We start from the raw sequence: 144,179 nt of genomic DNA on the forward strand, positions 1-144,179 counted from the left end.
ATAGAAATAACAACCTACATTATGAAGATAATTTTCCAAATCACATATTTTATATGAAACCTGTATGCAAAATACATAAAACCTATTACAACTCAACAGAGACAAATAACCTACTTAAAACTCAGTAAAGAAATTGAATTGAGGATACAGAAGATGGTGGATTAGTGTGAGGCAGCATTTCTCTTAGCTCAGCTACCCAGAACTCCAACAGAGGGAATACCATGTCTCCCCAAGGATTAGAATGAAAAATCCTGATTCTCAAGGGGATGTCTTCCCTACACAAGAAAGACTGCATGACTCATTAATTGAACAAACAAAACCAAAAACCAAAAAACCTCTCCACCAGAGTTTATCAATCGTCCTCAATCCAAAAGCCATTTTGAGATTACAGTTTGGCAGAGTCTATGTAAACTGAAACCCAGATCTGTGAGTTTGTCACTAGGTTGGTGTGTGCCTGTCTGAGCTTTACAATCCTGGGGAAAGTCAGAAACCGAGGGCATTTTGCCCAGGGGAAGACAGGTTAGAGAGGCTGGAGAGAGCCAGGCACTCCCCAGCACCCTGAATCCAGAGGCTGGTCCAGCACACACTGGATTCCTGGGCCCACTCAGGCTGGCACTCTGTGGGTCTTGGCACAAGCCTTGTCCCTGGCTCCCTTCCTAGTGCAGCATACACCAATCCCGTGGTCCCTGGCATCACTGCAGCATCCAACAGGGCCCTCCAGTTTCCCAAACCCTCCAAAGCTCCCAGACCTACCAAGACATCACTGGTAGCTTTACAAATGGCCTACAGGTGTCATTGCCTGGTCTTGATTCACCTGACAGAACTGCTGGGCGCCTGATGTTGCTGGACCCCACATGCCTCTTAGATGCCAGGTCCAGCACACAGCTGTGCAAAGAGTACATATGTCCTGGCACCCAGGCCTTAGGACTGGCTGAGAAAGAAATGCCTGGCTAGGAATTCAAAATGTTGGGAGCAGGAGAGATTGAGTTGGGAGACTAAATCAGAGATCAGGAATTGTGGGGTTTGCAGGTGACATAAGGGACTAGGAACAGGCTCCTATACCACACAATTGGAACCCAAAGGAGATTCCTGAGATGCAGTCGTCCAACATGGATTGGCAATAGCTGGGCCCTGAAGATGCACTGACATAAAATCTCCAGACCAATTGGCACACAGCAAAGAGACTAGAGCATACCTAGCCTACACCCCACCTCCAGGAGTTTTGCCTCCATGACTAAGCCTCCCACCATATCTGAGGTTCAAGCTAGAATCAAACTCCAGACCTAACTGCTGAGAAGGGAAACTGACAAAATTCTGAACTCCAACGAAAACAATTGTTCAATTTTTTCAAGATACTGTTTTCTTTTTCTTTTTTTTTTCTGTCACATTTCTACCATTTTTGAAACCAAGTATTTTTCATATATCAGTTTATTGAGAACTTGGATATCTGAATCATATATTACAGTTTTGTTGTGTATTCTTTTATTTTAATTTTCTTCTTTTCCTTTTAATTTTTTTTAAATTTTACTTTATATATGTTTATATGTATATATTTACATACATATATATATATATTTAATGTCATTTACCTCTTTTTCTAGATTATCTTTTCCTCTGCTAACAGCCAACCTCTATTAATTTCTCTTTCACTCTTCTTATCATTTTTACTTTAATTTTATCTTCTCCTACCTTATAAACATAACATCCTACACCACTTCTATTCTTTCTTTGTCCACAATATAAAATTATAAACCTTTTTGAAACTTACTATTTGTATTATAGACAATAATTGAACACATAATTTCTGTTCATTGCAACAAAACTCTAGATATCTTAATAGGAACTATTTTGTTTAAGGCTGTATACTGTTTGCATTTGCTACTGTTAGTATGGTCTCCCCCTTAAAGGCAAGGTACTGAAAACCTTCAGGAATGGTATGAGTGTACAGGGAAGAAACTGTAATGCTTCAGATTCACACTGCTAGATGGGCAGATACATGAACAACATGGAAAAACAATGTATGCCCCAAACTAAGATGGTCCAATAATAAAATCCATTGACAACACAGTAGAAGAAATGGGAAATGTCAGGGAAGAAGTTTGGAATGTGCATAATGAAACTGATCTGTGACATAAAGAATGATTTAAGGAATGAAATCAGAGATAAATTTCAGGAGATGAACAAATATATCAATAAAATGAGATCTCGAAAAGAAATCAAGCAGAAATTCTTAAAATAAAGGAATCAATAAACTAAATTAAAAATTCAATTGAAAGCACCATGAACAGACTAGATCACTTGCAAACAGAGTTTCAGGCAATGAACATGAAATATACAATGTTGAAAATAAAGTTGACTATGCAGAGAAGATGATAAGAAACCATGAAGAGAACTTTCAAGAGATATGAGATAACATGAAAAGACCAAGTTTAAGATTTATCAGGATAGATGAAGGCACAGAAATACAAACCAAAGGAATGCACAATCTTTGCAATGAAATAATATCAGAAAACTTCTCAAACCTAAAGATGGGATGGAAAATCAAATACAAGAGACCTATAGAACCCCAAATGTACAAAATAAAACACACACACCAGGGCACATTATAATGAAAATGCTTTACATACAGAATAAGGGTAGAATTTTAAAAGTGTGAGAGAAAAATATCAGATTATGTATAGGTGGAAATCTATTGGGATCTCAATTGATTTCCTCAATTCAGACCCTCAAGACTAGGAGGTTCTGGAACAATATATACCAAGCTCTGAAAAAAAAAAATGGATGCCAACCAAGAATCCGACATCCAGCAAAATTAAGCTTCAGATTTGAAATTGAAGTAAAAATCTTCCATGATACATAAAAGGTAAACAACTAGAAAGGATGCACTACAGAACCTTCTCAACAAAATATTCAATAAAGATGAAATGAAAAAAAGTAAAAATCAGCAAAGGGAAAAACTACATTAGATGAACAGTCAACCAAAGGATAAACTAATTCAAATTAAAAATGAGAAATAAACCAAAATAACCAGGAATAAAATTCAGACCTCAATAATATCCTTGAATGTTTATGGCCTAAACTCATAAATCAGAAGACAAAGATGGGCAGATTGGGTTAAAAACAAGATCCAACAATATGCTGTCTTGAATGGACACACCTCATAGGTAAAGACATCCACATGCTAAAGGTGAAAGGTTGGAAAAAAATATATCACTCAACTGGATTATGTAAATAATCGGGGTTTCTACCCTCAGATAAGTTAAAATGGACCTAAATTCTAAGTATAACATAAGGGAAAAATAAGAATATTTTATACTGCTTAACAAAATTATATAACAACAAAAAATAACAATTGTAAATATTTATGCTCCAATGAAGCATCTATGTACATTAAAGAAACCATTCTCAATTTCAAGAATAAAATATGCCATGACACAATAATACTGGAAGACTTTTGTTTTTCTTTCTTTCTTTCTTTCTTTCTTTCTTTCTTTCTTTCTTTCTTTCTTTATTTATTTATTTGTTGGTATTAGGGGCCACTGAGCCATATCCCTAGCCCCATTTTGTATTTTATTTAGAGACAGGGTCTCACTGGGTTGCTTAGCACCTTGCCAACATTATTATCAATGGAGAAAAATAAAATCATTCCCTCTATGAATTAGAAACATCTCCACATGTTGTCTTAGGAACTTAATTTCTTAACAATACTCCTAAAGCAAAAGAAGTTAAATCAAAAATCATTAAATGAGATGAAATCACACTAAAAAGCTTTTTTCACAACAAAGCAAACAAGAATGTGAACCGAGAGTTTGCAGAAGGGGAGAAAATCACTGTCACGTGTACCTCAGATAAAGCATTAATCTCCAGGATCTACAAAGAATTGAAAACATTTAACTCCTAAAAAAAATAAAAGACAAACAAAAAAATCCAATTAATAAATGGGAATAGAAACTCAACCGACATTTCACAGGAGAAAAAATGTGATCGGTCAACAAATATATTTAAAAAAAACCTGTTTAACATATCTAGCAGTTGGAGAAATGTGAATTAAAACTACACTGAGGTTTCATCTCACTCCAGTCAGAAAGGCAATTATCAAGACTACTAGGAACAGTAAATGTTGGTGAGGATGTGGGGGAAAAGGTGCATGCATACATTATTGTTGGGACTGCAAATTGGTGTACCCACACTTGAAAACAATATGGAGATTCCTAAGAAAACTTGAAATGGAACCACCATTTAACCCAACTATCCCACTCTTCTATTTATATCAAAAGGACTTAAAATCAGCATACTGTAATGACTAAGCTGTCGGGAGCCACTCTGAATGACCATGCCTTCCACTCCTGAAGCATGAGGCTCTGACCAATCATTACATTCATGGTTGAGTTACACTCACCTGCTATCTTGTAATTCTACCTCTTCTGCTCTTTTATGGATAGAACTTTCTAAGCACATATAAAGCTGAAGTCCAAACATACTCCCCCCCACTCTCTTGTCAGACTCTTGTGACATTCTCTTGCTCTCCGTTTTGGGGAGCCTGAAGCTGAGAGCTGGGGGAAGCTGTCCTGAAGCTTGTGTAAAGGTAATTTTTGTCTGCGTTTTATTTATGTCACCACAAATTCACACATGCGACTTTAGTTCAGCTGTCTGTGCCTATTTGGGGTGGCACTAAGCCACATCAATATTAATAATATCTCAATTCACAATAGCTAAGCAATGGAAACAATGTAGGTGCCCTTCAACAGATGAATGGATAAAGAAAATGTGGCATATATACACAGTGAAATGTTATTCAGTTTTAAAGAAAAATTATGGTATTTGCTGGTAAATGGATGGAGCTAGAGAATATCATGCTAAGTGAAATAAACCTATTACCAAGAATCAAAGGCCAAATGTTTTCTCTGATATGTGGATGCCAATTTGCGATAAGGTGGCGGGGGATCTAGGGAGGAATAGACTTAGTTTGGATTATACAGAGGGGAGTGAAGGGAAGGGAGGGTGTATGAGGGTAAGAAAGGTAGTAGAATGAATCAGACAGTAGTACCCTGAATGCATATATGATTAAACAATTGCTGTAATTCTACATCATGTATACTCAGAAGAATGAGAAGTTATACTCCATTTATGTATGATGTTTCAAAATGCATTCTACTGTTAAGTATGACTATTAGAAAATTTTAAAAAAATCCTTAATCAAATAAATAAGAAATTCAAATAAGCAAAGCTTATAAAATAGCACAAATACTTAATAATCTTACCTTAAACGTGGTAGGTAATATAGTAGCTACAACCCTTTGGAATGTAATTACCAATATATATTAAGGATACAAAAATAATTTCACATTCCTTGACTGTAGTTTTTTTTCTGTGGGGAACTCTGTTGACAAAACTATTTGAAAATATAAAAAGCATTATGAGCCAATCTACTCATGGCCACTTTATTTCTGTTAACCATTCTATGCAAAACAGCAACACTGTTGTCCTGTAAATACTTTTTCCTGTTTTTATGGCATTTATTATCACCTGACATTTGTTTACTATCAGTCCCTCTCAGAACCCCTAGAATTTAAGTCTCAGGAGAGTTTGCCTACTTTGTCCAGTGCAATATTTTCAGTTGATAGTTGTTAAGAACTAATTCCAAACTTTCAGCAAGAAAGGAATTATTTTCAAAATTATGGTTTATTCGCTTAACATAATAGAGCAAAACTATTAGGGACATTTTAAAAATAACAACATGGAGAAGTATGAATCCTGAAATGATAAGTTTAAAAAAGAGAAATAAATTATCATGTATACACAGGCATGCAACACATGATGTTTTGATTAACGTTGGATAGCATATATGATGGCAGTCCCACAATCGAAATGAAAATCTCCTCTTGACAAGTGACATTATAGCTATACCACAGTGCAGCACATTACTCATGTCTGTGCTGGTAATGGAGGAATAAAACCTACTCTCCTGACAGTCTTATAAGAGCAGAGCACATTATAGTATGTCCTGTACATAATGCTTGATAATCATAATAAAGAACTCTGTTACTTGTTTATGTATTTACTCTACTATACTTTACAATTATTTTAGAATATATTCCTTCTACTTATTAAACATCTACTGTATATATATATTGGTGCCTACTAAAATGCAAACGCTTAAGAATCACACTACAAATCAGATGTCCTCCAAACTAAAATTATTAGTAATTTTCCAGGTTTATATTTCTGTGGTCCTAATAGCATTATGACCATCACCTTAAGAAAAAATATAATTAAATGTATCAAAGACTTGGCTTTCCAAACCATGCTACTCTGATTAAAAGATTGGACACTGATAACCTAAAATAATAATAACAATAATCTGAAAACAAGGCAAATTTAACTGATGGTTTATGTATTCCATCTGATTTTCAAAATTATTATACACACTGGATTTGTTTTGCTTGTAAAAATTTTGCTTTGTACTTGCCTTATACAATATCATTACCATTGCCTTTCAGTGTTTTGCAGAAGAACTATTATTAACAATACAACCTGAGTTAATTTGAGATAACAAACCCTCAATTACAGGATAGATAGAATATAATGATGACCTTTAGCACTAATACTGACCCCAATTAATGAAAAGGGGTAACTGTAAAAATTACAGATATTAAAGCTAAAACTATTACTTGCACTTCAACAGTGTTGAAAGTGACCTAAATATTTTAAATCAAATGTTGGAGATCAAAGGCATGGTAGTAAAAGAACTAAGGAAAGAGCACCAATATATTTAGGCCCTTGCATTCTAAAGTCATCCAGGATTCAGGAAATGACAGAACCCTTCTAAAGTCTGTGCAAACCTGCTGAGTAACCCGATGTCCTGATCAGGGTTCCTCGACAACAGGAAGTCATCAGTATTCATTAGGCAAATGCTGAGAACCATAGCTAAGTAAGAATGATGCATGGCAATTTCCTTGTCAGCCTACCCCATGTTGCTTAGAGAGAGGACTCTCCATTGTGGAAATGGGCTTGCCTTGGACCCAGGTCATTTGCAGTGACATTGCATGAATGTTTGAGTAAGGTGACCCTGCTCAAGGACCAGGGTGGATCCGGGTTTAGGGAGGATCCTGCTGAATTAGGGTGGGTCCAGGTTTAGGGTGTATCCTGTTGGGAATAGGGAGTATCCCGCTCCTTGGGTTTAGGGTGGTTCCAGGTTTAAGGTGGACCCTGCTGGGAATAGGGCGTATCCTGCTGCCTCAGGCGCCCACTGGCTCCTTGAGTTCCCGTTGAGTTCTTGTGGGATTCAGAGAGTATTTTGGGATGCAGAGCCTGGTGGAAGTGTGCATTTTCCCCAGAACATGTATGTAGAGTGCCGGTGAGAGTTCAGGAATAAAGAATTGCTGTTTGAATCTAAAAGGCTGTGAGTGGCTCATGATTTTGTGCCCAGCCAGACTGCGGCAGGCAGAGGAGGATTGTTGAAGATGTCCCTGATATTTCCATGGGAAGCTAGGTTTTGTCAACAAGACCCTGAAACTTCCTGGCAGACAGCATAACCAGTCAAGAAGATAAAGAAGCCAAAAGGCTTTTCACAAGTTTCCAAGAGGGAACTTAGAGGAATCTCAGGAGACCTTAATAGGAACAAGGTCTATTTTTGCTCTTAAACACCTGTCGGGAAAGTACAACCAAAATACAGCCAACATGGACATATTGAAGGAAAGAAGGTTCTTTAAGAATATCTTCTTTTAATATAACATGAGATGCACACTTGTGTCAGCCCTACCAAAAGTAAGTAGAGACGCTATAGAGAAAGAGGTCTGATGCATGAGTGTCGGATATGAACTATCAAAGGAGATTCTGCTAAAATCATGTTTTCCCTGAATTAATTTAAGTCTAATCATGATTTAAACACACACACACACACACACACACACACACACACACTTTATTAAAACATTAAAGTTTACTTGCTAAGCTTTTGGTTATGGCCACTATTGGGAGCTCTGATAAGTATGTCTGCTCCTATTGCTCAATTCTCGCCCTCTGAATCTTCTAATAATGTCTGCATCTTCCAGATTGGAACAATTACATGTTAAGAAGATGGTAACACAAAAATTCCAGCCCATCCCCACAAATGAGGCCAATTTTTTTTTTCTGTCAGTTCATGGAGAGGCCACAAAGGAGGAACTGAATACCACCAAGAACAAGGTGAGAAGCTCACAGTGGGTCCTCGCTCACAGCTGAGCTTGTGATGATGGCACCCCAACCAACCAGCCCCTTGACTGTACCTACTGAGAAACCTGACCTAGACACACCATATAAAAAAGGACTGGAGAGTACAGAGGGCCATTCCAGAAACATGTATAAACACAGATTTGCAGGTATGTGGCCTACAGAGGAGTATGTTGCCTATGTACTGGGCTGAACTTCACTGTCCACCCAGGGTAGTGAGGAGAGGCCTGGGAGGTCTGCTTCTGCAGACCCTCAGAGGTAGCACCCCTGTGGTAGCCAGCTCTGCCTGTCCGCCTGCACCACTGGGCTCTGGATGATGAGCGAGCCACTGGCTCAAAGGGCTCTGGATCCTGACAGTGACAGCAAAGCTCCAAAAGAAACTACCATGACTGCAGGAGTCTTGCCTCCAAATGAAGAACAATATTCCATGTTGGTGAATAATAGTGGGCATGCTTCAAACATGAAAGGAAATTCAGAACATCCAACACTGAAGTACACAAAAGTGGAGAGTGTGTATGGGCATGACATCCCTTGACACTGATGTGTTCCATGGAGTGTGGTGGCCGAGCATGCAAATGTGATAATGCAGCCTGCTGGAGTGAGCAAGAGCAAGATATTAAGGGTTTTTATTCATCCTGGATCACTGATAATATCCGGGTCATGGCTCTCCTGTTATCTGAGCTCCTGGAGAAGTACCACATCATGGAGCAGGTCCTCAGTCATGGTCTAAAATCAATAATCAACCTACAGCACCCTGGTAAGGATGCTAGCAGCTGTGGAAGGAAAAAGGTTACACATACCTTTCTGAAGCATTCATGGAGGGTGGCACTTTTTTCTACAATTTTGGATGGAAGGATTAAGGAGTAGCATCTCCTAACACCATTTAGATATGGTGAAGATGATGACATTTGTCTTACAGGAAGGAAAAATTGTCATCTATCATCACACAGGGCTTAGCCAGACAGGTGTTTTAATAGCATGTTATTTAGTTTCTGCAACAAGAATGAATGCTGACCAAGCAATTATATTTCTGCATACTAAGTGACCCAATTCAACACAAACCAGGGGCCCAGGCTCTGTGGAAGAGGAAGGCAGGACCTGCTGCAGCCTTCCAGGCTGAGGCTTCATCTGGTGTCTTCATTCTTCATTCAAGACACAGCTCTTGATTGGATGAGATCCCCAGAAGAGCAAATGTCTGTCTGAAACAGTGCCACATGCTGACTTGCCATCTGAATTGACTGTTAAAGCAAGGAGGATACTGGAAGCCAAAGCTCTGACAAATATAAATGAGTTTATAGAAAAGGATTAAGTGAAAAGGAAGGTAGAAATGTGTCAGAAAGAACTAAAGTTCCAAAGTGGAGCATGGGAAAGAACATGTGGTGAGAGAGATCCTTTCATCTTGGGTCATTTGATATGGTCTTTGGTGGAGCAACTAAAGGAGCCTATAATCTCCAAAGAGGATGTGGATACATTGGTTGATAGACACACAGGTGCCACTGAAACCCTGTTCTTATTAGAGAAGGGACAGCACCAGACTATCCTTTGTGTGTTGCATTGCAGAGTGAACCTGAAGAAATTCCCATGGAGGTGGAGGAAGCTTGCCTTATTCACATCATTGAGGTTTTAACTAAAGTTAGTTTTGATTCGAAGAATGGACCAATAGTTTACAAATTCCTGAAGAAAATATTTAAGCACGTTTTTGGGTGGGGAAAAAAATAACAAAAGAGCCCCAAGCCAGGTCTCTTGTGAAGGTAAACTTCTCCTCATGATGAATATGTCAGGCCTAAATATCAAGATAACATTTCTGTTCATCTGTGAATAAGCTGAAGTTTGTAGAACTACTTTTTCTCATAGTACTTTATTTTTAATGCTGTTGTCTTGTGCTTAGAATGATCTTTTTCTGGGAAATTATTTTTAAAAAAATATCCTTAAGCTTAGGCTGTGTTGTGGCTCAGTGGTAGAGCGCCTGTCTTGCATGTGCAAGGCACTGAGTTCAATCTTCAGCACCACATAAAAATAAATAAATAAAATAATGGTATTGTATCCATCTACAACTAAAACAAACAAACAAAAATTTAAAAAAATATATTGTTGAGTTACATCTTAGTCTTGAAAAATTGCCATAAATTTGGTGCCACTTTCTTTTATTTATTCAACTGAATTAATATTGTTGTATTAACATTTTAAGTATGTGTGTTTACCTTAATTCTTTTTGACATTCCGGAAAAAAGTAATTTCAAAACAATTTTTTGTTAGAACTTTTCCTATGCATTTTACCAAATAGATAATTTTTATAGTAAAGCTTACTGCGTATGTATCCCACAGGAAAGTCACAAAGAGTCTCAAATGTTTTAAATTTGTTACTAAGAAATTTATTGATATGTTTTTAAAGGACTTCTAAAAATTTTGTTTGAAATTTCTTGGTTTTTGTTTTTATAAAAATGTCAGAGTTTCAAAGCGTATTATTTTTCAAAGCCATTTACTTTTGCTTTAGTGGATAGGCTGTAAAGTGCCTGAGATTTTTTGTCTTTTGGTACCAAGGTTACTTAACTGCTGAGCCACATGAGAGCCATTTTTGAATATTATTTAGAGATGGTCTGGCTAAGTTGTTCAGCACCTCTCTTTCGCTGAGGATGGCTTTGCACTCATGTTCCTCCTGCCATATTCTTTTGAACTGTTGGGATTGCCAGCATGCACCACTGCTCTGGGCTATGACTGGGATTTTTTGCTTGTAGAAAGTAAAGGTCATCACGCTTCCAGATGATCTTTCCAGCCTTGGCTGTCACAGTAGGCAGGAGAAAGTCTCAATATACCAGGTCTATTCCCACTCTCCTAAGTTGCTGCTGAGCCAAATCACATCTTACAAAGGAAGTAGGGTCAGAAGTGGGCAGTGTGGGAAATTGGTAAAGAACAGGACTTGCCTGTGTCCCTCCAGGGTCTCCACAGAAAGTATAGTCCTGCCAGCTAGTTGTGCTGGCCCTGCTCTCTCCAGACATCACAGCCATTCTGTAAAGGAGACACAGCCAGAATCAGCCAGGGCCGGGCCCGCCTGCTTGTGCTAATACACTATCCACATAGACAGTGGCCTGACATGGTCCCCATTACCCAATCTGAGTTCCATAGGCCCACTAGTCTCAGGCCTCTGTCTTTGGCTGTTGTTTTGCTATGAGAGAATTACAATTTTTAAGTTGAATTGGACCCCAGGTTGCATTCACCCTAACGGGTTTCAGATAAGGGTGAAGAGACTGCCTAAACTCATTTCTTGCAGGTCAAACTATCACTCAGTACTTAAACCCACAACTTTATTTAAATTAAATTAATATGTAGGAGTAGCAAAGGCCAAGCCACAGAAAGGACACCAGCTTCTTCAGTAAAATTGATATTAATCAGACCAAAATAAACAAGGTATTACTTAGTTTTCAAGATGGAATTTCTGGGTAAGCAGGATTAATTTAAAATGAATAAAATTTCTTCAACTCCTTCATTTCTGAATTATGGGTCTAGAGCATCAGAAAATATTTTAGTCATTATGGGTCTTACTAACTCTAATGGCAAAGGCTAACTTTAACATTCTTCCATATTGTTTAAATTTTCTTATAAAATCAAATCCAATAGCAATTGACAAACTTGCTAGACCACTCCTGAAATGTCTCATTTAGGAAAGAAAGAGAGGAAGCAGTTGCATTAAATCTAGAGGTACATTAGATTTTTACCTTCCCCCACCCAAGAATAAAATGTCCTTGGCTCCATCAATCTCAAGTAGGCAAGTGACACTATAATGTTTTTTAATAGCTCTTTTTCTTTCTTTCTTTCTTTCTTTTTTGATCAAAACCCCCCAGCTATGTGCTTTGTATGTACAAAATGCTTTATTTCAAATTATAGAATAGTCATGATTTGACCACAGCACTGCATATCTGAAAATCCAGGTACATTAGCTTGAAAGGAGATATGATCAGTCTGTATACAAGTATTGTGTTTATTTGAATAAAAGTGAAAAGAACAACTCCCAAATAAAACAAAACACAGATTTGTAAGAGTCTGATGTGTTCAGGAAACAGTTGCTATTGCTGTTTCCTAAAATGACTGTGTCTATCTAATGAGGTCTAACAATGAAGGTACACCTCCAAATGTGGGGACTTCATAGTCTAAAGAAAGGCCTTTGAACTTTCTAATATAGCTAAATGATTCCCAATTCTGAATTACAGAGGTGCATGGGAAGTTTTGAAAAAATAACTGTACTTATGATTTATAAATTTCAGAATTTTTAAAATAACTTTATGTATATTATGGTAGGAAAATACATTTTATTTTTAAATAAAATATTCAAGTAATAAAAGTAAACAAAACCAGACTCAGGGAGTCAAATGTCAAGTTCTTTTTCTTTTATGGTAAAGCTAGAGGGAAAAAAAGTTCAAAATGGGGGATCCATGAAAATTAGAAGAGAGTTCAGTGGAGGAGAAGAAGAGAATGGCGGAGGATATTGGAGGCACATGAAATGTGAGTTAACTGCAGAATGAAATTGACAAAATTATGCTAAGTACATATATGAATATATTAGAGTAAATTCAATCTTATATAAAGAAGCAAACAAAAAACAACAAAATATAAAGAAGCAAACAAAAAACAACAAAATATAAAGAAGCAAACAAAAAACAATGAACAGTAGAGTAGAGGCAGGGGAGCGGGGGAAGGGAGGAGAAGCGGGAGACTGGAAATACTGGGGATGGGAATAGAGCAAAATATGTGAAATGTAAGTGTGAATATGTCAAAATCTATCACACTATTATGAATATCTATAAAACATTAATAAAAACAGAAGGAGCTTGGGCTATAGCTGAGTGTCAGAGTACTTGCCTAGCATGTGTGAGACACTGGGTTCAATTCTTAGCACCACATAAAAAATAAATATATAAAGAAAATAAAGCTTTGCTGTCCATCTACAACACAAAAATATTAAACAAAATAAAAACAGAAAAAAATTAAGTAAAAGGAAGCAATTATAAAAATGTGTAAATAAAATCTTGGTTTAAATTTATTCAGTTAGAATACAGATGTGGAAAAAAATCGTGTTTGCATGTAAATAACTGAATTTTGGAAAATTTGCTATTGATAATAATGAGTCTCAAGCATAGAGAATTTTAGAGTTTGGCTTGATTACTCAGTCCTTTCCAACTAAAATAAATATGTGAAGATGGTCTGGGATGGGAATAATTCACAGTAAATATAGTCACTTAGAAATCTTTTGCAATTCTGGTGGTTAGAATCATTGGCTGTTTAAACAAGATAGCCAGAGAAAGAAGTAGAGAACAATGAAAAATGATAGAAAACAACACAATTTAAGGATTAATAGTACAATTTTATGGAAAACATGAAATTTAGAGAGTTGTGGAATAACAACAAAGAAGAAGAAGACATTAGAGTAAAAGACTAATAGGCAGTAGCAGAATTTAGTTATTGATATTCTATAAAAAACTTATGTAAAATTAGAAAAAATATAGCTATTTTCCATCCACCTGATACACTCCAATCACTAAATGTAGGTTTTAGTCAAGCATGAATGGAATATTTTTGAATATAATAATATGTATTTCTAAGTTAATTTTTGTAAGACCAAGTTCTTAGTTCAGGACTGCATTCCAGTTTTATGCTGTTCAAGAGTAGAATAGACATCTGTCCATCTAAAAGAAGCAATTGTGCAGTGTGTGTGGGATCCTAGGTGGGATCCATTCAGTTTGAACACTGAATTTTCAGAGGTTGCTGGGGGTGAATGCATTCACAATAAGAAAATGGCACTGGTATTTGAGACTCAGAGTATTTATTGTGAATAAAGGATACAAGTAGAAACTTTCCAGTAATGAAGAGGACAGAACTCTCTCTCTCTCTCTCTGAAGACTTGGTTGCACACAGACACACACACACACACACACACACACACACACACAAAGAAACTTAAAAGGTATTAGGCTCAATATCATCATATTCACTGTCTTCTTGTCTCAGGATCAATAAGGATGTTGTGTCTTCCATGTTAGAATTGTCAGCTTCTTTGAGAGACTGAAGAGAGATGCCTGAAACAGTAAGAGAATCCTGGTTTCAGTGATGACACAAATGAAAGTCCAGAGTCCTCCTGAAGAATGAAAGGACTAGTAGAGTGGCTCCAAAATATCTATGGGGAACCAGAACTTTTCTGGAAGGAGTGATAGAGCTATATCACATTGACTATGTCCTGTGCAAATGTCTTGATTTCAACAATGAGAAGGAATATGGGTTAAAAATGGTGAGGAGTGGAAAGAGATGCAAGTTCTCTCTTCCATACCAGGCTGGTCTGATTCCTTAAGCACTTCAGGCAGAAGACCACCTCCCTCAATTCCTCTGTACCTCAATAACACACTACACTTTCTTCACAGGATTCATGATAACAATTTGGGTACTTTGGAAGATGCAAAAGAAGGGCAGCTTAACTGAATTTAATAGTTTCCTTTTCCCATGGACTGCATGACCATGTACAAGTGAAAAGCCCATTTCCAAAATATGACACCACATGTTATTTCAAACAATAAGAGAATTTTTTTCTTCTAGCATGGAAAATTTCAATATCTCTATTTAAGGCTATTTTACATTATTAATTAAAGTGGGAAATGTTATTGAAAATAATTGGTTACATACTTCCTTAAAAATAAATTTTTATAGATGAAAGTTTGGATCATCATATGTGGATCGATAAATGTAATCCATCATATAAATAGAATCCAGGAAAAAATTACATAACTAACTCAATGCAGAAAAAATAATCAACAAAATTTAGCACCATTCATGTTAAAAGTTCTGAAAACACTAGCGATAGAAGAAAACTATCTCAATCTCATCAAGGCTACACATGAAAAACATCACATCATAATGAATGGTGAGGAAATAAAAGCATTTCTTCTAAAATCTAGAGTAAGATAAGGATTCATACCCTCACCATTCTTATTCGATGTAGTTCTTAGAATATTAGCTATATCAATTCATAAGAGGAAGAAATTAAAGGGATACAAAGAGAAAAAGAAAAAATCAAATTATCTCCATTTGTAGATGATATAATTCTACACATAGAATCTCCATCAGAAGAGTTTTAGAGCTATCAAATAAACACAGCAAAGCAGCAGAATACAGGATAAACGTACAAAAATTAAGTTTTGCTATATGCCAATAGTAAAACCAACAAAAAAATGAATAAAAGTATTCCATTGAACATAACCTAAAACAAAACAAAAACATGGAAATAAACCTAGCTGAGAAGTTGAAAGACTTCTAAAATAAAACTATAGAACACTGAAGAAAGAATTTGAAGAAGACTATAGAAGATGGAAAGGCGTCTATTGTTCTTCAATAAGCAGATTTAATATTGATAAAATGACTATATAACCAAAAGAAATCTATAGTTTCAATCAGTCCCAATCAAAATATTAATGATTTTCTTCACAGAGCTAAAAATTATTCCCAAAATTCATATGGAAGAATAAAAGATCCAGAGTAGCCAAAAGAATACTGAGCAAGAAGAACAAGGCTGAGGCATCACAATTCCCATGCTCAAATCATGCTGCAGAACTCTCCCATCAATAAGAGAATGGTGGTTTTATAAAAACCAACATGAAAATCAAAGGAATAGAACTCATGGAGATAAACCCACACAGATATAGTCATCTGATACTTGACAAAATCAGTAAAAACACTCATTGGAGAAAAAATGGATGTTATGGTTTGGATGTGATGTGTCTTCCAAAAGCTCATGTGTGAGGCAGTGCAAGAAGAGAAACAATTGGATTGTAAGAGCCTTAATGCAATCATTGCATTTTTCCTCTTATGGGGATTAACTGTGTGGTTAACTGAAGGCTGGTAGGGTATGGCTGGAGGGGATGTGTTCCTGAAAGCATGGCCTTGGGTATATATTGTGTATATGGAGAGTGGAGTCTGTTTCTTCTTCCTGATCACCATGCAGGCTGCTTCCTTCTGCCACACTCTTCCACCATGATGCTCAGCAACATGTCCAGCCCCAATGAATGGATCTTGCTGTCTATAAATAGAGACCTTTGAAACTGTGAGTCCCTGAATAAACCCTTTCTCCTCTACAATTGTGCTGGTTGGATTTCTTTACTCACAGCAGTGAAAAGGCTGACTAAATGGACTTTTTACCAAATGGCACTGGGAAAACAGGATATCCATATGTAGAAGAATCAAAGGAGCTCCCTCTGTCTCACCTGCATAAACTAAAATGGATCAGAGACCTAGTAATTTGACAAGAATCTTTACAATTGCTAGAAGAAAACATAGGGCCAACTCTCCAATACACAGGAACAAACAGTGGCTACCTTAATAAAACTCTCAAAGATCAAGAAATAAAGCCAAGAATCAATTGGGGAAGCTTCAAATTTGAAAACTTCAAAGAGCAAAGGAAACAAGATGATGATAAACAAGATGATGAAACAGAGCCTAAAAAATGGGAGGGAACTTCTGCCAATTATTCTTCTGATAGAGAATTCATATCCAGAATATGTAAACATCAAAATAACCCAAATAACCCAGTAAATGGGTAAGTGAGCTAAATAGACATTTTTTAGAAGATGACATGAAAATGGTCAACAAATATATGAAAAAAACTGTCCAACATTCTTAACAATAAAGGAAATTAAATAAAAACTACACTGAGGTTTCATCTCACCCCAGTTAGAATGACAAGATTCAAGATAAATAACAATCAGTGCCTTGTATTAGGTTATTGTGAATAGAATAGTTTTCCTGATTTTTTTTTCTCAGCAAATTTATTATTGGAATATTGAAAAGACACAGATTTTTTAAAATATTTATTATTTTTAGTTGTAGTTGACATAATACCTTTATTTTATTTGTTTATTTATATGTGGTGCTAAGGATTGAACCCAGGGCCTCACAAGTGCTAGGCAAGTGCTCTACCACTGAGCTACAACCCTAGCCCAAAAAGCTATTGATTTTTTTTTTAAGGTTATTGAATTTTATTTTATTTTTTTATTGGTTGTTCAAAACATTACAAAGCTCTTGACATATCATATTTCATACATTAGATTCAAGTGGGTTATGAACTCCCATTTTTACCCCAAATACAGATTGCACAATCACATCGGTTACACATCCACATTTTTACATAATTCCATATTAGTAACTGTTGTATTTTTCTACCTTTCCTATCCTCTACTATCCCCCTTCCCCTCCCCTCCCATCTTCTCTCTCTACCCCATCTACTGTAATTCATTTCTCTCCTTGTTTTTTTCCCATTCCCCTCACATATGTAATTTTGTATAACAATGAGGGTCTCCTTCCATTTCCATGCAATTTCCCTTTTCTCTCCCTTTCCCTCCCACCTCATGTCTCTGTTAAATGTTAATCTTTTCCTCCTGCTCTTCCCCCCTGCTCTGTTCTTAGTTGCTCTCATTATATCAAAGAAGACATTTGGCATTTGTTTTTTTAGGGATTGGCTAGCTTCACTTAGCATAATCTGCTCTACTGCCATCCATTTCCCTGCAAATTCCATGGTTTGTAATTTTTTAGTGCTGCGTAGTACTCCATTGTGTATAAATGCCACATTTTTTTTATTCATTCATCTATTGAAGGGCATCTGGGTTGGTTCCACAGTCTAGCTATTGTGAATTGTGCTGCTACGAACATCGATGTGGCAGTATCCCTGTACTACGCTCTTTTAAGGTCTTCAGGGAATAGTCGGAGAAGGCCAATAGCTGGGTCAAATGGTGGTTCCATTCCCAGCTTTCCCAGGAATCTCCATACTTCTTTGAATGCTGATTTTGTTTCCTAATTTTCTAATTTTCTATATCAGTATTGGAATTCTTCTGGTGGAGAAGTTTGAATATACTACATACAGGATCCTTTCTTCAGAAAACAGATAATTTGGCCTCTTTTCATATTTTTATCTCTTTAATTTCTTCTCTTGTCTGATGGCTCTGACTTTAGTTTCAATAACTATACTGACTAGGAGTGGTGAGAGTCAACATCCTTTTCTTGTTCCTGATTTCAGAGAAAGTATTTTTAGTTTTTCTTCATTCAATAAGAAGTTTGCTTTGCATTTGTTATACATAGCCTTTATAATGTTGAGGTAAGTTCTTTCTATCTCTAATTTACTCAATAGTTTTAACATGAATAGGTGCAAAAATTTATCAAAAAAGACATTGGAAAAAAAGAGTCTTTTTTAAAAATGGTGCTTGGAAAACCGGATATTTGTATGTAGAAGAATGAAACCAGTTCCCTCTCTCTCATCCTGCATAAAGGATAACTAAAATGAATGAAAGACCTATTAATTAGACCAGAAAATTTGTGATTTACAGTAGAAAATGGGCTCACTAATCCAACATATTGGCACAGGAACCTTATCAAGACCCCTAAGGCTCAAGAAATAAAACTAAGAATCAGCAAGTGGGATGGTATCAAATTAAAATATTCCTGCACAGCAAAGGAAACAGGAGAATAAATAGAGCACCTATAAAGCGGAAGAAAAAAATTTGCCAGCTATTCTTTTGAATATACAAAGATTTCAAAACGTTAACACCTAAAAAGCAATTAATCTAATTAATAAATTGGCAATAAAGCTAAACAGGTATTTCTCAAAAGAAGTATAAAATGACCAAGAAATATATGAAAAGCTGCTTAACATCTATACCAATCAAGGGAATGCAGATCAAAACTACATTTTTATGTCATCTAGCCCCTATTAGAATGGAAATTATCAAAAATATACATAATAATAAATGCTGGTGTGGATGTGGGGAAAAGTACTCATTCATTTTTGGTGATACTACAACCACTTTGGAAAACAGTATAAAGAGTTCTCAAAAGATTAAGACTGAAACAACTTCATGACTTTCTCACCCCTTGGTTTTATCCAAAGAACTAAAGTAAGCATACTGCAGTGATATTGGCATATCAGGGTTGATGGAAGCACAATTTACAATAGCCAAGTTATGGAAACAGCCTGGGTGCCTGTCTGCTGATGAATGGATATAGAGAATGTGGTGAATACGCACAATAGAATTCTACTCAGCCATAAAGAAGAAATAAATTATGGCACTTACATGTAAATGGCTGGAACTGGAGAACATCATACTAAGGGAAATATACCAAACTCAGAAAGTCAAAAATTGAATTTCCTCTCTTATATGCAGAAGTTGGAGCAAAATAAGGCATAAAGGGAAAAAAGGGAGTGGAATTCTGGAATGAAAATGACTAATGAAAGAAAAAGAGATATCAGTGGAATAGAGTAAGGGGGTTGATGAGAAGGGAGAAAGGATGAGAAAAAGGAGGAACTGTGGAATGAAATCAATCAAATTATGTTATACATAAATATACCATATATATATATATGTCACTGATTTATTAATAAGCTATAAATTAACAGAAAGGAAATAAGTAGAGGAAGGGGAGCAGAAGAAGGGGCATTAAAATGGAGAAACTTTATCTGTATATGTATAAATAGTTCAAAATGAACACTACTATTATGCAGAAGTTAATGAACTGATAAAAATGTAAAAAGTAAATATGATATGTCAAGAGCTTTGTAATGTTTTGAACAACCAATAAAAAATGTAAAAAGTAAATAATAAATGTAAGTGAGGATGTGTGGATAAGGAAACACTCATACATTCTTGGTGGAGAGGGCAAATTAGTATAACTTCTTTGAAAAGCTGTATGAAGATTCCTTAAAAGAATAGGAATGCAGCTACCATATGACCCTGCTATTCCATTTGTTGCTATGCATCAAAAGAGCTTAAATAAGCATAAAACAGTGATGCAGGTATATCAGTGCTTATAATATCTTAGTTTATAGTGACCAAGTTATGGAACCAGCCTATGTGTCTCTCTATAAATGAATGGATTAAAAAACTATACATATATGTACACACACACAATACCCAAATACATATATAGAGATCTATTCTGTCATAAAGATAAAATTAAATTATATCATTTGCTGGTAAATGTATGGAATGGAGAAAATCATGTTAAGTGAAATAAGACTCATTATGATAAATGTTAAAACTTTTCTCTCATATGCAGAAGCTACATAGAAGGAATAAAAAGAGAGATATTATGAAAATAGAAGTAATAACAGTGACTTAGAAGGGGGTTGAAGGGAGGCATGAGGAGGATAAATGGGGAGGAACTCTGAAATGAAATTCTCCATATCTTTCTCTCTGTGTGCTTGAATATAACATAAAGAATTCTACTTTTATGTATGAATGTAATGTTCTCACCACAGAAACAATAAATACATAGAAGGCAGACCTGTTGATTAAGAGAAGATAATCAGGGGAAGGAGGAGGGAAAGGAGAAGCACTAGATATTCAAATGGAGCAAATTATGCTATTTGTATTTATGAATATGTCAAAATTAATGGCACTATTATGAATAATTATAATGCACTAATAAAAAGATGAAAATGGTCTCCAAATTACTTTTCAAAGGTTTAAAGACCACCATGCTTGTTGTTCAAACAGAGGTCTTGGTTTGCTGTGTGAAAATTGGAACAAAGCCACAAAATCTCTGCAGCTCATACAGACATGTCTCCATCCCATGGGCAGTGTGTGCAGACAAAGGACACGATATGTATCTCCTTTCAGAAGAAATAAAACAGATTCAATAATCAGAAAAAGGGAAGAGATTACATCATCTTGGTTTACAAGGTTACTTAGATAGGAAAACTGGTAATTGATATGTGCAAATTCATTTTTATCATGATAATAATGCAAGACCATTGGAGAGATAGCTATCCACTTACCTGTCTGAGAACCCCTGGCACCACCTTCATCTTCTGGGAAAAAGTTCTTGTCTTTCATTCCAAAGGAAGAAGGAATTTCAGGAATAGGTACCTCTTCAACTTCATCATAACCACTGCTTGTGGCAACTGCATGCTGTCCTTGAGGTTCTGAAAACAGGGAAGAAGGAGGAAGAGCAAGATATTTGTTAATCTACGTGATGTCTTCAGTCTCTTCTAATGCAGACATTCTAATAGCTGAGAAATATAGGTACCGTTTTCCAAGGCTGTCCCAAAGGCATACATTTGATCTCCATATTCTTAGATCATGTAAATCATCGAAATATTTCAATGTATAAAATTCAATAATATTTTACTAAAAAGCCATGCCAAAAAATTCAATAAAAATTATGCTATAAGTTTGAGTCACTTGTTTCAGGCATGGCGGAGGGTTGAAAAATATGTATATATCAGTAACTGAGAATGATTTCATCAGGATTAAGGAGAACCCAGGCTGTTCATATGGTCTCTGAGGCAGTGGAGACAGAGCTGTCCAGGAGAGAAGACTGGCTCTCTCTCTTCCACAGATAGGCTATTCTACCAATTTGAATCACAGGAGGCATGGTTTTCAACCTCCTCTAGTGCTCTGCTAAGATTCGTTCTTAACAGAGCACTCCTGGACATGCCTCATCCTTGGAACTCTCCACTTTTACCACTCGGGAAGGTGCAGGATGCTCTCCTTTCTTATGTGCTTTGTAGAGAAGCTCTCCCAGTGATTGATAAGTACAGGCACCATGAACTCCTTGTGTTCTAGGAATTATGAATGTCTTTTTTTGTTTTAGTATTCACATAAACCACAAAATAGTTTAGATATACTTGTATTTCAGGTCAAATCCATGTGTTCTCTTTCACCTTGGAGTTTGTGAGATGATAAGGTTCAAATGTTCTTTTTCAATTTATGGCCTTGGATTTTATAATGATATATTTGAGGTGTGTCTGTGACCATATGGAAGTATCTGTGGAAACCGACAGATTAGAATCTCATCTTTCCCTTTCTGAATGACAGAGTGGGTGGAGAGAAAAAGTAGTTGTGAACCTGAAGGAAGAGACCCTTCCCATCCTAATCATAGAAAGTTCTTCTCAATTGATAACCTCCCCTTACCCCACCATCCAGGGGAAGACCTGTCTCTACTACCTGGGGCAGGTTCAGGGTCTCCATTCTCCTCATTGTCCCCTGTGTAATAGGGTAGCTTAGTTGCTGAGCCACCATCAGACATGGTTCCTAGTAGGGAGAAAACATCAGAGACAAACACAGTAGGAGGTCAATGTCATGGTTCAGAAGAAATTTTGAAGCTTCATACTTGAAGAGAGAGGGCTTAGAGCTCCTGTCCTAGAAGGTGCTGATAATTGTTATAGTGGTCCAGGAATATTCCTAAAAGATCTTGTTCTAAATGGTTGGTCCTCAGGTTGGAGGTATTGGAAAACCTTTAAGGTGTGAGAACTAGTGGGAGGAATTAAGTTGTTGAGTGCATGCTCTTGAAAGAATTATAGGATGCCAATCTCTTCTTCTCTCTCTCTTTTTTTTTAAGAGAGAGAGAGGTAGAGAGAGGTAGAGAGAGGTAGAGAGAGGTAGAGAGAGGTAGAGAGAGAGAATTTTAATATTTATTTTTTAGTTATCGGTGGGCACAACATCTTTGTTTGTATGTGGTGCTGAGAATCGAACCCGGGCCGCACGCATGTCAGGCGAGCGCACTACCGCTTGAGCCACATCCCCAGCCCCTTCTTCGCTCTCTTAATTTTCTGGTCATTGTGAGATGAGCATCTTTGCTCCACCACATACTCCCAGCATGATATGGTGCCTTGCACAGGCCTAAAGCAACCAAGCCATATTATCATGGAGTAAAACATCTGAAAGTGGGAAGCAAAATAAAACTTTCTTCTTTATAATTTGATTGTCTCAGGCAATTTATTTCAGTAATAAAGAGCTACCAAATTTGCCATATGAATGTTGTGTTAGTCATGTGGACTTTGCTTACTGATGATTCCCACACTGATGGTGAACTCATGCAAAGAAAGGAGGCTATGGACACACCTGGGCTGTTCAGCAGGCTCTCCTTCTCTGGGTTTATTGGGTAATCGATCTCCTGGTACAGGACCTCATCAACAGTGTCTTCGAAAGTGGTTAAGGCTATGGAAAGCAGATGTAGTTCAGACATTAGTCCTGGAAATCTTTCCCTTACCAACAGACAAATATCTTCTCCAATGCACACTCTTGGAGACACTCCTCTAGGCTTCCAGGGTCCTTTTCTTTAGCATTGTGATCTATTGGGATAGAACTAGATCACCATGCCAATCCTGGATCTTATAATCAGTTCCCACTGTACACATGGGAAGCCATCATATTTGAGGGCTCCACTTTTTAACCCAGAATGAATTCATGTCTTTTAAGTCTCCAAGTCCATGGTAGACAAGGCAGTTGTTCATATAATCCAAACAAGACTAAAACGTGTAGTTTAAAAAAAACACAATTGGTCCAATATTATCCCTGCATACTTTCATGTTACAGCATTCCCTAGCCCCACCTTGGAGCTGTGCTCTCCTTCTGAGCAGCTGAGTTCCCAGGATGATGAGAACCAAAAACAGAAGGGCTCCCAGGATCATGCAGAGGATCCCAGGTAAGGAGAAGATGCCAGAGACAGGGGCTGAGGCTGAACTGGTGCCTGAAGAAGAAAAAGAGTCATGAGTCTTTCGAAAGGACCATAAGCTCAGGAGAACCCAATTATCCTGGTCATCGCTTGAGTCCTCAGGACCATAAAGTCCCTAGCTCAGTCATCATAGATCTGCCTGAATCCAGGATTACCACCCTAGATCCTGCTCTGGGATGTGTCAAATATCTTCTGAGTCTGATTTTAAGAGATTTCTATAATGTAAATGTGGATATGGCTTTGGAGCTCTCTGACTGCTACAACTTAACACAAATAATAGCTTCTTCTAACACCTGATCATCAGGCCTACTGAAATATGACCAGAGCTGGGTAGACTGAAAATCTAAATTTTCAGTGCACAGAACACTGAAAATCTGCCTATCTCCTCCATTACCTGGGTCACAGCAAAAGAACCACTTACTTCTCCGGGTGGGGTGAGTTGTTGCCCTTTCACCTGGGGAGAAGAGAAAGAAAATGGAATTATTGTACTGTGTGGGTCTGGGAATGTTGCTCAATCCCAACCACCACCACTGACATGGTTGTCTCTAAGATGCCAGGAGATTGGGCACAGCCTTCCAGAGCCAGGGCTCAGGGCAGCAGGGCAGCCTGGGAAGCCCTTTGGATGCAAACACACTCCTTCAACCCTAGGCCCCCCACCTGGTCCTGCTACTCACCAGAGCACCTCACACCAGCGTCCTCCTCATGCTTGCAGTCACTCTGTCCCCAGGGTGCTGCAGCACAGGCCCACAGGGAGGGCTCCCTGCCCCTGCACTGCACCTCATCCAGCCAGATGCTTCCATTTCCAGGGCCAAATGCAGCTTCTCCTGGGGCTTCCAGGGCAGAGCCACAGCCCAGCTGCTGACACACCACCTCAGCCTCTGCCAGGCTCCAGGAGTCATCACACACAGTGCCCCAGGCGCCTTCATGCCAAACCTCCACTCGCCCTGAGCACTCGCTGTCTCCTCCCCTGAGTCGGAGCTTCTCTTTGTCTGAAAAGGCAGCAGCACTACCGTTTACTGCCCTGGCAAGAGGAAAGGAGCCCCTGAAAGCCATGGAAAAGGTGTGAGGGGATGAGGTACCTGTGCAGGGTGCAGTGGCTGGACAGCTCTTGGGTCTGTTTCCTGCAGGAGCAGACAGTGGGGGAAGCACAGGTTCAGGGGCAACTGAGGTGATCCTGCCCCAAGACAAGGCTCTCTAAAGTCCTGTGCTCAGTTTAGGTGGAGATAAGGTGCTTCAGAAGTAGTCTAACAGGATGGGTTACTGAGACATCCCCTAGAGCATATCCCTATCAGCAGCTGAAATTATTTTTCAGTTTACTTGTTCTTACTGTGCCCACTACATGAAAAAATACTAACAGGATCATGAACATGTTCATGTGTGTACATTAAAACACACATAGACATGCATAACACAGAAAAACTCCACTAGAAAGGTGAACTTGCTTCATTTCCTCTGTTCCTACAAACAGGATGGTGCCTGGCATGTTGAATGCATTCATTAGAAGTATGTACAGGTGACTTTCTATGAATGTTATGAACAGTGGGCTTAATAAATATTTACCGATTGAATGAATAGATGAGTAAAATCTGCTGGAAATTTTTTTTTTAATTTTTGCTAATCAAAAAGGTAATAAAATAAATGTAAGTTAATATTAATGATTTGTGGTAATAAATAGTAGACATGTAAAACATAAATACTACATAATCCCCAAAGTGATTTGTACTCAATATCCCTCATATTGTTAATGAAAAATTATAAACATATTGAAAGTATTCATTCAACTTATTTGAAAGTATTCTTTTAAATAAATTAAATGTATTTTTACATAAATAAAACAAGTAGAATTTAGAGAAAAGTTAATAAGTACACAAGAGTTAGATGGTAAGATAGAAACATTTGCATAAAAATATAATACACTAAAGATAATTAATACATGAAAGGACATAGATGTATCATAGAGCCAAGTAAAGCAAAACAAATAATACATGAAAATGAAAAAAAAAACAATACAGAGAAAACATACATGGCACTTGTCCTAACACCTTCATGGGTATACATTATCCCCATTATTCTGTCAACCTCCTACCCTATGCAGAGAACATCTCTAGAAATGATCACAGGACCTCTCTTTGGTGGCTGCTCGCTTTCAGGATTGGATGTCTCACTGTTTCAATATGTGGAGTCTATTGTAGGGAAAAACATTATAAATACATATTCTTATATTTTATTATCCCTCAGCCTCTACAGGGAAAAGAAAAAAATAAGGTGTGGAAAAGTAGGAAAGGGAAAAGAGTAAGCAATTGCTTTTGAAACATTTACCATCATTTATCATTGCATTCTCCCTGGATTTCAGGCAGTTCCTAGCAGAGGTTTGTGGGCTTTTTTCCTTTTTTTGATTTTTGAGGTTCTGTATGTTTTTTTGAATTTAGTTGAATGGTCAAGTTATTAAAAAAATACTGGTGTTTTCTATCAAGATATGAAATGCCAATTAAAAACAGTTCCTCCTACAAAGTATGAAAATTTTTTTTAAATAGATGTCATGTGATCTTACAACCATTGGCAGTCACCTTGTAGTAACAAACCTACTAATATGCAGTGTTACATGTGTAAGGATATATATTACAATATTGTTTGTAGAAGGGAAAAATATAAAAGAATTATAAATTAATAGCAAAATTTTATGCAAACTGGAATACTAGTCACTTAAGAATGAAACATTATGGAGTTATTTTACAAAAGTGTGAGTTCTACTTGAGGAATATGCATAATAATTCTTAAGAAAAGCTGATGTAACAATAGTAAGTATGATATAATCCCAATATTGTAAAACCAAATAAAAAGATATCATAAGATAAAAGCTTTTATCACTATATGAGTTTTGATAGGATTCCATGAAAATGGAAGATTTAGAAAAATAGTAATTACCAGTCCATTAATTCCTATTCACATCAGGGAATTATGAATAGACAAGGGTTATGCAATGTCACTAATGTACCTTTTATCTTTTTATATGTCTTCGTTGATTTCAATTAGTAATTCAGTATAATAAAAAAGATATTGTTTAACTCTATAGCAAAAACAAACTAGAGAGAAGAACATAAATCTCCTAGTGTCAAGCATGTGGCTGATTCTGTGGAAAAAGAAAAAAAAAGATGAGACAGCTTAAGAGGAGGTGAGATGGCCATGTCTTCATACCTCCAGTGCTCTTTGCCCAGACAGACAGCATTACTCATTCCCTGGGGGTACTCACATGGAGAGGTTCATTAGTGTTACTTAAACCCAACAAGTAGAAATCAAACAAGTAGAAATCAACAAGTAGAAATCAAGTGAACCCAAACCCAACAAGTAGAAATCTGTACCTGAGAGTCACAGCCCTGACATCAGGAGTGGCTCACACTCTCCTCCCTCTTCCATGGAAAGTCCTTCAAAGTCCAAGAACAATAAGCTGAATACATCTTCCTTGGCATTTCTGCTAATTAGACTAATTACAGACTCCTGAGACATGGTTCCCAGTTGTTTCTGCATTTGGGAGCCACAAAGAAATGTGCCAGTGTCACTTCTAAAGGCAGCTCACTTGTGACACAGCACACATTAATCAAGTTGGTAATCAAATGAGTATATTCCTGGCATTAAATAGACAATAGGTTATACAAGTCAAAGACCACTGAAGACTGTTGGAAGAGTCCAAGCTGCAAATGATCTTTCCTGAACTAAGAAGAGAGTGGGAAAGTTGGAGAAGAAGGATTTAAGATGTATTTGCTGGTAGAGGCATAGAACTTGCTATTACATTGGAATTGGAGAGAGAGTAAAATGAAGACATTAAGACATGAATGTAGACTGAGAATAAGTAACTGGGTAATAACAGTGGCATTAACTGGGAAGGGAATAAAACAGGGAGAAAAAGTTGGAGGCAGGGCTTAAAGGGGTGGAATAAAATACTCTATTTTGAAAACTAAATTTGAGCTGTCCATTATATTTGCAAGCGAGAGTATCCATTAGCAATGAAATGAATTTAAGGGCAAAGGTCAGAAATGGAGGTTTATATTGGGAGCTGTGGGTGGAATAATATCATCTAAGGCCATGGACCTCAATGAGAAAAGGGATGGAAAAGAGCTAAGGAAGAATACAGAGTCTAAAATTTAGATATTGAAGAAAAAATTTGCAAGACTCTAAGACAGAATAATAATCAATAAATTAGAAAATAAAAAAAATAAGATAGACAGCTGAGAGTTTCAATTTCCAGTGAAGTTTGAGGGAAGATCATCATTTATGTGTATGATGTAGTTTAAACAGAAATGAGGGAGATCAGGGAATTTGTAAAATGTCATGTTAGAGAGAGGGCAAGAGCACATGTGAGAGAAGCATACTACAATATGGGGCCAGTGGGGAGGATCCATCAGAGATTGGATCACAAATTCAAAGAGACTAGCAGGGTAATTTCACATTATAACAAGATACAGTACTTGTCCATGATTCATCAGTTCTTGCCAATTCCAGTGCAGGCAGCAAAGAGTTACGTATTTGACTCAACTATTCTTCTCATTGACATATAAAGAAGAAACCAGGGAATTGAGTGTACTTGAAGGGGGAAGATAATAATGGGGCATCATGTTGTCTAACCAGGGTAACAAGAACATGTGCAATACTGAGGAGAGTGGAAGAATGAAAAACTGATAAGGGAAAACACTTGGAATCTGCCTGAGGATGAAATATCTGGAAAAGGAGCATCATGATAGTCCCATAAGCAGAAGAAGCAACAGTCAGAGAAGGAACAATACAAAAAATATCTCAAGCTGGACAGTTAGTGATGGACAATAGTGTGGACATACAGGGAGATGGGATGTAAGTGGAGCTTTTAAGGTAGAAAGTCAGGAATAAAGAGGCCAGGGTATTATCTCAGTTGTATTCAAGGATTCTGGCAGCACCAGGAACAGAAGACAGAGGAGCCTGGTGAGCCTGGTACTGCAGCTTTCCTGGATGAGAGGGTGTGACCAGGTTGGAGAGTGGCACCAATCGTAGTGGTAGCTGGTGCCATCTGACGGGCAAATTTCATGTAGATGGACATGGAGAGAAAAGAGAAGAAATTATGGAAAATAACAAAGGAAAACAGGAATATGTTTATTCTAAGATTTGACCCAGAAATATCCTTTTGAAAGAGAAGAGCAGACCCTCAAATGATATCATTATTTTCAGAGGACAGCCAGGTTTGTATCAAAATATAAAACTGAAGCACACATTATAGGTCTTATGAAATTGGAAGACAATAGCCTCCAATTTCCAACAAACCCCATAGAATGTTTTCTGAGAGGCAGACGAAGTGGTTCATTTGCAGTAGCATATGGATAAAGACTCAGAGGAGGTAGTATCAAACAAGACCACAAGACTGTGAGGAGATGAATTCAAGAAGAAAATAAGGGGCGACTAGGACCCTCATCTCACAGTAATTCCCCATAATGTGGCAGAGGAAAAGATTAACAAACAACTTTTCAACAAAATTGGTATTGGGACCGTGCCTTGGAAAGGATCTGAACTCTTCTTATCCATCCAGTTAATCAGGCATCACTCTCCCCAGCTTCTTCCTACTCTGCTCATGATGGGATTTTATCAGTCCCTCAAGGTCACCAGAGTTTTCATACTTCAGTATTTACACTGAACAAAAGCTCTTATTACTTTCTTCATTTGACAACTACTTCCTTCATTGGTCTCAACCTAAATATGACTTCTCTTTTCCTCAAATTACCCATTTCCATAGCACTTTCCACTTCTTCATGACACACATTTATGGCTGGTGTGTATCGTCATGCTAGAGGGTAAACTTCATGAGGACACAGAGAGTATGTTATTCTTGTCTTTCCTCCTCATGCCTCATATTAAGTTTCTGGATGTAATTCACTCAATTACTTATCATCAACAATCTGAGCTTATAGTTTGTCTGACTGATGTTGATGGATTTCAGAGCAAAAGACCATGATCTCAAAGATAACCCACTAGTACTGATTACCCCAAGTTGTCCCTCACTCTCTTGAGTATACTATGGGGTGAATGAAGTGCTTACTCCTAATGTTAATTTCCACATCTGGATTAAATGATCACCATAATATCTATGAACAGATTGCTGAGTGGTTTAACTTGCATTACATGTGAAAAAAAAACTAAGGAGGATTAAGAAAAATAGTAATTGACAGGACATAGCAAGTGATTTATGTAAGTGAGGTCAAATTTCTCACTCTATTATGGAAATGCAGAGTAATTATTATAGCCTAAGACTGCACTAGCCATCTGCTTAGACATTTTTTTAGAGGGTAAGTTCAAGACATTTTTTTAGAGGGTAAGTTCATGCTTCTACATGCTCAATTTAATATCCATGGCATTTTTCACATAAGTGTAATAACAGGTTTACTTAATTCTGTCATCGAAACAAGATTGTAAATTGAGGCTAAAATTCTCTATTCAAACTTGTGCCTCATAGACTTATTTGAACTCATTCTTCTGGTTTGAAAGTATGAAATTTCTCTAACAACTTACAGAGTGAGGACACAGGAATAGGGAGTAAATCACCTGAACACATGATATAAGCTTCCTCCTTTGCAGAGCAAGATCTCCGTTTCCAGGGGTCAGAAGGACACTGCCAGAGAGAGGTGTCCGTTTTCCTACACTGGATTCTATCCACCCAACGAGGCCTAGAATCTTCTCTGAGAGGAACAGAAGAGTTGAGAATCCCACTGTCCCCACAGTCAAGCTGTCTGCAGATCACCGACAAGGTCACAGCTTCCATGGGGCTGTGGCAGACACTGCCCCAGGTGTTGTTGTAGAAAACCTCCAGCCACCCAGCACACTCCTGGTCCTCGCTCACCAACCTGAGGGCCAGGAACTCTGAAACCAAGAGGAGGGAAACAGCGCACAGTGAGTATTTAACGTTTAGTGCTGTTTTTTCTTTCCCTTAGGCAGTGCTTATTGCTAACTTTTCTGATGAAATGCCCACCAGGTGGAAAGACAAAACTTTTATCCTTTTACCTGTTTTGATAACTTGTATGTCTCTTTCTATGACAATGGTGTAGTGGAAAATTAACAGTCAGGAAAACTGAAGTGGGGCTCTTGAAGGGAGGGAGGAAAAGCTACTTGACTAAATATATGACAGACCTTGGGAAAGAGGGTAGGGACAGTGAGGTGGCAGAAGAGTGAAGTCCCAGATATGTCAGTTCCTGATCCTGGAGCTTTGTGAATAGATTATCTTGTGAGGTAAAGAGTGCCTGCAAACAAGATCAATATGAGGATTTTTTAATGATGAAATTATTTTAGATTATCCTGGATTAACCATATGAGCTCAATCTAACCACATATTTAGATCTGTATTCTTACAAGCAGATAATGGTTTCTGACCCTGGTCAAAAAGAGATGTAAAGATGAAAAATGGTCAGAAGTATAAAAGGTGGTTGACTTGAATAAGGAAGGGAAATACAGGTAACTTTTAGATGCTGGAAAAAGTAAGGAAATGAGTCTTCCCAGAGCCTCAGCTGAATGTAGCTCACTGACACCTTGTTTACATCTCAGGTGAACTGGGGTCAGACCTAAACTCATGCTGTCTTAAGCCATTAACTCTGGCAACTTATTATAACAGCAATAGGAAACTAATACAATGGGGTCTCAGGATGTTGCACACACAGTAACTGAAGCATGAGGTCTACAGTCAAGTAGACACTAAAGAGAATGAATGTCAGGAGGCAGGGATGAGAAGGAAGGAGCAGAAGCTCAGCTGTTGCAGCAGAAAATGGAAGCGCCTCATCTTTTCTGCTAGAGGGACAGGCACCGTGGGATGAGCCTCCTCCCCATCCACACTGAGACCAATTTCCCCTCCTCTGCCCTAAAGCTCAGATACCATCCTGCACACCCTCCTCATTTTCTCCCACCTGTGCACAGTGTGCCCCACAGACCTGAGCAGATGACCCCCGCATCCTCCTTGTGCCTGCAGTTGTGCTGCCCCCAGCCCTGGGAAGGGCACTGCCACACATGGGCCTCCTCTCCTGTGCAGTTCAGCTCATCCAGCCAGATGGGCCCTGATCCCTCTCCAAAGTGAGCAGAGATGGTGGCCTCCAGGGCCACTCCACAGCCCAGCTGTCTGCACACCACGTGGGCATCTCTCAGGTCCCAGCTGTCATCACAGATGGAGCCCCAGGAGCCCTGCTGCAGGATCTCCACTCTCCCTGCACAGCGACTGCCCCCGTCCACCAGGCGGAGCTGTCTGCTGTCTGAGGAGAGACAGGGTCATGTCAGTGGGCATTCACACAGGGAATGGGAAGGCTCTGGTGCTGGGGGCCTTGCTCACCTGAGCAGTTGGCAGTGTGGCCCTCTGAGGCTGCATAGCCTGCTGGGTCAGACCAGGAGTCATTGCACTGGGGCAGCAGCTGGATCTGGCTACCTACACCTGGGAGTAGAGAGCAGGAAACTTAATTAAGGTACATAATAATCTAGTGATGGCATCTGACAGCTATAGGACAAAATCAGTAATTTTATATCTTCAGAACTGTTCTCCTAATGGAGATTTCTGTTTCTGACTATGAAACTTTTGTGCTTTATGTGAAGCACTCAAGAGTGACTTTAGAAAAGTGGAATATGTTAGTTCCTCTTGAGAGCGCTGCAGAGCTCCAGGGACAGCTAGCCTTTAGGAGTCCAGTAAAGAGAATAGTAAAAATTGGGATCATCTATTTTTTCCTGAAGGCATTTGCTAATTTAAAGCTAGAAGCTGAGACTGAAAATCTAAGCATGTTTGACAGACTGATTTGGTCATACACAAATATAATTTAGGTTGGACCAAAAAAGAGGAATCATGTTAAACAACCAGGAAAGTTGTATCATATTTTGTCAACTGAAAGAATTTTTGTCACAGGAATGGTTCCCAGTTTCTTAAAACTTCAATTTTTTTGTGTGTGTAACGTGATCTACCTTAAATAAAGTACCTCTCTGAAGGTTTTGTATAGTTTCTCAAAATAATGTTGATCCAAAATACCACATGAAATAGAATTTAATAGAGAACAAAGAGGAAAAATAAGAAAAAAATGGGAAAGATTTTCATATATTAGTATTGGTGTTTTTATAGGAAATTTATATAATCATGATTAAATGGTCTATTAAATGGCATGATGTGCATCTTGGCAGAGAAATGATCACAAAAATCTAATAAAAATTTGAGAGTTAAAAAGTCGAGAGCTAAATAATAGAAGTAAATGTAGTTCCAAATCTCCACCACGTCAGTTTATAAACTGACTTCCTTAACAAGACTCCTAAATGCAAGAAGTAAAATCAAAAAATGACAAATAGGATGGATTCAAATTTAAAAGCTTCTTTACAGCAAAGGAAACAATCAAGAATATGTAGAGAGAGCCAACAGATTAGTAGAAAATCATTGTCACCTGCATTAATCTCCAGGGTATATAAAGATCTCAGAAATTTAACACCACCCCAAATAACCCAATAGATAAATGGGCTAAGGTACTGAACAGACACTTCACAGAAGAATAAATACAATTGTTCAATATATAAGAAAATTATCAACATTTCTAGTAGTTAGAGTCAGGCAAATTAAAACTGCATGGGGATCTCGTTTCTTCAGTTGGAATGGCAATTATCAAGAATACAACAATAAATATTGGCAAGGATATGGTAGGGAAAGATACAATCATAAAATATGAGTGGGACTGCAAATTTGTGCAACCATTATGCAAAGTGGTATAGAGATTCATCAGGAAACTTGTAATGGAAGGACAATTTAACTTAGTTATCCCATTACTCACCATACACGTGAAGGACTAAAAATCAGTATGCTATAGCTACATCTTTATAGCAGCTCAATTCACAATAGGTAAGCTATGGAAGCAACCTAGATGTCCTTCAGCAGATGAATGGCTAAAGAAAATATGGTATATGTACACATTGGAATATTACTCAGCCATAAAGAAGAATAAAATTATGGAATCTGCCAGTAAAAGATAGAACTGGTGACTACTGTGCCAAGTGAAATGCACCAATCCCACAAAACCAAAGGACAAATATTTTCTCTGATATGCAGATACTTATTCACAATAAGGTGTGTGGGTGCTAGGAAAGAATAGAGTTACTTTGGATAATACAGAGGGAAGTGAAGAGAAGGGAAGTTGTATAAGGTAGGAAGGATAGTAGAGTGAATCAGACATTATCACCGTAAGTGCAATTATGATTATATGACTGTTGGAACTCTACATCATGTACAACCTGAGGAATGAGAATTTATATTCCAGATATGTATAATATATCAAAATACATTATCATGTATAGCTAGTAAGAACATATAAAAATAATAATGATAAATGTTTGAAGCAAATGTGGTAGCAAAAGTTTAAGACTTGAGAAAATGTTGCAGATGGTATTTGTGTGTTCTTTATCTTACTCTGTTTATCTGTCTGCTCAGCTATATAGGGAATAATAAACCTGTAGACTTTATCAATCAAAAAAATTCCTCTGAATAACCCTTGACAGGGTCTGAAAGATAAATGATCACCAAGAAGAATCATATTTCACCAAGGCATATCTCATATTTCTATTCTGCTCTCCATGCTGTCTGCTCTCAGAGACATGTCACTCAATGAGAAAACTGAGTACCAGCCAGCCCTGCCCTCTCTTACCTGAGCAGACCACAGAGGCTGTGTTTCCATGGGCACAGGCAGGAACACCCAGGGCAGTCACAGGGCAATTCCACAGGAAGGACTCAGACCCTGAGCAGTGGAATCGGTCTCTCCAGATCTCATCTCCTCCTTCCACAAAGTATGCTCCCTTTGGGGTGGATATGGCGACCCCACAGCCCAGCTGACGGCAAACAACATTGGCATTGGCCATATTCCAGTGGGAGGCACAGAGTGTTCTCCAGCCTCCAGAGGTCTTCATCTCCACTTGACCCTCACACTGAGAGCTGCCATTTTTCATGAGCCTGACTTCTGTGTACTCTGGCAGGAGAAGACAGGATTTTAGTAACATTTCACATTTGTTACCACATCAGAGTGTGCAAGATGGTTAAAGTCCTGCTGTGAGTCTCACCTGAGCAGAGAACTTGCACAGCCCCTTTGTGTTGGCAGCTGCCTGCAGGACAGGGCACTCTGGGGCAGAACCAGAGCTCAGGCTCCCATCCCTTGCACTGGAACTCTTCAGCCCAGACCTGATCACTGTCCTCTCTGAGGGGCAGGTCCAAGAGAAAAGATGCTGCCTTGCCACACCCCAGCTCTGCACAGATGACCTGAGCAGTGGGTAATGTGAAATTCCCATAAGGTACTGGAGTCCATCCTCCTCCAGAATTCACCTCCACTCGCCCAGAGCAAGGTCCACCTCCTCCATCCAAATGCAAAAATCCTGTGGAAGAACATAATCAGTACAATGAGTATCTAGGTTTGGAATTGGGAGCTATATGTCACAGGAAAACTGTAAAATCTTTTCTTTTCCCAGGAATGAATTCAATGGCGTCAGAATGGAGATTGCATGAGCAAGTGTCTGAAGACAACTTTAGGAGGAGGAATTTGTAAGGTCAGTTCTAAATGGCTGAGTCCAGAAGTTATATACAATATATATTGTGTATATAATATGGATATATTATTCTATGTATTACAATATATTTAACTCTGTGTCTGTCTGTGTCAGTCTACCTCCTTTTTAATAAACCCTATATTTATTCCCTGAATTTGAACTCAGTGTAAAAAAAGACTAGAATTAATTTTTTTTCTATTTTATCCTCAGAAATTTCCAGTTCACAGGTAATAATTTCAACTAAGTTAAAACTTGTTAAAGAATGAAAAAATTCAAAATGTAACCAAAAATGACAATTTACATTAATTTCTCATTTAGATATGAGAAAAGAGCCCACAAAATAGTGTGAGACAGAGATGAAAAGTAGGTTATGATGACTAAGATAATCTGGGTTCTTTACACCATTCTTCCCATTAAGGAAGACAGAAAGAGAATTTAGAAGTAGGATCAGCTGGGTGAGGTGGCATAGGCCTATAATCCCAGTAGGTAGGGAAACTAAGGCCACGGATCTTGAGTTCAAAGCAGCCATAGCAATGGCAAGGTGCTAAATAACTCATTGATCAGTCTGCTACCTTCTAAATAAAATACAAAAAAAATGTGTTGGGGATGTTGCTCAGTTATTGAGTGCCCTTGAGTTCAATCCCTAGTACCCACCCCCAAAAGAAGTAGGACTAGAGGTTGTGAAGAGATTTGAGCATGCATATTTGCCTTTTTGTTTTGTTTCAATGGATCATTCTGTTACTAATATGTAGAGTTGGAAGAAGCCATTAGACATCTATTGAAGTTGATCAGGAAGTGATTTTGAGTATCAGTTCAGATCTTTGGGTAGGCATCTGACTACAGATATGCAATTGTAATGTAATAGTAGGTTGGTATCCTGAAGAAGAAAATCCTTTCTCTGGAAAACAACATGTTCAGTAATTTTTCTTTTCAAAGTAAGTCATCAAAATGGAATTTACTGAGTATGGATAAAAAATGCCTCCAATCAGGAAAGGATAAAAATGCAGCAGAGAGGTCTTCAAAGGAGACACAATCTGAACTTTCTCCCTAGTCCTGATATTGGAAAGAGGTATATAAAGACGATATTGAGAGTCTGCTTCCCTGTTTTGTTATTCACAACACTAGCATGTTGTCAGAATCTGTCATGTTCCAGATGTGTTTTTAGGTGCTGGGTATATATATTTAAATAAAATAATGCCATTATCTTTGCAGAGCTTTTCATCCAGTGGGGAGAAACCCAGTTTTAAGCCATTTGAAGTTTGTGAACCATTGGGTGGAAAAAGAAAGAAAAAAATGCATCTGCAGAAATCTATTGATTCATATAATTTTTTCTCACTGGAGTAAATTAAAAATTATAGTCATACATATCTTTGTCCTATTTTTAGCTCCATAGACACATTGCTCCCCTGGGCATGTTTCAAGTTTCTTATGAAAGTATCATCCAAGGGACCTTTTCTTTTTCTATTCTGACTTTGTCTAATACCTCAACTTTGAGTCACTCTTGAAAATCATTTTTCTCCTTTTGTACAGGAGGGGTATACTGAATTCACACAATGTACACAGATTGCCCTTCCTGCACCAGGGTCTTAAATGCTGCTGAAATAATCCTTATGTGCTCTTTATCAACCTTTGAAGGTAATCCCCCACATACTGTAAGCTTCCTCTGTCTTCTTTGGAAAATTCTATTTGTCTTCCTGTCTCATTCTTATCAAATTTATTTGACAATATACTCTTCTTGCATTATTATTTCTGTTACATATAAACAATATAATTTTTCCTATATCTAATCATCTTTATATTTTCCTTCATTTTTATCTAAGTAAATTTATACTAACTGATATCTACTGACATAGTGTACATATAAATTGCATTAATTAATGTGCTGATGCATGTATATATGCATTTCTTTGTCTCCTCAAATCTTTTCATTTCTTTTCTTGAAAGCTTCCAAAAAGCTTTTTTTTTAGGTTTTTGAAATGTAGTTCCTTATTGTTTTCTGAAGCCACCCTCCTGTGCCACAGTGCACCAGAACTTTTTGTTCCTATTTAAGTAAAACCCATTAGTCATCAATCAGTCTGTTGCCTTTCATTCCCATTCCCTACATTCTCTAGTCTATGGTAATACAATTCTACTCTCAACCTCTATGAGGTCAACTCTTTTATATTTGACATATGGTGAGATTATAAGATACTTGTCTTTCTTTGCCTGACTTATTTCACTTAACCTAGTTATCTCCTGACCCATGCATATTACGTCAAATGAAAATGTTTAATTCATTTTATGACTAAATAGTATTCCATTGTATTTCATTTATTTATCCATTGATCAGCTGATGGGCATTTAGGTTATTTCCATTTCTTAGCTATAATATATAGTGCTGCTATAAACATGGAGTACAGATGTCTCTTTAACACACAGATTTCACTTCTTTGGACATATGATCAGTACTGGTATTGCTGTATCATATGGTAATTTAGGGCAGCAGGATGTCTGATAATGTCTTTCTACCTCCTTCATGTCTAAAGGATATATTTTATGGATTCAATATTCTTGATTGGTAGGTTTTTCTTGATTTCTATGAAAATCTCATGGCACTCACTTCTGAGCTATATATTTACTGTTAAGAACACTGCCATCAGGTGAATTGGGACATTTTTATATGTTATTTCATATTTTTTTCTCTTGATGCCTGAGAGTCTTTATCTTTCATCTTTGAGAGCTGTACCCTAATATATAGAGATAAGAACCAAGGCTTCCAGTCACAGTTGCCCAAATAACTTTTCACCTTCACAAAGAGACTTAACCCTCTCCATGTTGTGCTGCCAGGGGTTGAGGAAGAATGAGGTGGGAAGTTCTGTGCCCACCAACACTACAATGTTATTTCACACACTGAGGCCACAGCCTGCCAAAGCAACACAGAAGTGGGGAGGGACCAAGGCCCTCAATGCTATGAGCTGCCTACTGCTGAGGTGAACTCAAAGCTCTAGACTCCTGCAACCAAGCCACAGGTGTTACAGGCTCTTCTTGGGTTTGTTCCACCAGCTCACAGTTCTTACTCAGTTACCTCTGCTCTACATTTGAGGCCTCTAATTCCTACTGAATATGATCATGGTTGGTCTGGCACTCAACTCCAAGACAAAGTCCTGTGCCAGTACTGTTACCTGATTCTTGGAGTCTTGCTTTTCCCTCTTCTACTAGAGGTTGGAGGAAATGGTGTTGGAGACAGTTTTGCTGCCCAACACAACAGAGTTCCAGAGTCTCAGTGTGAGGTTACTGGCATAGGGACAGGGTTGTTGGGCTCTGTTGGTACCCAGGTTTCACTGTGGCAGGCCTATTACTGGGTTTCAAGTCTAAGGTTTGGGATTAATTCCCTTTCCATTCTCCAAAAAGTATGCATTTCTCTTCATATTGGGCTCCCTCAGGTTGGGGAAAGGGCAAATCTTATCTTCCTTCCTCTTTCAATGTGCCTTTTTAAAAAAATCTATGTATAAGTATGCACTCACCTACTTTATTGTCTCTTATGAAGCCAGTTTGGTGTGTGAATTACAGTTAATGTGGTGTTTTTTGTGGGAGATCACCGAACAATCATCCTGATCTGAGTCCTAAATTATATAACATCTTATACAATAAATATGCATTAATATTTTGTTTCATCCAACACTGATCTGCCAGCACAGCGCTAAATTCAGCTCCCACATATTAATTTATACAGATGTTGCTTTAAGAAAGAAATGTAGAGAAAAATCTATTATAGTAATGATGGAAGGAAAACCCGTAACTCAGAGCATTTAACTCAAAGTTCTCTGGCCCTTCCTGCCAATGAGTTGATAATTATGATGTCTGAATATGGAAAGGAGAATTGCAATTTTGTGGTAATTCCTAAAGTCCCTTGTGATGTGTTTAATCCCATCCCTGTGTCCATACACCTACTAACCCAATGAAAAATTATCTCTGGCTATACATGCTATACATATATGAACACTCAATTCAATTGAAAAAAGCAAGCCTCATTCTTGTCTATCTTTTGAAAAGTAGTTATGTGTGTTAATTTATAGGTAAATCTCTAAATAGTAAATTTTTTTTTTTTTTTAATTAATTTTTATTGTAGGTTGTTCAAAACATTACATAGTTTTTGATATATCATAATTCACACTTTGATTCAAGTGGGATATGAACTCCCATTTTTACCCCATATACAGATTGCAGAATCACATCAGTTGCACATTGATTTACATATTGCCATTCTGGAGTCTGTTGTATTCTGCTGCCTTTCCCATCCTCCGCTATCCCCCCTCCCCCCTCCCCTCCCCTCTTCTCTCTCTACCCCCTCTACTGTAATTCATTTCTCCCCCTTATATTTTCCCTCCTTTCCCCTCACTTCCTCTTGTATGTAATTTTGTATACCCCTGAGGGTCTCCTTCCATTTACATGCAATTTCCCTTCTCTCTCCCTTTCCCTCCCACCTCTCATCCCTGTTTAATGTTAATCTTCTTCTCATGCTCTTCTTCCCTACTCTGTTCTTAGTAACTCTCCTTATATCAAAGAAGACATTTGGCATTTGTTTTTAAGGGATTGGCTAGCTTCACTTAGCATAATCTGCTCTAATGCCATCCATTTCCCTCCAAATTCTATGATTTTGTCATTTCTTAATGCAGAGTAATACTCCATTGTGTATAAATGCCACATTTTTTTTATCCATTCGTCTATTGAAGGGCATCTAGGTTGGTTCCACAGTCTTGCTATTGTGAATTGTGCTGCTATGAACATGGATGTAGCAGTGTCCCTATAGTGTGCTCTTTTTAGGTCTTTAGGGAATAGACCGAGTAGTGGAATAGCTGGATCAAATGGTGGTTCCATTCCGAGCTTTCCAAGAAATCTCCATACTGCTTTCCAAATTGGCCGCACCAATTTGCAGTCCCACCAGCAATGTACAAGAGTACCCTTTTCTCCACATCCTCGCCAGCACTTGTTGCTGTTTGACTTCCTAATGGCTGCCAATCTTACTGGAGTGAGATGGTATCTTAGGGTGGTTTTGATTTGCATTTCTCTGACTGCTAGAGATGGTGAGCATTTTTTCATATACTTGTTGATTGATTGTATGTCCTCCTCTGAGAAATTTCTGTTCAGGTCCTTGGCCCATTTGTTGATTGGGTTATTCGTTATCTCATTGTCTAATTTTTTTAGTTCTTTGTATATTCTGGATATTAGGGCTCTGTCTGAAGTGTGAGGAGTAAAGATTTGTTCCCAGGACGTAGGCTCCCTATTCACCTCTCTTATTGTTTCTTTTGCTGAGAAAAAACTTTTTAGTTTTAGTAAGTCCCATTTGTTGATTCTAGTTATTAACTGTTGTGCTATGGGTGTCCTATTGAGGAATTTGGAGCCCGACCCCACAGTATGTAGATCATAGCCAACTTTTTCTTCTATCAGACGCCATGTCTCTGATTTGATATCAAGTTCCTTGATCCACTTTGAGTTAACTTTTGTGCATGGCGAGAGAAAGGGATTCAGTTTCATTTTGTTGCATATGGATTTCCAGTTTTCCCAACACCATTTGTTGAAGATGCTATCCTTCTTCCATTTCATGCTTTTAGCCCCTTTATCAAATATAAGATAGTTGTAGTTTTGTGGATTGGTTTCTGTGTCCTCTATTCTGTACCATTGGTCCACCTGCCTGTTTTGGTACCAGTACCATGCTGTTTTTGTTACTATTGCTCTGTAGTATAGTTTGAAGTCTGGTATAGCTATGCCGCCTGATTCACATTTCCTGCTTAGAATTGTTTTTGCTATTCTGGGTCTTTTATTTTTCCATATGAATTTCATGATTGCTTTCTCTATTTCTACAAGAAATGCCGTTGGGATTTTGATTGGCATTGCATTAAACCTATAGAGAACTTTTGGTAATATCGCCATTTTGATGATGTTACTTCTACCTATCCATGAACAGGGTATATTTTTCCATCTTCTAAGATCTTCTTCTATTTCTCTCTTTAGGGTTCTGTAGTTTTCATTGTATAAGTCTTTCACCTCTTTTGTTAGGTTGATTCCCAAGTATTTTATTTTCTTTGAGGATATTGTGAATGGGGTGGTTGTCCTCATTTCCATTTCAGAGGATTTGTTGCTGATATACAGGAATGCCTTTGATTTATGCGTGTTGATCTTATAGCCTGCCACTTTGCTGAATTCATTTATTAGCTCTAATAGTTTCTTTGTAGACCCTTTTGGGTCTGCTAGGTATAGAATCATGTCATCTGCAAATAGTGATAATTTGAGTTCTTCTTTTCCTATTTTTATGCCTTTAATTTCTTTCGTCTGTCTAATTGCTCTGGCCAGTGATTCGAGAACTATGTTGAACAGAAGTGGTGAGAGAGGGCATCCCTGTCTTGTTCCAGATTTTAGAGGGAACGCCTTCAGTTTTTCTCCATTCAGAATGATGCTAGCCTGAGGCTTAGCATAGATTGCTTTTACAATGTTGAGGTATGTTCCTGTTATCCCTAGTTTTTCTAGAGTTTTGAACATAAAGGGATGCTGTACTTTGTCGAATGCTTTTTCCGCATCTATCGAGATGACCATATGGTTCTTATTTTTAAGCCTGTTGATGTGGTGAATAACATTTATTGATTTCCGTATATTGAACCAACCTTGCATCCCAGGGATAAATCCTACCTGATCATGGTGCACAATTTTTTTGATATGTTTTTGTATCCGGTTCGCAAGAAGTTTATTGAGGATTTTTGCATCTAGGTTCATTAGAGATATTGGTCTGTAGTTTTCTTTCTTTGAAGTGTCTTTGTCTGGTTTAGGAATCAGGGTGATGTTGGCCTCATAGAATGAATTTGGAAGTTCTCCCTCTTTTTCTATTTCCTTAAATAGCTTGAAAAGTATTGGTGTTAATTCCTCTTTAAAGGTTTTGAAAAACTCTGCTGTATACCCATCCGGTCCTGGGCTTTTCTTAGTTGGTAGTCTTTTGATGGTATCTTCTATTTCCTCAATTGATATTGGTCTGTTTAGGTTGTCAATATCCTCTTGGCTCAATCTGGGCAAATCATATGACTTAAGAAATTTATCGATGCCTTCACTATCTTCTATTTTATTGGAGTATAAGGATTCAAAATAATTTCTGATAATCTTCTGTATTTCTGAAGTGTCTGTTGTGATATTGCCTTTTTCATCCCGTATGCTGGTAATTTGAGTTCTCTCTCTTCTTCTCTTTGTTAGCGTGGCTAAGGGTCTGTCGATTTTATTTATTTTTTCAAAGAACCAACTTTTAGTTTTGTCAATTTTTTCAATTGTTTCTTTCATTTCGATTTCATTAATTTCAGCTCTGATTTTAATTATTTCTTGTCTTCTACTTCTTTTGCTGTTTTTTTGCTCTTCTTTTTCTAGGATTTTGAGTTGAAGTATTAGATCATTTATTTGTTGGTTTTTTCTTTTTTTAAGGAATGAACTCCAAGCAATAAATTTTCCTCTTAGAACTGCTTTCAATGTGTCCCATAGATTCCGATATGTTGTGTCTGTGTTTTCATTTATCTCTAAGAATTTTTTAATTTCCTCCTTGATGTCTTCTATAACCCATTGATCATTCAGTAACCTATTGTTCATTCTCCAAGTGATGCATGATTTTTCCTTACTTCTTTTATTGTTGATTTTCAATTTCATTCCATTATGATCAGATAATATGCATGGTATTATCTCTACTCCTTTATATTGTCTAATAGTTGCCCTGTGACATAATATATGATCTATTTTTGAGAAGGATCCATGTGCTGCTGAGAAAAAAGTGTAACTGCTTGATGTTGGGTGGTATATTCTATATATGTCAATTAAGTCTAGGTTATTAATTGTGTTATTGAGCTCTATAGTTTCCTTATTCAACTTTTGTTTGGAAGATCTGTCCAGTGGTGAGAGAGGTGTGTTGAAGTCTCCCATGATTATTGTATGGTGGTCTATTAGACTCTTGAACTTGAGAAGAGTTTGTTTGATGAACATAGCTGCACCATTGTTTGGGGCATATATATTTATAATTGTTATGTCTTGTTGGTGTATGGTTCCCTTGAGAAGTATGTAGTGTCCCTCTTCATCCCTTTTGATTAACTTTGGCTTGAAATCTATTTTATTTGAAATGAGTATGGACACTCCTGCTTGTTTGCGAAGTCCATATGAGTGATATGATTTTTCCCAACCTTTCACCTTCAGTCTATGTATGTCTTTTCCTATCAGATGTGTCTCCTGAAGGCAGCATATTGTTGGGTCTTGTTTAGTGATCCATTCTGCTAGCCTGTGTCTCTTAATTGGTGAGTTTAAGCCATTAACATTTAGAGTTATTATTGAGATATGGTTTGTTCTTCCAGCCATATTTGTTTATTTATGTTACTAAACATGGTTTGTTTTCCTCTTTGATTATTCCCCCCCACCTTTACTGTACTACCTCCCGCTGTTGGTTTTCATTGATATTTTCCATTTCCTCTTCCTGTAATATTTTGCCGAGGATGTTTTGAAGAGCTGGTTTTCTAGCTGCAAATTCTTTTAACTTTTGTTTATCATGGAAGGTTTTAATTTCATCTTCCATCCTGAAGCTTAATTTCGCGGGATACACAATTCTTGGTTGGAACCCCTTTTCTTTCAACGTTTGAAATATGTTATTCCAGGATCTTCTAGCTTTCAGAGTCTGTGTTGAAAGATCAGCTGTTATCCTGATCGGTTTACCCCTAAATGTAATCTGCTTCCTTTCTCTTGTAGCTTTTAAAATTCTCTCCTTATTCTGTATGTTGGGCATCTTCATTATAATGTGTCTAGGTGTGGCTCTCTTATGATTTTGCACATTCGGCGTCCTGTAGGCTTCTAGGATTTGGGATTCTGTCTCATTCTTCAAGTCTGGGAAGTTTTCTCGTATTATTTCGTTGAATAGATTGGTCATTCCTTTGGTTTGGACCTCAATACCTTCCTGTATCCCCATGACCCTTAAGTTGGGTCTCTTTATGTTATCCCATATTTCTTGAATGTTCTGCTCATGGTTTCTTAACAGCTTTGCTGAGCTGTCTATGTTCTTCTCCAGTTGAAATACTTTGTCTTCATTGTCTGATGTTCTATCTTCTAAGTGTTCTACTCTGCTGGTAGTATTCTCAATTGAGTTTTTAAGTTGGTTTATTGTTTCCTGCATTTCCAGGATTTCTGTTTGTTTGTTTTTTATAACCTCTATCTCCCTGTATAATTGATCTTTTGCTTCTTGGATTTGTTTGTGTAATTTATTGTCGAAGTGGTCGAAGTGGTCTTTCATTGTCTGATTTTGCTGTCTAATGTCTTCCTTGAGACTCCAGATCATCTGAAGCATGTATATCCTGAATTCTTTATCTGACATTCCATCTGCTGCAGATATTACCTCTTCTAAAGTTGAGTTGACCTGCATTGCTTGTGGTCCTTTCTTTCCTTGTCTTTTCATACTGATCGCGTTTCGTTCTTCTGGTAGCCACGCCCCCGTATTAATTCTCGGCAGGTCTCCTTTCAACGGAATTTTGCTAGAAGATCCTCAGTAGGTAGAATGTAGCTGTTTTAATTGGTGTTTCTGATCCCGTTAATGTGGAGATATTGAAAGTGCAGCTTCCTCGCCGGCCGCCATGTTGGATCGAGTCTAAATAGTAAATTATAGAAACAAATTATGAAGATGATTTTAAGTAAAATAATTCTACAAAACCAAAAACCTATCTTTTCAAGTATGACTGTAGAGAAGGGAAAGAATGATATTTGAGATTCAAAAGAAATAATTAAATCCCATTACCCACTGCTATTTTGAACACCCAGGGTCCAAGGGGAACTCTTAGTCCTCTGTGGCTTATCTGTCTCTTATTTCCCTAGACTCAAATACACAGTTTGTCCTTTTCATTCCCTTAGGCAGTGGAGAATGTGCAGACCCTACCTGAGCAGATGACACCTGCATCCCACTCATGTGTGCAGTAGTGTTGCCCCCAGCCTAGAGAAGGGCACTCCCACACTTGGTCCTCCTCTCCTGTGCACTTCAGTTCGTCCAGCCAGATGGGTCCTAATCCCTTCCAAAATTGTTCATAGTACATGGCATCGAGGGCCACTCCACAGCCCATTTGTCTGCACACCACGTGGGCATCATTCAGGTCCCAGCCATCTACACAGACAGTGCCCCAGGTGTACTGGTGAAGGATCTCCACTCTGCCTGCACAGTGACTGCCCCCATCCACCAGGCGGACCTGTGGAGTCTCTGAGGAGAAAACAGTTATGTCAATGGTTGTATTTACAAAGAAAAGGAGAAGGGTATTCTTGTCCTCTCATACTCCCTCCCCCAATCAATCATTTGGCAGAATTCACTTTCAGATTGCAGAGCTTGCTGTATAAGATATGGAATTATTTATAGCAGGGCACCCGCTAAGTTTCAATTCCTACCAAATAAGTGGGAGAATTAATTGTGTAAAAAACAAAAAATGAGATCAAACACAACACAATCTAGTTAGATGTCTCGGTAGAAGTTGTGAGATAGTTGCTATCTGAGATAAACTTACTATTTGCAGAGATTTTCACAGGATCTGGTAACACAATTCTAGAAATGTCAGGTTTCCTACCTTGAGTAGTTAAAAGTGTCTTTTTCTGAATAATTTCTAAAAGTTAATGGGCCAGCATCTGATTGTTTCTTATAGAGCACACACACTTGAGCGCCAATGGCCCAAGTTGTGGGAGGACCAGAGCACAGGGGATAGAGTATGGAACTGGGATGAGATCATCAGAAACCTCAGGTGACAGCCATGAATCCAGGAAAAATCATATTCATACAGTCATTAAGACTGGAAAATGAATAGACCATGGTTTACCTAAAAATATTTCAATAATGATTTTAAGCTTCAGAGTTCAGACGGGATATGTAATATCAAAATTTGACTCACTTTAGGTACACTAAGCAAGTTCCCCAAAAAGAGAATTTCAGATATCAACATTGCTCAACTTCACTAGGTATCATAGAATGTTACTTTTTTCCCCAAATTCTTCTTTCAGGAGTTGTTATTATTCAAAAATAGGAGGTAAATAGCAGAAAAGAGGTAACTTTGTTGTGACTGTGAGTTAAAAACATTAGGGACCAAATGTATAATTGTTCTTTGAGAAGGGAAATAGAGGAACTATAAAGAACTATTTATCAAACACAATTTGATAAACAACAGGGAGAAGCAGAAAGGCATCCCAGAGAAATGTATAAAGTAATTTACAACTTCATCTCCAGCTGCCTGGTGAGGGAGGCAACCTGCAAGCATAAGGTCAACTTGGAGAGTACAATCAACCCAGATGGTGTCAGAAGAGCAGCAGTCTTAGCTGTGGGAGAAATACATGATTCTTACAAGATTTAGATCAAATTTGTGGCATTGTTCTGAGAGGAGATACTCTTATACAACAAGCAAGCTTTAGAAAAAAAAAAACCCATCACATTTCTTAGCAAGCTTTCAGAGTGATATAACCAAGAGCTGTCTTAAGAAGGGGCCATTGTTAGAAAATAAATGAGTCTGGGGTTTAGACAATATGGGGTAATCACAATTTTAGGTCCCTGGGCCACCCTGCCACAGTGATTGGGTGTAAGTTAGTGTTCTACAGTCTCAGATAGGAAGAGTAACTGTCACAAACATGCTGAGACCATCAAATTGTAGGGGAAGGATGGAGGTCTCATTGGTAAGTGGTCCCTTCCTCTGTGAAGAAGAGCAATACCAGGCAATGTGGTTGCATATAGGTACCAAGTCTGAGAGCTCAGAGACAGCATCTGGCAATTCATGACACTCCCATGTCAACCTATCCTGGGATTACACTATTTCCCACATGCTTTCCAGGGATTCACCATGGCTAGGATCCGAGGTATACCTCAATCGGCACCTTCTAGAGGCCTCTTGGGCAAATGTGTGCCTACCTGTTAGTTCTACAAACCACTGAAGAGAGAGCTGACTTGACATTTGACATGCCTTCAGGTTTCCAGACAAAACCCCTGCGGGGATATTATGGCCTGTCTTGTCAACACTCCTTTAACCTCCTTGACAGGAAATGAGGAGCACAGCAATCTATTGCCTCTGATCCCAGCATGTTTCCTGGGAAGTGAAAGGAACTGAAACTGATTTCTTTTGCAGTTTACTGACTCCCACATACCTGGTGGATTCAAATGTTAGATGACCTGGAAAAGGTGTCTTCAATGCAAATATATTGGCTGGGAAGATTTTTGACAAATATTCTTATTTATGCTTTATTATATTTCCTTACTACTACTTAATTAATTTTTTTAATTATTCAAATGGATTTTTTCTCTCTTCTTATTTCTCACATCCCCCTTCTCTTAATTGTACTGGTGATTGAACCCAGAAGCACTTTACCACTGAGCTACATCCCCAGTCTTTTAAAATTTATTTATTTATGGGACAGGTTCTGTCTAAGTTGCTCAAGCTAGTACTGTACTTGTAATACTGTCTCACCCTTCAGAGTCCATGGGATCACAAGTAAATGCCTCCTGCCTGGTTAATGTTTTCCATTCTTTGCTACAAATATTTTTCTCCCTCCCTTTTAATTTCCCTTCTTCCTTCCCTTTTATTTTCCAACTTCAATATTTTTATATAGTTTCTCTTTTACTATTTTGACTTTCTTTTTCATTCTATATTTCTTCTTCCCATTATCTATTGTTACTGCTATTTTAGTTGTTGTTGAATGTAATTGATTATTACTGTATTTCTATAACTGGCTTTTAAATTTACTTTATTTGGCAACAGAGATTGAACTCAGGGAAACTTAACCACTGAGACACATTCCCAGCCCTTTTTTCAATTTTTTTTTTTTTTTTTGTGGGGGCGGGTACTGGGGATTGAACTCAAGGGCACTGGACCACTAAGCCACATCCCCAGCCCAATTTTGTATTTTATTTAGAGACAGGTTCTCACTGAGTTGCTTAGTGACTCATTAAATTGCTTAAGCTGGATTTGAATGTGCAACCCTCCTGCTCAGCCCCTCAAGCCACTGGGATTACAGACATGCACTGAGTTCTTTTTTGAATTTTGAGACAGGTCTCACAGAGTTGCTTAGAGCCTTGCTAAGTTGCTAAGGATGGGTTTGAACTCACAATCCTCCTGCCTCAACCTTCTGAGTGGCTGGGATTATTGGCATGTGCCACCATGCTCAGCCAGTTTATTGTTACGTTGTAGGTACTGCTATTGTTTTCTTTCTGCTGAGTTATGTTGGTGATCAAGAAGAGAATCTCAAACATATTGGGTGTGTGCTTTGCCACTGAGATATAACTTCAGCCAATCTAGAGAAGTTTTACCTTACTGAAGCTATGACCTAGTACTACTAAAGTGTTGGTTGGTATTTCAACTTGATGAATAGGGAAGAGAGAAATTCACAGCTGATGAGGGTCCACAAGTAGACATAACATCTGCTTCTGGACAATCTCCAGCTTAAGAAATCATGGGGAAAATAATTCAAATGTTGTGGGGAAAGGAAAGACCTCAGTACAGGTTGCTGCCATATCCCCTCAGACCAAACACTAAAACTAATACTGGAAAAATAATTACAGAAAAAAATGCCCTACACACTGTGCTGTCTATAACAACATATCTGAACTACCAGAAGGACCTCTATTTGTATGAGAAATATAGAGAAAAATATTGTGCTCAGACAGAATACTTGGAAGTTCAAAACCCATTATTACCAGCCAAAGAAGCCACAGATAAGCAACCTAGAATATCCACTTGGAATTAATCTTAACTCTTCAGGACAGCTACACCCCAAGGCACATGATTAAGAGAAGGATGCTTACTAAGAAGTCCCTCACATAACAGATTTATAAGCAGAAATACTAGCAGTCAGGGGGGCATGAATGATGAACTTGAGATCTTGAGAGAAAATATCTGCCACCTACATGTCTATGTTCAGAAAAGTTATCCTTCAGAATCAAAGGAAAATAAGTCTTTTGAAGATAAGCATCAGTGAAAGAAATTTTGAACCACTGATCCTGCAAAGTGGAAGATAATGAAGCAATCCTACACACAGAGTAGGAAGCAAGACAACCTAGCCATGAGATCATAGGAAAGAATGAATCTCACTAGAAGATCAGATAAAAAAGTGAGAAAAAGGAAAGAATCAAACATTATCAATTCAGTAAATCATCAAAGCTCCAAGACAAATAAGGGAGAAAAACATGACCACAGATTTATTCAAACTTTCCAGAAAAAAAAAATCACAGGCATTTCTAAAAACCTTTCAAATATAACTCTGAGAATCAGTGGTCTGATTTTCAAATTAAAAGATGCAGACTGGATAACTGCATTAAAAATCAAGAACCAACAAGTTGGTACCTGCAAGAAACTCACCACATAGGCAAAGACATATGTAGACTGAAAATAAAATTATTAAAAGTGAAATTGCAAGCAGATGAAACCTGAGAGCAAACAGAAGTAACTGTATTCATATGTGAAAAACACACTCCAAAAATCAGTCAGAAGAGACATAGAAGGTCACTACATATTAGTAAATAGAAAAAAAACATCAAGAAGATAAGATATAATAATTATAAATATATATGCACCAAAGAAAGGAACACAGAATTTTATTTAAAAAAAACACCCATGGGACATAATGGAAAAACAAACTTTAGTACAATACTAGTGGTATCTTAATATCACATCTCACTAATAGATTTGGCATGCACAGAAAATTTCAACAAGCACACATCATAGTTACACTAAAATTACAAATCAACTGTACTTAGCATATATCTACAGAAAATTCCATTCAACATATTTAGAATGTACATCTGGGGAGTATATTCTAAGAGTAGATAGTCTGAGGTTCAACCAAGAATGTGTCTAAAATTTATAAGGGGAACAGAGAGATAGCAAACCTGTAAGACAGAATAAGAACAACCAATAAGGTAGAGTGACTTTGAGGAAAAAACAAAGAAGACATCTGAAGGTTTCTATTTTCCAGGGATATTTGAGGTGAGGTCATCATTTAAGTGTATGGTGGGGTTAAAATATCAGCATGAGGGAGATCTGAGAATTTGTAAAATAACATGTTACAGAGAGGGCAAGAACACATGTGAGAGAAGCACACTAGAATATGGGCCATTATGGATGGTTTGTCAGAGGTTGATCACAAACTCAAAAAGACTATCAGGATAATTTCATACCATAACAAAATACAGTACTTGTCCATGATTTAGCAGTCCTTGCCTCAACTAGTGCAGACAGGGAAGAGCTAGGTATTTGAACAACCACTCTTGCCATTGACAGATAAGGAAGAGAGAAGGGAATTGAGTGTACTTGAAGGGGGAGGATTATAATGGGGCATCATGTTGTCTGATCGGGGTAAGAAGAACATCTGCAATCGTGAGGAGAGTGGAAAAATGAAAACCTGATAAGGGAAAACATTTGGAATCTGCATGAGGATGAAATATCTGAAATGGGAGTATTAAGACTAGTACCATAAGGAGAAGAGGCAACAGTCAGAGAAGGAACAATGCAATCAAGGTCTCAAGCTGGACAGTTAGTGATCAATAGTGTGACCATACACAGAGATGGGGTGGGAGGGAGTAGAGTGACTCAAAGGAGAAAGTCGGGAATAGAGAGTCCAGGATGTTATCTCAGTTGTGTTCAAGGATCCTGGAGCACCAAGAACAGGAGACAGAGGAGCCTGGTGAGGCTGATACTATAGCCATCCTGGACAAGGGGAGTGGTTAAACTGGAGAGTGACAACAACAGAAGTGGTAAATGGTGTCACCTCATAGGGCAAATTTCAAGTAACTGGACATGAAGAAAAAGAAAAAAAATGTTGAAAATTTCAAGGCACACCAGAAATATTCTAATAACAGAACACAATCTTATTTTAAGATTTGACCTTTAAAAAAAGCATGTTGAAAGAATAGAGCCTCCAAATGATGAGGGCATTATTGTTTTCAGAGGACAGCCACAGTTTTATCAGAACAAGAAATTAAAGGGACATTATAGGTCTTAAGAAATTACCTTTCAGACCAGCAGACTACCACGGGAGGTCAAGCCTTGTGGCCCAGATCCATCCACACTGGCCTATGTGGGTCCCAGGCTCACAGAAGGCTCAGTCCACCCTTCCCCCAGCAGGGCAGACACCTACCAGAGCCTAGTCTCTGGTTCAGGAAAGCCCCTTCTGACCAAAAGAGTACTGAGGAAGGTCAAGTCCAGCGGCCCACATCCACCCACTCCAACTTACACAGGACCTAGATCCAGGATGCAGTAGCATTCATTGAGGGATGCCATCAGGGTATAGATGTCCAATATCAAGGTGAGATAAGACAATATGCATGGGTACTACAAGAATATACGAAAGAAACTGTAATATCTCATATCCACACTGCAAGAAAGGAAGACAAATAAACAACATAAAAAAAAAAAAAAAACAAGGGAGAAAATGCCCCAAACAAACCAGAACATTATAATAATCCATGGACAGAGAAGTTGATGAAATGTCAGATAAGGAGTTCAGAAGATTCATAAGTAAAATGATCTGTGAATTAAAGAATGACCTAAATGAGCAAATACAGTCAAAAAAATGATAATTACAACAATGATAAGAGAGCAAATACAGGTAGCAAAAGATTGCTTCAAGAGAGAGAGAGATAGAGAGAGAGAAAGAGAGAGACTCTGAAAAAAAACAGTCAGAAATCCTTTAAATAAAGAATACAATAAATCAAATAAAAAACTTAATAGAAAGTATAACCAACAGACTAGATCACTTGGAAGAAAGAACGTCAGATAATAAAGACTAAGTATACAATCTGCAAAATAAAGTTGATCACACAATGAAGAAAGTTAGAAACCATGAGCAGAGCATCCAAGAATAATGGGACAGCATCAAAAGACCAAATATAAGAGATATTGGGATAGAGGAAGGCACAGAGTTTCAAATCAAAAGAATGCACAATCTCTTCAATGAGATAATATCAGAAAATTTCCCAAGCATGAAGAACAAATTGGGAAACCAAATAAAGAGGTGCTCAGAACAGCAAATATACAAAATTACAACAAATCTACACCAAGGCAAAGTATAATGAAAATGCCTACCATACAGAATAAGAATAGAATCTTAAAAGCCACAAGAGAGAGAAATCAGACCACATATAGGGGGAGACTAATTCCTATTGCAGCATATTTTTCAACCCAAACCCTTGAAGCCAAGAGATTGTGGAATAACATATACCAAGCTCTGAAAGAAAATGGATGCCAACCAAGAATCTTATATTCAGCAAAACTAAGCTTTAGATTTGATGATGAAATAAAAACCTTCAATGATAAACAAAAGTTAAAATAATTTACAACTAGAAAGCCTGCACTAGAGAAAATACTCAGCAAAATATTCCAAGAAGAGTAAATGAAAAACAAAGATGAAAATCAGCAAAGGGAGGGATTACACTAAAGGACAATCTAATCAGAGGAGAAACCAAGTCACATTAAATATTAAAAATAAACAAAAATGGCTGAGAATACAAACCATATCTCAATAATAACCTTGAAGATTAATGGCCTAAACTCACCAATCAAAAGACATAGACTAGCAAATTGGATCAAAAAAAAAAAGACCCAACAATATGCTGCCTCCAAGAGATTCATCTCATAGAAAAAGAGATCCACATACTGAAGGTAAATGGTTGCAAAAAATTATACCACTCACATGGACTGCGAAAGTAAGCAGGGGTTTCCATCCTCATATCAAATAGACTTCAAACTAAAGTCAATTTAAAAGGATAAAGAAGGACACTATATACTCTCAAGGAAATGATACACCAACAAGACTTAACAAATATAAAAATATATGCCCCAAATAATGGATCGCCTACATTTATCAAACAAATTCTTCTCAAGTTCAAGAGTCAAACAAATAACAATGTAATAAATTTGGGTTATGTTAACACACATCTTTCATCACTAAATATATCTTCCAAACAAAAGCTGAACAAATAAATTATAGAACTCAATAATACAATAACAACTTGGGCTTAACATATATAGAATATTCCAACCTGTAATGAGAGAATACACTTTCTTCTCAGCAGCACATGGATACTTCTCTAAAATAGACCATTTGCTATGTAACAAAGGAACTCTTAGCAAATATAAAAAAGTAGAGATACTACCCTGCCTTCTATCAGATCATAATGGAATGAAATTAGAAATCAGTGATAAAATAAGAAATAAAATCCACTCCAACACCTGGAAACCAAATAATATGCTAATGAAGGAACAATGTGTTAGAGAAGACATAAAGGAGGAGATTAAAATGTTTTTAGAGGTGAATGAGAACAGAGATATAACATATCAAAATCTCTGGGACACTATAAAAGCAGTTCTAAGAGGAAAGTTCATTGCATGGAGTTGATTCCTTAAAAGAAGAAAAAGCCAACAAATAAATGACTTAACACTACATCTCAAAGCCCTAAGAAAAGAAGAACAAATCAGCGCCAAAAGCAGTAAAAGACAGGAAATAATTAAAATCACATCTGAAATCAATAAAATTGAAACAAAACAAACAACTGAAAAAACTGAAAGAACAAAAAGTTGGTTCTTTGAAAAAAATAATTAAAATTTACAGACCCTTAGCCATGTTGATGTAGAGAAGGAGAGAGAAAACTCAAATCACTAACATAACGTGATGAAAAAGGAAATATTACAACAGACAATACAGAAGATAATTAGAAATTATTTTGAAAACCTGTACTCCAATAAAATAGAAACTATTGAAAGCATCGACAAATTTCTTAGAGTCATATATTTTGCCCAAATTTTAGGATGATATACATAATTTAAACAGATTAATTTTTTTAATTAATTTTTATTGTAGGTTGTTCAAAACATTTCATAGTTCTTGATATATCATATTTCACACTTTGATTCAAGTGGGATATGAACTCCCATTTTTACCCCGCTTACAGATTGCAGAATCACATCAGTTGCACAACCATTGATTTACATATTGCCATTCTGGTGTCTGTTGTATTCTGCTGCCTTTCCTATCCTCTACTATCCCCCCTCCCCCCTCCTCTCCCCTCTTCTCTCTCTACCCCCTCTACTGTAATTCATTTCTCCCCCTTATATTTTTCCCCCTTTCCCCTCACTTCCTCTTGTATGTAATTTTGTATACCCCTGAGGGTCTCCTTCCATTTACATGCAATTTCCCTTCTCTCTCCCTTTCCCTCCCACCTCTCATCCCTGTTTAATGTTAATCTTCTTCTCATGCTCTTCGTCCCTACTCTGTTCTTAGTTACTCTCCTTATATCAAAGAAGCATTTGGCATTTGTTTTTAAGGGATCGGCTAGCTTCACTTAGCATAATCTACTCTAATGCCATCCATTTCCCTCAAAATTCTATGATTTTGTCATTTTTTAATGCAGAGTAATACTCCATTGTGTATAAATGCCACATTTTTTTATCCATTCATCTATTGAAGGGCATCTAGGTTGGTTCCACAGTCTTGCTATTGTGAATTGTGCTGCTATGAACATGGATGTAGCAGTGTCCCTATAGTGTGCTCTTTTTAGGTCTTTAGGGAATAGACCAAGTAGGGGAATAGCTGGATCAAATGGTGGTTCCATTCCGAGCTTTCCAAGAAATCTCCATACTGTTTTCCAAATTGGCCGCACCAATTTGCAGTCCCACCAGCAATGTACAAGTGAACCCTTTTCCCCACATCCTCGCCAGCACTTGTTGTTGTTTGACTTCCTAATGGCTGCCAATCTTACTGGAGTGAGATGGTATCTTAGGGTGGTTTTGATTTGAATTTCTCTGACTGCTAGAGATGGTGAGCATTTTTTCATGTACTTGTTGATTGATTGTATGTCCTCCTCTGAGAAATGTCTGTTCAGGTCCTTGGCCCATTTGTTGATTGGGTTATTTGTTATCTTATTGTCTAATTTTTTTAGTTCTTTGTATATTCTGGATATTAGGGCTCTGTCTGAAGTGTGAGGAGTGAAGATTTTAAACAGATTAATTTAAGTGATGAAATATCAGACACCATCAAAAGTCTACCAACCAAGAAAAGCCCAAGACTGGATGGATGCACAGATGAAAACTACAAGACTTTTAAAGAAGAACTAATACCAACACTCTCCAACTTATTTCAGGAAATAGAAAAAAAAGGAAACACTTTCAAACTCATTTTTTGAGGCCAATACCACTCTGATTCCAAACCCAGGCAAAGATACATCAAAATAAGAAATCTATATCTCTAATGAACATAGACACAAAAATTCTCATTAAAATCCTGGCAAATCAAATATAAAAACATATCAGAAAGATCATGCACCACAATCAAGTAGGATTCATCCCAGGAATGCAAGGTTGGTTCAACATATGGAAATTTAAAAATGTAATTCATCACATTAATAGATTTAAAGATAAGAATCATATAATCATCTCAATAGATGCAGAAAAAGAATTTGACAAAATACAGCACCTCTTTATGTTCAAAACTCTAGAAAAACTAGGAATCATAGGAACATATCTAAACATCATAAAGGCTATCTATGCTAAGCCCCAGGCCAATATCATTCTAAATAGAGAAAAAAAATTGAAGGCATTCCCTCTGAAAACTGGAACAAGACAGGGATGCCCTCTTTCAGCATTGCTATTTAACATAGTTCTTGAAACACTGGCCAGAGCACTTAGACAGATGAAAGAAATTAAAGGGATACATATAGGAAAAGAAGAACTTAAATTGGCACTATTTGTTGATGATAGATTCTATACCTGAAAAACCCTAAAAGTTCTACCAGAAAACTTCTATAACTAGTAAATAAATTCAGCAAAGTATCAGCATATAAAATCAACACCCATAGATCTAAGGCATTTCTGTATATCAGTGACAAATCCTCAGAATGGGAAATGAGGAAAATCACCCCATTTTCAATAGCCCCCCCAAAAAAAATAAAATAAAATACTTGGAACTAAACTTAATAAAAGAGGTGAAATATCTATATAATGAAAATTACAGAACCCTAAAAACAGAAATCAAAGAAGACCTTAGAAAATGAAAAGATCTACCTTGCTCTTCTATAGACAGAATTAATATTGTCAAAATCACCATACTTCCAAAAGCACTATACAGATTTAATGCAATTCCAATCAAAATTCCAATGGCATTCCTCATAGAAATAGAAAAAGCAATCATGAAATTCATGTAGAAAAATAAGAGACTCAGAAGAGATAAAGCAATCCTTAGCAGGAAGAGTGAAGCAGGTGACATCACTATACTAGACCTTAAACTATACTACAGAGCAACAGTAACAAAAACAGCATAGTATTGGCACCAAAACAGACTGGTAGACCAATGGTACAGAATAGAGGACACAGAGACTAACCCACAAAACTACAATTATCTTATATTAGACAAAGTTGCCAAGAAGATGCATTGGATAAAAGATAGCCTCTTCAACAAATGGTGCTGGGAAAACTGGAAATCCATATGCAACAAATTAAACTCATACCTGTCACCATGCACAAAACTCAACTCAAAATGGATCAAGAACTTAGAAATACAACCAGAGAACCTGCATCTAATAGAATAAAAAGTAGGCCCTAATCTCCATCATATGAAATTGGGGCCCCAACTTTCTTAATAAGACTCCTATAATGCAAGAATTAAAATCAAGAATCAATAAATGGGATGGACTCAAACTAAAAAAGTTTCTTCTCAGCAAAAGAAACAATCTGTAAGGTGAGCAGAGAGCCTGCATCTTGGGAGCAAATCTTTACCCCTCACACATGAAAGCACTAATCTCTAGAGTATATAAAGAACTCAAAAAGCTAAGCATCAAAAAATACAAATAACCCCATCAATAAATGGGCCAAGGACATGAACAGACACTTCTCAGAAGATGATACACAATCAATCAACAAATAATGAAAAAATGTTTATCATTGCTAGCAATTAGAAAAATGCAAATCAAAACCACTCTAATATTTCATCTCCCTCCAATCAGAATGACAGCTATTATGAATACAAACAACAATAAGTATTGGCAAGATGTGGGGAAAAGGGTACATTCATACACCGCTGGTGGGATTGCAAATTGTTATAGCCAATATGAAAAGCAGTAAGGAGATTTCTTGGAAAATTGGGAATGGAACCACCATTTGACCCAGCTATCCCTCTCCTTGTTCTATACCCAAAGGACTTAAAAATAGCATAGAGGGACACAGCCACATCAATGTTTATTGCAGCACAATTCACAATAGCTAAGCAGTGGAAGCAACCTAGATGCCCTTCAATAGATGAATGAATAAAAAAACATGCATATATACACAATGTAATATTACTCAGCAATAAAAGAGAATAAAATCATGGCATTTGCAGGTAAATGGATGGAGTTAGAGAAAATAATGCTAAGTGAAGTTAGCCAATCCCAAATGCCTAATGTTTTAATTGATATAATGAGGCTGATTCATAGTGGGATAGGGAAAGGGAGCATGGGAGAAATAGACAAACTCTAGACAAATAGACAAACAGGGAAGTGGGAGGAAAAGGGAGGGAGCATGGAGTTATAAATGATGGTGGAATGTTATGATCATTATTATCCAAAGTGTATGTATGAAGACACAAATTGGTGTGAATATAGTTTGTATACCACCAGAGATATGAAAAAATTGTGCTCTATATATGTAATAAGAATTGTAATATATTCTGCTATCATATATAAATAATAATTTAAAAAAGAAATTAGAAGATAATAGCCTCCAAGTTCCAAAAGACCCCATGGAATGTTTTCTGGGAGAGGGATGAAGTGCCATATTAATTTCCAGTAGGATATGGGTAAAGGTGAGGAAGTAGTATCCACAAAGACCACTGGGACTATGAGGAGATAAATCCAAGAAAAAAACAAGAGAAGCCCCACCCCACCCCCCATCTCATAGAAATTCCCCATAATGTTGAGATGAGAAGACTAACAAACAGCTTTTCAGCAGGATTGTTATTAGGGCCATGCCTTGGAGAGACTTCTAGCTCTTCTTACCCATTCAGGTAATCATGCATCTCTCCGCCAACCCTCTTCTTGCTTGATGAGATTTTTTCAATATCTCAAGGTCACTTCACTATACTCCTCTCACCACAGTATTTACATTGATAAATAGTCTACTTCCTTCTTTCATTAGACCTCTACTCCTCCTTCAGTTATCAAACTAAACATGATTTCTCTTTTCCCCAATTCACACATTTCCGTAGCACCTTCATGACACTCAAATTTATGCATGGTTGTGTTGTCAGTTGGGAGTGGAAAATCCATGAAGACAGTGGTGACATTTTCTTTCTGTGTCTGTCTTCCTGCCTAGAATTAAGTTTCTACCTACACATCACTTGATTTCTTTCCATCAACAAAATGACCTGAGAAGTTGTCTGTATGGTGTAGATGGATTTCAGAGTAAACAGCTCAATATATTTGATTCTCCAAATTGCTCCCCCATTCACTTGAAAGTGTGAGAGAGATGAAATGTTACTCCTAACCTCTGTTTCTTCATCTGAAATAAATGCTTACTGTATTAGCTATCATCAGATAACAGTGGCAATTAAGCCTGTGGTGGGGTGGGAGTATAGGAACAAAGTGATACCACATAGCAAACAATGTGCACAATTGAGGTCCAATCATTCATCCTATCACTAAGGAAATACAGTTTAATTGATATAACTTATACTGCATGAGCTAATTGCTAAGAATGTTCATCAGAGTATAACTTCATGCTCCCATATTCTCAGTTCAGTCTCTGGTTCTTTTCACATAAGTTGCTATTATCAATGGTTTCCTTATGTCTGCATTTGAAACAGAAGTTCAACAGGTTGGATCAAGTAATCTCCATCTAGTTTTCATTTTGTAGACTTATTTCATCTCATCCATTATGTTTAAATATGTGAAACTTTCTTAATAACAACCTACAGGCATATGGCAAACACAGAAATAGACAGTAGGTCACCTGTACATGTGATATGAGCTTCCTCCTTTGCAGAGCAAGATTGGTGTTTCCAGGGATCAGAAGGACACTGCCAGAGAGAGGTATCAGTTTCCCGACAGTGGATTTTATCCACCCAGCGGGGTCTAGAACCTTCCCTGGGAGGAACCAAGAAATTTAGGGTCCCAGTGTCCCCACAGCCAAGCTGTCTGCAGATCATGGACAAAGTCATGGGTTCCATAGGGCTGTTGCAGATGCTGCCCCAGGTGTTGTTGTAGAAAACCTCCAGCCACCCAGCACACTCCTGGTCCTCGCTCACCAGCCTGAGGTCCAGGAACTCTAAAAGCAAAAGGAGGAAAACAGGGCATGGGTGAACATTAAACTGTAAATGCTATTTTTTCTTCATTCCTATGTAGTGAGTACTCATTGCTGATTCTGATGAACAAGTGTCCACTAGATGGAAGACTGAAATTTTTTTTCACTTTAATTCTTTTTGCTAACTTTTATCTTTATTTCTGTTTCTACAACAATGTAATATTAGCAAATGCATAGGCAGGAACACTGATTGGGTGTTTATTCTGCAGAAAGTATCTACTATCTTTATCTACTATCTGCCATCTATCTAGATTCATCTACTATCTGATCCTAGAAAAGGAGCATTAACAGAGTGTTTGTTGTAGGGACAAATGAGGCAAGGCACCAAAGATAGCAGGAAACAGTTTATTTGGCTGCAGCCAGGTTCAGAGGGCACAGCTTTTGCTCCCGAGTTCAGGGAGTTTCAGAATTTTATACCCAGCATGTAAGGGGAGGGGCTCAGAAGTTCACAGTCTGCAAAAGTTCACATAAAGGCAGCTTTTTATTTCACTGTTTTGGGCAAGATAACCTTCAAGGACAATACCTGAGAAGAGGATATCTTCTTCTCCCCTTTCTTTTCTCCTCCTGCCAGCTGTTACCATGGAGCCCAGTTGTAACTTATCTTAAAAATATAGACATTTCTGTGAAGCCCCAGCTCAAGGCCAAAGGCCTTGTTTGCACACTTCTTCAAAGAACTATACTGGATATGTTTGTGAAAAACTAGTAATGGAGTGTCCAGCACCTAGAGTGCTGGTATCTTCTCGGCCAGTGGCCAAGTAAACAGGGCGACACGAAAATAGGAAGTTTATCTACATTGAACTCTTTTGCGAGACTCTTTTGCTGACAGTTCTAAAATCAGTCTCGGTGAAGATTTCTGGAGAGGCCCAGTTAAGACTTTTCGGTGGAGAAAGGGATTACCACTTTAGGGTGGCAGAATAGTGGAACTCCAAATATGTCCACTTCCTGATCCTGAGAGCCTGTGGATATTTTACCTCACATTGCAAAAGGGCTTTTCAGACAAGATGAAGACAAGGATCCTTTCTCTAGGCACAGTGGGAGATGCCTGTTACTTGGAAACTGAAGCAGAAGCATCCCATGTTCACAGCTAGCCTCAGCAACTCAGTGAGGCTCAATGCAACTTAATGTGACCCTGTCTCAAAGTACAAAATAAATAAAAGGGCTGTGGCTGTGGCTCAGTTTTTGAGTCCTTTGGGTTTAATCCCAGTACCAAAAAAAAAAAAAAAAAAAAATGTTTTCACTGTGAGATTATCCTGGATAATCCTAAATAGGATGTGCCCAATCTAGTGACATTCTTACACTGTATCCACAAAAACAGATAAGCCTTTCTGGCCCTCATCAGAGGGAGATGTGAATATAGAATTATGAGAGGGTTGAGAAGTTTTGGTTTTGAAGAAGGAAGGGGTCAAACAAGGAATTCAGGCAACTTCTAGAAGGTGAAAAAGGCAAGAAAATTAGTCTTTCTGAGTTTTAGCTGTTTCAGCCTACTGAAACCTCGTTTATATCCCAGAGAGACCCAGGTCAGGTTCTCACCTACACACTGTAAGATGACAAATTTGTGTTGTTTTGAGTCATTCAGTCTATGGTAACTTGTTACAGCAGAAATAGAAAATTAATTCAGTGGGTCAGGATGTTTCACCCACATGTCAAAGAACAGTGATGACTGCTTTAAATGACACTGTAGAGAATGACTGTGTCAGGGACAGTGCTGAGCTGGAAGGAGCAGAAGCTCAGCTGCTGCAGCAGAAAATAGAAATACCACATCTTCTCTTTTGCTGCAGGGACAGGAACTGTGAGCCTCCCTCTTTTCCCTGTCAGCAACTGCTAAACCCCTGCCCTAGGACTCAAACACCATCCCGCAGACCTTCTCCTGCCCTCCCCCATCTGAGCACAGTGTGCATCACAGACCTGAGCAGATGACCCCTGCATCCTCCTTGTGACTGCAGTTGTGCTGCCCCCATCCCTGGGAAGGGCACTGCCACACGTGGGCCTCCTCTCCTGTGCAGTTCAGCTCATCCAGCCAGATGGGCCCTGACCCCTCTCCAAAGTGAGCAGAGATGGTGGCCTCCAGGGCCACTCCACAGCCCAGCTGTCTGCACACCACGTGGGCATCACTCAGGTCCCAGCTGTCATCACAGATGGAGCCCCAGGAGCCCTGCTGCAGGATCTCCACTCTCCCTGCGCAGTGACTGCCCCCGTCCACCAGGCGGAGCTGTCTGCTGTCTGAGGAGAGACAGGGTCATGTCAGTGGGCATTTACACAGGGAATGGGGAGGCTCTGGTTCTGGGGGCCTTACTCACCTGAGCAGTTGGCAGTGTGGTCCTCGGAGGCTGCAGAGTCTGCTGGGTCTGACCAGGAGTTCTTACACTGGGTCAACAGCTGAGTCTGGTTTCCTACAGAAGAGATTAGAGAGCAGGAAACTGAATTAAAGTACATAATAAGTCCTTTGGTTATAGTCCAAGGAGAGGGATAGCTGAGTCAAATGGTGTTGTTTATAGCAGTACAATTCACAATAGCTAAACTTTGGAGCCAACCTAGATGCCCTGCAGCCGATGAATGGCTAAAAAAAAAAAAAAAAATGTGGCATATATACACAATGAAATTTTACTCAGCATTAAGAGAATAAAATCATGGCATTTGCAGGTAAATGGATGGCTTTGAAGAAGATAATGCTAAGTGAAATTAGCCAATCCTCAAAAAACAAATGCTGAATATTTTCTGATATAAGGAGGCTGACTCATAGTTGGGTAGGGGAAGCATGGGAGGATTAGATGAATTCTAAATAGGGAGGGAAAAGGAGGGGCCAGGGGATTAGCAAGGGTGTGGAATGTGATAGACATCATTATCCAAAGTACATGTATGAAGACTCAAATTGGTTGTCAACATACTTTCTATATAAACAGATATGAAAAATTGTGGTATATATGTGTATTAAGAATTGTAATACAAAAAAAAAAACAAAAACAAAGTACATGTATAAAGGCATGAATTGGCGTGAACATACTCTATATACAAAGATATGAAAAATTGTACTGTATATGTATAATAAGAATTATAATGCATTCTGCTATCATGTATCTAAAAAAATAAAATCAATAAAACTAAAAAAGTTGAGAAAATATTTCACAGAAAATATTAAAAAATAAAGTACATAATAATCTGGTGATGGCATCAGAAAGCTGTAGGATATGATCAGTAATTTTTATCTTCAGAGCTGATTGTCTATTCCAGATTTCTGCTTCTACTTCTGACATACTCTTCTGTTTTTAAACCATGACCCAAGAATTACTTTAGGAAAGTGTGAATATATCATTACTGTTTGAGAGCATTGCATAGCTCCCAGGGAAGGAAGACTTTTGGAGTCAAGTTCAGAGAAACGTAAAAACTAGAATCAACTATTTTCCCTTGAAGGCATTTAACCATTCAAAGGTAGTAGTTAAGATTGAAAAATCTCAGCATGTTTGCCACATTTCCCTGGGTGTACCCTAGTAAAATTTAGGTCAGACAAAAGAGGAGAATCCTCCTAAACATCCAGAAAACTTGTGAATTAAAAGAATTTTTGTCATAGGGAGAAGTGCCCAGTTTCTCACCATTTCAGTCTCTTTGTATAAGATGACCTACCCTAAATAAAATGCATTGAAAAAAGTAAAATCTTTTCTGAAGGTTTTGTAGGATGGATTTTTTTTCAAATACAATTTTTGTCCATCAAAGAAACCCCCACATATATAAAAAGGTTTGCATAGAAAACAAAGTGCAGAAAGGAGACAAAAGAAAGATGAGAGTGGTATTGGTGTTTCCTTATAGGTAATTGAAATAATCATGATTAAATTTTGTAAATTTAATGACATGATATGCATTTTATTAGAAAAATGATAATAAAAATCCAATAAATATTGGATTTTTGAGAGTCGTTTATAAAAAGAACTAATGAAATAGAACCAATAAAAAGTCAGAGGCTAAAAATAAGAAGCCAGAGGATGAGTCTAACAACACTGCAAGTTAGCACAAAGTAGAAATAGTAAGTGGAATAATGCAGGGAGCCATCTATGAAAAACACATGTGGATCTTCTCTAGGCAGGAAGCCAGGGAAATTTTAGGTTTAACCTTGGGAATATCCATGGCCCTCTCATGCAATAGATTTCCAAAGGCACATGACCTTTATCTGTGCATTGCCAAGAAGATCTCTCAGGGTCACTCCAGAGATGGGCATGACCCACTGAGAATTGAATAGCCCACCTTTTTAACCTTTTATGGAGAAGAACATTCTATGGAAGACCTTTGATGTCCCCAATAGAAATAAAGCAGGTTCAGGCTCCATTTTTCTTTTTAGTACAGAAGCTTGATCCATATGATTGTCTAGTCTATCCTGCCCCTGCTTTCTGAATATATTTTCTGTGTCCTGTGGTATTTTTATCCTTCTATTTTTCCTAGTTTTTGTTCCTCAGCCAGCCCATTCCACTGAGGGGAACCCCATTTTCATCACCTGTGCAGGACGTGGGTGAGAAAAGATCATGGGAAAATGTAGAGTGAAAAACAGAAAAACAAAAACATAGGAAATATAATAGGATACTAAGAGCCATAGTGAGAGAACCTCACATTTCAATATACTTTACAAGTTTTAGTATTAAGGCCATAAGTGGTAATGTAAAAGTATAAATTAGAAAATACATCTTCTGAGCACTTCCCCTTCTCCCTCCCTTTCCCTCCCACCTCTCTTTGCTATTTAGTGGTAATCTTCTTCTCATGCTCTTCCTCCCTATCCCATGGAAGGAGACCCTCATTGTTATACAGAATACATGCATGATGATGTGAGGGGGAAAAAAAAAGAAGTGTATCACATTAGATTGGATAGAGAGAAGTGATGGGAGGGGAGGGAAGGGAGGGAGGATAGGAAGGGCAGCAGAATAAAACAGACACTAGTTTTGCTGTATGTATATACATGACTGTATGACCAATGTGATTCTGCAATCTGTAAACTCAGAAAAATAAGAAATTATACTCTATTTGATTCAAATGTATATGTCAAGATCAATGTACTGTCATGTGTAGCTAATAAAAAATAATAATAAATAAATAAATAAATAAAAAATACAAAAAGTGGATTATTTAACACACCTGTCATTTTTAAAAATACCCACAAAATCTGTGACACTCTATCCATTGACCTGTGCAGTTCATTCCTCCTTCCCTTCAATCTGGGCTGACACGGGTGAGTTGTCTATAAGCAATAGAATGTGGTGAAGCCAGCACAGCTTGACTTAGGAACCCAGCTAAGAAAGTCATGTCTCCTCCTCATGTTTGCCATATTTCCCTGGGTGTACCCTAGTAAAATTTAGGTCAGAAATTGCATCCATTTGATGCAAATGGATGTTTGACTTAGTAGGATGTTTGCTTCATGGGAAACATGTAGAGACTATCAGTAGAGAACTATCACAAGGGAGAGAGCATTTACAGGTGGCTCTGTCAGCAGCCCCAGTTGAACTTCAAGCCTCTGGCCATGTGAAAGAACTATCCAAGATGGAGTCCCGTTTTGGTCAAGTCTTCAATGACCTCAGCTCCAGATGAGATCTGAGTGCAACCTTATGAGAGACTTCAAGAGGGAACTTCCAACAACTTTTGCCAAATTTATGAATCTGGAAATGATGGACAAAATCAAATATATTTTTTTATTTGTGTTGCTATTTTTTGCAAGGAGGGATTATTATAAGCAATAGCACCTAGGACAATTATATTTACTATGAAATAGCAATCCTATGTTCCCATATTTATTGTGGCATTATTCACAATAGCTGCAGTATAAAATCAGAAGCTACAGTATGGAATCTGATGCCCATTACAAGGGAAATTCATAAAGAAAATGTGGTATCAATATAGCCATAAAAAAGAAGGAAATCCTGCCATTTGCATCAAATTGATGAAATTGTAGGACATTATGTTAAGTTAAATAACCAAGATCAGAAAGACAAGTACAACATGTTCTCCATCATATATGGAAGCCAACAGGTTAATTTATGGAATTTGGCAATGCACTGTGGTTATGTAAAAAAAATTCTTGAAAATATTTTAAGAGTAAATGGACACAACATCTTATCTACCTACTATTCACTCAGAAATATTTTATATATTCAGGGATAAATGTGGCAGAATGAAGGGATAATATAGAAAAATAATAGCATTGGGGAATCTTCATTAGGATTATCTGGGAATTATATACTATCTTTGAAGTTTAGTCAGAATTCTCAACTAATCAAATTAGTAAATAAATGAGAAAAAAGAAAAACAAAGCCACAAAAATGTTAAGATGAAACTTAGTTGTTATGGTTTAGAGAGAGAGTGTCCCCAAAAAGCCCATGTGAGAGATAATGAAAGAAAGTTTAAAAGTGGAATGATTGGGTTATGAGATCCTTAATCTAATTGTCACATTAATACTCTAATAGTATTAACTAGATGTTGAGTATAGGCAGGTAGGGTGCATCTGGATGAGATGGGTCCCTGGGGGCGGGCCCTTGGGGTTTATATTTTGTCCTTTTTGAGAAGAGTTCTCCCTATTTTTGTTTCTTGGTGGCCATCTGCTGACCTCTTTCCCCTGCTTCACTCTTCCACCATGATATTCTGCCTTACCTCCAGCTCCATGAAATGGAGTAGGATATCTATGGACAGAGACCTCTGAAGCCTTGGACTTCAAAATAAACTTTTTCTCCTAAAATTGGTCTTGTCAGGTCTTTCTATCACAACACAAAAAAAGCTGACTAAAACATTAATAGAATTAATTTCTAGGACATTTCATTAAAAAACACATATAATAGCATCATAAACCTAAAACACCAAAAGTATGCCTAGTAAGAGTTATCTACAATCTCTGAGAGAAATAAGAGATATACCTTGCAAGTCAGTTAGCTCTATATTGATGTTTACATCAAATCCAAACTCAATAAAAATATCATCATGCTATTATTGAATTAAACATATCATACTAAGTATGACCAATGCACAGGGCAGAAAAAATAACACAATGAGAGCAGTTGCTATAAAGTAATCTTTTAAAATATTAGTCAGAAATGCTATAAAGTTATAATTAATGAGGCATGCATGGCTACAAGCATAGAAAATGACTGAATGGAACAAAACAGAACATAAAGCATGATCAGAAATATCTGCACACTGTGTATTTCAAAGGTGACACAGCAGTGGAGAAAAGGCTTTTCAGTAATGATTCTGAGACATTTAGATGTCCAAACAATAATATGAAAGGTTTTTCACACCACACACCCTATGTACAATATCAACCCCAGAAAGATGTAAAAGAAATGTAACTAAACTTCTATATGATACTTTTGGAGAATATTTTTATGATCTTATGGTAGTAAAGTTCTATTTAAAAGGGCAGTAGAATACTAAGTGTACAGGAAATATTGATACGCTATACTTCATTAAGAACAAGAATTTGGCTGCAGAAAGAACACCATAACAGGAGAGAGTCCTGGATTAAAAACCATATACAAATATATCCATATTTGCACCAAAAGATATTGACATGGTAATTTGTAGGATCATTATTTGGGTATTCAAAAAGTGCAAACTACTCAAATCTCCACATAACTTGAATGGATCAATACATGATCCCGTGTTATTTGACAGAAAACTCTACAGTTGTAAAAATAAATGAGATTATGCTAAAAATAAAAACATGGGTAAATTCTAAATATTATGTTGAGTCAAAGTAGACATAAATAGAGAACATGCTATGACTTTACATAAAGCTCAAATCCTGACAAAAATTTTCTTTGGCAGCATTTAGAGTGGTCTTCTTTGGAAGGGAGGAAGGCACAGTGACTGAGCATCTGCAGGTGACTTCTGGGAGAAGCTGATGATCTCTGATGGCCCAGGGTGAGAAACTTGGCAGAATTATTACTCATTATTATACAGTGTTCTCTATGAATTGCAATAACAATACTAATACTAGTAATAATAAAGCTTACTTAAAACTGTTCCTCATAATACCCCTTGACAGGGCCTGAAAGATGAATGATCATTGAGAAGAATCATATTTTACAACAGAATGTCTCACTTTTGAAGTCACACTATCTGCTCTTAGAGACTTGTTACTCAAGTACCAATCAGTCCTGACCATTTTTCATGAGCCGAACATCTCTATATCCTGATAGAAGACAGGGTTTTATCAAAATCCCACATTTTCCTTACCCCCATAGAGTGTGTAGGGAGGTTAAGGTCCTGCTGTGAATCTCACCTAAGCAGACAACTTACCTGAGCAGACCACAGAGGCTGTGTTTCCATGGGCACAGGCAGGAACACCCAGGGCAGTCACAGGGCAATTCCACAAGAAGGACTCAGACCCTGAGCAGTGGAATCGGTCTCTCCAGATCTCATCTCCTCCTTCCACAAAATATGCTCCCTTTGGGGTGGAGATGGCGGCTCCACAGCCCAGCTGGCGGCAAACTACATTGGCATTGGCCATATTCCAGTGGGAGGCACAGAGTGTTCTCCAGCCTCCAGAGGTCTTCATCTCCACTTGACCCTCACACTGAGAGCTGCCATTTTTCATGAGCCGAACATCTGTATATCCTGGTAGAAGACAGGGTTTAGCAACATCACATATTTTTCTTATCCCCACAGAGTGCATAGGGAGGTTAAGGTCCAGCTGTGAGTCTCACCTGAGCAGACAACTTGCACAGCCCCTCTGTATGGGCATCTTCCTCCAGGACAGGGCACTCTGGGACAGAACCAGAGCCCAGGTTCCTGTCCCTTACACTGGAACTCTTCAGCCCAGACCTGTTTACCAGGATCTCTGAAGGGCAGGTTCCCCAGGACAGATGCAGCCTTGCCACACCCCAGCTCTGCACAGATGACCTGGGCTGTGGGTAATGTGAAATTCCCATCAGATACTGTAGTCCATCCTCCTCCAGAATTCACTTCCACTCGCCCAGAGCAGGGTCCATATCCTCCATCCAAACGCACAAATCCTGTGGGAGAAAAAAACAAGAAGTGTCAGGGAATAGAACATGAAGCCACAAGTCACAGGTAATGCTGTGAAATCTTTCATTTTCCATGGTTAGTTTCAGGGAGTGGATTTAACAGAGGGTGCCTGCTGAGGTCCAGCCCTGGGGGGTGGGTTGCGGGGAGTAGGGTTCCAGGAGTCCTGAAGGAAGAGCAGTGACGGCTAAAGAAGAGGAGTCCGGAGGATAGGTTGCAAGTTACAAGCAGCCTCCAGAAGACATGTCTGCTGCCCCTGGAGTGATCTTTATTTTTATACCTTTTTTTACAGGTGTTTTTTCAGGTAGTTAATGGATAGCTTCAAAGCCTGAAACTTTTTTTGATTTACATAGTTTTCAAGAGTTACAATCTTTTCTAACATACATTGATTACCTAAGATATTGAGTACATTGTTCAAAATATTTTTCTGTAACCTTAGCTAATGATGATTAAGCTTTTAGGTTTTTACCTCAATCACTAGGTGCTAGGTGACACAAATAGACTACATGACTCCTACCCTATTATTCACTTCTAACTTTAAAGCATACCTATAATTATTTCATTAACCTTTAACTTTAAAGCATACTTATGATTATTGGTAAGCTTTCTTACTTGTAAACTAAAATCCCAGTAAAGCACTCTTAAAGTTGTGAAAGTCTATTATTTAAAAGCCTACTACTCTGAAGTGCCTCCAAAATATATCTATGTAAATTTTACGTTATTCTATTTTTAATTTCCAAGGTAATTTTCTTTTTTCATATGACCTATTCAACTGCTTTCTTAAGGAACTTCCTTGATACTTAGTCAAAGCAAACCAATTACAATGTCTTTGTAATCTTTAACTAAATGGCAGGCTTTACACCTCAACCCATTTGTCATTTATATTAACTATGTGTTTTCCATTTTCATCAAAATTTCTGTGTAAGGCAAAGGAGGGTCTTTTGGTTGGGGAATGTATTTTTATTAGCCTCTTGTCCTCGAGAGCGATACCATAAGCTACACAGGTGGTCCTTGTACAGTTGGCACAGCAATTGTTTCTCTGTAGCTAGGCTGTTGTGCAATTTGTGGCTTTAGGATGGATTTGAAGGGGGGCTAGTGTAAATTGTTAACCATGGGATAAATATTTCTTGTTGTTTAGGCTTGAGGGATAACACCATTGTGTGTATCCTGAGAGATACTGAAACGCATCTCATGGCATGTCTCAATTGAATCCTTACTCTCATTCTGGGAATTTTCCTGCAATCTCAGGCAATATGTGCTTTTAGTATTGACTGATGTATGCCCTGTTATCCATATCATGAGTATCATAAAACAAAACACTTAACATTCCTAATAGTTCCAGTTTCCAGATGGACTTCACAATCTTACTATACTCTTTAGGGCACAGAACTGAGTCATCTGAGTAAATGGGAATGTCTCTATCAGATGTGGAGACATTGGCCAGGCAGAGGTTCACACAGATCCCAGTATCTTCTTTGAAAACCAAACTTGCTCTGTATTCTTGGGCTTCTCAGTCATCTCTGAAAGCCAGAGGTGGCAGCATGAACTTCCCTTTGAGGCACAGGAAGAGGATAGTAAGAGTGATCATTGGAGGACCAGAAATTGGCAAAAATGTGTGTATTCAGGAAAGGTAAAATGGGGCAAAGGGATCTTCAAAGGAGACATAATCTAAACTTTCCACCTGATAGAGGAGACAGGCATTCGAAGAGAGTATTGAGAGTCTGCTTCCCTGTTTTTTAATTCAAAATACTAATTTCTTTTCAGAATTTGCTATGTTCCAGAAATATTTTTAGGTGTTGAGTATGAACATTTCAAGGAAATAATGCAGACCAAAACCAACCATTTAAAGCCATTTGAATGAGAGATCTGGTTGGGAAAAGAAAAAAAAATGCATTTGCAGAGGTCCACTGATTCACATGAATCATTCTCACTAAAGTAAATTAAAACTCATAGTCAGATATATCCTTGTCTGATTCTTTGCTTAAAGGATATATTGCTTTGTTGGGCAAGTTTCATGTCTTAAAAAGGTATCATCCACAGGGCCTTTTCTCCCCACATTCTCACCTCAATACCTCATCTTTGAGTCACTCTTACAATTAATTCTTTTTCTTTTATATAGTGAGGGTGTAGAGTATTCACACAAATGTACACAGAGTCACCATCCTAAACCAGGGTCTTAAGCCCAGGCACTGTAAGCCTCCTCTATCTTCCTCAGAATGTTCTATTTGTTCCCTTCTCATTCTTATCAAATTTACCTCTCAGTGCACCTCTCTTGTATTATTGAATCCATCACATATAAACTACATAACCTTCCCAATATCTTGTCACCTGTAGCATTTTCCTCCTTTTTTCATTTAAATTAAATATATTTCAACTGATGCCCCAAACATAAATAATATATCTATAAATGGAGTAAATAGATTTATTGATGCATGTGTACATTGTGTTATCTTGTTTGTTCAAACACTGTTTATTTCCTTCTGTGAAAATTTTCAATATGTTCTCTTCTTATTTTTTGAAATGTTTCTTATTGTTATCTGCAATCACCCAACTATACAATGCTACACGAGAACCTCTTGTTCCTATCTAAGTAAAACCTATAAGAGATTGATCATTCTGTAGTCTTACATTTCTAACCCCTACGCTTTCCATCCTATAGTAATCACAATTCTAGTTTAAACTTCTAAACTTTTATTAGATCAACTCTTTCAGATTTGACATATAATGAGATTACTAGACCCTTGTCCTTCGTGGCTTGACTTATTTCACTTGACCTAGTGATTTTCAGGTCAAGGTTTTCATTCCTTTTCTCCTTCTCCTTCTCCTTCTCCTTCTCCTTCTCCTTCTCCTTCTCCTCCTTCTCCTTCTCCTTCTCCTTCTCCTTCTCCTTCTTCTTTTGGCTGAAGAGTATTCCATTATGCAAATGTACTTCATTGTATCCATTTGTTAGTTGATGGGCACAGATTGTTTCTGCTTCTTACCTACTGTCAGTAGTGCTGCCATAAACATGGAAATACAGATGTCTCTTCAATATCTTGATTTCATTTCCTTTGAATGTATGCTCAGCAGTGGATTTCTGTATTGTAAGATAATTGGGGAGGGCTGTCTGATAATGACTTAATGTATTTGTATTTCCTTTGTTTGTAAAGTACAGCTTTGTTGTGTTCTATATTTTTGATTGACAGATTTTTTTTTTCTTCAGTTCTATGAAAATCTCATAGCACTCACTTCGGGTCTACATGATTCCTACTGGGAAGTTCACTATAAGGTGAATAAGCTCACCCTTATGTGTTGTTTGTTTTTTTTTTCTCTTTATTCCTTGAGAATCTTTATCTTTCATCCCTGAGAATGCTATTATAATCTGTAATGATAAGAGCTCAAAGTTTACAGGTCAATTCTGGACTTTTCACCCTCAAGCAGAGACTTAAGTCTCTCCATAGCGTGCTGCCTGGTGCTTTGGGAAGCAATAAGGAGGGTGGTCCTGTGGCCACAAATGCTGCAATGCTATGTCACACTCTGAGGCCACAGCCTGCCAAGGCAACACAGAACTGGGGAGGGACTAAGGCCCTCAATGCTATGAACTACCTACTGGTGAAGTGGACTTATGGCCCAAGACTCTTGCAACCAGCCACAGGCTCTTTTTGAGTCTGTCCCACCAACACACAGATCTTGCTCTCCTTATGAGCTCTGTCCCACCTTTGAGGACTGTAATCCCTACTGAGTGCTGAGTATCACCATGGTGGGCCCAGCATTTTGCTCTAAAACAAAATCCTGTTTCTGCTCTTGTGTCCTGCTCCTTAGCAAGTCAAGTCTTGATTTTACTTCTGTCAAGATAGCTTGGAGGAGTGGTGGTGGAGAGAGTCTCTTTGCTGCCCAACTAAACACAGTTCCAGAGTCTCCATCTGAGGTTACTGACATGGGAACAAGGATTGTTGGGCTTTACTGGCCACCAGCTTAGTTCTGAGTTTCAAGTCTAAGGCCTGGACGCAAATACCTTTGCATTTCCCAACAAGGGTGCATCTTTCTTCATGCTGGGCTTCTTGGATAAAGGGAAAGGGCAACTCTCATTTTTCTTTCTCCTTCTCCTTTTCTTTTTATTATCAAAAAAAAAAAAAAAACCAGACACTTGGGCTGGCACTTGGGCTATGGTTGTATCTCAGTGGTGGAGCACTTGCCTCGTACATGTGAGGCACTGGGTTCCATCCTCAGCACCACATAAAAGTAAATAAATAAAATAAAGGTATTAAGTACATCTACAACTAAAAACAATATTTTTTAAAAAGCAGGCTTTTACTTGGGACCTTTTATTTTCAAACAGCTTGATTATTTTCTCATATCAAGCCATTTTGTGTGTGTTTATGTGGTGTATTTGTGGTAGATCACTGAACAAACACCTTGATCTTGAGTCCTAAACTACATAATGTCTTACCATAATAAATATACATTAATATTTTATTGCTTCCTACATTGATCTGGGAGCACAGTGTTTAATTCACCTCCCAAGATGAGTTATACAGAAGTTGCTTAAAAAAAGAAATGCAGAGAGATTCTACTGTAGTAGAGAAGGGAGAAATTGTGAATCAGGGCATTTCACTCACTGTTCTCTGGCCCTTCCTGCCAATGAACTGATAATTCTGATGTCTAAATCTGGAAGCAGAATTGCAACTTTCCCAAAATCCATAAACTCCCCTGTGATGTGTTTAATCCCATCCCTGTGCCCATACACCTACTAACCCAGTGCAAAAATACTTCTGACTATACATATACAAACACTGAATTCAACTGAGAAAAGTAGGCCTCATTCTTGACTGTCCTTTGAAAAGTGCTGCAAATAGAGTATGTGTGCTAATTTTGTATGTAATCCTAAAAACTAGTAAACTGGAGAAAAAAATTATGAAGATTGATTTTAAATTGAAATACTCTACAGAAAAATCTTTTCAAGTAAGAGAGTTGAGAAGGGAAAGGACAATAGTAGAGATTTACAGGACAGGAATAAATGAAGATCATCATCCACTGCTATCCCTGAATCCACTGATTCAGGGAAGGACACCCTACTCCTCTGCAGACAATTCATCCTTTATTCTCCCAGGGATCAGGTACTACTTCCAGGAACTTTCCATTCTCTTAGGTAGTGGAGAATGCACTGACCATACCTGAGCAGATGACTCCTGCATCTTTGGAGTGCTCACAGTTGTTCTCTCCCTGGCCCAGGACAGGGCACTTCCACAGGTAATCCTCCTCTCCTGTGCACGCCAGGTCCGTCAACCAGATGGGCCCAGATCCCTCTCCAAATTGTGCATAGAGCAAGGCATTGAAGGCCATTCCACAGCCCATTTGTCTGCACACCACATCTGCATCTTTCAAGTCCCAGTTGTTATGACAGACAGTGCCCCAGGAATGCTGGTGAAGGATCTCCACTCTGCCTGCACAGCGACTGCCACCATCCACCAGGCGGAGCTGTGGGCTCTCTGAGGAGAAAGACTCATGTCAATGATGTCACGTATTGACAAAGAGATTGAGAAGGGTTCTACTGTCATGCGGTACACCTTCTCTCAAGAAAGCACTTGGAGAATCTACTTTCAGAATGCAGTGCTTGTGGTGTAGGACATGGAGTTATTCATTATACTAGGGCAGCAGCACTTGCCTCACACATGTGAGGCACTGGGTTCCATCCTTAGTTTCTACCATCACATGTATGGGAATTAATTGTGAAAAAATAAGAAATAGGGAATTAACTACAATGTATTCAAGTGAGTAGTCTGAGTAGAAGTTATTATGTAGATTTGATCAGAATAAAACTTGTTATTGATAGAGTTCTGCATATTATGTGATAAAACTTTGAGAAATGCCAGATTTCCTACTTTAAGTAGCCGAATGTATCTTTTCTGAATGATTTCTAAGAGTTTCTGTAATGGTCCTGTATCTGAATTGGCTTCTTGAAGACATATGCTTGAGGATCCATGGCCTTAGATTGGAAGGGTCAGAGCACAGGAGATGGAATAAGAAATGGGATGAGATCATCAGAAGCCTCAGGTGACAGTCATGATTCCAGTAAAAAAAAAAAAAAAAAAAAAAAAAAAGTAATATATACACATTAAGACTGAAAAATAAATGGATCATAAGACAAACCATAGTTAATGCAATATATTTCATTAATGGTTCTAGCCTTCATAGTTCAAATATGGGTATGTAATTTTAAATTTGCATTTGCTTTAGGTAGATTGGGCAACCTCCCTGAATAGATGATGTCAGATATAGACATTGCCCAAATGACACTAGGAATGATGGAATGCTACTTGTTCCTCCAAATATATCTAATCTCTGCTTGGACTTCCTGCCAGGAGTTCTTGATGAGGAGTCAAATAGCAGAACAGAAGTATACTTTTTATGACTATGTGAGTGAAAAGAATCAGGGAACACAAGGAAACTGTATTCTGAGAAAGAGGAAAAACACTGGGAACCAATAAATAAATGATTAGAAATGTTAATGATAAGAAGAATCATTAACGCAGCCCAGAGAAAAGTATAAAGCAATTTACAACTTCAACTCCAGCTGTAACCATGTAATGGATAACCATGGGAGAAACACATGGTTCTTACAAGTTTTAGAACAAGTTTGGGGAGATGTTCTGAGAGGAACTCCTCCTGCACAACAAGACAGTTTTAGAGGAGTCCATCACATTGCTCTGCAAGCTCTCAGAGTACTATAACCTGGGGTTATCTTGACAAGAGTCCTATTGTAGGGGATAAATTGTACTGGGATTATAAAATATGGATTAATCATAATTCCAGGTCCCTGGGCCACCCTCCACAGTGATTGTGTGAAGGAAGAAACCCTACAGTCTCAGATAGAAAGACTGGCTTCCACAAACACACTGACCTAGTGGCACAGAAGGGCCTAGAGGCCTCACTGACAAATGGTTTTTCTCTACATGAGGAGGAGTGATTCCAGTCTCATGTGGTTTCACATGCAAGTAATATCTGAGAGCTAAGAGACCACAACTGGTGATTAACCCCATTTCCATGACCCATCTCCAGAGTGGAGCTCAGTGGTTTGATAGCTTACACCACTTTTTACAGGCATTCCAGGGATTCACCATGGCTATAACAATGCAATCCAGATCTCAGTATTATGTGCCCACCAGTTGGGTCCAGAACCTACTGAAGAAAGGGCTTGTGGTGACTTTGACTTTTGCCATGCACCCAGATTTGCAAATAGAATTTGTCCAGCATGAATATGACCTGCCCCATCAATATTCCCATAACTTCCATGGCAGGAAATGAGGAGCTCTGTGCAGCCAGCATATCACACCATATCCTAGTTCATTTTGATGGGAACTCAAAGGAACTATGATTGGTTTCATTTTTAGGCAACCAGCCCTACATTCCTGGTGGATTCAAATGTTAAATGACCAAGAAAGGGTTGTCTACATGCAAGTATTTTGTCTGAAAGGAATTTTTATGAATTTTCAGTTATGTGTGTGTGTGTGTGTGTGTATGTATGTATGTATGTATATATATATATATATATATATATATATATATATATATATATATAATTATATTTTCTTACTACTCTGTATTTAATGCATTTTTAAATTCTTTAAATGGATTTTCTCTTCTTTCTCATCTTAACATAATAATGAATTAATTTCCTTTTATTAGTCTACTTTCTCATTCTGTTTATTCTTTGCCTAATCTATTGTTACTATTTTAGTTGTTATTGAGTTTAATTGATTAATACTGTATTTATATAGCTGATTTATGCTTATGTGGTAGATACTGCTGTTTTTCACTTTCTTCTTTCTGAGTTATGATGTTGATCAAGCCAAGAAACTTGAACAGGTTGAATGTGCTTTGCCACTGAGCTACACCACCAGACACTAGAATGAGGATGGTACCTTATTTTAGCCATGACCTAGCCCCGCACAAGCCATGGTGGATGTTATGGTTTGGATGACAGGTGTCCCCTGAAAGCTCTTGTTGGGACAATGCAAGAAGTTTTAGAAGAGAAATGATTGGGTTATGAGTCTTAATCAAATCAGTGACTTAATCCCCTGGTGGGATTAACTAAGTGGTAATATTATTTTTGTCTTTGACTGACAGAGGAAACCACGGAGTTGAGTGTACTTGAAGCAGGGAGGATTATTATGGGGCATTATATTGAGTAATCAGGGTAAGAAAAGCATGTACATTCACGAAGAGAGTGGAAAACTAAAAAACTGATAGGGGAAAACATTTGGAAGGTGCATGAGGATGAAATATATGGGAAAGGAGCATCAAAAATATGTGCCACAAGGAGAAGTAGCAATAGTCAGAGAAGGAACAATGCAATCAAGATCTCAAGCTGGACAGTTAGTGATGGTCAATAGTGTGGCCATAAAGCAGATGGGGTATGAGGGATGCTTCAAAGGGAGAAAGCCAGGGATGGAGAGGCCAGAATGTTATCTCAGTTGTATTCAATTATGCTGACAGCAGAACCGGAGAAAGAGGAGCCTGGGGAGACTGATATTGCAGCCTTCTTGGATAAGGAGGAGCAATCAGTCAGGAGAATGACAACAACAGAAGTGGCACCAGCCACCTCAGGGAGCAAATTACAAGTAGCTGGACATGGGTAAAAAAAAAAAGAAAAGAAATTATTGAAAATGACAAAGTAAAGCAGGAATGGATTTATTCTAAGATTTGACTCAGAAATATTCCATTGAAAGGGAAGCACAGAGCCCTCCCAATAATAAGGATATCATTGTTCTCAGAGGACAGCCAGGTGTTTGTCAGAACATAAAACTAAATGGGACATTATAGGTCTTAAAATATTAGAAGATGATAGGCTCCAATTTCCAATTGGCCCCATGGAAGGTTTTCTGGGACAGGGAGGAATGGGCATACTCGTTTGCAGTCGGATATGGATAAAGGCTTAGAGGCAGTAATATCAACCAAGACAACATGGCCTGAGAGGAGGTCAATTCAAGAGAAAAATAAGGGGAGACCAGGCCCCTTATTATACAGCAATTCTCCATAAAGTGCTGATGAGAAAATAAATTAACAGCTTTTCAACAGGATTTTTATGGGACCCATGCCTTGGGGAGGACTCTAGATTTTATTATGCATCCAGGTAATCATGTATCTCTCTTCCTACCCTCCTCCTGCTTTGCTCATGATGGGATTTTATCAGTACCTCAAGGTCACCATGCTCTTCTTACCTCAATATTTACACTGACCCAATGTTCTGCTTTCTTTCTGCATCGGATCTCTAGTCATTCTTTAGGTTTCAACTTAAATATGATTTCTCTCTTCCTCAATATACATATTTCCACAACACCTACACTACCTTCATGACACTCAGATTTATGCATGGTGTGTTTCATTAGGCTGGAGTTCAAAGTGCAGCGGTATTTCCTCCTTGCATTGATCCTGCTGCCTGAAATTAAGTTTCTACCTATAAATCATTCAATTAACTTACCATCAACAAACTAACTGAGAGGTTTTCTGGTGGTGGATTTCAGAGTAAACATCCTACTGTATTAGATTCCCCAAGTTGCCATTCACACAATTGAAATTGTGAGGAAGATGAAGTGTTTACTCCTAACCTCAATTTCCTCATGTGAAATAAATGATCACCATGGTACCTACCAAAAGTTGATTGTGTCTGTGGGAACAAATTGAGAGCACGTAGCAAGCAACGTGTATAATTCAGGTCCAATCATTCACCCTCTCACTAAGGAAATACAGATTAACTAATATAACAAGACTGCATGAGGGCTGGTGTGTGGCTCAAGCGGTAGCATGCTCGCCTGGTATGCTTGGGGCTCTGGGTTCAATCCTCAACACCACATAAAAATAAAATAAAGATATTGTGCCCAAATCAAACTAAAAGATATTTTTTTAAAAAGACTGCATGAGCTAATTGCTATGAATGTTCATCAGAGTATAACTTCATGCTCCCATATTTTCAGTTCAGAGTCTCTGGTTCTTTTCACATAAATTGCTATTATCAATGGTTTCTTTACATCTGCCTTTGAAACAGGACTACGACAGGTGGATCAGGTAATCTCTAACCAGTTTTCATTTTGTAGACTTATTTCACCTCATCCATTATATTTGAATATGTGAAACTTTCCTAATAACAACCTATAGGCATAGGATAAACACATAGAAAGAGCAAGTAGGTCACCTGTACATGTAATATGAGCTTCCTCCTTTGCAGAGCAAGACTGGTGTTTCCAGGGGTCAGAAGGACACTGCCAGAGAGAGGTATCAGTTTCCCGACAGTGGATTCCATTTACCCAGTGGGGTCTAGCACCTTCTCTGGAAGGAATCAAGAAATCCAGAGTCCCAGTGTTCCCACAGCCAAGTTGTCTGCAAATAATGGACAAGGTCATAGCATCCATGGGGCTGTGGCAGACACTGCCCCAGGTCTGGTTGTAGAAAACCTCCAGCCACCCGGCACACTCCTGGTCCTCGCTCACCAACCTGAGGGCCAGGAACTCTGAAATGGAAAGGGAAACATCAGGGCTCAGTGAACATTGAAGTCTTATTGATGTTTTTTTCTTTATTCCTAAGTTAAAGTGAATATTCGTTGATAACTTTGCTAAAAATGTGCCCACCAAGTGGAAGACTGGAAGTTATGTTCTTTAAACATTTTTTCTAATGTATACCTCTCTGTTTCTACAACAATGTAACATTAGCAAATCACTAGGCAGGAACACTGACCTGGGACTCTGACCAGGAACATTTACCTGAACTCTTTATTTACTATCTGAGGAACTACTTGATACATCCTAGAAAAGGAACATGGACAGAGGGGTGGTAGAATAGTGGAGCTCCAAATATGTCCTCTCACTGATCCGGGGAGCCTGTGAATATTTTACCTTATTATAAAAGGGCTTTGCAGACATGATTAAAAATAGATCCTTTCATGGATTATCCTGGATCATCCTGGATTAATAAGTGAGTGCAACATAATCATATCCTTAGACCTGTGTCCTCAAAAGCAGATAATTATTTCTGGCCCTCATCAGAGAAACATGTTGCTCGGTGTGTTGCAATGCTGTTGGTTTGAAGAAGGAAGGGGTCATGAGACAAGGAATTCAGGCAACTTCTAGAAAATGAAAATGGCAAGAAAAGAGTCTTCAGAGAGATTCACTCTTGTAGCTTGATGACACTTTGTTTATAGCCCAGACAGACCCAAGTCAGTCTTCTAAACTTCACATTGTAAGATGACATATATGTGGTCAGTCTATGCTACCTTATTACAACAGAAATAGAAAACTAATTCAGTGTGTCAGAATGTCATACCCATAGGTCATAAAAGAGTGATGACTGCTTTAAATGGACACTGTCAAGAATGACAGAAGACAAGATTGAGAAGGGAGGAACAGAAGCTCAGCTGCTGTAGCAGAAAATGGAAGCACCTCAACTTCTCTGCTGGAAGCACAAGGAGTATTCTTTTCCTCTGCCCTGTCCTGACTGCTGCCTTGGGGCTCAAACACCATCTGCAGACCCTCCCCTTCCTCCTCCCACCTGTGCACAGTGTGCAGCACACACCTGAGCAGATGACCCCCGCATCCTCCTTGTGACTGCAGTTGTGCTGCCCCCAGCCCTGGGAAGGGCACTGCCACACGTGGGCCTCCTCTCCTGTGCAGTTCAGCTCATCCAGCCAGATAGGCCCTGATCCCTCTCCAAAGTGAGCAGAGATGGTGGCCTCCAGGGCCACTCCACAGCCCAGCTGTCTGCACACCACGTGGGCATCACTCAGGTCCCAGCTGTCATCACAGATGGAGCCCCAGGAGCCCTGCTGCAGGATCTCCACTCTCCCTGCGCAGTGACTGCCCCCGTCCACCAGGCGGAGCTGTCTGCTGTCTGAGGAGAGACAGGGTCATGTCAGTGGGCATTTACACAGGGAATGGGAAGGCTGTTGTGCTGGGGGCCTTGCTCACCTGAGCAGTTGGCAGTGTGGCCCTCTGAGGCTGCAGAGCCTGCTGGGTCAGACCAGGAGTCATTGCACTGGGGCAGTAGCTGGGTCTGGTTTCCTACAAATGGGATTAGAGAACAGGAAACTGATTTAAAGTACCTAATAATCTATTGATGACATCTGAGGTGAAAGCTATAACAAAGAAGCATCAATTTCCTTTCTTCAGAGCTGATTTTTTAATGGAGACTTCTGCTTTTCATTATGCCAAAGTTTTTTTGTTTTAAGCCTATACTTTGAAATATATCAGTTGCTGTTGAGAGTATTGAATATCTCCCAGGGCAGCAAGATTTTTGAAGTCAAGTTTAGAGAAAAGAAAAACTACAATCAGCTACATTGCCCTATAGGAATTTTTTATCCAAAGGTAGTAGGAGAAACTCTGAAATCTCAGCATTTTTGCCTGATTTCCCTGGGAATACACAAGTACAATTTAGTTTGGGCCAAAGAGGTGGAATTTTTTTAAACATCTTTATAACTGATATCATATTTTATGAACTGAAAGTAGAGCTCTTCTTTTAGATGATTCCCAATATCTAACCACCTCAATCACTTTTACTTAAGGTGATCTACCCTAAATTAACTGCATGCATGAACCAAAATATCTTCCTAAAAGTTTCATAGGATGTGCATCTTGGCCTAGAAATTATAAAAAATATCCAATAAATATTTGAGAGTTATGTATAATTTTAAAGTCAGAAACTAAAAATAAGAAACCAGTGGATAAGACTAACAACACTGTACATTAGCACAAAATAAAAATAGTAAGTGGAAGAACATGGGAAAATGCAGAGTGACACGCAGGGAAAAAAAATGATAGGAAATACGATAGGGAACTAAGAGACCTGGTGTGAGACTCCTAATAGTCTACAAGTTTTAGGTAGTTAAAGCCACTATTTTTGTTTAAAAAAAATCTTACCTCTTTTTAGTTATATGTAACAGAAGAATCCATTTTGGTATAATTATACAAGCATGGAATATATCTTATTGCAGTTACATTCTTATTGATGTATATATGGTGGGATTCCCTGTGATGTTTTCATTCAGATTCATTCCACTGTCTTTCCTTTTCCTATTCCTCCTCTTTCCTCTATCTCTCATTGTCTACTATATTTCTATTTTCTTCCCCTCACTGCCACCTAACAAACCCCTTATTGCTTCCACAATTCAGAGAAAATATTTAAACTTTGGTTTGATTATGCTAGGTAGAAATTAGAAAATACATAAAGTGGAACATTCAATACACCTGTAGTGTTTAATAATATTCATAAAATCTGTGATACTCTATCCATTGACTTGTGCAGTCCATTCCTCCTTCCCTCCAATCTGGGCTGACAGTGGTGAGTTAGTTCTCTATAAGCAACAGAATGTAGTGAAACCAGCAAGGCTTGAGTTAGGAACTTAGCTAAGAAATTCATGCCTCCTCCTCTTGAATTAGTAGGATGTTTGCTTTGTGGGAAATCTATTCTGTAGACTATCATGTGGGAGAGAACATTTTTATGTAATTCTGTCTGTCGGTAGCCTAAGTTGAACATGAAGATAACAGCCATGTGAATGAAATATCCTGGATTCCCATCTTGACCAAGCCTTCAAAAGACCTCAGTTCCAAAAGATATACGAGCTCAACCTCATGAGAGGCCCCAAGAAACAACTGTCAAGAGCCTTTGCCAAATTCATGAGTATTAAAATCATAAGAAAAATGTAATGCATTTTACTTGAATTGATATCTCGGGGAGAAAATTTATTAAGCAGCAATAGCAGCCAAGATTACACTGACTATGAAACTCAGTAATCCTACATTCCCATGTTTGTTGTGGCACTATTTAGAATAGCTATGGTATGGAATCACCCCAGCTGCTCACTGAAAGACACATTCATAAAGTATAAGTGCTATATGTATAGCCATAAAGAAGAACGAAATCCTGTCATTTGCATCAAAATGGATGGAACTGGAAGACATTGTGTCTTAAATAAACCAGATACAGAAAGACAAGAACCCATGTCCTCTCTCACATGTGCAAGCCAAAGAAGTCCATCAGAAAATAGACAGGAGATTGCTACAGGGTGTAGGTAATATTTGTAGCACTAGATTTGTCCAATTTGGTATAGAAATTCTTGTGCATGAAGTTAAGAAAGATGTGTGTTTTGTGATTAATTTCTCTAACATATATAATTTAAATTTCTACGCTGGAAAAATGTCAAAGCCAATTTTCATTTATGTGGAAGAGACTCAAACATCAATTTACAAGTTTTCTTATTACTTATTTTGCTTATTGCCATAGCTCAAAATGAGAACTTTTCATAAAATTATTGGCTTCTATTCTTCAAAAAATTCATTACGATGGGATACAGAGAACAATTAAAAGTGTTTCATAGTAAGAAACATAAATAAACATGAGAACTGAATGCAGCACATTACCATACATTTTTTTACTTTGAATAACGTATTTAGTAAAATTAGTAAAAATATGAACAAGGCTAATACACTATATAATCATGTTACATCAAGTGAATTTATGGAATTCGCAACAGCACTGTGTTTACATATGAAATTCTTGAAAATACTTTAGGAGTAATGATACACATTACATTACCCACCTAGTCTTAACTACTCATTAAGAAAGATTTGATAAATTTAGGCATAAATGGATCAGAGGCAGGTAACATAATAAAATAGTGGCATTTGGAAATCTGGTTTAGGATTATCTGGCAATTTTATACTATCCTTGAAATTGTTTCAGAATTATCAATTTAACATTAATAAATAAATTAAATGAAAAAAAGAAAAAACAAACACCCCCCCACACATATAAAAAATAAAGTTGAAAACAATTTAAAGTCATTCCTATAATATTTCACCAAAATAAACAATAATACCATCAAACACAAAAACACCTAGGATTAAACATCATAAAGACTCTGTATGATCTCTGAGAGAAATTAGAGATATCCTTTGTAAGTCAATTATCTCCATATCCATGTGTAGTCCAAATCTAAGATCAACCTAAATAACATCATCCTTTTATTTGTAGAAACATATAAACTGGCTTCTAAAATATATGTGAAATGCATATGACCAAGCATGACTAATGCATTAGGCAAGAAAAACCACACAATCAGAGGATTTACTCTGAAGTAATCTTTAAAGGAAACTTACTCAGACATGCTATAAAGTCATAATAATTAAGGACATAAGACATGCTGTAAGGATAAACAACAGAATTGAATGGAACCAAGAACAGAATGAGTAAGAAAATCTACACCCTGTTTATTTCAAAGATGACCCTATGGTCGTGAAAAGCCTCTTCCGTAATGATGCTGAGACAATTCACTGCCAAAACAATAATGTGTAAGTTTTCTTCACATCATACACTCCCTTATAATATCAACCCCAGAAAGATTGTACAATTATATTCAAAAGAAAAGGAACATGTATAACATACCCTGGGAGAATATGTTTATGCTGTTATGGTAGAAAGTTTCTATTTAGGGTACAAAAAATGTTGACAAGCTGTTTCATTAAGAACTACATTTGACACCTGAAAGATTACAACATTAAGAGAGTGAAAGTAAAAGGACAAGGGTTAAAAATCTGATACAAATACATACATACCCTACACCAGAAGCTATTACCATGAAAATATGTAGGATCGTTATTTGGGAAGTCAACAAGCATCAAATCTCAATATCACTTGAACGTATCCATACATGTTCATGTGGTCATTCAGCAGAAAACTCAACAGCAATAAAAAAAAAAAAAAAGGAAGCTCTGCTACAAATAGCAAAATGGGTAAATCTAAGCAAAAGGTAGAGTCAAAGTAGATACAACAAGAGAAGATACTGTATGATTTTACATAATGGTCAAATCTGACAAAAATCTTCTTTGGCAGCTGAAGTCAGAGTGCTCATATTCAGAGGACAGGAGGGCACAGTGACTGGAGATATGTGCAGGTGACTTCTGTGAGCTGCTAATGTTCTCTGATGGTCCAGGGTGAGAAACTTCCCAGAGTTCTCATTCATTGTTATACAGTGTTCTCTATGAATTGCAATAAATAATAATGCTTACTTACAACTATACCTCATAAAACCTCTTGACAGGACCTAAAAGAGAAATGATCATTGAGAAGAATCATAGTTCACCACAGAACGTCTCATTTTTGAACTTAGCTCTCCATGCTGTCTGTTCTTAGAGCCATGCCACTCAAGTACCAGCCAGCCCTGACCTCTCTTACCTGAGCAGACCACAGAGGCCGTGTTTCCATGGGCACAGGCAGGAACACCCAGGGCAGTCACAGGGCAATTCCACAGGAAGGACTCAGATCCTGAGCAGTGGAATCTGTCTCTCCAGATCTCATCTTCTCCTTCCACAAAGTACTCTCCTTTTGGAATGGAGATGGCGACTCCACAGCCCAGCTGACGGCAAACTACATTGGCATTGGCCATATTCCAGTGGGAGGCACAGAGTGTTCTCCAGCCTCCAGAGGTCTTAATCTCCACTTGACCCTCACACTGAGAGCTGCCATTTTTCATGAGCCGAACATCTGTATATCCTGGTAGAAGACAGGGTTTTAGCAACATCCCATGTTTTTCTTACCCCCACAGAATGTATATGGCAGTTAATGTCCTGCTATGAGTCTCACCTGAGCAGATAACTTGCACAGCCCCTCTGTGTGGGCAGCCTCCTCTAGGACAGGCTACTCTGGGGCAGAACCAGAGCTCAGGCTCCTGCCCCTCACATTGGAACTCTTCAGCCCAGACCAGTTCATCAGGCTCTCTGAATGGGAGGTTCCCTAGGACAGATGCAGCCTTGCCACACCCCAGCTCTTCACAAATGATGTGGGCCATTGGGAAGGAGAAATTCCCATCAGATAGTGGAATCCACTCTCCTCCAGAATTCACTTCCACTCTCCCAGAGCAATGTCCAGCTCCTCCTTCTAAATGTACAAATCCTATGGAAGAAATTAACTAACAAAATTAGTAACTTGGCTTGGAATTGGGAGCTACATGTTTCAGGCAATGCTTGAGAGCTTTTCTTTTCCTAGGGTGCAGGTAATGGATTCAACAGTTGGTATCAGAATGGGCATTCCAGGAGCAAGCATCTGAAGACAAATTTAAGAGAAGGAATTTAAAAGATGAGTTCTAAATTATTGACTCAAGTTTATTTCCAGCTTCTTTTTTTTTAGTAGCATCTACATCAATCTCTGTATTTGAACTCAAGTATTAAAAGACTAGGTTTAATTTTTAACATTTTATTCTCAAAAACTTTTACTTCACTGAAAAATTTCAACTAGGTTGAATATGATATATCAAGAGCTCTGTAATGTTTTGAACAACCAATAATTAAAAAAAAAGACATTTGCTAATGAATGAAAAAATATCAAAGTTTGTCAAAAACTGACAATTCATATCTATTTCCCATTTATGGGTATTTATGGATGAAGAATGAGTCCACTAAATCTTGTGAGGCTGAGCTAAAACCAGATTATTTTTACTAAAATAATCAGGGTTCTTTACATCATATTTCCCAGTATACAAGACAAAAGGAGAGTTTAGATATAAGATCAGAAGTTTAAAAAAGAGGTTATCAAAAGTTTTAAGCATTTTTGCCTTTTTGTTTTATTTTGTTTCAAGGGATTATCTTGTTACTAATAAGTGGAGTTGGAAGAAGCTATTAGATATCTGTTGAAGCTCATCAGAAAGAGATTTCAAGTATGGGTTCAGAACTTTGGGCAAATATCTTGCCACAGGCATGGAAAAGTAATGTTAAAGGAAGTTTATGTCATGAAGAAGTTCAGCGGGGTATTCTTGTTGAAAAGAATATTGTAAGTCTACAAAATGGAATAAATATCAAAAGCATTAATTTACTTTAGTAAAATTTTTACTTAAAGCATTATAATTAGAATATTCTTATTTCTCTCTGGAACTGATCCATTAACATCAAGTATGGTTTTGTAACCTTGTGACTACAAGGACTTTTTAATTTATATCATTTTTACAGAGGAGTGATGACAATGTACCTTACTTGGAAAGTCACAATGAAAATACAGAATTTCAAACTGAAATCATTATACTTTCAGATGGTATATTTTACAGAGTATGAGACTTGCTGGGCATCATAAAAATCAGTTATCAGTATTGGTGTCCAGTGACAGGAACAATAAAGATCAGCCTCCAAAACAGAAACCATCACTGCAGGCTCTGCCTGTGGATGCAGTCAGGTATTTTTCTCTGTGGATTCTGGTTTCCATTCAGGACATCTCCACACTAGGGGTTAACACCACCAGCATCATGAGTTGTGTATGTCTGATTAATGTTCTGGCTCAATTAGATACACTAAGTTGTCTTCAGAAGCAGTATTTCTTTTTCATTTTATTGTATATGGTATATTTCTAGCTTCGCATATAAAATGTCTCAATTGAGGTAGAATAACATTACTTTTGAGTTCTGAGACAATTCAGTGGAATATCTAATTATAGTGTTCTCCAGTTGAAATGTTATTTGGGTATGTTTTTCTTAGGTAATGAATTCTGTTGCAATGTCAAACCTTCGCAGGGAATTTTGTAATTTCCACTAATGAAAATTGGAAGCATTTCAGATAAATAAATACATCACTCAACACAGGTTTCATCTTTGCTCTTCTACTCTTAACAGATTAGAGAGACCTAATCCAGCTATCAGCCTGAGAAGAGAAAAATTCATACAGAACATGTACTCAGACAGATAACTGTGTGTCTAACATTTGTTCTGAACAGAGATCCTGAGGTGTTCAGAGGGTAGTGTTGCTGTAAACTCAACAATATTTTTATTCATCTTTACAACTATATTAATTATTTGTTGCTTTCTAGGCATTTTTTAAAGAAATAACTTACATCCAGAAAACTCAAAAACTTTTTTTTTCAAAACTACATGATTTAGAATTTAGAATCAGCTATCTCTACACAGAGATGATCCCTTCTTGTTATTCTCAGGGGTTGAATTATTCTGTTGTATTTAATAAAATATAAATAGAACCACACTCAAATTGTGGTTCAGGAGCAGGTATTCATTGTTCTATAAACCCAGATCCCCTTATTCCTGAAGTAGGGCTACATGGTTCTTCAGCTACATAGCCATTTCCTATATCATAGTGGTTTAGAAATCCTCATTCATAGTTCTATTGGCAAAAAAGAAAAAAAACAGTGTTGGTAAAATGTCAATGGTATAAAGGAATTTGGAGAAAAAAAAAATGGTTTCCCTACTCATTGTCATCACCAGACAGTTGAGGTAAATAGTACCACTATTTTATTGTCTGCCCCTCTTTATAACTGGCTTACTTATATAAAATATATTCTCAAATAAAACTAAGGTGAGCTAGGAGTAGTGGCACATACCTGTAATCCCAGTGTCTCAGGTAGCTGAGGCAGGAGGATTGTGAGTTCAAAACCAGCCTCAGTAGCAAGCACTAAGCAACTCAGTGATAGCGTCCTCTAAATAATATATAAAAAAGGGCTTAGGGTTTTCAATGTTTAAGAACCCCTGAGTTCAATGTCCAGTATCCCCGCCCCAAAAAAAAAAGACCAAAAAAAAGGTGCCATATTGAACCTATTCACTCAGTCTGAACAATCTATCGTCTCCAAATCCCAGAGGTCGGAATGTTGAAGTTGCATCACCTGGGCCTCTAGTATATGAAAACATAATTATATATTATTTATTCAGAGTAGAAGTTCTTGAATCATGAGAAAAAAACTGTATGAAAGCTTCAACTTTATTGACAAGGACTAAATTTCCACAAGCCTCAATTCTGTATCCACATGTCTCCTCATCCATCACTCCAAACTTCTACTATTTTCTATAGGTCATAGAACTGTGTCACCTAAGTACATGAGGATGTCTACATCAGATATTGAAAACTGGAAAATACTGGAGCTGCTAAAGAGCATTGCACAGCTCCCAGGACAGCAAGATTTTTGGAGTCAATTCAGAGAAAAGAAAAACTAGAATCAGCTATTTTCTCCTATAGGCATTTTTCATTCAAGGGTAGTAGGAGAAACTCTTGAAATCTCAGCATGTTTGCCTGATTTCCATGGGAATACACAAGTACAATTTAGTTTGGGCCAAAGAGGTGGAATTTTTAAACATCTTGAAAACTGATTTCATATTTTGTGAACTGAAAGTAAAGTTTTTCTTTTAGATGCCCAATATCTAACCACCTCAATCACTTTTACTTAAGGTGATCTACCCTAAATTAACTGCATGCATGAACCAAAATATCTTCCTAAAAGTTTCATAGGATGTGCATCTTGGCCGAGAAATCATAAAAAATATCCAATGAATATTTGAGAGTTATGTATAATTTTAAAGTCAGAAACTAAAAATAAGAAACCAGTGGATAAGATTAACAACACTGTACATTAGCACAAAATAAAAATAGTAAGTGGAAGAACATGGGAAAATGCAGAGTGACAGGCAGGAAAAAAAAAATGATAGGAAATACGATAGGGAACTAAGAGACATGATGAGAGAAACATGTTGGTAGAAAGTTTCTATTTATGTTGACAAGCTGTGTTTCATTAAGAACTACATTTGACACCTGAAAGATTACAACATTAAGAGAGTGAAAGTAAAAGGACAAGGGTTAAAAATATGATACAAATACATACATACCCTACACCAGAAGCTATTACCATGAAAATATGTAGGATCATTATTTGGGAAGTCAACAAGCATCAAATCTCAATATCACTTGAACGTATCCATACATGTTCATGTGGTCATTCAGCAGAAAACTCAACAGCAATAAAAAAAAAAAAAAAAAGGAAGCTCTGCTACAAATAGCAAAATGGGTAAATCTAAGCAAAAGGTAGAGTCAAAGTAGATACAACAAGAGAAGATACTGTATGATTTTACATAATGGTCAAATCTGACAAAAATCTTCTTTGGCAGCTGAAGTCAGAGTGCTCATATTCAGAGGACAGGAGGGCACAGTGACTGGAGATATGTGCAGGTGACTTCTGTGAGCTGCTAATGTTCTCTGATGGTCCAGGGTGAGAAACTTCCCAGAGTTCTCATTCATTGTTATACAGTGTTCTCTATGAATTGCAATAAATAATAATGCTTACTTACAACTATACCTCATAAAACCTCTTGACAGGACCTAAAAGAGAAATGATCATTGAGAAGAATCATAGTTCACCACAGAACGTCTCATTTTTGAACTTAGCTCTCCATGCTGTCTGTTCTTAGAGCCATGCCACTCAAGTACCAGCCAGCCCTGATCTCTCTTACCTGAGCAGACCACAGAGGCCGTGTTTCCATGGGCACAGGCAGGAACACCCAGGGCAGTCACAGGGCAATTCCACAGGAAGGACTCAGACCCTGAACAGTGGAATCGTTGTCTCCAGATCTCATCTTCTCCTTCCACAAAGTACTCTCCTTTTGGAATGGAGATGGCGACTCCACAGCCCAGCTGACGGCAAACTACATTGGCATTGGCCATATTCCAGTGGGAGGCACAGAGTGTTCTCCAGCCTCCAGAGGTCTTAATCTCCACTTGACCTTTACACCGAGAGCTGCCATTTTTCATGAGCCGAACATCTGTATATCCTGGTAGAAGACAGGGTTTTAGCAACATCTCACATTTTTATACTTATATATTGTATATGGTAATTAACATCCTGCTGTGAGTCTCACCTGAGCAGACAACTTGCACAGCCCCTCTGTGTGGGCAGCCTCCTCTAGGACAGGCTACTCTGGGGCAGAACCAGAGCTCAGGCTCCTGCCCCTCACATTGGAACTCTTCAGCCCAGACCAGTTCATCAGGCTCTCTGAATGGGAGGTTCCCTAGGACAGATGCAGCCTTGCCACACCCCAGCTCTTCACAAATAATCTGGGCCATCTGAAAGGTGAAATTTCCATCAGATAGAGGTATCCACTCTCCTCCAGAATTCACTTCCACTCTCCCAGAGCAATGTCCAGCTCCTCCTTCCAAACGCACAAATCCTATGGAAGAAATTAACTAACAAAATTAGTATCTTGGCTTGAAATTCAGAGCTACATGTCAGAGGCAATGCTTGAGAGGTTTTCTTTTCCCAGCATGTAGGGGACATATTCAACAGTTGGTATCAGAATGGGAATTTCCAGAGCAAGTATGTGAAGACAAATGTAGAAGGAGGAATTTAAAAGGTCAATTCTGAATGATTGATTTAAGAAATGAATGTAAATTTATATAATTGTGTGTGTGTTTGTGTATGCAATGTATGCATTTTTGCTTTTTTTCTATATGAACATACTATCCTTCAAATTAAAAAGATACCTGTTTGTCTGTATATCTGTCTCTATCAGTCTACTTCCTTTTTCATAGCACCTACATCAATCCACTGAATTTGAACCCCAGTAGAAAATAACTGGACTTAATTTTCACAATTTTATTCTCAAAAACTTTTTCTTCACTAAAGCCATTCCAACCAACTTAACATTTGTTAATGAATTAAAAAATATTGATATGTATCAAAAACTGACAATTTATATTTATTTTTAATTCAGAGATGAGGGAAGAGTCCACTAAATAGTGTGAGACTGAGATGAAACTAGGTTATTTTGACTAAAATAATCAGGGTTTTTACATCATATTTCCTAAGACAGCAAGAGAATTTAGAAGCAGGATCAGAAGTACACACACTCACACACACACACACACACACACACACACACAGAGAAAAAGTTATCAAAAGATTTGAGCACTTTTTTAACTTTTTGTTTTATTTTGTTTGAGGGATTATTTTGTTACTAATAAGTGGAGTTGTAATAAGCCATTAGATATCTATTGAAGCTCATCAGGAAGAGATTTTAAGTATGGGTTCAGACCTTTGGGCAGGCTTCGGGCCACAGGTATGGAAAAGAAAGTAAGTTTATGTCCTGAAGAAGTTCAGCAGAGAATTCTTGTTGAAGAGAATAATATGATTGGTGATTATTTTTCCAAAGTATGTCTTCAAAATGAAATTAACATCAAAAGTATTATTCTACTTTATTAAAAATTGTACTTAAAGAATTATAATTAGAATACTCTCATTTCTCTCTAACACTGATATATTAAAATCAAATATGTGTTTGTGACCTTGTAATTACAAGGACTTTTTAATTTATATCATTTTTACAGGGGCATGATGACATGGTACCTTACTTGGAAAGTCACAATGAGAATAAAAAATTTCAAATTGAAATAATTATACTTTCAGATGTTATGTTTTACAGGGTATGACACCTGCTGGGCATCATAAAAATCAGCTATCAATATTGGTGTCTAGTGACAGAAAAAATAAAGATCAGCCTCCAGAACAGAAACCATCATGCAGGCTCAGCCTGTGGATGCAGCCAGGTCTTTTTCTCTGTGGATTCTGGTTTCCATTCAGGACATCTCTACGCTGGGGATTAACACTACCACCACCTCCATCATGAGTTGTGGATGCTTGATTAAGGTTCTGGCTCAATTAGATACACAAAGTTGTCTTCAGAAGCAGTATTTTTTTTTTTCATTTAATTGTATATGGTATATTTCTAGCTGTCAATATAGAATGCCTCAATTGAGGTAGGATAACATTACTTTTGAGTTCTGAGACAATTCAATGGAATATCTAATTGCAGTGTTCTCAGATTGAAGTGTTATGTGGCACATTTTCTTCAGCACTGGATTAAGAAAAACTTTCTATTGCAATATAATACCTTCACAAAGAACTTTTGTATAAATTCCACTAATGAAAATTTGAAGCATTTCAGATACAAAAAATAGATTACCCAATATAGGTTTCACTTTTGCTCCTCTGCTATTCATATATCAGAGAGAACAAATCCAGCTATAAGCCAGAGAGAGTGAAAAGTAAAATTCATAAAGAGCATGTACTCAGATCATCAACTGAGTATCTGTCATTGTGCTGAACAGAGATCCTAAGATGTTCAGAGGGCAGTGTTGTTGCAAACTCAACAATATTTTTATTCATTTTTAAAGCTATATTAATTATTCATTGATTTCTAGGCATTTTTAATGAAATGACATACATCCAGAAAACTCAAAACATTTTTTTTTCAAAATGACTTGATTTAGAAATTAGAATCATCTAACATCTACATAGAGATGATCACCACTTGTTACTCTCAGGGGTTGAATTACTCTGTTTATTTAATGAAATATAAATAGGACAGTCAAAGCGTGATTCCAGTTCAGGTGTTCAGGTGTATACATTTTTCTGCAAACCCAGGTCTCCTGATTCCAGAGGTAGGTATTACTACGGTCTACATAGTTCTTTAGCTAAGTAGGCATTTTTTATATCATAGTGGTTTAGAAATCCTCATTAATACTTTTGGCAAATATATATATATATAATCAGTTTTGGAAAACTATCAATGGTATAAAGGGATTTGGAGATAAAAAAAAATGATTTTCCTTACTCATCTGCATTACCAGATGGTTGAGGTAAATAGTACAACCATTTTATTGTTTACCCTTTCATGCATCAGTTTTGCTTATACAAAATTATATTCTCAAATTAAAGTAAGGTGAAACAGGTACTCTGGCACATGCCTGTAATCCCTCTCAGGAGGCTGAATTGTGGGTTCAAAGCTACCCTCTAGCAACAGCCAAACGCTAAGCAACTCAGTGAGAGATCTTGTCTTTAAATAAAATGTTAAAAAAAAGGGGGGGGGCGCTTGGGATGTGGCTCAGTGTTTTAGTTTCATCTCCAGTAACAATAAATAAATAAATAAATAAATAAATAAATAAATAAACTCCCACCCCCCCCCAAAAAAAAAAAAGTAAGAAGCTCTGTTGAACCTATTCACTCAGTTTGACCAATCAACAGTCACAAAATCCCAGAGGTCTGAATGTTGAGGTTGGTTTCATTAAAAATGTATAATCATCAATTATACATTCAGAGTAGTCTTAAATCATGAGGAAAAACTATGAAGGCTTCAGCATTACTGAAGAGGCTTAAATTGGTACAATTTACCCAGAATGGTAATTTGTCAAGTCTAGAAAGAATTGACATACATCTCTCCCTCTGAGTTGCGTTTCTTCTTTGAGTTTGAGTCATAATATGAAGTAAACCTACTACCTAAGGCTTTACTGAAGCATAAAAATTAAATATAATATTCAAGGTTGGGTCCATAAACCTCATTTCTGTGTCCACTTGTCTCCATGTCCATCACTCCACAATTCTATTATTCTTTTGAGGTCACAGAACTATGTCACCTGAGTACATGGGATTGTCTCCATCAGATGTTGTATTTGCCCAGGCAGTGGTCCATAAAGATCAAGTGTCTGCCTCAAAGAACAAACTTGCCCTGTAACATTGGGCTTCCAAGTTACCTTTGAAAGCCAGAGGTGTCAGCATGACCTGTCCATCAAGGCAGGGGACAAGGTGAGTGGTCATTAGAGGTCCAGTATGATTTAAAATGCCTTTCACTGGGAAAGGGTAAAAATGAGGCAAAGAGATCTTCAAAAAAGACACAATCTAAACTTTCTGCCCAGTTCTAATATAGGAAATATATTATGAAGGCAATTTTGAGAGTCTCCTTCCACATTTTCTTATTCAAAACATATACCTAAACTTTCCATGTTATAGAAGTGTGGGTTTGGCTTTTGTTTTTGTTTTGTTTGTTCTGGATACGTAGATTTCAAGGAAATAATGTTGTTATCTTTGTGAAGCTGCACAGTACTGAGTACTAAATTTTCAAGTAATTTAAAAATTTATGTAACCTGGATGGAAAAAGAAAGAAAAATTCCATCTGCAGAAGTGTATTGAATCATTCTCAATGGAGTAAATTAAAAATTGCAGTCAGATATATCCTTGTCTGATCTTTAGTTATATAGACACATTGCTTCCTTGGGAATGTTTCAAAATTCTTAAAAAATGTGTCATCCATGGGATCTTTTCTTCCCCCATTCTGATCTCAGTGACATGACTTTGAGTCACATTTGTAAATCGTTCCTCTCCTTTTGTACAGCTATGGTGACCAGGATTCACTCAAATATAAACAGATTTCCTCATTGTACACCCAGGATCTTAAGTACTTCTCAGATAATTCATGTGTGCTCTTTGTCACCCTTCTGTTGCCATCTTCCATATACTGTAAGCTTTCTCTATATTCTTCAAAAAATTCGATTTCTCTCCTTGTTCCTATTGTTATCAAATTAACCTCCCAATGCACTTTTCTTGTATCATTGAATCCATTAGATATAAACTATATAATCTTTCCCCATAGCTTGTCATTTCCTTCTTTTTTTTCTTAAGTTTATTTGAACTGCTACCTAAAAACACAAATAGTATACATTTCAATGAGCAAATAGATGTGCTGTTGTTATGTATACATTGTGTTAATATTTGTCTCCAAACACTTTAATTCTTTTTGGTGAAAATTTCCATATGCTTTCTTACAGCTCTTTAAAACATAGTTCATTATTGTTTTGTATAGTCACACTACTGTGCAATAATGCATTAGAACTTCTTGCTCCTATCTAAGCAAAACCTCTCATTCTTTACCATCTTAGCCTTCCATTTCCATCCCCTACACTCTCCAGCATATGGTAATCACAATTCTAGTCTCAGCTTTGATATGGCCAACTCTTTCAGATTTGATATATAGTAAGATTTTAAAGCACTTTTTTCCTTTGCCTGAGTTATTTCACATAACCTAATGATCTCCAGTTCAATGCTTGCTTTAATAAGTCAAAGGATTTCATTCTTTTTTTTTCTTAAAGTGAATTACTTTGCATAAATTTACTTCATTTTATTTATCTATTTATCAGTTGATGGACACTCATATCAATTCCATTTCTTAGATAATGTCAGTACTGCTGCCATAAGAATGGGAGTACAGATGTCTCTTTAATGTCCCGATTTTATTTTATTTCCTTTGAATATAAGCTCAGCAGTGGATTGCTATATCACATGGCAATTTTTCTGGGGACTGTCTGATATATGTGCTCATATTTCCTGTGTTTGTAAAGGATAGTTTTGCTATGTTCTGTATTTTTAAACATTTATTTATTTATTCTAATTTGTTATACATGACAGCAGAATGCATTTCAATTCATAGTACACATATAGGACACAATTTTTCTTGTCTCTTTGTTCACAAAGTAGAGTCACACCATTCGTGTCTTCATATATGTACTTAGGGTAATGATGTGCCTCTCATTCTACCATCTTTCCTATCCACCTGTCCCTTTCCTTCCCCTCCCTCCCCTTTACTCTATGTAAAGTTCCTTCATTCCTCCCATGTTCTCCCTGCACCCATCCCCATTATAGATAAATATCCACATATCAGAGAAAACATTCAGCCTTCAGTTTTTTGGGATTGGCTTACTTCACTTAGCATAATATTCTCCAACTACATTCATTTACTTGCAAATGACATGATTTTATTCTCTTTTAATGCTGAGTAATATTCCATTTTGTGTGTGTGTGTATGTGTGTGTGTGTGTGTGTGTGTGTGTGTGTATATCTCACAGTTATTTTATCCCTTCATCTACTGAAGGCCATCAAGGTTGGTTCCACAATTTAGCAATTGTGGATGTGTTCTGTATTTTTGATTGGCAGGTTTTAATTTCACTCTATGAAAATCTCATGGCACTCACTTCTGTTCTATATGTTTGCTGTAGAGAAGCCTGCCATCAGGTGAATTAGGCCACCCCTATGTGTTGTTTGTTACTTTTCTCTTGATTTCTTTTTTTTTCTATTCTTTTTTTATTAGTTGTTCAAAACATTACAAAGTTCTCGACATATCATATTTCATACATTTGATTTAAGTGGGTTATGAACTCCCATTTTTACCCCATATACATATTGCAGAATCACATAGGTTACACATCCACGTTTTACATACTGCCATACCAGTGTCTGTTGTATTCTGCTGCCCTTCCTATGCAGTATGGAGATTCCTTGGAAAGCTGGGAATGGAACCACCATTTGACCCAGCTATCCCTCTTCTCGGACTATTCCCCAAAGACCTTAAAAGAGCGTACTGTAGAGAGACATCAATGTTCATAGCAGCACAATTCACAATAGCTAGACTGTGGAACCAACCTAGATGCCCTTCAATAGATGAATGGATTAAAAATGTGGCATTTATACACATTGGAGTATTACTCAGCACTAAAAAATGACAAAATCGTGGCATTTGCAGGGAAATGGATGGCATTAGAGCAGATTATGCTAAGTGAAGCTAGCCAATCCCTTAAAAACGAATGCCAAATGTCTTCTTTGATATAAGGGCAACTAAGAACAGAACAGGGAGGAAGAGCATGAGAAGAAGATTACCATTAAACAGGGACGAGAGGTGGGAGGGAAAGGGAGAGAGAAGGGAAATTGCATGGCAATGGAAGGAAACCCTCATTGTCATACAAAATTACATATAAGAGGAAGTTGATTTCTTGATACTCTTTATCTTTCATCTTTGTGAGGTGTGTTATAACATGTAAAGATCCCAAGGCTCCAGGTCAAATCTGGGTGGTCCACTAAATTTTCACCTCCCAAGCAGAGACTTAACTCTCTGCTTTCTCCATAGTGTGCTGGGCTTTCGGGAGGAATGAGGAGGGTGGTCCTGTGGCCACCAATGCTGCCATGCTTGTTTCACAACCCTAGAAAACAGCCTGCTAGGACAACACAGAACTGTGAATTCACCAAGACCCTCAATGCTATGAACCTCCTGCTGCTGAGGTAGTCTCAAAGACTAGGACTCCTGCAACCAACCACAGGCTCTATTTGAATATGTCCCACCAGCACTCAGGTCTTTCTCGCCCTATGGTCTCTGTCCTACAGTTGAGACCTCTAATTCCCACTGAGTGCTGAGTATCACTACCTCATGGTGGGCCTGGCACTGAGCTCCAAGACAAAGTACTGTGCCAGCCCTGTGCCCTGCTCCTTAGCATGTAGAGTCTCGCTTCCCCCTCTGCCAAGGCATCTTGGGGGCGTGGAGGTGGAGACAGTCTTTTTCTGCTGACTAAACACAGTTCCAGGTTCTCAGTCTGAGGGCATTGGTATAGAAATCAGTGTTGTCAGACTCTACAGGACACCAGGTTTCATTCTGGCAGGGCTTGTCCTGGGTTTTAAGTCTGAAGCCTAAGGTTGATTTCTTTTCCACTCCCCAGGAAGGATGCATCTGTCTTCATGCTGGGCTGCTTGAGGCTGGAAACTTTTAAACTTCCTCCCTCTTGAATATGTCATTTCTTTTGAATATACTAAAAGCAGGCATTCACCTGGGTTATTTTTCTTTTATCAAGCTAGTTTGGTGTGTGAACAGCAGTTAACTCAGTGTATTTGTGATCACTGAATAAATATTCTGATCCTAAACTACATGTTCTCTTACCATAATAAATTATACATTAAGGGCTGGGGATGTGGCTCAAAAGGTAGCGCACTAGCCTGGCATGCGTGAGGCCTGGGTACGATCCTCAGCGCCACATACAAACAAAGATGTTGTGTCCGCCAAAAACTAAAAACTAAATATTAAAATTCCCTCTCTCTCTCTCTCTCTCTCTCTCTCTCTCTCTCTTAAAATAAATAAATAAATAAATAATACATTAACACTTTATGGAATTCAACATTAGCCACAACTGGGTTACATTAACCATCCCAAGTATGAGTTTATACAGATGCTGCTTTGAAAAGGAAATGTAATGAGAATCTACTGTAGTAATGATGGAAGGAAGGGCTGTGACTTGGGGTATTTAATTCACAGTTCTCTAGCTCTTCCTGCCAATGTGCTAAGAATTCTCATGTCTAAATATGGAAAGAAGAATTGCAACTTTCCAGTAATTCAAAATTCTCCTGAGGGGTGTTTAATGCCATCCCTGTGCCCATACATCTACTGACCCAGTGCAAAATTATCTCTGGCTATACATATATAAACACTCATTTCAACAGAAAAGCAAAGCGTCATTCTTGTGTGTTTTTTGAAAAGTGCTACAAACAGAGAATGCATGGTAATTATGTGTAATTCTAAAAATAGTAAATTAGAGAAAGAAAATTATGAAGATTGATTTTAAGTGGAATCATCCTACAACAAGCTTATCTTATCATTAAAGAGAATTGAGAAAAGAAAAAAAACAATATTTGAAGTTTACAAGAAGGGAAATAAATGAAGCCCATCATCTGCAAGTATTTCAAACACTCAAGGTCTATGAAAGAACCTCTCTGCCTCAATGGACTGTTCATTTCCTACTCCCCCAAGGGTAAGACACTCACTTCCTGAGACCTTTTCATTCTCCAATACAGTGGGAATTCACTGGTCATACCTGAGCAGATGACACCTGCATCCAACTTGTGTGTGCAGTAGTGTTGCCCCCAGCCTAGAGAAGGGCACTGCCACACATGGGACTCCTCTCCTGTGCAGTCCAGGTCATCCAGCCAGATGGGCCCTGATCCTTCCCCAAAGAATGCCTCGTGCACGGCATTTAGGGCCACTCCACAGCCCATTTGTCTGCACACCAGATGGGCATCGTTCAGGTCCCACCTGAAGTCACACACAGTGCCCCAGGAATGCTGGTGAAGAATCTCCACTCTGCCTGCACAGCGACTGCCTCCATCCACCAGGCGAAGCTGTGGAGTCTCTGAGGAGAAAGAATCATGTCAATGGATGCATTTATAAAGAGAATGAGAAGGGTTCTACTCCCCCCCACAAACTAAACTTTTAGAATTCAGAATTTGCTGGGTAAGACATGGAGTTGTTACACCAGGGTAGCAGCTAAGTCTCAGTTGCTATCAAAACAAGTAGAAAACTTAATTGTGTTAAAACAAAAAAAAAAAAAAGGAATTAAACTCATTGTCCACTCCCATGCAGGACAGTCAGCTGCTACCTACCCACAGAAACTCTGGCTGCCACTCCCCTGTGGACCCCAACTATCAACAAAGGGCTTCCCCAGTTGCCTCCATCTTGTGACTCCACTTGTCAGCTACTAACATAGTTCCCTACACAGCAACCTCCCTGCACCTGGGGACATCTCACAGCTCTGAAGCCAGCCAAAATCTGCAGTACTATACATCACATAGCTCATGTCTGAACACATTGCACAGCGCCATTGCCTGACTTCCTCCACCCCACACAACACCCCAATGCTGGAAGCGAACCACCTACAACTTGGGCCACCTTCCTTGCCCTACTTAGTGGGGGCAGCCATCAGATTGGAACTCCAGCTGGCCAGATACTCAGTTCCCAACTTCCCACTCTCCCAGCAGCGGTAACCTGGCATAGCAATTGCCCAACACAAAACAGCTTTCAGTGGGACAGTATGCAATGAGACCAGGGTGCCACACACAGGAGCCCCGGTGAGACAGGTCTCTTAATTAGGAACTGCTAAGGGAGAGGGAAACTAGGCAAAAGTTTGTAGACTAATAGACCAGGAACTGGGAAATCTTCAGCCAAGATAGGGAGATAGAATTGGGTGCTCAAGTCATATGAGTGGTCCCAAAAATGACCCTTAAGGTGCAGTCTCCCTGCAGAGACAGGCAGGTGTCACACCTCACTTCCACATACCCAGCCCTCCCACCATGGTTACCTTCACCATCCTGAGGGTGGAGATACCAGAAAACCCCACCTATTGGATGAGAAGGGAAGCAGGAAAGATACTGATCTCCAAAACAATCAATAATCCTGGTTTCTTCCTTTAAGGCTTTTTTTCTCCCTTTCTTTCTTTTTCTTCTCTTTCTCTATCCTCCCACCCTAAAATCCCCAACATAGGTGTAACCAAGTACTTTGCATGAATTAGGATTTTGGTGACTGGGACATTTGAATAATATATTATAGGTGTGTTGTATATACCTTATTTTTCCCCTCCAATTTTTACTATTTTAACACCCTTTATTTTTCTGAATACATATGTGTGTTTGTTTTATGTACTCTACTCTCTTCCCATGTACTTGTCTACCCAAAATTACTTCCAGCCTATTCTCTTGCTACTAGCCTTCTTTATTAGATTTCTCTTTCATACTTCCTAAGATATATTAACTCTATATCCTCACATCCTGCCTCCTCAGCATATCATTCTATGCCTCAACTCCAGTTCATTGTCCAATGTCAGAAACTGTAGACACTTTTTCAAGCCTACAGATTATATTATAGATAATTATCAAATTCAACATTTCTGTAAATTGTGACCAGACTGTAAACATCTTAATAGCTATTAACTGGTTATAGGTGGTATATTGTTGATATTGGGATCTGTTAACAGTGTCCTTCCTTACAAAGGAGAGGTATTGGAACCCTACAGGAAAACTCTAAGCCATAGGGTAAAAACAATAACACCTTGGGCCCACAATGCTAGAAGGGAAGAAAAACAAGCAAGATAAAAAGACAAGGGAAGAAAGGGCCCCAAACAAATCATGATACCACATTATTAGAATTCATGGCCAGCACAGCAGAAGAAATTACAGAGAAGGAGTTCAGGATGTACATGATTAAAATATTCTGTGAACTAAAGGATGATATAATACAGCAAATGCAGGCAGTAAAAGATCATTTCGACAAAGAGCTACATAAACAAATACAGGAAGCAAAAGATCACCTCAACAGGGAGATAGTGGTTCTAAAAACAAAACAACAACAACAACAAAAAAAAAAAATTCTTGAAATGAAAGAAAAACCAAATTAAAAGTCCAGTTGAAAGCATTACCAACATAGTAGACCACTTGCAAGGCAGGACATCAAACAATGAAGACAAAATATATAATCTTGAAAAGAATGTATACCACACAGTGAAAATGGTAAGAAATCATGAGAGAACATTCGAGAAATATGGGGTAACATAGAAATACCAAATTTAAGAGTTATTGGGATAGAGGAAGGCATAGAGTTCCAAACCAAGGGAATAAGCAATTTATTCAATGAAATAACACCAGAAAATTTTCCAAACATTAAGAATTAATTGGAAAACCAAATTTGAGAAGCCTATCGGATGCCAAAAGTACAAAATCACAACAGATCCACACCAAGGCACATTATAATGAAAAGGCACAAAATACAGAATAAGAAGAGAATATTAAAAGCTATGAGAGAAAGGAATCAGATTATATATAGTGGGAACCAATTAGAATAATGGCAGATTTTTCAACACAGACCCTGAAAGCTAGAAGATCCTGAAACAACATTTATCAAGCTCTGAAAGAAAATAAGTGCCAACCAAGAATCTTGTATCCAGCAAACTTAAGCTTTAGATTTGATGATTAAATAAAACTTTCCATAATAAACAAAAGTTAAAAGAATTTACAGCTAGAAAATTGGCACTATAAAACATCCTTGGGAAAATATGAATGTAAAAACAACAATGACAATCAGCAGAGGGAGGTATTACCCTAACAGAAAAACTAATCAAAGAAGAATACAAGTCAAGTTAAATAACAAAAATAAGCAAATATGGCTAGAATACAAATCATGTCTCAATAACAACCCTGAATGTTAATGGCATTAACTCACCAATCAAAAGATATAGGCTAGTAGATTGGATTTTTTAAAAAAAGACCCAACAATATGCTCCCTCCAGGAGACTAATCTGATAGGAAAAGAAATACATAGACTGAAGGTGAAGGTTGGGAAAAATCATATCACTCACATGGACTGTGGAAGAAAGCAAGGGTTTCCATCCTCCTATCAAATAAAGTAGACTTCAAGCTGAAGTCAATCAAAAAGGATAAATAAGGACATTTCATACTGCTCAAGGGAACCATACACCAACAAGACATAAAAATTATAAATATATATGCCCCAAACAATGGAGCATCTATGGTCATCAAATAAATTCTTCTCAAGATCAAGAGTCAAATTGACCACAACACAATAATCTTGGGTAATTTTAACACACCTCTCTCACTACTGGATCTTCCAAATAAAAGTTGAACAAACAAACTATGGATCTCAAAACTATAATCAATAACTTTGAATTAACTGACATATATACACTATTTCATCCTTCAGCAAGCATATACATTTTCTTCTCAGCAGCACATGGATCCTTCTCTAAAATAGAACATATAATATGCCACAAAGCAACTCTTAGCAAATACAAAAAGTAGAGATACTACCCTGCATTTTATCAGATCATAATGGAATAAAATTAGAAATGACAAAACAGGGGGTTGGGGATGTGGCTCAAGTGGTATCGCGCTCGCCTGGCATGTGTGCGGCCCAGTTCGATCCTCAGAACCACACACAAACAAACATGTTGTGTCCACCAATAACTAAAAAATAAATATTAAACTTCTCTCTCTCTCTCTCTCTCTCTCTCTCTCTCTCTCTCAAAAAAAAAAAAAAAAAAAAAAGAAATGACAAAATAAATGACAAAAAAAAAATAAAAATTACTTCAACACCTGGAGATTAAACAATGCGCTACTGAACAGTGGGTTACAGAAGACATTAAAGAGGAGATTAAAAAATTCTTAGAGGTAAATGAGAATATAGACACAACAAACATATCAAACTCTCTGGGACACTATGAAAGCAGTACTAAGATGAAAGTTCATTCTATGGAATTCATTCCTTAAAAGAAGAAAAAGTCAACAAATGAATGACCTAGGGCTGGGGATGTGGCTCAAGCGGTAGCGCGCTCGCCTGCCATGCGTGCGGCCCGGGTTCAATCCTCAGCACCACATAAAAACAGAGATGTTGTGTCCGCCGAATACTAAAAAATAAATATTAAAAAAAATTCTCTCTCTCCCTCTCTCACTCTCTCTTAAAAAAAAAAAAAAAATGAATGACCTTACACCTCAAAGCCTTAGGAAAAGAAGAGCAAATCAACACCAAAAGCAATAGAAAGCAGGAAATAATTAAAATCAGAGCTGAAATCAATGAAATGAAAACAAAACAATTTTAAAAATTGACAAAATAAAAAGTCCATTCTTTGAAAAAATAAATACACTACATTAACAAAGCAAAGAAGAGAGAAAACTCAAATTACTAGCAAATGTGATGAAAAAAAGTAATATAACAGAAACTACAGAAATATGGAAGATAATTAGAAATAATTTTGAAAACTTGTACTTCAATAATATAGAAAATATTGAAGGCATTGACAAATTTCTTAAGTAACAAGATTTGCCCAAATTGATATATTCAGATTTAAAAAAAAAATTAGTTGTAGTTGGAGACAATATCTTTATTTATTTTTTTATGTGGTGCTGAGGATTGAACCCAGTGCCTCACACATGTTAAACAGACATTCTACCATTGAGTTATAGCCCCAGCCCTGGTTTGCCAAAATTGAATTAAGATGATATACACAATTTAAACAGACCAACATCAAGCAATAAAATAGAAGACACCATCGAAAGCCTACCAACCAAGAAAAGCCCAGGCCTGAGTTCTACAAGACCTTTAAAGAAGAACTAATAACAATAGTCTTCAATTTATTTCAGTAAACAGAAAAAGAGGGAGCACCTCCAAACTCATTCTATGAGGCCAATATCACCCTGATCCCAAAACCAAGCAAACAGACATCAAAGAAATAAAACTTTAGGCTAATATCTCTAATAAACATAATGCAAAAATTCTCAATAAAGTTCTGGCAAAACAAATACAAAAACATATAAAAAAGATAGTGCACCATGATCAAGTAGGATTCATCCCAGGGATGCAAGTTTGGTTCAATATATAAAAATTAATGTGTAATGCATCACATCAATAGACTTAAAGAATCATATGATCATCTCAATAGATGCAGAAGAAGCATTTGACAAAATACAGCACCCTTCATGTTCCAAACACTAGAAAAATTAGGGATAACAGGAACATATCACAACATCATAAAGGCAATCTGAACTAAACCCTAGGCCAACATCATTGTAAAAAATTGAAAGAATTCCCTCTAAAAAACGGAACAACACAGGAATGCCCTCTTTCACCACTTCTATTTAACATAGTTCTTGAAACACTGGCCCGAGCATTTAGACAGACAAAAGAAATTAAAGGGATATAGACAGGAAAAGAAGAACTCAAAATAGCACTATCTGCTGTTGAAATGATTCTATAACTAGAAAAAACAAAAAATTCTACCGGAAAACTTCTAGAACTAGTAAATGAATTTAGCAAAATAGCAGAATATAAAATCAAACCCATATATCAAAAGCATTTCTGTATAGCAGTGACAAGTCCTCTGAAAGGGAAGTGAGGAAAACTGCTCCCTTTATGTGGGACAAGTGCACAGAGTACTGCATACATGACATATGTAAAGGGCATGTGAGTGGCAAACCACTCCCCTGTGCTAGGTGTGTGAGCGGCAAACCGCTTACCCCCTAGGCACAGCCCTGGGTGTAAGGCCATATGTTGCAGTCCCTGTGATTGCTCCACAGCCCGCTCCTCAATTGGTTGTTGTAAAAACAGTTGGTCAGAAATTGTGTTAGTGGCTGTCTATTTGCTTAGCTACTGCCTAAATATATATACATGGTAACTGCTCAATAAAGTCAGACCTACTTTCTGCTTGGTCTCCAGAGGTCTTGAATAATGACTCTGCAGCCACACTCTCCTCTACTCTGCTCCATGGACTTCCTCACTGGCAGAGAGAGAGCCCATGCACATTTACAATAGTCTCAAAAAAGTAAAATAAAATACTTGGGAATCAACTGAATGAAAAAGATGAAAGATCTAACAATTAAAAGTACAGAACCCGGGCTGGGGATGTGGCTCAAGTGGTAGCGCGCTCACCTGGCATGCGTGCGGCCTGGGTTCGATCCTCAGCACCACATACAAAGATGTTGTGTCTGCCGAGAACTCAAATAAATAAATATTTAAAAAAAAAAAAAAGTACAGAACCCTAAAGAAAAAAATCAAAGAAGACCTTAGAAGATGAAAAGATCTACCTTGCTCTTGGATAGGCAGAATTAATATTACCAAAATGACCATATTACCAAAAGCACTATACCAATTTCATGCAATTCTGATGAAAATCCCAATGGCATTCCTCATATAAATAGAAAAATCAGTCATAAAATTCATCTGGAAAAATAAGAGACCCAGAAGAACTAAAGCAATCCTTAGCAGAAAGAGTGAAGCAGGTAGCATCACTATACCAGAACTTAAACTATATTACAGAGCTATAGTAACAAAAACAGCATGGTATTGGCACCAAAATACACTGATAGACTAATTGTACAGAATAGAGGTCACAGAGACTAACCCTCCTAACTACAGTTATCTTATATTAGACAAAGGCACCATAAACATACATTGAAGAAAAGATATCCTCTTCAACAAATGGTGCTGGGAAAATTGAAATTCATATGCAACAAAATGAAATTAAATCCCTGTCTCTCACCATGCACAAACTCAACTCAAATTGGATCAAGGACCTAGGAATTAAACCAGATACCCTGAGTCTAATAGAAGAAAATGTAGGCCCTAATCTCCAACATGTCGGATTAGGCCCCAATTTCCTTAATATGACTCCTATAGCACATGAATTAAAATTAAGAATCAATAAATGGAATTGAGTCAAACTTAAAAGTTTTTTCTCAGCAAAAGAAATAATCTGTGAGGTGAATAGAGAGCCTACATATTGGGAGCAAATTTTTACTTCCACACATCAGATAGAGCACTAATCACTATGGAATATAAAAAATTCAAAAAGCTAAACACCAAAAAAAAAAAAAAAAAACCAAAACAAATAACCCAATCAATAAATTGACCAAGGACCTGAACAGACACTTCTCAGAAGAAAATACACAATCAATCAACAAATATATGAAAAAATGTTTATCATCTGTAGCAATTAGAGAAATGCAAATCAAACCGACTCTAAGATTTCATCCTACTCCAGGCAGAATGACAGCTATGAATACAAACAACAAGCATGTGGAGAACAAGGTACACTCATACACTGCTAGTGGGACTGCAAATTGGTGCAGCCAATATGGAAAGCAGTATGGAGATTCCTTGGAAACCTGGGAATGGAACCACTATTTGACCCAGCTGTCCCTCTCCTGGGTCCATACCCAAAGGACTTAAAAGCAGCATATTATAGGAACACAGCCACATCAATGTTTATAGCAGCACAATTCACAATAGCTAAACTGTGGAACCAACCTAGATGCCCTTCAGTAGATGAATAGATAGAAAAATGTAGTATATATACACAATGGAATATTACTCAGCAATAAAAGAGAATTACATCATAGCATTTGCAGGTAAATTGATGGAGTAAGAGAAGACAATGCTAAGTGAAGTTAGCCAATCCCAAAAAACCAAATGCAGAAGGCTTTCTTTGATAAAAGGAAGCTGATTCATAGAGGGATAGGGAGGGGGGAAATGGGGGGAATAGATGAACTCTAGATAGGGCAGAGGGGTGGAAGGGAAAGGGAGGGTGCATGGGGTAATTAATGATGGTTGAATGTGACGATCATTATTATCCAGAGTACAGGTATGAGGACACGAATTGGTGTGAATAACTATGTATACAACCAGAGATATGAAAAATTGAGCTCTATATATGTAATAAGAATTGTAATGCATTTCACTGTTATATATAAATTTACAAAATTTTTTTTAAAAAAAGAAAAATGATGTTCCAGAAAGATTACTTTTTTTCTCTAATTTTTACTACCACCATCAACCTATTATGAAACATTTTTATATATTGAGTCTAGGTTCTTTTTTGTCCTGTTATAAGTTTTTTCCCCTCCAATTTAACTGCATCCTTTTTTAAAAGAGATAATTAAAAAATATTAACTTCTGCATGTAATATATCTGCTGTTATCTTAGTTGATCCAACTTCCCATTTATTTCTCTTAAAATTTTCTAGTTACATCTTAATTCCATCCAAAGAAGGTACAGTCTGAAGATAGAGGTGTACTCTCTACAATGCAATTTACTGTACAGTTAGAAAGTCAAGTGTTAAGTGAAGAAGATAACTTGTTTTTATTAAACATTTTGAGATTTCAATTTAAAAATGTGGCATATATACACAATGAAATATTACTCAGCAATAAAATAGAATAAAGTCATGGCATTTGCATGTAAATGGATGGAATTGAAGAATACAATGCTAAGTGAAGTTAGTCATTCCCCAAAAAACAAATTCTACATGTTTTCTCTGATATAAGGAAGCTTATTCATAGTGGGATAGAGTTGGGGTGCATGGGAAGAATAGACAAACTCTAGATAGGGCAGTGTGGTGGGAAGGAAGAAAGGGGGAACAGGGTTAGAAATGATGGTGAAATGTGATGGACATCATTATCCAAAGAACATGTATGAAGACATGAATTGATGTGAACATACTTTGTGTACAACCAGAGATATGAAAAATTGTGCTCTATATATGTAATATGAATTGTAATGCATTCTGCTGTCATATATTTAAAAAACATTAATAATAAAAAAAAGAGAATGTGATGTGTTCTACTGTCTCCCACAAACTAAGCTTTCAGAATGCAGAGTTTTCTGGGTAAGACATGGAGTTTTTACTCCAGGGTAGCACTAAGTCTCAGTTCCTACGAAAACAAATAGGAAAATTAATAGTGCATAAACAAAAGGAATTAAACTCTTTGTAATCTAGTAAGTAGTCTCAAGTAGAAGTTTGGTATGTCATGTTTTCTCTGATACAAGGAGGCTTATTCATAGTGGGGTAGAGTTGGGGTGAATGGGGTACACTTTAGATAGACTGTGCAACCTACGAAAAAGATGATGTCAGTTGCTGACATTGCTCAGATGCCACTAGGAATCATAGAATGTTACTTTTTCTTCAAGTAAATCAAATAATGGCTTGGATTTCCTGTCAGGAGTTGTTATTATTCAAAAATAGACATTCTTAATAGGGAAAGGAAGTTGCAGAATAGAATTACCTTTGTTGTGACTCTGAGAATGAAAAGAATCAGGGAACACAGTGGAAACTGTATTGGAAGAAGAGAAAGAGAGGACTTAGAACTAATTAAATAAATGATGAGGATTCTTAATAACTCAGAGAAGTATTAAGGCAGCCCAGAGAAAAGTGCAAAGTAATTTACAAGATCAACTTCAGCTGCCTGATGAGGGAGGCAACCTGCAAGCATAAGGTAAGCTGGAGAGTGCAGACAACCCAGATGGTGTCAGCAGAGCAGCAGTCTTAGCTATGGGAGAAACATATGATTCTTATAAGCTTCAGATCAAGTTTGGGGAATTGTTCTAAGAGGGACTCCTCTTACACAACAACAGAGCTTTAGAGAATTCAATGACATTGCTTAGCAAGCTCTCAGAATGCTTGCTATAACCAGAAGCTATCTTGAGAGGGAGCCTACTGTAGGGAAAAAAATATATATATATATATAAATCAATCAATTCAGGGTCCCTGGGTCACCTTGCTACAGTGATGGGGTAGAAAACATTATCATTCTACTGTCTCAGATAGGGACAGTGCCTGTTGCAAACACACTGAGAGGATTGAGTGGCAGGGAAGGGCCTGGAAACCTCATTAGAAAGTGGTCCTTCTCTCTGTGAATAGTGATTCCATTCACATGTGCTTGCACATAGGGCAGAGAGCTCAGAGAACACATCTGACAGTTTTCCACATTCCCACATCCTCTCTCCAGGGTGGAGCTCAATGATTTGATTGCTTAACCACTTTTCACAGGCATTCCAAGGATCCACTATGACTAGGACACTTCCATGGGCAATGACTAGAGGTCTCTGGAACAAGTTTGTGCCTAATAGCGGGATCCACAAAGCACTTAAAAAAGGGTTTGTGGTGACTTTGACTTTTGTTTTACAATGCTTCCCAGGTTTCCTAACAAAATCCCTGTAGTGTGATGGTCAGCCCCATCAACCTTCTCTTACCCTCCATGGCAGGAAATGAGGATCACAGTGCAGCCTTCATGTCACACCAAATCCCAGAACATTTGGTGGGAAGAGAGAGGAATTACAATTGGTTTCTCTTGTAGGCTAATAACCACACATACCTGGTGCTTTCAAATGTTAGATCACCTGCAATGAGGTGTCTCCAGTGTAAATATTTTACCTGAAAAGAATTTTGACACATTTTAAATTATTTATATCTTAGTATATTTTCTTAATTTATTTATTTTTAAAATTCTTAAAAGAAATTTCCTCTTTTTTCTTTCTCATTTTTCCATTTTCTTGCATATATATTTTTTAATTTCCAATCTTCCTCCCTACTTATTTCTTCTTGAGTTATTTTTTCTTTAACATTTGACTTTCTTGTTAATTTATTTTTCCTCTTATCTATGGTTACTGTTGTTTTAGTTGTTGTTAAGTATAATTGATTATTACTGTATATATGTAGCTTATTTATTTTATGTTGTTGTTACTGCTGTTTGTTTTCTTCTTTCTGAGTCATGATGGTGACCATATATGATAATATATGAAAAACACACTTTAAAATCTGTTAGAAAAGACAAAGAAGGTATCTACATAGTGGTAAGTTGAACAAATCGTCTTAAAAGATATAATGATTATAAATGCATATGGAACAGAACACACAATTTTTTAAAACAAATATAGGATTTAAAGGGAAAATAAATTTGAATACGATGCTAATGATGTCGTAATATTTCACTAATAAATTGGTTATCTAGACAAGATATCAACAAGCAAACAAAGGACTAGAGTACATTATACATCAAGTGAACATACCTACAGAGTGTTCCACCCAACAGCTGCAGAATATACATCATCTGCATTTTCAGTGGCACACTCAGCTTCAGAGATCTACTCTTCACAGATCAATGAGACCTAATCCTCCTGTAGTCTAATTAGGTCATGAAAAGTGTAAAATTCATTCACTGAGCATTCTTAGAACTTTGGCTGAGTATCAGAGTTGTGGAAAGAGACCTAAGCAGCAGCATCATTGAAAACTGAACATTCTTTTCTCATCTTTAAACAAATCCTCAAGTGCTTATGGATCATTTATGATGTTCTAGTATTAAGTTAAGAAATTCCTTTCACCCAGAAGCCATGGAACAGATGTTTTGAATAATATATGACTTAGAAATCTCATTCTGCTATCAACTGTACACGGACAGGTGATCCTCACCTGTAGTTCTCAAGGATCAATAGATTCTTGCAAATGATGAGGAACAGTGCACAGTCAGGGTGTGGCTCAGATGCATGTGTGCACTGTTCTACAAACCAAGATCACTTGATTCTAAAAGATGGCTATTACTATGGCTTACCCAAGTCTTCAATTAGAAAGGTGTTCCTTATGTTACAATGGTTTAAACATAGTACTTGGTTTTAATTTCAAAAGTACATATTCTTTTGTAATATTTCACTGGTTGATAGGAATCTGGAGATGAAAAATTCAATCTTCTTTTCCATTTCCAGATGGCTGAGGTAAAAATACCACCAATTTATTGCGATGCCTTCCTCACACCTGTGTTTTTCATGCAATAATGTATTCATGAATAGAAGTTATGTACCATACTCTATGTATTGATCACTCTGCATAGTCTACAATCATAAAAAACATATTTCAGAATGTTATGATTGTTTCATCTAGACCTCTATGATATAGATACAAAATGATCAAATATATGTTCAGAGTAGCCTATCTGGAATACTGGGGAGTGGAATATGTCATAGCATGAGAGTGGCTTAAAGGCCTACAGTGATTGGCATTTACCTGTAATGGCCATTTTCCATGGTTTACTGAAGCAATTGGCAGGCATCTTCCCCCTCTGATTTGTAAACTGCAATTAAAGTGGAAGTACTACTTGCAGTTTTGAAAGATAGTAAGCCTACAGCCTGAGGACTTTGTTTAGATATTGACATTAAACAAAATATCTGATGCTGGGTCTCTTAATGTTAATATTCACTAAAAATGATAGGCATAACTAAAAGTGATTTGATATATAAAACTGTAGAGATCACAGAAAAGATGAAATTCTAATGAGAAATCATGAGCAATGGGGACCTGATGCTTCTAGAACATTCCCTCCACATTTCCTTCCAATTCCTGATTCTTTCCATTTACCTTTGCTCTTTAGACATGTGCTTCCCATACAGCTGAGACTGTGGACCCCAGAATGTATATTTGATCCACAAGAATATGGTAAACACAGGGCAATGACTCCTACTGACCCTCCTGTGTTTTGAGAGTGGGTAGATACTAATCCATCAGGGATAGTGGATTAGTAGTGCACCATCAACACTGTGTTAATCAAGAGTGATAATGCATAAAAAGAAGAGATATTTAGCAGAAAATTAGAATGCAGCTATAAATTTATGAAAATAAATCTAACAGGAAATATGTAGGACCCTTGTAAAAGCAACCAAACTATTTTTTAAATTTTTTATTCAAATTTGTTATCTATGACAGCAGAATAAATTGCAATTCATATTATACACATAGAGCACAATTTTTCGTATCTCTGGCTGTACACAAAGTTGAATCATACCATTTGTGTCTTTATACATGCACTTAGAGTAATAATGTCCCTCTCATTTCACTGTCTTTCCTACCCCCATGTCTCCTCCTTTTCCCTCCCTTCCCTTTGCTCTATATATCTAATCCTTCCATGCTCCTACCCCAACCCCATTATGAATCAACATCCTTATATCAGGGAAAACATTTAGAATTTGGTTTTTTGGAATTGGATAACTTCACTTAGCATATCTACCTTGTTCTTGGATAGGCAGAATTAATATTATCAAAATGACCACACTACCAAAAGTAGTATACAGATTTAATGCAATTACAATCAAAATCCCAATGACAATTTTATACAAATAGAAAAAAGTAGTCATGAAATATAAGAGACCTAGAATAGCTAAAGCAATCTTAGCAAGAAGAGTGAAGCAGGTGGCATCACTACACCAGACCTTAAACTATACTACAGAGCAACAGTAACAAAAACAGCATGAAATTGGCAACAAAATCAACTTGTAGACCAATGATACATAATAGAGGACACAGAGACTAACCGACCTAACTACTGTTATTATATTAGACAAAGGCACCAAAAACATACATTGGAGAAAAGATAGCCTCTTCAACAAATGGTGCTGGGAATACTATCTCTCATATGCACAAAACTCAACTCAAAGTATTATAAGAAAGAGTAGGTCCAAATCTCTATCATATCAAATTAGTCCCTGACTTCCATAATAAGACTCCAAACTGTCTTTGAAGGTTTTAAAGATCTTACTTTTAAGTGGAAACATAAATAATTTTTATACTGTCTTCTTTAGTGAATGCAAATATTTGATAGAATACAGTTCAAAAGCTAAATTGTTACTAATTTAATGTTTTGTATAGGATTTTTGAAGTTCATAAGTAAAAATAAATGTGAATATAGGAAAGAAATTTGTGAAATAGAAGGATGCTATAAAAATATTCATGAAATTTAAAAAATATTAAGAAAAAAACTAAGTTCTTATGAGAATGCAAAGCAGCAGAATGTAAATGTAGACAAAAGGCAATTATGTTTAGGAAGTTACTATTAACACCTTAAATCATTAGGACATATATATTTTTATATCATTGAAAATGTAAGTATTGTTTTTAAAAAAAATAGTATTTAACTACTACTTTTCATTGTGCCCTAAAATAAACTTTTCAGTGGTTTAATAAGCACATGTGAAAGTCATTCATAATGTACAGAGATTATATATATATATATATATATATATATATATATATATTTATTATATCAAATATTATCCAAGTTTATTGTAAAGTAGACATATTTGAGCACTTTCCTACTAACCCCCAAATTTCATCCTCTCATGAAAATGGCTCCATATTTTCATATTTACTAAAATCCTTTATTTCTGGAATGTAGCAAAAAATTTTTTATTGACCATTGATTTGGTAAGAGTATTTTTTAAAAATTTGACTCAAAAAATGAAATTTTATGTCTTACATATAGGATAAATGTTGTAACTAAAATTGTCAGCCAGGTTAATGTGTTAGTGAATGCTTTTTTATGAAACACACATTAAATAATCAGCTTATAAAGAGAAAAGTTTAAACTCATTCACAATTTTAGAATTTACAGTTAGTATTTGGTTGGCCTAATTTTGGGGGGTAGCATAGCCCTTCATTGTAAAAAAAAAAAAGGTACAGCAAATTGCTCTCGTTTGGGAAGAGAGGTAAGAGGAGGCCAGGGTTCTATAATCTCTGTCAAGAGCAGGTGCTTAATGATTCAGTGATTTCCACTATTCTCAAATCCCTGAGGGGTCCCTCACCTCCCAAAAGAACCAGGTTGGAGATTAAGCATTTACCGTGGGCCTTTGGGGACAATTTTAAGATCCAAACTATAGCAGTCAGTGCATTTTTGGAAAGACTAGCTAAAGAGGAACAATTTTACCAATGGTCACTGTGTTTAGAATTAATATATTGAATGTACTTCTAAAGAAATACCACAGGACTAAGAGAGCAAAAATGAAAAGTAAAGAGAATCATAAATTTAAAAATCTGTCTTGCATTGTAGAGAATTATACTCAGGTTTTTCAGGGGGAGGGGAGGTGGCGGTTAGCTTTTTTTTAGTCATTAATTAGAAGAAAGAGACACATCAGTGCTTCAGTCAATTAAGGAAGAACACAGTTTCAGACCATGCAAAATATAATTCTTACTTGCCTATGAGACTTGAAGTATTAGGTATATAAGTGACTGAAGATATATATTTAGCACAAGACAGCAAAAGACATCTTTTGTGGTTACTCTTGGAATGACAGAAATGTGATTGTTGCACAGCTCAGATTTGGGGGTTATTTTATTTCTAAGCAAAGAAAGCACTATCCCTTTCATTTTGTAGCATAAAACTACTCTTAAGTTTTATTTTTTTCCTAGAATCATCTTTTTCATGTCTTACATATCCAATATCCAAAGTATCTTCTGATAGTGACTTATTTCAGTGCTAAGATTAAAGATCATTATCCTGTAAATTAAATTGAAAATTTTAATGCACCATTTTCTTTTATTTTGGCAGAGATGGTGGATTGGGGTAAGGATAGTGATTGGTATAAAGTTATAAATTTGGAGAATATGGTTGGCATCCCCACCTATCGTCTCATGTCCTTGTTTTATTCTTCCCAATGACAGCTTCACATGCCAGGTGACTGTAAATTTCCTCCTCCCTTGGCTCAATGTAAGATATATATTGCATGTCAATCTCCTGGTACATCCTTTCCACTTACTCTCAGACAAGTGTCCTTCATATCTCATGATTAACTCACTTGCAAGAAAGACACCAACCTGAGTGATAGGAGAATCTCAGGATCCAGACTAGAAAATTGTTCCTACTTACCTGTGCTTGAGCCTAGAAGATCCTCAATTCTCCACATTTCTGCTCTCCTCGGGGCTTTATTGGCCACAGGAAATGTCTCCTCTTAACCCTTCTCATGATTAGAGCTTTAGGTCTCAGTTTTATCAGGTAAACCAAAGATCTAGTATGACAAGGATGGTTTTCATCATGATTCATCAAGATTGTACATACATTTATTTCTCTATGTCCAGGGTTGCCTCCTTCATCCTGCCTGTAGCTGTGACTCATTCTGCATCCAACCAACTCTCAGGTCCTGTGACAATATTCTCACCTCTATCTATTTGTCTCTCATACATAACTCCAGGGTCCTACTTTCTCTTGGGACAGAGCACTGTGATGCTTGAGATACTGGGGATGTCTCCATTAGGTTTGGTATTTGGCCACTTACAGATCCACAAAGATCATAGTTCCTTGAAGACCAACCTTGCTTTTTACCTTGTAAAGCAGGGGTGGCTGCATGACCTTCCAGTGAAGTCAAAGAAGAGGCAAAAAGCATAGTCTCTAGATGCTTAGAAGTAGGCATAATAGCCTTGGATTTGCACATGATAAAAATGGGGGAGAAAGGGAGACTTCAAAGAGGTATATGTAAACTTTCTGCTCAGGTTTTTTTATTTATGTTGGAGATGGCTATTTGAAGGCAATATTGAGAGTCAACCTCATGTTATTTTATTCAAAATTCAAATAACTTTTTAGATTTCTCCATGTTGCAGGAATGTTTGGAGTTGAAAATATAAATCACAAGAAAACAATGGTGTTAGCTTTGGTGCATGTCTCTCATCCAGCAAGGAGGTCCATGGAATAGGGTAGAGGAGAGTGTGGCTGTGGAGTTTCTAATGAAGACCTCCAGAAACCAAGCAGAAAGCAAGTCTGATTTTATTGCATAGTTACCATGTATATATACTCAGGCAGGAGCTAAGCAGATTATAGACAGCCACCAATGCAATTTCTACTAATTGTCCTTACAGAGACCAATCAAGGAGTGGGCTGTGGAGCAAGCACTGGGACTGCAACACATGGCCTCACACCCAGGGCTGTGCCTTCAGGGTAAGTAGCCTGTTGCTCATGCACCTAGCACAGGAGGGGAGTCACCTGCCACTCTGACACCCTTAATATATACCATGTATGCAGTACTCCATGTACTTTTCCTCACAATTTGAGATTTCTTATTTCTAGTGGAAAGAAAGAGAAGCAAATAGTTTCAAGTTATTTGAAAGGTTTATGAAGGACAAAGAAAGAGATATTGCCCCTACAGAGGACTACTGATTTGTACGAACCAATCTAACCAAAGGCAAAATGAATATTTCAGTCAGATATGTTTCTCTTTCACTTCTTTCTATATGGATGCACTTTGACCTAAGGCAAGATTCTTAATGAAATATCATCACTGGGACCCCTTTTTCAACATTTTGATCTGCTTATTGCCTCAAAATTAATTAACTCTTACAACTCATTCTTCTCTTTCCCTACAATTGCCATGCAGAATTTATATAAATATACACAGGAAATTCTCCAAATTACAACTGGATATTCAGCTCTGTTCAGAGAATCCTTAAGTACGTAGTCAGCTCTCAATGTCAAATCCTCTTACTACAAGCCTCTTTTACCTTCTGAAAGTTCACTTGTCTCCATCCTCCCATTCTTATCATATAACATCAAGTGCACTTTTATGACTGACTGCAACAGGTAGAAACTGTCATCTTTTACCAAAATACATACCAAATAACATTTTATTAAACCCAACATTGACTTGCAAACACGTGGCCAAGTGTTCCTTCCAATTTGAGTTTATGAAGATGTTATGTTAAAAAAAAAAAAGTGAAGAGAATGGATTGTAGTAAAGGTGAAAGGAGAATCCACAACTCAAAGGTTTTCATCTGTAGTTCTCCCTCTTACCAAAAGCTATGTATTCTTTTCTCTGAATTTGTAAGAGACTTGTGACTTTGTAGTAACCCACAAATTCCTCTGTGATTTGTTTATTGATATCCTCTGTGCCTATACACCTGCTAGCCTAGTGCAAAACAGTGTCTCAGGCTACACATATGGAACACTTCAACGAAGAAAAGTGCAACCTCATTCTAGTCCTTTCTTCTGACAGGCTCACTGTCTTTAAGGAGATATATCTGTTGATTTGCAGATGTTTTGGATTATAAGAAACATATAAGAACAAAATTATAAAGTTAATATTGAGGTATTATTAAAATAGATTATCTTTTAAGACAGACAACTGGAGAAGGGGAAACTGTAGTTGAGACTCACAAGAGGGAAACAAGTGAAGCTCATCACAATCAGAAACTGAGCAGTTTTAGTCTATAGATCTCTGAGTTCTTTCTAGCTTATCCACTTCATATTTCCCCAGAAATCAGAAACCTACTAATCTAGAACTTTTCATTCTCCCAGATACTGGACAATACAATGACGGTACCTGAGCATGGGACTCCTATATCATCATGCCTGCTGTTGCAGTTCTGTTGTTCTTCAAAAATAGCAATTAAATTGAAAAATACCTAGTGGGATTGATCAAGAAAATAATAGAGAAGACACAAATTATGAGTATGATGAATGAAGGAGAGGGCAGCACTCCATTTCAAACAATTACCCATTATCCTTGATAAGAAAATGCTGTAATTCAGTTCATCATAATTTATTAGACAACTTACATAAAATGAATGATTTTCTAGGAAGATATAATTTTCCAAAACTGGTACAAGAACAAATAAAAAAACAAAATCACTACCAAATTGATGGAACAAAATGGTGCCAAAGGCCTTTCACTGATTATTTCCCCATAGATACATCAATTTAATTAGATATTCACACACCAAACTACTCTCACAAAAGTTAAGAAAGCCAGACAAGAAAATATAATGCTTGGTTGCAGTATAATAATAGAAAAAGATGCACTGGATAAGGCAGGAAGAAAAGAGTTACTCATGTTGTCCCTCCCTTCAATCAAGTAATGCAGCCTGGAGAGATGCCTCCCACATGGGGAGGGAGAAGGAATAAAAGCTGAACCTTAGACTTAAAGACCAAGCATGCCTTGGTGTACTCCAGGGCCTGGTCATATCCCAAGTCCCCTGCATTGCAGGAACTGATTCTCTGGAACTGCCTTAGCCAACAGTGTTTCACCATTCCTTCCCCAATCTTGGGCAGCAGAGGAAGGAGCAAGACTCCACCCTCCTGGAAGCAGGGCAGAAAAGCTATCATAGGACTTGACTTGGAGCTCAGTTCTGGCCCATGACAGTGACACATAGCACCAAGGAGAACCCAAGGGTCCCTCTACGCAGGCCAGAGCTCACACACAGAACTTCCAGACATAGCAGAGCTCAGGGTAAACACTTATTCATCAATAGGATGGATTCATGTTTTGGCCTACATCAAAACAAGTTATAGGGAGCTCCTATATACACCCCTGAGACTGTGCAGCTACTTGTAGCTGTGAGACTCAAATGGGACCCAGTTTAGTGCTAACTTTGGTGGCCAAAGAACTACCTTCACCAATACTACATCAGCACTGAGAAGCAGAATTTTGAGACAACCTCAAATTTGTGGGTGTAGGGAAACATATTAAGCACAGGATTTGGCTTTGTTTATCAGTGCCAGACAGGTAAAATCTAATACTGGGCAGAACCTGGTGGTACTTGTTCTCAGGCCTGTGCCCCTGAATAGAGAAGAGACACATGGCCCCAGTCAATTGGACTTGTATTCCAGCCAGCATGCCCTGTGGCTGGTTGCAGCAGTCACAGACCATGAATCCACCTTGGCAGTACACAACTCATAGCAGCATTGGTCTAGGTCCTTCCTCAGTATTGGCTGTGGCCTCAGCATGTAAAATAATATTGCAGTGTTAATGATCAAAGACTTCCCTCCCCATTCTTCTGCCAACTTCAGAAAGAACAACATGAAGAGAAACACTACTTTCTCAGGAAGTAAAGATGGGCACCATCTATGGTTAAGAGTAGATGCAGCTAGTCATTCCACAGTGATTCTGCCCAGGGCCCAGTGGAATGTCAGAGTACCTGAATGCAGGCTAGTGACCCTGGATGAAGCATCTAAACCTACCCCAGTCTCAGGGAGAATTTCTGGGTATGGACTACCCCTTTAGGTTCTCCCCATTTCCCCTTTTCATGTTGAAAAACACACCTACTATAAATTTGGGAAAAATCAGGCCTTGTTCTCTAGTGTTTCCTAGTTTGCTACTGAAAAAAGAAAGTATGGGCTAAGTTACTACCCAGTACTAAAATAATATAAGTGTCCACAGGCTCACAGAAAATATGATATCTCCCAAGTTAGCATTTGTGTACACTACATGTGTTTATGGTAATATCTCATTGAACCCCATTAATATGTTATATATATATATATATATATATATATATATATATATATATATATATGAAATTGTTTTACAATCCAGAGTATAAAGACTGAAATAAAACCTGATACTTCAAAATGCAGGTAATGTCACACATCACCAAGGTAGAGAACTTCCCAAGAAGCATGACCTCAATAATGGTCAAAATAAGTGCCAGAAAGTGATCATATACTATCCATTTACTCTTGGATAGAAATGTAAACAACAGTTTTAATAAAATTCAATGAGCTTTCACAAAGAGACATAATTTAATATTCTAACAGAAACTTACATAAATGGAAGTAATTTTTTAAAAAGCAAGCAGAAATCCTTGAGATAAAAAATAAACTAAGTGAATTTAAAACCACAAAAGATGGCAGAATATGCACAGGAAGAAAAAATTAGTGAGCTCAAAGACAGATTATTTAAAAACACACAGTTGGAGGAGAGAAAGAAAAGATAATGAAGAGGAAGCAAGAAAGCCTAAAGTAAATTTGGAACACGATTAAAAGATTAAAGATAAGTATTTCAATGAATCAAAAGAAAATAAATAACACATAGGGATATTTTAATGGGTAGAAACCATATAAATACATGAAAAGAAAACAATTTACTTTAACAACCAATATATCAAGAAAGAAATTATAAAGGAACTTCATATTTTCTTAAAACAATCAAAATAGAGACAACATACCAAAATGGATGAGATACAGCAAGGTGTCTCAAGGGGGAAAGATTATGCTAAGCAATGTCTACATCAAAAATAAAAACAAAAACAGAAAAATATTACATATACTATAATTATGACTCAAAGAAGTAGAGGAAAACAAGAAGAAACTCATTCAATATTAGCAGAAAAAGACCAAAGCTGAAATAAATGAAGTAGAGACTAAAATATCAACACAACTAGGAGATGGTTTTTATAAATATTCAAAAAATTGATGGCCAGACTATCAGAGAGAGAGAGAGAGAGAGAGAGAGAGAGAGAGAAAAGACGCAGTAAAATCAGAGATAAGAGGTAAACATAACAACTCACATCAAAGAAATACAAAGGATCATTAGAGATTATTATGAATACTAGATGCTACAAATTTGATAACCTGGAAGAATGGAGAACTTCTTCAACACATACACCTTATCAATATTGAATCATGAAGAAATAGAATACATGAAGATACCCAATAATAGTAAAGAGTTAAATTATTAATAAAAAACCTCCCACTAAAGAAAATCGCAAGGGCATATGACTTCAATACTTAGTTACCCACAAAGGCTTAAAGAAGAACTAATATCAATTCAGTTAAAATCATTTCAAAAATAGACATGGTAATTCTTTCAAACTCATTCTCAGAGGCCCAAATTCCCTCATATCAACATTAGACAAGGACACATACAAAAAGAGAAAAGCTACAGGCCCAACACTTTTGATGATTATAGATGTCAAAATCCTCAACAAAATACTAGCAGACCTAACAGTACATTAAAAAGATTAGTACTGTGACCAAATGGGATTTGTCCTGGGGATGTAAATGTGGTTTAACAAACCCAAGGCTGTAAACATGATACAATACATCAACAGAATAAAGGACAAAAATCATATGATATTAAAATTATATATTAACAAATACAAAAAAGGGTCTTGAATAAAATTTAGCATTCTTTTACAATTAAAAAATTGAATAAATTAAGAATAGAAGAAAAATCCTTCAATATAATAAAGGCTATTAATAATATGCCAACAAGTAAAATGTTACTGAATAAGAGAACTTAAAAATCTTTTCTCCTAAAATCTGGAACAAAATGATAATGTCCACTTCTATCAGTCTTATTCAACATAGTACAGAAATCCTAGCCGGAAAAACCAGGTAAGAGCAAACAATAAAGGGAATACAAATTGCAAAAGAGAATGTCAAAATGTTGTTTACAGATCACAAGATCTTAATACAGAAAACCCCAAAAACTCTATCACACAACATCAATTGAAACTTGAAAATGAATTCAGCAAACTTGTAGGATACACAATCAATATATGAAAATTCATATTGTTGTGGTTTACCAATAGTGAAATGCTGGGAGCCATCAGCCAAGTAGGTATGACAAATTCCTTGCCAGCTTACTCCCATGCTGTCTAGTGGAAGGACTTCTGAAAGGTGACCTTGCTCAAGGACCAGGGCAGGATCCGTGTTTAGGGTGTTCCCCCTTTAGAATAGGGCAGTTTAGCATAATAGGAGAGTAGGGTGTTTCCCCTTTAGAATAGGGCCGTTTAGTATAATAGGAGATTAGGGTGTTCCTCTTTTGGAATAGGGCGTATCCTGCTGCTGAGTTCCTCTTGAGTGCTTTGGGTCAGACAGTATATTTTGGGAGACAGAAGCCCATGCGGATTGGATTTGGGAGAGAGTGGATCAGGGCAGAGTGTGGATTTGGAAAGAGAACGTGGATTCCCCCAGAACGTGTTTGTAGACGGCCGGTGTGAGTTCGGGAAAAAAGAATTGCTGTTTGAATCTACAAGCTGTGTGGAGACTCGTGATTTGTGCCCAGCCGAGAGACTGTGGCAGTGAAATACCCAAAACACAATCAAGAATCCATTCTGTTTATAACAGCTATGAGAAACACTTAGGAATAAATTTAACAAAAGAAGGAGAAGATTTGTGGAATAAAAACTAAAACATTAATGAAGATTTTGAAGAGGACATATACAAAAATACAAAGTGGAAAGTCATGCCATGCTTATAGATCAAGAGTCAACATTTCTATCTGAAGCAATTTAGATTCAAGCCAATCCCTGTCAAAATACCAATAGTATTCTTCACACATCTAGAGAAAAACAATCTCAAAATGTATATAGAATAATGAAAAAACCTTGAATAGGTCAGGTCATTTTGAGCCTAAACACCAAAACAGGACTCATTACAGTACTCAACTTCTAAATGTACTATTAAGCTGCAGTAATCAAAAAAGCAGGTTATTGGGGAAAAAAAAAACAGAAACACAGAACAACAGAATAGAATATATAGCTCAGAAGTAAATTCATACCTCCACAGTAAAATGACTTTGATACAGGTGCTAAGAACATGCATTGGAGGAAGACAGTCTTTCCAATAAACACCGATGAGAATACTGGATATCCTCACTCAAAAGAATAAAAATAGATTTACCTCTCACCCAACACAAAACTCATCTTCAGGTGGATTAAAGACTTTAATATAAGCTATGAAACGACCACAAAAAAACATCTTCAGGATACTGAAAACGAGCAAGAAACTTTTGGACAAGACCAAAAGAACAAGAAACAAAGTAAAAAATAGACACATGAGATTTACAAAAAGCTAAAATCTTTCACATAGTAAAGTGAAGAGACAGTCTACCTAACAGGAGAAAATATTTGTAAATTATACATATTAAAATGGATTAATGTCCAGAACATATTTTTTTAAAAAGATATATTTAAAAATAACCTGATAAAATACGGGGTGTAGATCAAAACAGATACTTCTCAAAATATATACAGTGGGGGTTGGGGAATAGCTCAGTTGGCAGAGTGCTTGTCTCGCATGCACAAGGCCCTGGGTTTGATCATCACCACACACACACACACACACACACACACACACATCAGACCTCCAGATGTATGAAAATATGCTCACCATCACTAATCTTCAAGGAAAAGCAAACTAAAGGACAATGGAATATTGTCTTACTCTAGTAAGAATGGCTATTATCAAAAATACAAACACTAACAAGAGGATATGGACAGTGTGGTTATAGTGTGCATATAGCACAACAGAATATTATTTAGCACCAAAAAACATGAAATCCTGCCATTTGCAAAAAACATGGATGCAAGTAGATATTATACTTTAGTGAAAAAGGTGGAGTACGGAAAGATAAGTGCCAGGTGAGCTCTCTGAGATGAGCACTATAAAGAAGTTGATCTCACTGAAATGAAGAATAGTGTAGAAACAGCAGGTGAGACTGGAGGCCTGGGGGGAGAGGGGATGATGGGGAGAGTAGAAAGAAGTTCTATTGTGCTTATGAACAGCAGGGTGACTATCGATAATGTTAATGTGCTGCATATTTCAAAAAGCTCCAAGTATGGATTTTGAATGCTTTCACCACAAAGAAATTATAAATATTTGAGGAGATAAATAGGTTTAACCTGATTTAAACATTGTATAATATATATGCAGAATAGATCACCTGGTATCCCATAATTACATTTTATGTTTTTATATATCTGTTAAAAATCACAGGAAGCCCGGCCCTGACCCCAGCACCAGACCGAAGGAAACCTATCAACCCTTAAAACCCATCAAAGGGGACGTGGCTACCAGCAGTGTTCTGCCACTGATCCAGGTACCCGGTTTCCAACTCCCCCACCCTTAGCTGCAATAACTCAAAATATTTCCCACAAGTTTTGGGGGGTGTAGCTATCAATGCAAAACAACAACTGTACAGGCACCTGGTTTCCACCTGAGAGACTAGAGTGGGGAGGATACAGGTGGAAGCTCATGTCCTTTCACACTGGCTACATCCACCACCCTGAACACAGAGGCTCAAGCTAGGAATAGACAACGCCACCTACTGGAGGAAAGGAAAACAGAGTTCTGAGAGACTTTGTGTGTGTGTGTGTGTGTGTGTGTGTGTGTGCTATCTTTTCTTTTCTCTCTTTCACAACCTCAACATATGTGAAACCAAGAACTGTGTATGAACAACTGAATCACCAAAATAATGTAATATAGAGGAATTTCATATGCCCCACCAACCCCCATTTTTTTCTTTTTTCTTCCTTACTTTCTTTTTCCTTCTCTCTTTTTTCTCTTTTCTTCCTTGTTATTTTTTTTCTTTTTTCTTCATTCTTACTCCCTCTATCCCACTTTCAACCCCCTAACTTTTACTATCTATATGTAGGGTAACTTTCTAAATACAGATAGGAGGTTGAATCTATACATTCTTCCATAAATTACCAGTCTATTGGTTAGAGTTCTCCAAAGTTGCTAGGTTAGATTAACCTCATACCCTCACTCCTTTCCCCCCTAGGTATAACATCCTTTGTCTGAAATTCAGTTTTCTATATGCCACCAGATATGGTATGCCTTTTATGAATCTAATGACTATATTTTTAAATAATAATTGAAACCAATATCTGTAGACTTAGAGTCTAACTATAAATGTATTAATAATGAAAACTTGTGCTTAGAAGATGTACTGTTGATATTGGGAACTGTTAACATTGTCTATCTCCACAAAAGAGGGATTTTTGGAGCTATACAAGAGCAATATAAATATATGAGGGGAAAACCATTAACACAACAGTTTCACAAAGCTAGAAAGAAACATGAGCAGTATGAAAAGACAAGGAAAGAAAGGACCACAAACAATGCAGGTCAATTCAACATTAAAAGAGGTAATATCTGCAGCAGATGGAATGTCAGATAAAGGGTTCAGGATATACATGCTTCAGATGATCTGGAGCCTCAAGGAAGACATTAGACAGCAAAATCAGACAATGAAAACTCACTTTGACAATGAATTACATAAACAAATTCAAGAAGCAAAAGATCAACTCTACAGGGAGATAGAGGATATAAAAAAAAAATCACTATCATATCAAGTTTATAACCAAATTGAATTATTACCTGAAATCTCCCCACAAAAAATTCCAGAACCAGAAGCCTTCAGTGGTGAATTATATTTCATAGGAAATTTATATGAGTTCTAGGTTTTGTTTTGCTTTTCAAAAAAGAAAATAAAGCACATTATATAATTTATTTTATCATCTCAATAAGATATAATGTTAAAATCAAGGCATTAGAAGAAAACAAGTTAACTGCAAAGCAATATTCTTCATGCATACAGACAAAAGAATCTTCAGCAAAACACACTAAGTCATACTAAATAATACACAAACAGAAGCACCAGGACCAAATGGGGTTTACCCAGGAATGCAATGTTGGTTTTTTAAAATAGTAAATGAAAGTAATTTACCATAATAGTAGAGTAAATGAGAAAAATGAAAGATTGTTTCAATAGATGGAGAGAAAACATTTGGTAAAATTTAATATCCCTTTATAATAAAAAATCTCAGGAAAATAGAAATAAAAGAGAATCTCATTAAGCTACAACAACATTCTCTGTTAATAATTCCATCCTTTGTATTGGAGACCCCAGAAAAGTCAAGAAAAAGAAGAAAAAGGTATATAGCTTATGAAATATGAAATAAAATTCTGTTTATTGTCCAAGAATATGATTATGTATGTGAAACTAGGAATCTGTAAATATCTGCCAGTATTGATAAAGCTATAACACATGAGCACAATATAACAATTAAATCATCTTATTGTAGCAACAAAAGTCAGAAAGGCTAATAATCTTTTTTGAAAGAAGTACATCAGACCACTTACTTCAAGATCTGCTGTAAATCTACCACATTGAAACAGTACTGTACTGGCCTAAAGATAATAATATAGGTCATTGGAACCTACCAGGAGCCTAGAATCAAACTCATATGTTACGTTTCCCTTCCTGAGTGAAATATAAGAATGACCAATGAAGACAAAAAAGGAACTGAAAACCATTAGTAAGTAGGGAAGAACAAGTTAGATCCACAGAGAATTAAACTTATTCACAAGAATTTCTAAAAGAGTAAATAGCAAGTGTTAGAGAGGATTTGTAGTAATGGGAATGGAATATTAACTTTGGAAACTTCCAGCTGTTACTTTAAAAGAAAGATACTGACAAAATGATGTGACAATTTCAATAATATTCCAAAGCAATGAAAGATATTACACAAATTTTCCTAACATTTCTATTTATAGTAACAAAACTAGGATGTCACTCAGCTGTACCATAATAGGTGAATGGATAAAGAAATGGAGCTATATCCACATAATGAAAAGTTATTATGTAATAAAATGAATAAAGTATTTTTAAATAAATGTTATTGTGTTATTTAATGTTTATTGCATGATGCTGTGGTAAATTATATACATGTATATAGATATGTATACACATATATATTTGTTATAGTGAAGCAAAATATCATAGCCAACAAACCACATACTTACCCAAATTTTCTTTTGCTTTTTCTTCCTTTGGCAACAAAAGCTAAAATCTAGTCATTTAGCATGAATCCCTCAAAGAGCACAATTTTATTATCTATAGTTCTCCTGTTGTATGTTAGAGCTCTAGGCTTGCTCATGTTACTTATCTGCCAATTTATATCCTCTCACCTACATCTATAATATTGAACAAACAAAGAGGAACAAAGTGTCACATACTGTATGAATGCATCCATGTAGACCAATTAATGTGTGATTTTGAAAGCCAGGGAACTGGTTAACTTTGCCTGAAATGAGGCATGAAGTTGTCTTCTAGTTGTTAATATTCTATTTCTTGATTTCTGTATTGTTTACATGTATTCACTTCACAAAAATTCCTAGAGCTTGAGACTTGATACTCTTCTATATTTTAATATTTCAATGAAAATTTAAAATGAAGATTCAAAGCCAGGCCATCAGATTTCAGAGATCAAACCCTCTACTCTTATGCTAAACTACCTCAGTAATATAATCTTCATGAGACTTTACTGGTCACAAATGTTGTTTTAAGATAAAAATTATAAACTTTGAATCTAGGAGAAGTTAACTGAACTCTAAGAACACTGGAACATATGTATTTCTTTACCTACTTGTTGGTTAGCATTTGCCCAAACTAGAAAAATTAATAATAATATGGAAATTATTATTATATTAATAAATATGTGTGCACAAACACAAATTTGGAGACTTCTGTTATAGCATTATGTAGATGTTGTAGATGTATATATACAGTTGAATATCTAAAAACAATTTCAATTCCAAAATACAAAAAATACACTTTGTATTTCTGTTTCTTTCAGAAGCCTTTCCTGACCACTTCTGAGTAGGTTAGCTGACTCCCTATTGTGTTCCCACAGCAGTCTTTACTTTCTTAATTATTGTACATATTATGGTTGATCATTGTTACTGGTTTAGTTGTCCACCTCCCCTACTATGCTGTGTCACTGAGAAATGTGCTCACTGTTGTAGCACTGGTGCCTGTTAAGGCACAATGAAAAATGAGTACATCTAGCAATGCAGTGTACTAGGTACTCTAGGGAACTCTTCAGTACACAGAGGAAATACTCCAAAGGATAACTAGGCAACATGTCCTGACACCAGTATGGCCTTGATGTATAAGATATAAGCCAGCAGGAGAAATTGGGTAGTTCTCAGATGAATTCTGAGGGGAGCCCTTCTGAGGGCTTGGAACTGTTTGAGGGGCACTATGGGAGCTATCGTGAATACATTCATTAAATCTGTGCCACAGAAAGGGTCCAGTGTGATCTGGCAGGCTGCTGTGGTCACCTGGACTACAGGCAGTAAAGGCTCTGGTAACATGTCCTAGGATTAAGGAATTTTTAATGCTCTGGCAGCAAAATTCCAAGGTTGAAATTTTGCAAGAAGATGGGACAAATTCATCTGAAGCAAGTGCTTTAATATGTGAACATGTGTTTTGATATTTTCATCCTCTGAGGATAATGTTCTCTCTGAGGAAAAATTATGTTTGCTTGAAGAAGGTATAATTCTCAGCATGATGAGAAATACGTTCACTTAAGGTGATGATAAAGACCATAATGGAATCAGAACATTAATTTTACATTTCATTTTGCAAGTCCACCTCCACCACTAAGAGCCAGACAGCTTTGCAAACAGGAAACCATCATGGGCATATGGCTAGAACACAAGGACCTGGACGATCCTAGACATATAGTAAGGAAGTGAGGAGCAGAACATCTTGTTGGGATGTTGGGAGGGGTAGAGCTTCTCAAAGAAGGACAAAGACTTCTGAAAGAGGGGTTGAAAAAGGGAAGAAAAATTGAGTACAGAGAAGTGAGGGACATTGTTGAAGCAGGCAGGACCAACACCTGTAACTAGAAAAGCTAGCTCTCCCAAGGATGTGGCTAGATTTTCCCATTTCAGGAGCTCAAATGCTGGTAACCTGAACTCCACTGAGCCACAGGTCCAGTGGAGAACAGATATCAGGCAAGGTCTGAGGAAACCACAAGGGAAAAAATTCACCATGAAGACTTTCACAATCACAGAGTTCTTCTAAGCAGCAGAATCTTGGCATTTGAGAGAACAAGTTCAAGTACCCAGAGGAAAGGAAAAAATGGACCAGGAGAGACTCATCCTAAAGTCTCTGCCTACAGTGCTCTAACATCAGTACATCCATGACCTTCTGCATCTGATATAGATTTTTTTTTTTCTGCACAATAGAATCAATCCAAGTGCTTAATAGGAAGAGTAAAATACCTGCAGAAAGACAAAGTTCTGCCAAGTACCCTGGGCAGGGGAAACACTATAGTAAGACAGAAAATGCCTTAGCTGTGGGTTTGTGAGAAAGAAAAAGAATCTCATGTCAGGCTCAGAGTGCAGGTGCAGGGTTATCTGTGGTATAATTGCAGTTCATGTTGGGGGGGAGTGGTCTTTATAGGCACCAAGGTTTACATCTGCCCTTGTCATGTGCACATACACATATATCATCACCACAACTATCCTCACTATCAAATCCAGCACCATGGCTCAGAGTGATTTCTATGGACTCCTGTCTAAACAGATGACTTCCAGTGGGCAGACATGGTGCTGCTCACACTTTTACTTCAAAGTTCCTTCACAGATACTATTCCTCCCTCTCTCCCTCTATCCCTCCACCTCTCTCTCCCTGCCACATCCAGTATCTGTCTCTGTTTTTATTTTTCAATCTTTCTTCCATTCTCTCTCATCTCTTCTCCTGTATTTTTCTTTGTTTCTCTCTCACCCTTCTCAGTTCAGGTACATCACTCTTTATGACCCTTCTATCTCCCTCCTTCCTTTTCTATGTCTGTCTCTCTCTCTTTCATATACACAAACACACCAATTCACTGGCTAAAAGGGCAGAAATACCAATAGGGTAGGTAAGTAAAATATAGAGTACAGGAGTAAGAGATAAGAGTCCCAGCCTGAGGTCATCCCTAAGCCTCTAACTGTTATAGGAAACCTGGGAAGTGAGTTTTTAAGTGTCATTGTAGAAATCCAAAATATAGTCTCATAATTTGTTCTGAGAACAAACTTTATATCTTTGCAACGTCCCATTGTTGTTCTTGAATAACTGAGACCTCATAGGAGAAAAATCAGCATTTACTATCACTTTAGATCATATTAGGTCAAAACCCAATAATGATAAAGAGACATTGTCTTCAGGATCCCAAGGACCATTTCCCAAAATCCTGGAGCTAATCCAGCATCTCCCTAGTTTTAAAAAGTAAGCTATGCTTACCTTGAGCATCCATTATGACAGTAAGGAGGAGAAAAGCAAGTCCCTGGAGAAGGCAGTGTCCTTGCATGGTTCTTCTGTGCCTGTGTCCTCTGTTCACAGCATCGGCTTCCCCAGATGATTTAGGGAGCCCTCCCAACTTTTGATGGGGCTCCTACAGCAGGGATTATATAGTGCCAGCCTCTGACATGGCCATCTTCAGGAGCCAATAGAAACTGTGTTTGACATCTTCCCTGCCCTCAGAGACTGTAGGAAAAGGAAACTTTCTGAAGTTAAAACATCAATTAGCTGCTGAATCTTAATTATCTTCTTATATAAAATAGGTGTCTTTTTGATATCAGATTTCTTTCTGTTCTCAAGACTGATACAGAAAAGCAATTTTTTTTTTTAATCTCAGCGGCTTGGTTCAATGGCAGGTTTCACCCAGTTGCTAGCATTAGTCAGGTGCAAGATTTTGGGTCAGTACCATTACCCAATGAAACCAGGAAAAGATGACCTTTGTTGAGTGAGACCTAAGATTCCAGTGTCACAGGACCAGCATGTTGTGGCTACAAGAAATCAAGATGTCCTTACTGTAAGAAGAAAAAGGAAGGGAATTAGAAAGATAAAAAGAATTTGGGGGAATGAACATAGGTGAGTTGGACATCAGAGGATGTGAGTGTGGATCCTGTAGGCTTAACTTTCCTCCCTCTTCATTTCTAGGTCATAAGTAAAGCCTCTCCATAACTCTACTGATGACAGTCTAAATTTATGAAGACTCTCTTTCTCTCCTTAAGTCCTACCTCAGAGAACTTTTACTGATTTCACATGGGAATAAATTGTACTTCCCTGGGGCATGGGTGGATCAGAGATTGAAAATAAGTTATAAGTTCACTTCTCATTTACAATTCAGTTCTCCTCCCTCTGACACTCCAGTCTCTATGGGATTCATGGACACTGCTAAAAGAATTTCTTTTGCACTCTATTGGTATTTATGCCCTTTTAGACCCTGCTCCTGGGTCCTCCTTTTCAGCATTTCTTTCTATACCTTCTCTTCTTCCCTTCATTCTCATATAAACTGCTTAGTCCACTTTCACATTCTCTTCTGACCTCTGCTCAACCTCTACCCAGTATGGCATACCTCCTGAAGTGTTGACTACTTACTTAATCAATTACTGAGACAGGGATATTAAAAAATCCCACTTAAGATGGCAACTCTGTCTATTTGCCCCTTTGCTTGTATCATCCAGGCTTCATGGATTTTGATGCTCTGCCATTATTTGCACGAGTATTTATGGTGGTTTTGTTTTCTTCATAAACTTTACATTTTATCATCATGAAAAGTCTTTCTTTAATTATTGTCATAACCTTTGTATTTGGGTCTACTTTTTCTTATATGAATATAGTTATACCAATTTTATTATAAGTAGTGTTTTCCCATTATATCTCTTTCCATTCTTTTTCTTTGCAATTTTCAGTGACTATATTTATAATTTATTTCTTAGAGAAACATAGTTGCATACTGCTTTTAAAAACAATTTCACTCTGACATGATTATAGATTTTAGGTAGTTTCAAAACTAGAGGTGATCCACGAACTCTTCATCCATTTCTACCCAAAATTTACATGTTGTAAAACAATAGTACAGTATCAAAACAAGGAACTTGACACTGTCACCAGCAATGCATGAGAGATCTAATTTTTTGCATCCTCTCTTACATTTAGAAATTGGTATTTTTCATTTTATTGACTGGAATAGATTTCAGAGATATTGTGTCAGAGTTTTAAATTGTTTCTTTAATGGCTAGTTTTGTTCACATGCTTATTTGGCATTTATATATCATCTCTATTGAATTGTCTGTTGATGTCTATTGCCAATTTTCTATCTGGATATTTTTAGTGTTGACTTTTGAGAAATTTATATGTACTCTATAACTTTATCAGATATTTGTTTTGCAAATATTTTCTCGAAGTATGGGGCTGGACTTTCCATTCTCTTTACATGGAATTTTCTAGAGAAACAGGTTTTTTTTTTTTTTATTATGATTCAGTCTAATTTATTTTTACCTTTATAATAAGATCATGCTTTTGGTGTCATCTAATAGTTCTCTGCCCAGCCCTAGATTCCAAAGATTTTCTCTTAAATTATATTTTAAAAGTTTTGTGGCTTTACATTTTATTCTTAAATCCAGGATGCATTTTCAGTTAATCTTTGTATAGGGAATGAAATTCAGGTAAGGTTCAGTCATTTTCTTTGCTCATAGATGCCTAAATACTTCACTACCTCTAGGCTGCCTTTTCTCCACGGAACTGTTTTTGCACCTTTATAAAAACTCAGTTGACTGTCTATGTAAATCTGTTTCTGTGTTCTCTGTTCTGTTCCATCCACTAACATGCCAGTCCCTTCACTTAAGCCAGCTGGTCTGCATTATCATAGTTGTAAATGTCCTGATAGTGCATGCACTGACTCGTACTGTGTTATTATTTCCTCCCCACTTTTAGATTTTTCTCTTTCATTTTCTTTCTGCATAAATTTTAAAATAAGCTTGTTTATATGTACAAAACTTTTGACAGACTTTAGATAGAAATTCACATAAATCTAATGATTTTCTAATCCATGAATGGAATATGTCTCCCCATTTGTCTTTTTAAATTTATTGTATACCTTTTAAATCTTTATACATACAAATCTTGGATATATCTTTTTGAATATATAAATATATAAGTGGTTTTTTTTGGTTATTGCAATAACATTTTTATTATGTTTCTAATTTTATTTTTGTTTAATGTTAGTATATAACAATTTTATTTATTTGTTCCTATGAGAAAACACATGAAATTTATTATCTAAAAATCATTTTAAATGTATAGCTGATCTTTAGACTTAATCCATGTGGTAGCTGGTACAGGATTCCCTTCCTTATAGAGCTGCATGTTATTCCATTATATCATAGACCACATTATGAAATGTTCCTTAGTAATGTTTTTTTTCTTTGTTTCTACTTACATTATTTTAATTTAATTTTATTTTTTTGGTATGAGGGACACTTAACCACAGAGCAACATCCCAAGCCATTTTGAAGTGTTTTATATTGAGACAGGGTCTCACTAATTTGCTTAGGGACCTACTAATTTGCTGAGGCTGGCTTGTACCTGTGATCTTCATGCCTCAGCTACCTGAGCCTCTGGAATTACTGGCATGTACCACCATATCCAGCTTCAGCTTCAAATTTACATCCCAGGGAAATAGTATCATTATTAATCAACTTTTCATCTCTGTGACAAAATATTTTGAAAAAAAAAAAAAACTTAAAGAAGGGAAGATTCATTGTGGCTCACAGTTTCAGAGATGACAGTATGGTTTGGTTGTTCAATTGCTCTAGGCCATGGTGGAAAGGCATGGCAGAGGAAATCTGCTCAATTCATGGCTGCCAGGATGGAGAAAAGAGGGAAGGGAGTTGGGAGAAGGGGCTGGGGACAAGATATAGTTCTTAAGAGAACACTCCCAAGGACCCATGCTGTTTATCTAGGTTCCAGTTCCTACTGTTTCCACCAACTCTGAGTAATTCATTCAAGTTATAAATCTATGGAAAGACTAACCCATTGATGAGGTTAGAGTCTCAATGATTTAATAACTTCAACAAAGCTCCACCTCTGAACAAGGCTGCATTGCTGAATCGGGTATGATGTCTTCAATATATGAACCTCTGGGGGGAGGGAAATCTTCAGATCCGATTTTGTCCCTGATCCCCAAAAGCTCATGGACATCTCAAAATGTACAATGCATTCAGTCAATCCTCAAGAATCTCCATGGTCTTAGAAGTCCCAGCATTTCTTTAAAGTTCAAGTTCAAAGTCTCCTCTGAGACCCAAAGCAGCTGTTAGCTGCAAAAATTTAAAAATAACAAGTTACATATGTCCAACATACAATGGTGGGGCAGGAAAACATTCCTATCCGAAAGGGAGGAAGGGAGTGATATAAAGGAAGGATTGAATCAAAGTAAGACTGAAACACAGGAAGGCATACTTTAAATCTGGTAGCTCCATAAGCTGGCATCTGGGGAACATGGTGGTGCACTGTGAGCTACATAGGGTTTAGGCATTCCTGCCTCTATGACCTTGCCAGTTGCAGCCCACATGACCTCTTTTGGGCTGACTTTATTCACTTCTTGCAGGTTTCCTCAACAGACATTCCACATCCTTGGCACCTCAAACTTCCCGGGGTGTCCACTTTGGTTTTAATTTCACTGTCAAAACCTCATTCATTCCTGTCTCATGGGCTGCCCACAGGGATACCATCCCTGTCACAAACTATCTGTCCTCCCAGGAATTCTTTTGAAATCTTGGTAAAAGCCTCCATGTCCCTGTAACGCTTGTATTCTTCATGCCTGCAAAACCAGCACCAAATGGATGATGCCAAATTCTGCAGCAATTTGACAGTAGTGTGGCTCACTTAGGCCACAGATGCAGTGGCCTCTGAGTGCCTAGAAGCACAGTGAACTGTACCCTGTGAAAACAACTTCTTAGGTGGCCCTATGGCAACAGTGATCTCTTCTCAAAGGAAAGTTTTTTGAACAAATTTTCACCTGTACACTCTTGAGCCTGCTATGGTTGGGATCTTGCTAATATCCAAGATGCCCTCAAGGCAGAAGGATACAAAGTGCTTGGGTTCTTTGTAATGGCACTAATCTCTTCAGAGACTCCTTAGCCTTAATTTTGTACGTGATATTCTGGACAACTGTAGGTTTTTCTAATCTTTTTGCTCTACTTCTTTGTTCTGATTTTCAATGTAAAACTAGGTACATGCAGCCAGAAATATTCATGCCACATCCTGAATGATGTGCTACCTTCAAATTTTCTCTGCCATATGAGCACTGAGGGGTCATCACAGATCCAAACTATAACAGGATGTAAAAATGCTCTTTGAAAAATGTTTCCATGAAAAATGTTTTCTCTTATTTCAGGTGAAGCTGTGGCTGAATACCTGGATTCTCCAGGCCTTTTAGAGGACAGGGCCTGGCACTTCCTAGGAATGCAGAGGCAAGGAATTCAGGGTCAATATCCTGGAGATGACTAGACTACCCCAGGTTGTCTCTCTTCTTAGGGTATAGGAAAAATTTTCTTCATTATCAAACAGGTACAGGGTTCCCTCCATTTGTTCCCATGTGAGAGTAGAGAGAATCTGTTTCCCTCTGAAATACACATTTCAGACAGGACAGACTATGCCCTGAGGGACCCTTAGTCTTTCAAATAAAAAAAGGATAAGATGTCTCTTCAGGAAAACTTTTCTTTCCTTTGATTGATTTAGGACAGAACAGCTGAAGAAACAGATCACTCAGCAAATACTGTGCTCTGAGCTTTCTCTCTCCCTGCTCAGATGTGGATCAGTTAGACCTGGAAAGGTATGGGAGACCAACCTTACATCTGACTGGGTTACACCCCCCAGCTGGGTGCTGAGGCGCTCAGTCTCAGAAATGTGGCAGAGCTTTCCCCACCCTTCTTGGGTTCAGAGGGTCAGTGTCTCATGGGTGTCTGGTGCATGGTTGTGTCTACGTATAGCCCCATGGGTGGAGCTACGCTCACCTGTTCCTTTGTAATATTACCCCTTGCCCTGTTTAGGATAGAATCTTCCATGGAAGTGCCTTGTGTGTGTCCCCTTCTCTTACTGTGCCCTTGGGTGTGGCCTACCCAGGATTCAATCAACCTGATGACAGCGGACATCATGAAGATAGACTCAGCCCCCTGAAACCTGACCCTTTGCCTCATTTGAATAGCTTCTCTTCAATAAAAGGGGTCAGCATGTGCTCTCACTCTCACTCTTCCTGCAGACCCTTAATGTCAGAAGAGCTGTCACAGCGACCCCAAAGAAAAAGGTATTTGTGTCTCTTGTGTGGTTATTTCATGCAGCCCAGTCAGCCCAGTTTACCTGGAATGACCCCTGAGCCTTTTAGTCTTGAGAACTGAAACCTGGCAGAAAGGGTCGGGATCTTGTGCCTCTGAAACTTTAAGTCTATGCAGCTATGAAGACTCCAGGTATTCACAAGCATTCTCTTATTTAACATCTAGGACAGCATGGGATGGGGTTGAGGTCTCTGCCAGCTCTCACAATTTAGCATTGCTCCTGAAGCTGTGACCTCATCATGTTGAGTGCCAACATGTGATAATAAGGGGCAGGACACCCCCCATCCTTTTTATATTCAAGATATGCCCCCATCCAATGGTCCATTCAAATCCTACTACTGGGATCTTCTTTGTAACAAATATCCTTAGTTTCATCCTGGGAACTTGCCTCTTCCTTTTTCCCATTTTTCTGGTGCAGGAAGAATATAACATGCCAAGGACAACCTTAGAGAACACAAGGATCCTGGGATGAGGAAAGCTTTGAGGAAGTAGGTGAAAAGGCCCCAGTGTGATGGGGATTACTGAATCTGCCTCTTGTCCTTACTATTTTCTAGAAAGTGATACCTCTCTAAACTGTAAGCCCCAGTGACTTTGGAAACATGGTATAATGTATAACAGTAGGGATGGGCGTGGGACCAGGAACCAAGTTAGGCCAGCAGTGAGAGGGTTTTGTTTGCTTGTTTGTTTGTTTAATGTACAGGAACTTTGTCCTTCAGAGCACACACAGAGAATATAAAGACTATGGGCACTCTGATAGTCTGACAGTAGTCCCAGAGACTTCAAGTGTTGGTCTGTCCACATGAAGGTATTTCATGGTGTTTCTTATTCAACTTTTGTCTCAATCTTGATTGCATGTAATAATTTATCTGTTTGGTGGCATGTAAAGACTTTCATGGAGATATTGAGATCAGGGTGGAGAAGGAGTTGGAGTCAGGGGATGGGGATAGCCCCAGCATGTTCTCCCCATAAACCATCATCTGGGGTTATTCACACTGCCTGTGTGGCAATGTCTGCACCCAGTATTTCTGAGTCCCACCTCAGAAATATATCTGCCTTTGTGCACTGAGAGGTGTAAAGACCAAATTGGTTTCAGAGACATTCTAGGCAATGTGGGCAAAAAAAATTCTGGGGAGGGGAGATGAGGTAGAATATGGCTTTATATAGAAGAGATGTTGAGAATAATAGAACTTAGGGAATTTAGAACATCTGTCCTTTGAGAGGGAGCATCTCGTTCTCATGGGATCATCCTTTAAGGAATACGATGACTGCTTTTCTAACTTAAATTTTTCTGGTTTACACTCTATTTTCCTTCCTTTTCTGAAAACTTTTGACTGTCTTGTGACCTCAGAGAGTAGGAACCAGTCTCTGTTCTCCATGTTCATGGCTTCCCTCATGGTTTCAGATATGAATTTGTATGTAGTCAAGACATGTCATTAGATTAAAAAAATAATAGTAATAAAGTCACAAAACTTTATGATGAAACAATGGAGAAATAACATTTTATTGAAAAATACTAAGCTTTACTAACAATTTTGTTTGAAAGGAATTATGCTAAGAAATTTTGAACAACTATCCAAAATGTCTTTAATTACAGACTCTGGGATTGTCAGTACTGGAAGTGTTCACAAGATTTTGCACACAACATACTACTTCAAACATGGAGTAACTGAAAGTGGATACCATGGGACTTTCTCAAGGTTGCACAAAAATCACTGTTGGATCCAGAATGGGCCCCTTCTCATCCCTAGCCAGGGATCCAAATCAACTTCATGCTTTTCATCAGGGATTCTTGTCTGCTTTTAGAGGAAAGAGACTGATGGCCTAGAAAACAGTAACAAAAATGAATGGCTTCCTGGCTCTGCAATTCTTTCTTTCTTAGCTTTCTCTATGTGAAATTGATGAGATAGACATACCCAGGGCCAATCTCTTAAGAATGGCACCTAAGGGACAGCATAGCACCATCATGTGTTGTCTGATTACTCTGCTGTCACAGTCTTGATTTCTTAGTAGTTTTTACATAAGGGACTTTGCATTTTAATTTTTCCCTAGACCTTACAAGTTCTTTAGCCCAGAGGACAGTTCCTCATAGATAGGTAAAAGCAAGGTCCATATTCAGAAGTAATCATTTCCTGGGAGGATGAGTTTAATTCATTAATTGCTAAGCCTTCCTGCAAAGACAAAACTTGAGTGGGCTCATAAATTTTTTCTCAGTGAGGATCACCTTCTCAAATAATTTCTCTTATTTCTAGGCATCTTTAGGGAGATGGGAAGGGATTGAAATTTGTGGCAGGCTCCCACCTACATTAGCAGTCACATGTGTTTCACTATACAGCAAACTTATCTTCCAAGTCACAACAATGACATGAATTATGAACAGATTTAGGGTTAATTCAGGATGTAAACAAAACTGAAAAATAGAGTTAAAAAGGATGTAACATTGATACAGTATTTATAATTACTAATACATTAGGATTTCTTGACTAAGCATTCATTTTCACTAGGCAAGGTTTGGTGAGGGAAAGTAATTACTCCATAATTGTTTAAAACCTACAGCAGGACTGATGACATCATTTTCAGGACATAGTTCAAGATGAAAATGTGGGATGTCTTATTTAAAACCATGAATATTTTCACAATGGACCTACAACATTCAACAAAGCATGTGGCCCTTCTGATCCTGGGAACTCTGCAATTCGACAGGCCACATGCCTATGATGCTTTCCTGATTCACAGCAGTTCAGAGCTGATTGGCCTGATAAAACACAGCTCTGTGAAGGTGATCTAGTACCTTGGAGCAGAAAAGGCATAGTAGCTACACTCATGTGACTTTTAGTAAAACCTGGGACTATCCCTGTGGGTCTTTTTGAAGTTGGGGGTCCAGTTCTTAAGTTTCTTCATGGAATACATGGTAATGGAGTTGTACCTTTCTGCTACCAATTTCCTAAGAGAAACTTTGGGAAAATGTGTGATGTTCACAATTCTTTCCTTTGTTCCCATGTCCCTGATTATTTGTATAGACTGAGAAATAGTTCCTTGCAGTTTTTTAGTGTTAGTGATCCATATGAGAGCTATTTCCCAGACAGTGATCTGTGATCAATAGTTTATGTTACTCTGTGTGCTTAATGTTGTTTAAAAATTATCTCAGTCTGGGTCCCTAGGTTACTGTGGTTTTACCTCACCCATGATTGTGGTGCCTCTAGGGGGCTCTGTTTTGTCTTCAGGTCCTAATTACCACCAGACCCTAAATTTGCTATATTTGGTTTTCTACTTTGCTCAGAAGAAGAAGATCTGGCAGAGGAGAATCTTCTGAATGAATAAGAGAAATCTGGAAATGAGGATTCTGAGTTCAGAGATTCTGGAATGTCACTTGAAGAACTAGTATGCCTGTACTGAACCAAGATACTTTGGTCCTGGCTACAGATTCTGAAACCATCACAGTGTGTGTTCAGATAGGGTGGGTAATGGTGACTTGTCTTTTATTTTCATATAAATCATCCACTAATAAATACTTTGGCCATTCTAAACAGTTTTTGTAGTTGAGAATTGTCTGTGAACACCTAGAGATGCCAACACAAAATGCTCTTACAGCATTCATGACATCGCCCCTTTAACTGAGAGGGGTTTGGTGAGTGACACTCAAGGTGAGTTGACTTGTGGTCAAACTCAGCGAGATGCTGAGTCAAAGCCCAGTTGATACTTCACAGTAAAAACAGATGGATATTCCTGAAAATTGCAATGTTAATTACAGTATTTTTTCTTGCATAATTCCCCCCACCCCTACCCAGGAACTTTGTTACATGGAAGCAGAGGTAGGTGTGACAGGATTTCCTGGTTAAAAAGTAATAAACCCAAAACTTCTCACAGTTTTAATTGTAACAGAAAGGTAGAGAAATAAGTTGAAGATGAACATTTCAAATAGTTGACTTTGAAACTTTGGCTATGAAGTTTTTCAGATTGTAATTTGTTTTCAAGCCCTTCTCTACCTTTTCATGGTTGAGTTCCTGAGTAGAACACCTCATGTACCAACTCTCATCTCTACATTTCCCAGTAAAGACTATCTCATACTTTCTCAGTTCTGATGACATTTTTTGGTTTGTTTTATTAATTAATGTATTTACTTGTGCTGTGCTGGGGATTGAACCCATGTCACTGTGCCTGCTAGGCAAGTGTTATACCACTGAGCTACACTCCCAATCCTGCAATGATATTTTAAAATGTAAAAAAACCCAAGTGACCCCATAACATTGTTAGGTTTTACTTGGGGAAACAATTTTCAGCTCCTTGTTCATTTTCTCTGAATGTGGGAAAAGATGAGAAACACCCTGTCTCTTGGTAGATAATATCAGTTCTAGAAGTGGTTTGGGGTCAGGGTTAATGATGTTCTGTTAGGGTGTAGACGATTCTTGTTCCCTGAGCATGTTAAGCTATGAGAAGATATGGATGCATGATACCTTGAAAAATAGTTTTAGTATAACTATTTTTAATCTCTGTAAGATTACTCTTTTTATCAGTATCTTTGAATAACTTGATTTGAAAAAACAATGAGATAACCCTCTATGTTCAAGATTAGAGTGGAGGAATTTCAAATGACCAATTCTTAAGCAAAAACAAAAAGTGCATCTTTTCCCCAAATTCCATCCCAATATGTTCTTATCAGTGGAAGGAGAGGGGTATGAGGTTATTTCTGACCTGCTATGGTAGGTTAATGGGATAACACACTGTAGAGTAAGGTCAGACTTGCTATCCTCAGAGCTTCCCCAGAAGATCATTAGAGTTCACATGTCTCCTGAGAGTAAACATAGCATCTGCAGATAATAAGTCCAAGTTTTTAATTCTTTCAGGAATGAGAAAGAAAGTGGATGAAGGATTGGCTCTAGATACACTCTGGTATTTCTCATGGCTTTGGGTATGTCAGGCTATTATGCTTCCAATACTTTGTTCTGTAAGTTGGCTCTTATTTCTTTTCTTTCTGCTCTATTTTACCTAATGTATGGACATTTTACTACTTCTTCCTTATCCAAAATATTTCTCTTAAAAATTTATTTTATGTAGTCAGTATTTACTGATGTTTAGTGTTAAAGGGAAAGTGAAGAGTAATACAACCTGGAGCAAGATGTGAACATCATCAAATTAACCTAATTTTAGTATCCTACTGCTGTGCCCTTCAATCCTTTTTACCCAAAGAAATTTTTCTTTTTAAATCTTTCCATTAAATTTAACCCTAATTGTGACAATAACTTCCTATGGAGTCTCTCCCATCTCAGATTGGCTTTTTCTGATTTGTTTCTTTTACAAGTTTTGAAATGTCTCCTATAAGCCCTCTTGAAATTGACCCTCTTGCCTCAGGTATAGAGAAGTAACAGGAGAGTAAAGGAATTAAATATTCTTCCTCCAAAAGAGGCAAAGTGGAGGAATTTTGACTACTTCCTATCTTATACTTTGTTAAATGGTCAGGAAATCAAAGAAAAATTTATGTTCCCAACAGTCATTACTTGGCCAGTTTTGATTCCCTGATTCTCATATGTGAGCTATGGTGTGCAGAAGCTGACCCCACAAAATAGGATTTGTGCATGCTGCCTGTTTGGAGTCTAGTCTACACTCATGATTTGGTCCAAGAGGGACTACCCAAATAGGAACATGGCAGAAGTTTGGCAAACTGATCAGTCTGGCTTGCAGGGAGTAATAGGATCCTTGTCAACAGCAGATTTACAGTTAGGAAAATGAATAAAATTATAATAATTGGGCACTGACAGATCTCCTATAATACAATATACATACAGCATTAACCTTTATGACTGTTACCCACATCCCATCCCCATTTCCTGAATGAAAATGCAAATGCTGTTTTATATATATATCAGAAATTTTCTTCCTGTTATATATCAGTATGGTCATAATTGCAAATGGTTATAACGATGAGCAGAAAAACATCCTGTACCTTAGGTCATATCTGATTACCAGTAATGCAGGAGGACTTGCTGATCTCTACTTGTCAGTGAATTGTGGTATGACTTGTGTATCTTAGATTGCTCTGAAATATCTATAGCATCTACATCATTTTCTAAACCACCAGCCTCACCAATGATCATTCGTAGAGATAAAGGGGCATTTAATTTTAGAAATTTGAATTTGATGCGTTGATAGCTTTTCATGTAGTTTGGCTGAAATGTGACAATCATGTTCTCTAAATATTTTTTCGTAAATGAAGTAATGTGTTTTATTGGTAATGTCTCCACATTCCTGGCAAATCAGTGAACTAATAGGGGCTTCCCACTTCCATAATCAACTCTGGAGAAATAGTAGTGATAATGGGAGTACTATCCAAGTATTAAGCACATTAAATTTGTCCTTGAGTAGATTGAAGCCTGTATTAAACTGGTAAATAAGGGTTATGGGTGATGAAAGGGCTTTAGTCTGAGAAGAGGACTGCATCCAGGAGGCAATGACAGTATGGATTGTAGGGAAGTTCTGATCATGCATTTCCCCAATTCATTTTATCACTTGTGTTATAGCCACAGACATTTGTGGAAATAATCACAGCTAGTCCATGTGTACATTAAGTGCAAATGTTACTAAATTAAAATGTTAAACAATTAAAGAATTAAAAACAGGATGAATATAGTTGAAGAAGAAATTTTTTAGTTGGCATGTCAATTTACCAAGAAGGTAAGAAGAAAGAATAGAGGCACAACTTATCTCTGAAACACTAAAGGACATAAAGCATCTATTTATCAGAAGTTCTAGAAGGAATAATACATAAGCCTAGAGAAAAGAAAAAAAAATAAAGAACTATTAATTGAAAATTTCAGAAAATTAAAATAAAAGTCTTATTTTGAAAAGACTTATACATTGCCACTTAAGTATAATAAATAATGATAATCACAGGTAGACAAATTAGAATAAGATTTTTTCCATCTTTAATTATGTCAAAATGATTCTACTGTCATGTGTAACTAAAAAGAACCAATTAAAAAAAACATGGGCATGTGATCTGCTAGGATGCAAGAATCAAATTTTGACTCCAAAACTTTAATAGCAGTATTGCTTTTAAAAAATAATTATGTCTTAAAACAATAAAATCCAAGAACTTTGAAGTTAGAATTGTATTTACAGCAAAAATATCATTCTTAAGAGAGGGATAAATATATTAACAGTTAAATAAGTCCACAACTTTATAAAATATATATCATGCTGCTACTAACATAAAAAGAAAGATTAAACTCAATTCCAATAAGTATAAGGAAATTGCAATGTTTTTCAAAGATCAATCTTAGTAAAACACAGGACTAGATTATCTATTGTTGACTTTCATCAAACTCTCATAGAAGAATTTCTCTTTTACACAAAAAGAAAAACAGAACAAAAAATAGTGGGAAAACCATCCATCTTGTTTAGTCTTGCCAATTCCTGTGTTTCTATGAATTTACACATTTCATCTAGATAATCCAATTTTTTGGTGTACAATTGTTCATAGTATTCTCATAACATTAAAAAAATTCCATAGAATTGGCAACAATGCCTCTGTTTTCATTTCTAATTTTATTAATTTGTGTCTTCTCTTTCTCTTATTTCTTAGTTAAAGATTTATCAATCTTTTAAATTGTTTTTAGCACTGGGTATTTTAACCCAGGGGCTCTTTATCACTGAGCTACATCCTCAGCCTCTCCAAGCCCTGTTTTTTAAAAACTTTGAGACAGGGTATCACTACATTGTAGAGCCTTGCTAAGTTCCTGAGGCTAGTCCTGAACTTGTAGTCCTCTTGCCTCTGCCTCCCTAGTGGCTGGGATTACAGGTGTGCACAGGGCACCCTGCTAAAGTTTTGTCAATCTTGTTGGTCGTTTCAAAGATAAGGTGATAATTTTCTCTGTTTTTCTTCTAGCCTCTATTCTGTTTATCTTCAGATCTAATTCTTATTATTTCTATACTTTTGCTTTATTTGAGTGTGGCTTGTTTTTATATTTCTAGGTTCTCTGGCCTTCTATTTCTAGTTACAAAGATAGCTTGCTGATTTGAGTGAGAAACTTTTTTTTTGTTCTTTTCATTTGTATTTATAGCTGTAATTTCCTCCTTATTTCTGCTCTCACTAAATGCCATAAGTTTTGTCTCACTGTGTTTTCATTTTTGCTCATCTCAGAAGTATTTTCTAATTTCTCTTTGATCCATTGGTTGTTTAAGAGTGCTATTTAATTTCTACAAGTTTGTAATTTTTCCAGTTGTGCTTCTGTTATTGATTTCTAACTTTATCTCATTGTGGTTGAAGAAGATATAATAGTCCCCTCTTGTCCACAGGGACTACTTTTTAAGACCCTCAGGGGATGCTTCAAACTGTAGATAGTACCAAGCCCAAAATATACCACATTTTCTCTTATGTGCACATGCCTCTGATTAAGTCTAATCTATAAATTAGTCATAGTAAAAGATTAACAGTGATGAAAAATCAAACCAAACAATTATAAAAATATAATGTAATAGTTATGTGAATGTGGTCTTTCTCACTCTCAGAATATCTTATTATACTATATGCTGGATGAAGGTATAATTCACATGTTGGTGGGCTAAACAGGAATGTTTCAAGATGTCATTATGCTACTCAGAATGGCACACATTTTAAAAAGTTGCAAATTGTTTTCTTTTAATTTTCCAGTTAATATTTTTAAGTCTGCTTACTCATGAACATTGAGTGTCTCTCCCCCCCACCCCCTTATTTTATATAGGCAATACAGGCTAATTTTAATTGAATCGAAAATGAGAGGTTGATAGACTATCTCTTTATTTGGTTCTTTGTTATCTTTCCTTAGTTTTAGTTTTCATTTTTAAATTATTATGTGTATCTTGTTAAATTTATACCTAAATGCTTAATTTTTGAGGTGCTTACATACATGCTAATGTGTTTTTAATTTCCAAAGAAACTTG

General features: G+C 37.4%; 3 protein-coding genes and 1 pseudogene across 3 annotated transcripts in view; 2 read left to right on the top strand and 2 right to left on the bottom strand.

Moving 5' to 3' along the window:
* Window positions 1–8,596: 8,596 nt before the first annotated feature.
* On the top strand, window positions 8,597–12,705 carry LOC143398308 (protein tyrosine phosphatase domain-containing protein 1 pseudogene; annotated as a pseudogene).
* Window positions 12,706–14,160: 1,455 nt separating this feature from the next.
* On the bottom strand, window positions 14,161–75,733 carry LOC143398309 (antigen WC1.1-like). The gene is made up of 21 exons (XM_077109256.1): window positions 75,697–75,733; window positions 73,688–74,002; window positions 68,216–68,524; window positions 67,809–68,126; window positions 61,844–61,936; window positions 61,452–61,766; window positions 59,196–59,510; window positions 45,146–45,460; window positions 34,756–35,064; window positions 34,347–34,664; window positions 32,015–32,107; window positions 31,623–31,937; window positions 30,250–30,564; window positions 24,771–24,812; window positions 24,366–24,680; window positions 23,850–23,857; window positions 23,569–23,731; window positions 23,079–23,174; window positions 22,149–22,268; window positions 21,011–21,157; window positions 14,161–14,279 (listed from the first exon to the last, which is right to left on the bottom strand). Exons 1-21 carry the CDS (start codon window positions 75,731–75,733, stop codon window positions 14,161–14,163), a joined length of 4,377 nt encoding a protein of 1,458 aa, XP_076965371.1.
* A 1,250-nt stretch (window positions 75,734–76,983) lies between these two features.
* Window positions 76,984–100,018, bottom strand: LOC143641631 (antigen WC1.1-like). The gene is made up of 11 exons (XM_077109257.1): window positions 100,003–100,018; window positions 98,765–99,079; window positions 90,169–90,477; window positions 89,764–90,081; window positions 89,610–89,632; window positions 85,140–85,464; window positions 84,732–85,049; window positions 80,471–80,563; window positions 80,079–80,393; window positions 78,712–79,020; window positions 76,984–77,138 (listed from the first exon to the last, which is right to left on the bottom strand). Exons 1-11 carry the CDS (start codon window positions 100,016–100,018, stop codon window positions 76,984–76,986), a joined length of 2,496 nt encoding a protein of 831 aa, XP_076965372.1.
* A 27,341-nt stretch (window positions 100,019–127,359) lies between these two features.
* The window catches only part of LOC143397703 (scavenger receptor cysteine-rich type 1 protein M130-like), a 93,389-nt gene continuing 76,569 nt past the window's right edge, over window positions 127,360–144,179 (top strand). Inside the window, exon 1 of the mRNA XM_077109258.1 lies at window positions 127,360–127,465. Within this exon, the coding sequence (XP_076965373.1) occupies window positions 127,360–127,465 (106 nt within the window). The remainder of the gene's footprint in view (window positions 127,466–144,179) is intronic.

The sequence above is a fragment of the Callospermophilus lateralis genome, chromosome 4, assembly GCF_048772815.1.
Source record: "Callospermophilus lateralis isolate mCalLat2 chromosome 4, mCalLat2.hap1, whole genome shotgun sequence".
NCBI lineage: Eukaryota > Metazoa > Chordata > Mammalia > Rodentia > Sciuridae > Callospermophilus > Callospermophilus lateralis.

Excerpts from the sequence above, each read along its gene's own strand:
- LOC143398309 (XM_077109256.1), bottom strand. The coding sequence starts at position 75,733 with ATGGCAAAAGTCAAAGTCACCACAAGCCCTTTCTTCA. Across the intron at positions 68,127-68,215 it reads TGTGCAAGTTGTCTGCTCAG|GATATACAGATGTTCGGCTC; the intron begins GTGAGACTCACA and ends GTCTTCTACCAG. Across the intron at positions 32,108-34,346 it reads AGCCTCTGTGGTCTGCTCAG|GTAGCCAGATCCAGCTGCTG; the intron begins GTAAGAGAGGGC and ends TCCCAGGTGTAG.
- LOC143641631 (XM_077109257.1), bottom strand. Across the intron at positions 85,050-85,139 it reads TGTGCAAGTTATCTGCTCAG|GATATACAGATGTTCGGCTC; the intron begins GTGAGACTCATA and ends GTCTTCTACCAG. Across the intron at positions 80,394-80,470 it reads CCACACTGCCAACTGCTCAG|ACAGCAGACAGCTCCGCCTG; the intron begins GTGAGCAAGGCC and ends GTCTCTCCTCAG.